At 37.9% G+C, this 144,179-nt stretch overlaps 1 protein-coding gene across 1 annotated transcript; it reads right to left on the bottom strand.

Annotated features, from left to right (window-relative positions):
• Positions 1-6,173: 6,173 nt before the first annotated feature.
• Positions 6,174-46,509, bottom strand: C4H11orf58 (chromosome 4 C11orf58 homolog). The gene is made up of 5 exons (XM_047776208.1): positions 46,296-46,509; positions 40,034-40,117; positions 9,208-9,268; positions 7,392-7,501; positions 6,174-6,713 (listed from the first exon to the last, which is right to left on the bottom strand). The coding sequence occupies exons 1-5, from the start codon at positions 46,356-46,358 to the stop codon at positions 6,486-6,488; spliced, it is 546 nt and encodes a 181-aa protein (XP_047632164.1). The 5' UTR covers positions 46,359-46,509; the 3' UTR covers positions 6,174-6,485.
• Positions 46,510-144,179: the final 97,670 nt, after the last annotated feature.

Raw genomic sequence — 144,179 nt, forward strand, 5'->3', positions numbered from 1 at the left:
CTTTCTGGGCCCAAGAAAGGTTCGTTCCATTTATAGGGGAGGAAAATTCCCTTGACCCTTTCATTGAAGTTCCTGAAGGGAGGTGGTTAGGGAGGGTTTTCACATCTTGCTGAAATCACATGGGGCAGGTGGGTTGTCTTGGAGCTGAGTTGATGACTGCTCCGAAAGGGTTTCCTGGCCCTGACCCCCGGCCCGAGGTCTCCCCGGCCAGCGCTGCTCCCCCTCACACCGGCTGCCTCCTGCTGGGAACATGGGAGACATTGGGTCTTCTCAGCCCCCTCCAGGCCAAACCCTGCTGCAAATGGCAGAGCTTCCAGGAGGCACAGCCCTGTGGCCTTCCTTTCTTTCCAGGGCCTGGCATAGTTGAGAGAGGAGGCAGATAGGATTTCCCACCCGAAGGAGCCCTGAACGTGGATACTGGCTGTCATGCACTGAGCACTTACCTCTGACCAGGCCCTCTGTGCATGACCAATGATAGGGTGTGTGTGTTTAGTTTTGTGAAAATGCAAAATGTAACATACATATAGAAGGTACACAGAGTAATAATACACAGCTTAGTAAAGGATAAGAAAACACCTGTGCCATCACCCCCTTAGTCAAGAAAGCCAAGTCTGCCCCTTCCCACTCCACAGGCCTTCCCTCTCCCACAAAGAGCAAACAGCCTTCTGACTCTTGTAGTTTACTTGTTTTTTCTTGATGGTTTTACTATCTAAGCAGTCATAATCAGATACTATAATTCCATTTTCTGAATTGTGTAGGAAATGGAATAATAGGATGGAATAATAATGTATTCCTTTGTGTCTAGCTTTTTTCCCCACTGTTGTTAAACATTGTTTATGATATTCATCCATATAACTATGTTTCATTCGTCTTGCTGTGACGCAATATTCTCTGTAGGAATTTCCACAGGTATTTGCCCATTCTACTGACATTCCCAGTTTGGAGCTGTTACAAATAATGCTGGTATGAACATCTGTATCCACATCTTGATAGATGTGCATTCTTATCTCTTTTGGTGTAAACCTAGGTTATAAGCTGCTGTGTGAGCTGCTCCACATCCTTGCTGTGGTGGCAGCAGCCTCTGAGCAGCCCCTGGTGATCCCTGCTTTCTAGTACTTGTACCTTCTGTGAGCCCCTCCTGCTAAGTGTGGGTTGGAGCTAGCAATTCCCTTCCAATGAAGAGATGACAGACCATAACAGGATGTCACCTGCAAGTTGAGGCTCCATGACTACCGCTTCCGTCTTGGGCATCTTTCGTTGCTTTCTCAGTTATTGTGAGGGAAGCCACATTGTGAGCTCACTGATGGGGAGGCCCATAGGGCCGGGAATTCATGTCTCTGAACAACAGCCAGTGAGGACCTGAGAACTCACGTGAGTAAGCTTGGAAATGGGTCCTCCTTCCCTCCCTCTGATCGACCCTTGAGATGACTGCAGCTGACACCTTGATTACAACCTTGTGAGTGGCCCCAACCAGAGGGAACCCAGGAGAGGCCAGATTCCTGACTCATGGAAACTATAAGATACATGTTTATTGTTTCAGGTTGTTAAACTTTGGGGACGTTTGTTACACAGCAATAATATAAACAAAACTTTTTTAATGTAGCCATTTTTTGTGTGTATGAATTAAGTTTAAAAAAATTTTTTGCCCATACCTGTGGCATGTGGAAGATCCCAGACCAGGGATGGAACCAGCATCACAGCAGCAACCCAAGCCACTGCTGCACCACAAGGGAACTCCTAAATTGGATTTATTAACATCTTTCTTATTACTGATATTGAGCATTGTTTCAATGTTTATTGACCTTTTGGATTTCCTTTATTGTGAGATAACTGTCAGGACTCTTATCCCATTGGGTATGTATCTTTTCTTATTTGTTCTAGATAAAAGCCTACCTAAGATAGCCTGGGTTGCCCCTAAAAGTGAGCTCTTGCAGGCAGTTAATTTGGGAAACACTCCAGAGAAGAGAAGTGTAAAGGAGGGAAAACCAATAGACACATGCCTTCTTAAGCTGACCACAGTTGTGGGAAACTTGAGCTCAATCTGGGACCTTCTGAAACGCCATGTAAAATGATCCTCAAAATTATCCACCTATGGTATAAAAGAGAAGAACATTTATCTTCTAGCTCAAGCCTCCCTTTGACCTATCCCCCCCCCGCCCCAACATGGGGGTAATTACGTCCCTCACATCTCCAGATCCCTCATGTATGAGTGGCTCCCATATGAACCCTCTCACTGGGGCAGCTAAGAAGCCCTGGGGCATCACATGAGGGGTGTAGCTAAAACGAGACTACTGCAGTAATATCGAATAAAGCTGGGGCTGAGAATGTGCAGTGAAGCACAAGGAGTATCTGACACAGCCTCTTATGGATGATACGTATTGCAAATGTTTTCTTCAGCCTGTCTTTTCACAGTGACTTTTTTTTGGCAGGGTGGCGTGCCTGCAGCATATGCAAATTCCAAGCCAGGGATCAAAACTGCACCATGCAGTGGCCTGAGCCTGAGCAGTGACAATGCTGGATTCTTAATCCCCTGTGCCACTAGAGAACTCCCACAGTGACTTTTAATGAATACATTACTAATTTTAAGGTAAATGAGTTTGTAAATATTTCCTTTGTAGTTTGTGATTTTTTTTTTTTTTTGCATCTTGAGAAGCCTTCCTGTACTTGGGTCATAAAAAATGTTTTCTAGTTTTGTTGTGCCTTTCCCAGATCTACAAGCTACCTGCAATTGGTTTTTTAGTAAGGTGTGAAGAGGGCCTCAGGTTTCATTTTTTCCATATAGATGTCCAACTTATTGAAGACTCTATCATTTCCTTCCCAGTGCTGTACAGTGACAGGTCATAATCAAGCATCTGTATAAATGTGAATCTAATTCTGGGTTCCTTTTTTCCTATTCCATTGCCTACTTGTCTCTCATTGTGCCACTATCACAGTTCTAATTAGTAGAACTTTATGGTTAAGTGTTCATACAGAGAAAAGCAAGGTGTTCATCTTGTTTTTCATGGCTATTTTTGATCTTTGCATTTCCTTATAAATTTTAGAACAAAACTTGCCAAATTTCACCCCTCTCCTACACCTGATTGGATTTTTCTTTTTAGAGCCACACCTGCATATGGAAGTTCCTGGACTAGGGGTTAAATCAGAGCTGCAGACACTGGCCTATGCCACAGCCACAGGATCAGAGCTCTGTCTGCGACCTATACCACAGCTAAAGGCAACCAATGCCAGATACTTATCCCACTGAGTAAGGCCAGGGATTGAACCTGCATCCTCATGGATACTAGTCAGATTTGTTACCCCTGAGCCACAATGGGAACTCTGGTTTTTTTTCTACTGAGGCTACTATACTGCATATAGATAATGCTGGAACGAATTGCATCTCTACCATACTGCATATCCGAATCTACAAAGATTCATTTATTTAAACCTTTAAATATTTCTCTCCAAAATATTTTATAGAAAATCTGCTTCTAACAATAGTAGAGACAAAGGTGCTTTGAGTCAACTGTCCTGAGAATAACTGGAAAAAAGAGGCTAAAGTATTTTCAAAAATACGTATTTGAAGGCAAGAGCGAGCTATCAAAGCTTTGAAAATTTATGGAGGCCCAGATTCAGAGGAAAGATAGGAAACAATCAACATTTGATGTTTCCCCCTGAGGTGGACTGCCTATTCCAAAAGCTGTGGCCGAGAGAGCTTAAGCAGCTGTTTCTTGAGGCTCTCCTAGTCTTACCGTGTTCGTGTGCAGCTTTAGGAGTTACCCAAGGACCCAGGGGAGCAGCTTTCTATAGATGTGGGGACTCTACACTTCCCGTCTCTGGCATGCTTTCCTCCAAACTGCAGTCTCCTGACAGCCCTGAATTCTCATCTGTTTCTCCCACCCAGCTAGTCTGCTACCTGTTCATGCCTGTTTCCTTTATTATGGTTGAAAACGACCTCAGGGAGAACCCTGGGGAAAATGTGAAACCCAATGTGTGTGCCTCACTGACAGCAGTGATATAGAATTGATAGATCACTTAAAAATCTAGACAGGGCTGGCCAAACAGGTGAAAACAAACTGGTAATGACCTGATTTGAACATGTGTAAAGGAATAGAGCTGTTATGGTCAGAAGTGAGGTTTCTACATTCATGATTTCAGAGGTAAAGTTGTTTTTGGATATTCAAAGTTTCCAGGATGTGACTGTTGTCGAGATAAAGCAACAGAACTAAAGCCCTGCAAGTGGCTTTAAGTGGTCACTGATGCTAACCAGGTGGTTGAAATTTACTCAAGATTTACTAAAAGATTATGACCTTTCTGCTCTCAAACTATTGTTTAATTAGAAGTCATTTCAGACTTTCTTCTGTAACTTCAGTTCTTCCAGGTTTGAAAAGCTACAGATTTGAGAAGAGGATTTACCCATTAATACACAAAAAAATTGGAATCTGTGCTCCTGAAAACCTTCAAAATAAAAAGATCATTAGATTATTTGTATAGCTGAACACTTAGAAGAAGTGTATTTCAGGTAAGAAATGATCAATAACAGGAAAAAAGTAAGTCATTCAACTTTCCACTCAATAGTGTTTCACTGCACAAAAATAAACTGATTTTCCCTCCTGGTACTTTAGTAAGGATATCAGAATAGCATGGCATCTGTCTTCCTTTAATCCCCCCCTACATTTTGATAAGGAAAAACAAAAAACCACCCAATGTTCATGCTTAAAAGACACCCATGAGGTTTAATGTGACGGGACACTAGGCCACATGGACCAACATACCTAAATTTATTCCAACCCTGAATTTTGTTAATGTCCAATAATATATGAATTTAAAAAAATGACTTTGGAATGAGACTTTCTCTATTCGAAGAGGTAGAAAAAAAGGTCTTCTAGTGTAGGTATTTTAGAAGGAGGCTCTTCTATTTACATATAAGAATCAAGACTTACAAACTCAGCATATTTAAACAATTGAGGAAAATACTTTTTTAAACATTATACTGGTCTCTCCCTCTTCCATTCTTAAACATAAATCAGTCCCCACTTTCTACTTAAATTAGTTGTAGTAAGCAATTGTACAGACTAGGGTATTTGAAAATCAGTGACTAAAATGAAATTTGAATAAAAGCCAAACTCAACCAAATGCTATGTTAAATGCTACACATTTTGTCTGCTACCCACTGACTCAGTATTCTAGTATATAGGGTAGCGCCTATTAAAAACAATGTGAGAAATTAAGAAAAAACAAAATGCTGGGAGTCTGAAATATGAAAATATTTCAGAATGGATTGATAAGCCAGCAGTCACCTGTTCTAGTTGCTACACTCCTCTAACACATTCTAAATTTCAAAATGACACAGGAATAATTTTCTAAAAATCCAACATATCAAACATATACTTAAATATCTAGATGTATAACAGTTCAAATAGGTTTAACTCAAGCCTTTGAACATGTCTCTCAGAATCATTAAGATTTTGAACCCAGTTACTCAAAGGTCATTGACTAGCACGAGTGCAGTTTGTGTTAATCTGCTGTACAAATCAACCACCTAACAGTAGTTAAATGATTCGCAGCAATAAAATCAGAAAGCAGTATCTAATTAGATAACAACATTGGGATAAAATAATGAGAACTTGTTTCAGTCTCTTATTCAACAAGCCTATTCCTCATTTTTAGATAATGAGGGTAAAGGTATCACAGCCAAATATGGGGAGCTTCTTTATTTAGGCCTTAGGAAGAAAACTGGGCACATATTACTGTTAAAAAAAAAAAAATCCAGTTTTACATATTCCTAAATAGATAGGACCAAATGAGCAGAGAATTTCTTCTGTAAAAATTGGCCAAATTTTATCAAAAATCTAACATACAATGTCATTCTAATTAGGTAAAGACTGCTTGGGATCATAACATTCCAAATAAAGGACAGTTACAACTCCATCCTAACAACTGAAAAGTATTTGCTCTCATGTTGCTTTGGTCCAAAAGAGTAGAGCTGAATCAAGAGGAGTAAACTACCTACTCAATCGTTTGCCAATATTAATTTAGATTGTTACTGGCAGCAGAATTATCCACGATGAATAGTTCTTTTATAAGAAAGTATAAAAGAATGTTTTTCATGAACACATCACAGTACCAGATAAACTTTTCTAAGAGAAAAACATGAAGGAACAAAAAAAAGAGAAACAGCTAACACACACAAGTGTCTCCACCATAACTATATTTGAAGGGGTAAAAAGGTGATGATGTTAGAGGTTTGATGATGCTAATATGAAAGGAAACTGAGTACTGTATTTATTTCTTATTTTATACAACTCTTACTCTTTACAAAAAATGGTTATAGTCATGCCCATAAAAGTGTAACCCATGGCATCTGAAAGCAAACACTCTTTGTAATTATTTAAAAGGGCCTTTTTAAAAATTATAATACAAAGGTCTGTGCTCTATAAGCAGTCCTCCACTGTGCATTATAACAATAAGGCTTACTTTTAATACAAAGACTAAGTGTTTGGGAGTTATGAGCCACTGGATTTAACAAACATCATTTTATAGTTGCTTTTTGCATCCTTTTTGTTTTTGGGATCCTCCACTTCATCAGGGTGCTCAGTAGTTTGGAGTTCTTCAGCAGATTCTTCTTTCTCTGATTCAGAATCACTTTCAGAGTCATCTGGACTTTCAGGATCAGGGGAATCATCATCATCATCATCTCCAGCCACGTCACCTTCTCCATCGTGATCTTCTACCTAAAAACATCATTCAACAGGTTATTAACAAATTATTTAGTACAAAAACTGGGTAATTTTTGTCTCGGTCTTAAAACAGCCCACTCCCTCAGCATGAAATTCAGTTGAAGCCTGGCTTAGGATCAGAGTGTGCCAAGGGAAGGACTAAGGACTCAGGCATCTCTGTGTGTTTCATGCCCTGGGACTTCAGTGAGATTTTGTTTCAAGGGCTCTGAAGACCTGTCTGACCCCCCCCCCCCCCCAAGTTGGAAAACAACATATCTTCCTAAAGGAAACAATGCTTTTTTTACGTAAATAAGGCAAGTTAACTACCGATCCATATATGTGGCAAACAGTTATCAATGTTGCACAATTAAATCACTTTGGAGTTATTAACTAGTAGTTATAATATGAAAAGAGAAAAACTTAGGAAACAACTGAGAAAACTCTCCTAAACCAGTATTTACATGAAATAATTCATCTAACTTGTATGCTGTTCAAGCCTATTTAAGATGTACTCTAATGATTATCTAAGCAGAATTTACATTAAGCTAGTAACAGAAAACATAATGAAAAAGTTTAGGTAACTACATAGAGAAAGCTTTCTACATAGGATTCTTGATTGATAGAGTAACGTAACAGAAATAAATGATTAAATTAGAAATTATCTTCCCATTTAATGAAAATGTTAATTACTACCTCACTGAAGCCAAGTCCACAATGCCGTCGATATCTTCCTGATAATTTACTGTCCATACTTTGCTGATATTGAGATTCCAGTTCTTCATTAATTTTCTTGTCTTCTTCCCCTGCATGTCCAGTGTACTTTGGTTATGTTTCAGTCACAATTAATAAAAATATTTGATTACACAAAAAACCGATGATATAGATGCTATTATATTCAGGGCTGATTTCTGTGTGACTAATTTTACAGTGAATTTTGTGGATGGGTTCATATACCATAGGTAGTTACCTAACAAATGAAATAATTGGAGGATGTATTTATGATTCCTTCTTCAGTAACCAACCCCCTAAAATACAAAAGTTGTTTATCAAAGATGAAAAACATATTTCTCCATGTAATAACTCAAACTACATATAAGAATCTCAGAACTACCAGAAGTTTAGATATTATAAATATTAATTACTAAAAAATTTGGGCATCTTCTGTTTCAGCTTATTTGTAGTCTAACAATTCTCCTCAAAGTTTCCTTGTAGTCACAAACAAAAAAACCTCCAACAAATAAAAGATTCTGTCTTTGAACAGAAATAATGAAAAGGCATTGCAATTCTGTTCAGAGAATGGCTAAATAAAATGACCTTGTAATGACTCTTCTTCATGCCTTTCTCTGCATCATCAGTTTACTGAACCAACATAAACTTATCTGTTATTTGATCATGCAACACTCGATATATTCACATATTTTTAACACATATTAAATCACAAAGCAGAATACTAAACAACCATCTATAAACTTACCACCCAAGAACTAGAACTTTATCGATACCACTGAAGCTTTCTGTACATGACATTTTCACTTGTAGATACAAGAATTTCATATTTTAAAAGGATAAATGCAGCAGTTAAACATATTTCCATTCTGTTAAAGCTCAGGGACTCTTGTCTTTTGTAGCAATGTAAATCAATTTGAAATAATGTTCAACACCAGAAAAATAAGACCCATTAATTTCTACAATGTGCTACATATTCTAGGTGAATATAAGTTATGACCTGTTATTAATATCCAAGATTAAGGTCAATTTTACATAAGAGAAAACTGTACTTTCCAGCAGACAATTCAAATCCAAATTCTAATTCACTTCCAGTTTTTAAGTTTTTCCCCGAAAATTAAAAGAAAAATTAAGCTTTGCAATGAGTTTACACTCTTCAAAGATTTCAGAGCAAAACTTAGTGAACAAACTAAAAACCAATATAATATGCCAACTATAACACTGCATATTAAATAACTTCTAAAATATATACAAACTTTCTGGTTATTACAGTTGGAACAATGAGGCATAAAACCTCACAATTAAAATACTAAATGTTGTGAACCAGTAAAAATGAAGACAGAAATAGGTCAGTTTTTTGGTTAGAGTATCATGTTGGTGTATATACCTTCAAATATCTTATGAATGTATACACCACATGTTACATGACACATGTTAACATGTTTACATATGCTATGTATCTAATATTTCAATCATTGGAATTAATCAACAAGTATACAGAGAAGTTAGAATATCCCAAAACATGTGCAAATAGTTCTTTTTTTTCTTTTTTGGCTGCCCCTCAGCATATGGAGTTCTCAGGCCAGGGATCAGATCTGAGCCACAGTCTCGATCTATGCTGCAGTTACAGCAAGGCCAGATCTTTTAGCTCACTGTGTCAGGCTGGGATCAAACCTGCATCTTAGCACCACAGACCCTGCTGTGACACAGCAGGAACTCCTATACAAATATTTCATATTCCAAATTAAACACTCCCAAATTTGATTATATTTTACTTTCTTACCTGTTCGGAAGTGAGATGTTGATTTGTGATCTCCTATGACAAGACGACCAGTATGTTCTTTCTATAAGAAGGCAGAAAATGTATTGGAATTTGATATCACTAATTAAACATAATTATTAATGGGCAATTACACTATGTGCCCAACAACATTCCAGGCTTTTGGGATAGAGTGAAGAAAAAGAACCAAGACAGTTCCTGTTGTGGCACAGCGGAAACAAATCCGACTGGGAACCATGAAGTTGCAGGTTCAATCCCTGCCCTCGCTCAGTGGGTTGAGGATCCGGCGTTGTCATGAGCTGTGGTGTAAGTCGCAGGTGTGGCTCAGATCTGGCATTGTTGTGACTCTGGCATAGGTTGGCATCTGTAGCTCCGATCTGACCCTTACCCTGGGAACCTCCATGTGCCGCAAAAGTGGCCCCCCAAAAAAAGACAAAAGAAAAAAAGAACCCAATTAAGATCCCTATTTTTTTTTTTTCTTTCCAGCCACACCCACGGCATGCAGAGGTTCCCAGACCAGGGATCAGACCTGAGCCACAGCAGTGACAACACCAAATCCTTAACCACTAGGCCACCAGGGAACTCTCCACATTCTCTTTCTGATGCCTCGGCATATATCATGGAGAGAAGAAAGCAAATGAAATTATTTAGCTGTATAAGAATGAAATAATCAACTTAAAATGAAAAAATTGACAAATTTAAAATATAAAAATGAAGATAATACTATTTAACATATCACAATCAAATAGGTCATTACTTTTTGACAACAAGCACCCACATTCAAACAACTGAAAAGCACAGAATTTAAAATATAGGTTTATAAAACAAAAATAAATCTGATTCAAAGTTATCAACCAATCAAGTTACATAATTCCTTTAAATTTATCAGTTTCAATACAGTCTTTGTGATTCATATTTAGTTTCATAAGGTAAAAAATAGTTTGAAGAGAATGGTCAATATGGCAGAAACACCCTAAACTTACCTCCTCCTCACAGGCAAACCAAAATCACAACTACGGATGAAAAAGACTGGAACCTACCAGAATAGGCTTTCTATAACTAAAGACTAAGAGGAATCACGATTCAAATATAATAATCAAATCCCACACTCCCCAGGAGCAAGACTCCTGAGCCCTATGTCAGGCTCCCCAGCCTGGGGGTCCAGCACCAGGAAGATGAACTCCTAGGGTACTTGACTTTGAAGGCCAGTGTGGTTAAATGCAGGAGCCCAACAGGACTAGGGAGAGAGAGAGAGACTACACAAAATCTCACATGCACCAGGACCCAGAGCAAAAGCAGTAATTTGATAGGCGCCTGAGTCGGACCTATTTATTGCCTCCTGGAGAGGTGGTGTTGGGGGTATGGAGGCACTGGGGACAAAGATACTGGTGGCAGAGGTATTGGAACATTCAGCTAAGTGAACCCTGTTGCTACTGGTATCTGACATCTTGGCTCATTAGTGCCAAAACCTGTCCCACCCAACAGGCTGTAGGCCAAACAGCTAACTGGGTGTGGATACATCCCCATGCACCAGCAGACAGGCTGCCTAAAGACTTTCTAAGTAAACAGCCACCTCTAGACATGGCCTTGCCTACCAGAGGGTAGGACCCAGCTCCACCCACTAGTGAGCAGGTACTGCCCCCTGCCACCAGGAACACTGCACCAAGTCTCTAGACCAGCCTCACCCACCAAGGGGCAGACACCTGATGCAAGAAGACTACGATATGTTGACCATAAACCAAGTCCACCCACAGCAGGCCAGACTCCACCCTGGGACCAGCTGGGCCCTGCTCCTTCCCTGGACAGGCCAATACAATCTTTGGGACACCATAGATCCCATACCCAACTGTGTCAATAAGTGCCCTGCCTCCACCTCTAAACAATCTTATGAGAGCACTGAGATCCCAGGGCCCTGCAGCCACATTCCAGAATCGGGTCTGCCCGCCAAAACTCTGGCATTAACCACAGATGGCTTCATCTGCCAGTGTGTGGGCAACAGCACAAGTTGTTTCTGGGACCCTGACTCTGCCCACCAGTGAGCTAGCACTAGCCCCATGGCCCACTAGGGCACTGTAAATAGCCACCTTATTGGACCAGGCCCTGCTAAACAGCAGCATCTGTGTAAAGCAGGCCCTGGCAACCAACCAGACTAAGGGCCAACCAAGCCTACTACACCACCCATGCAGTCAACGTGCCATAACAGAAGGACCCACACAGACCTCTTAGAGGGAAATCCTAAAGCATATAGCTTGGGTGGCAAGAAGGCAGTGCATTGCTGGGATGCACTGAACGACTCCTAAAGAGGGCCGCTTCTCCAAGGTTGAGAAATAATACTAAACTACCACACACATAAAAATACAAAGTTGGGAGCAGAGGAATATGTTCCAAACAAAGGAACAAGATAAAAGCCCCAGAAGAAGGACTACCTTAAGTTGGAGATAGGCAATCTACCTGAGAAAGTACAGGGTAATGACTGTAATGATGATCAAAGTACTTGAGAAGTATGGATGCACAGGGCAAGAAGTTAGTTTTCAACAAAGAGTCAGAAAATATAAAGAACACCCAGAGATCAAGAATACAATAACTGAAAAGAAAAATACATTGGTGGGAATCAAGAGTAGACTAAATGATTCAGAAGACTGGACCAGTGTAATGGAAAGCACCAATACTGAACAGAAAAAAAAAAATGAAAAGAAATGAGGACAGTTTAAGAAATCTCTAGGAAACATCAACCACCACACTAATATTTGCATTAGAAAAAGGAGAGAGAGAAAGGGCCTGAGAAAATATTTGAAGAGATATAGCTAAAGACTTCCTTAACCTAGAAAAGGAAACAGTCATCCAAGTCCACAAAGTGAAGAGAGTCTCATAAAGGATTAAACCTAAGAGAAACACACGGTAACTAAAATGACAAAAATTAAAAGAAGCAATGTAAGAGCAATAAATAACACACAAGGGGACCCTCATAAGGCTATCACCTGATTATCCAGCAAAAAACTTGCAAGCCAGAAGGGAGTGGCATGATATACTTAAAGTCAGGGGAAGGAAAAATCCATACCCAAAAATATTCTACTCACAGCAAGACTCCCGTTCAGATTTGATAGAGAAATCAAAAGCCTTACAGACAAGCAAAAGCTAAAAGAATTCACCACCACCAAACTAGATTTACAACAAATGCTAACGAAACTTCTTTATGTATAAAAGAAAAGGCCATAACTAGAAACAAGAAAGTTATGAAATGATACAGCTTACTGGTAAACAAACAGTAATGGTAGTAATTCACTCACGCACAAAGCTAGTAAGGAGGTTAAAAGACAAAAGTAGTAAAATCATCTCTATCCACCTTAAGCAGTTAAGGGATATGCAAAAAAATGAGATGTAAAATATGATATCACAAACAATAATTGTGAGGAAAGAAGAGTACAAATGCAGGATTTTAAAAATGCATTTGAAATTAAGAAATTAGCAACCTAAAAACAATCACATATATATAGAGACCGCTATACAAAAGCTTCATAATAACCATTAGCCAAAAAAAATCTATGATACACAATTAAGAAAAAGGAATCCAAATACAACACTAAAAATGTTTGTCAAATCATAGAAGGAAACAAAGGAAAAAAAGACAAAAACAAATCCAAAACAACAAAATGGCAATAAGAATATACAAATAAAGAAGAGGGATTAAGATAGCAGAGTAGTAAGACGTGCTGCTCACCTTCTTCCACAAACACATCAAAAAGCCCCATCAACATGCAGAACGATTCACACAGAACATCCACTTATTGCTGACAGAACACCTGCGACAGAAGCCTCACTATCAAAGTACACACAAAAGGAGGGGCACAGCTCTGCCTCTATGAGCTCTGGGAGCAAGCAAGCCCTGGTGGCTGCCAACATAGAGGTGGGCCTAAAATCTGACCAGTGTTTAGTTAGAAGCCTTGTGATTTTGGCACTTGTGTAAGCTCAGTACCTGTGGGACAGCTGAGCCAGATCACTGGTGCTTTCATAGCTGGGAAATGGGTCCAGAGTTAGCAGCTGTGGGCTTTGCAGAGGAAGAACCAGTGTTTGCAATGATTCCATAGGTAGGAGTAGGTCCAGGTGCATGAATACAGACATTCCTGGTGCCTGACTTTGGCAGATCTGCACTCACTGCTTTGCGAACACAGTGCCTGAGGGACATCTAAGGCTGACTGCCTGGATTCCCATGGCTGCGTGGGGGTGTGGAGCTAGTATGCCAACAACAGAATACTTTGTGAACACTCACAACAGGTGACAGCTAATACCAGAGTGTACTTCCCAGTGGACAGCTCCAGTGGAGGGAATACTCAATGGCTCCTCTTCTAGCAGAAGCAGTCCAGTCCTATCTCACACCGCAGCTCAGAAATGGATCTGCAGGCTTCTACTCAACAATTAGGGAGGAGACCCTGCCCCTGATAGGAATGTGATAGCCACAGGGCAAAGAGGAGGCCTGTTCAACATCTTGGGCAGGCTAAGGTCACCACAATGCCAATCACACCCCCTATCAAGGGGCTAAGCAGCCAGCACACACTGAGGAAAGACATGGTAGGCATCCGTACTAAAAACAACCACTGCACAAAAAAATATCAGACTCATGCAGATTACACGGGACACTTCCACATAAAAACGGTTCTTCAAGACCACTGTAAATAACTGTTTCTCCTAAATTCATGCTATCAGAGAGATATACGTAAAATGATATACCACTCACAAACAAAACAAGAGAAATTTCCCTAAAAGAACCAACAATGAAGCAGAGATCCCAAGTTCAAGAAGGAGGTAATAAGAATACTGAAGGAATTAACAAAATTATCAATGGAAATGCAGATCACTGTAACAAAAAACTAAAAACTATGAAGAGCCAATTAAATTAGAAAACTCATTTGCCACAATAAAGGCCAGGGTAAAGGCAATAAATATGAAACTAAATAATGCAGAAGAACAAATAAGTGATATGGAAGACAGAATAATGGAAATCACCCAATCAGAACAGCAGACAGAAAAAATGAATGAAAGCAATAAATAAGACCTATGGGATAACATTAAAACAAATCAATCTACATATAATAGGGATCACAGAACAAGAAGAAAGCAAAAAGGGGATTGAAAAAGTATTTGAAGAAAATATGGCTGAAAATTTCCCAAACTACAAGAACAGATAATCCAAGTAGAAGCACAGGGAGTCCTAAACAACATGAACCCAAACAGACTTATATTGTGACATGTTATAATTAAAATGGCAAAAGTTAAAGATTAAGAAAGGGTTCTAAAGGCAGTCAGAAAAAAAAAGAGTTACTTAGAAGGGACTATCAGATGGGCTGATAAGGCTATCAGATGATTTATCTACAGAAATGTAGCAGGCCAGAGGGAGTGGCAAGATATTCAAAGTCCTGAAAGGAAAAAACTTGCAATCTAGGATACTCTACTTGGCAAGATTGTCATTTATACTAGAAGAGAGAAAAAATTTCTCAGACAAGGAAAAACTAGTGGAATCCAGCAATACTATACCTATCTTAGAAGAAATATTGAAAGGCTTTCTCTAAATAGAAAAGCAACAAGCATCTATAGGAAAAGAGAAAATCAAAAATGGAAAATAAACCACTTATATAAAATCAACTGGAAACAAGGTTTAAAATGCCACTACATACTTATCTACCAACAATCACCTTAAATGTCAGTGGAAATAAATACTCCAGTCAAAAGAAACGCAAAAGTGGCAGACTGGAAAAGAGACAAGAGACTGAGTTCCCGTTGTGGCTCAGTGGTTAATGAATCTTACTAGTACCCCTGAGGACACGGGTTTGATCCCTGGCCTTGCTCAGTGGGTTGAGGATCCGATGTTGCCGTGAGCTGTGGTGTAAGTCACAGACACAGCTCGGATCTGGTGTTGCAGTGGCTGTGGTGTAGGCCAGTAGCTACAGCTCCGATTTGACCCCTAGCCTGGGAACTTACATATGCTGTGGGTGTGGCCCTAAAAAGAGAAAAAGGGGGGGAAAAAAAAAGGACAAAAAAGATAAGAGACTACAATATGATGCCTACAACAGACCAACTTTAGAATAAAGGACACGTACATTGAAAGTGAGGGGACAGAAAGAGATTATTTCATGCAAACAGAAATGATAAGAAAGCAGGGGTAGCAATACTCATATTGGACAAAATAAGCTTTAAGACAAAGGCTATAAAGGGAGATGGAATTAAGACGGCAGAATAGAAGGACTGGAGCTCACTTTCTCTCATAAAAACAACATAATTACAACCAGATGCTAAACAACCTTCAACCAAATGGACCTGAAACTATTCCAAAAGACAAAGAGGAGGCCACATTAAGAATGTAGGAGGGGAAATTATGTGATATAAGCAACCCCATAGCCACCAGGTAAGCAGCCCACAGACTGGAAGGTAACTGTATCACAGAGACTCACCTACAGCAAAGAGAGTTCTGAGCCCTACTTCAGGTCCCCATGCCTAGGGATCTGGCATTGGAAGAAAGAGCCCCTGAAACATCTGGCATTGAAGGCCAGTAGGGCTTGTGCACAGGAGCTCCATGGGAATGGAAGAAACAGAGACTCTATTCTTGAAAGGTGCACACAGGCTTTCATGTGCACTGGGTCCCAGGGCAAAGTAAAGACTCCATAGGAATCTGGGTTGGACCTGCCTCCAGTTCTTGGAGGATCTCCTAGGAAAACGGGTTGACTGTGGCTCGTTGTGGGGGAAGGACATTGGAGGCAAAGGTCTTGGGAATATTCATCAGCGTGTTTTCCACTAGATGTGGTCTTTTTGGGAAAACATGGCCCTACCCACCAGCACTGAGAAGCCACAGGCCAAACAATAATCCAGGTGGGATCACAGCCCCACCCATCAGTAAAGAGGCTGCCTAAAGACTCCCCAGGCACACAGTTGCCTCTAATCTCACCCAGAGACAAAGCCCCACCCAACAGAGGGCAGGCACCAGTACCTCCTCCATCAGGAAGCCTACAGCAAGCCCCGATACCAACTTCATCCATGAGTAAGAGTGGCTACAACTCTACTGTCTGCAAAAGGACACCACACCAAAAACCTATAAAAATGATAAGGGAGCAAGAAAATCCCCCAGAAAAACAGCCAAGTGATCTGCGATTACCAGCCTCTAGGAAAAAGACTATAGACTGATGATATGAAGATGATGCAAGACACTGGAAATAAACTAGAGGCAAAGACTGATAATTTACAGCAAACATTGAGAAAATAAATACAAAACTTAAGCAAGCAGAGACGCAAAATACAATAGCTGAAATGAAAAATTCATTAGAAGCAACCAACAGCAGAATACAGGAGGCAAAAGAATGAATAAGCGAGGTGGAGGGCAGACTAGTGGCCATCACTAATGCAGAAGAGAAAAGAGAAAAAAAAACTGAAGAGCAACGAAGACAGCCTAAGACAACTCTGGGACAACGTTAAACACACCAACATCCATATTACAGTGGTGCCAGAAGGAGAAGAGAGACAGAAAGGCACAGAAAAAATATTCAAAGAGATAATACCCAAGAAATTTCCTAACATGGTAAAGGAATCACTCACTCAAATCCAGGAAGCACAACAAGTACCATATAAAATAAACCCTAGGGAGGAATACGAGACACATGTTAATCAAACTGAAGAAAAGTAAAGACAAAGAGAAAATACTGAAAGCAGCTAGGGAAAAGAAACAAATAATATACAAGGGAACCCCAATAAGGTTATTGGCAGATTTTTCAGCAGAAACTCTGAAGGCCAGAAGGGAGTGGCACAATACACTTAAAGTGATGAAAGGAAAAAAACCCCAACCAAGATTACTTTATCCAATGAGGCTGTCATTCAGATTTGAAGGAGAAATCAAAAGCTTTACAGATAGGCAGAAGCTAAGAGAATTCAGCAACACTAAACCAGCTTTACAACAAATAATAAAAGAACTTCTCTAGGTTGGAAAGGAAAAGGTGCAACTAGAAACAAAAGTACTACAAATGACAAGGATCACCAGTAAAGGTATATATATAGTAAAGATAGGAAATCATCCATGTACAAATATGCTACCAAAATCAGAAATTGTGAGAAGAGAAGGGCACAGATGTAGGACACTGAAAATGCATTTGAAATTAAGAGACCAACAACTTATAACAATCTTGTGTGTGCGTGTATACACACATACACTCCTATAAAAAAACTTCAGGGAAACTGCGAGTTAAAAATCTACAATAGATTCACACACGAAAAAGAAAAATCAACTTAAATATAACAATAACCATCAAACCCCAAGAAGAGAGAAAAAGGGAAGAAAAAAAGAGCAACAAAACGCAATCTAAAAGTGAATAAAATGGCAGTAAGAACATACATACCCATAATTACCTTAAATGTAAATGGACTAAATGCTCCAATCAAAAGACAAAGATTTGCTGAATGGATACAAAAACAAGACCCATATATAATGCTGTCTTCAAGAGACCCACTTCAACTTCTAGGGACACACAAACTGAAAGTAAGTGGATGGACGAAAATATTCCATGCAAAAGGGAATCAAAAGAAAGCTGGAGTTGTAATACTCATAACAGACAAAACAGACCCTAAAATAAATAATATTATGTGAGAGACAAAATGGACATTACATAATGATCAAAGGATCAATCCAAGAAGAGGATATAACAATTGTAAATATATATGCACCCAACATAGGATCACCTCAATATATAACGCAGCTGCTAATGACCTTAAAAGGAGAAATTAGCAATAACACAATAGCAGGGGACCTTAACACCCCACCTATAGCAATGGATGGATCATCCAAAGAAAAATCAACAAGGAAACACAGGCCCTAAATGAAGCATTAGACCAGATGGACTTGATATTTATAAGACATTCCGTCCAAAAGCAGCAGAATACACATTCTTCTCAAGTGCACATGGAACATTCTCTAAGACCAATCACATCCTGGGCGACAAATCCAACCTTGTTAACTTTAAGAAAATTGAAATCACACCAAGCATCTTTTCTGACCACAATGTTATACGACTGGAAATCAACAAGAAAAAAAATGCACAAAACACGAACACATGGAGACTAAACAACATGCTACTAAACAACCAATGGATCACTGAAGAAATCAAAGAGGAAATTTAAAAATACCTAGAAGCAAATGACAACAAACATACAACATTCCAAAACCTATGGGATACAGCAAAAGTAGCTCCAAGAGGGAAGATTACAGCAATATATGCCTACCTCAGGAAACAAGAAAAAGCTCAAATAAACAATCTAACTTTACATCTAAAACAGCTAGAGAGAAAAGAACAGTCAAGACCTAGAGTTAGCAGAAGGAAAGAAACCATAAAGATCGGAGCAGAAATCAATGAAATAGAAACAAAGAAAAGCATAGAAAAGATCTATGAAACTAAAGGCCTGTTCTTTGAAAAGATCGACAAAATTGATAAACCCTTAGACAGACTAGCAAGAAAAAAAAGAGAGGACTCAATAATATTAGAAATGAAAAGGAAGTTATAATGGACATCACAGAAATACAAAGGATCATAAGGGACTACTACATGCAACCTTATGCCAATAAAACAGAAAACCTAGAAGAAATGGACAAATTCTTAGAAAAGTACAATCTTCCAAGACTAAATCAAGATGAAATAGAAAAGATGAATGGACCAATCACAAGTACTGAAATTGAAACTGGGATTAAAAAACTTCCAACAAACAAAAGAACAGGACCAGATGGCTTCACAGGTGAATTCTATCAAACATTTAGAGATGAGCTAACACCTCTCCTTCCTATCCTTGTGAAACTATTCCAAAAAAAAAAAAAAAATCACAGAGAAAGGGATACTCCCAAATTCATTCTATGAGGCCACCATCACCCTGATTACAAAATCAGACAAAGATACCACAAAAAAAGAAAACTACAGGCCAATTTCACTGATGAACATCGATGCAAAAATCCTCAACAAAATACTAGCAAACTGCATCCAACAATACATTAAAAAGATTGTACATCATGGTCTAGTGGGATTTATCCCAGGGATGCAAGGATTCTTCAATATCTGCAAATCAATCAGTGTGATACACCACATTAACAAGCTGAAGAATAGAAACGATATGATCCTCTCAATAGATGTGGAAAAAGCCTTTGACAAAATCCAACACCCGTTTCTGATAAAAACCCTTCAGAAAGTGGGCATAGCGGGAACCTACCTCAACATAATAAAGGCCATATATGACAAACCCAAGGCGAACATCATTCTCAATGGTGAAAAGCTGAAAGAATTCCCGCTGAGATCAGGAACAAGACAAGGATGTCTGTCTTGTCACTACTATTCAACATAGTTTTGGAAGTCCTAGCCATGGCAATCAGAGAAGAAAATGAAATAAAAGGGATCAAAATTGGAAAGGAAGAAGTAAAGCTATCACTATTTGTAGATGACATGATACAATACCTAGAAAATCCTAAAGACTCTACCAGAAAACTATTAGAGCTCATCAATGAATTTGGCAAAGTCACAGGATACAAAATTAATACACAGAAATCGACAGCATTTCTATACACTAACAATGAAAGACCAGAAAGAGAAATTAGGGAAGCAATCCCATTTACCATCACATCTAAAAGAATCAAATACCTAGGAGTAAACCTACCTAAAGAGACAAAAGACCTATACTCTGAAAACTATAAGATGCTGATGAAAGAAATCAAAGATGACACAATGAGATGGAAAAACATACCATGCTCTTGGATTGGAAGAATCAATATTATCAAAATGACTGTACTACCTAAGGCAATACACAGATTCAATGAAATCCCTATCAAATTGCCAAGGACGTTTTCCACAGAACTTGAATGAAATATGTAGGGTTTGTTTGGAAGCACAAAAGACCCAGAAGAGCCAAAGACATACTGAAAAAGAAAAATGGAGTTGGAGGAATCAGGCTCCCGGACTTCAGACTATACTACAAAGCAACAATCATCAAAACCATATGGTACTGGCACAAAGAGAAACACAAATCAGTGGGAAAGGACAGAAAGCCCAGAATTAAACCCACACACCTACTGCCAACTAATCTATGACAAGGGAGGCAAGAATATACAATGGAGAGATGACAGCTTGTTCAGTAAGTGGTGCTGGGAAAACTGGACAGCCACATGGAAAAGAATAAAATTAGAACGCTCCCTAACACCATACACAAAAATAAACTCAAAATGGATTAAAGACCTAGATATAAGACCAGACACTATAAAACTCTTAGAGGAAAACATAGGACAAACACTCTCTGACATAAACAACAGCAACATCTTCTCAGATCCACCTTAGAGTATTGACAGTAAAAACAAAAATAAACAATGGGACTTAGTCAAACTTAAAAGTTTCTGCACAGCAAAGGAAACCCTAAACAAAATGAAAAGACAATCCACAGAATGGGAGAAAATCTTTGCAAATGAATCAACTGACAAGGGATTAATCTCCAAAATTTATAAACACCTTCTGCAGCTCCATACCAAAAAAACAACCCCATCAAAAAATGGGCAGAAGATCTAAACAGACAGTTCTCCAAAGACGACATACAGATGGCCAAAAAAACACATGAAAAGATGTTCAACATCACTGATTACTAGAGAAATTCAAATCAAAACCACTATGAGGTACCACCTTATACCAGCCAGAATGGCCATCATCAAAAAGTCTACAAACGGTAAGTGCTCGAGAGGGTGTGGAGAAAAAGGAACCCTATGACACTGTTGGTGGGATTGTAAACTGGTGCAACACTCTGGAAAACATTATGGAGATTCCTCAGAAAACTAAAAACAGAACTACCATTTGATCCAGCAATCCCACTCCTGGGCATCTATCCAGAGAAAACCATGACTTGCAAAGACACATGTATTCCAATGTTCATTGCAACACTATTTTCAATAGCCAAGACATGGAAACAACCTAAATGTCCATCGACAGAGGAGTGGATCAAGAAGAGGTAGTATTGGAGTTCCCGTCGTGGCGCAGTGGTTAACGAATCCGACTAGGAACCATGAGGTTGCAGGTTCGGTCCCTGGCCTTGCTCAGTGGGTTAACAATCCGGCGTTGCCGTGAGCTGTGGTGTAGGTTGCAGACATGGCTCGGATCCTGCGTTGCTGTGGCTCTGGCGTAGGCCGGCAGCTACAGCTCCGATTAGACCCCTAGCCTGGGAACCTCCATATGCTGCGGGAGCGGCCCAAGAAATAGCAAAAAAAAAAGACAAAAAAAAAAGAGGTAGTATATATACACAATGGAGTATTACTCAGCCATTAAATGGAACGAAATACCGGCATTTTTAGCAACATGGATGGACCTAGAAATTATCATGCTAAGTGAAGTCAGCCATACAATGAGACACCAACATCAAATGCTTTCACTGACATGTGGAATCTGAAAAAAGGACAGACTGGGAATTTCCGCCGTGGCTTGGTGGTTAACGAATCCAGCTAGGAACAATGAGGTTGCGGGTTTGATCCCTGGCCTTAGTGGGTTAAGAATCCAGTGGTGCCGTGAGCTGTGGTGTAGGTTGCAGATGCGGCTCGGATCCCATGTTGCTGTGGCTCTGGCGTAGGCTGGCGGCTACAGCTTCAATTCGATCCCTAGCCTGGGAACCTCCATATGCCACGGGAGTGGCCCAAGAAATGGCAAAAAAAAAAAAAAAAAAGTACAGACTGTACTTCTTTACAGAATAAATGCTGACTCACAGACATTGAAAAACACGGTCTCCAGAGGAGACCGTTTGTGGGGTGGGGGGATGTGCTTGGGTTGTGGGATGGAAATCCTGTGAATATGGATTGTGATGATCATTATACAACTACAGATGTGATAAATACATTGAGTAATAAACAACAACAACAACAACAAAAAAAAAACCCAAAAAACCGAGAACACTCTCATTCTATGAAGCCACTATTATTCTAATACCAACATCAAAGACATTAATGAAAATGACAATTACATGCCAATATCTTTGCTGACTACAGATGCAAAAATCTTCAAATAAAAAAATACTAGCAAACTTAGTACAAAAACATAAAAAAAAATACATCATTATCAAGTTGGATTCATCCCCAAGGTCACAAAGATAGTTTAATATATGCATATCAATCAGTATAATACACTATATCAAGAAAAGACAAAAACCACATGATCTTCTCAACATATGCAGAAAAAGCATCTGATAAAATTTAACACCTATTCATGATTAAAACTCTTATCACAGTGGGTACAGAGGAAACATATCTCAACATAATAAAAGCTATTTATTACAAAACCACAGCTAAGATAATAATCAACAATGAAAAGCTGAAAAGCCTTCCTGCTAAAAATGTGGCACAAGACAAGGATGCCCACTCCATCACTTCTATTCAACAGAGTATTGTAAGTCCTAGCCATAGCAATCAGACAAGAAATAAAAGATACACAAATGGAACGGAAGATATAAAATTGTCATTGTAAGTAGATGACTTGATATATAACAGAAAACCCTAAATAATCCACACGGCTACTCCCTAATTACTCCAACTGATAAATGAATTCAGCAAGGTAGTAGGATACAAGATTAACATAGAGAAACTTTTTGTTTGATTTTTGGGGCCACACCTGCAGCATATGAAAGTTTCCAGGCTACGGGTCGAATTGGAGCTGCAGCTGCCAACCTACGCTGGAAAACGCTGGATCCAAGCCATGTCTGCGACCTACATCACAGCTCAGGGTAACATGGGATGCCCAACCCACTGAGTGAGGCCCAGGATTGAACTTATGTCCTCATAGATACCAGTCAGGTTTGTTACTTCTGAGCCAGGACAGGAACTCAATATACAGAAGTTAGTTGCATTTCTAACAATGAAATATCATAAAGAGAAAGTTAAAAAAAAGCAATCAATTTATCTAAAGTTCAAATCAAAAAAATTAAACACTTAGAAATAAATCTGACAATGGAGGTGAAATACTCATATGCTAAGAACTATTAAACACTAATAAAGGGGACTGAAGATGATTTAAAAGAAATGGAATGATAGCCTATGCTCTTGGATTGGAAGAATTATAGTATAAAAACGACCACATTACCCAAAGCAACCTACAGATTTAATGTGCTCCCCTATCAAATTGCGACATTTTCCACAAAACTAAAACAAATAATCCTAAAATTTATAGGGAACCATAAAAGACACAGAATTGCCAAAGTGATCCTGAAGAAAATGAACAAAGCTGGAGGCATAACCCTCCTAGATTTCAGACAATATTACAAAGCTACAGTAATAAAAATACAATGGTACTAGCATAAAAACAGAAATATGGCAAAATGGAATTGAATAGAGAGGCCAGAAATAAATTTATACACCTCAGTAAATTAATCTTCAATAAAGGAGGCGAGAACTTAACAATGAAGAAAAGACAGTCCCTTCAGCATGCTGTGCTAAGATGGCCAGCTCTATGTAAATCAATGAAGTTGGAACACTCCCTCACACCATACACAGAAATAAATTCAAAATCGCTCAAAGGGAGTTCCTGTTGTGGTGCAGTGGAAATGAATCTAGCTAGTATCTATGAGGATGTGGGTTCGACCCCTGGCCTTGCTCTGTTGCCATGAGCTATGGTGTAGGCCAGCAGCTACAGCTCTGATTGGACTCCTAGCCTTGGAAACCTTCATATGCCATGGGTGTGGTCCTAGAAAGCCAAAAAAAAAAAAAAAAAGGACAAACAATCCAATTGAAAAATGGGCAGAAGACCTCCAGACATTTCTCCAAAGACATATAAACGGCCAACAGACAAATGAAAAGATGTGCTCCATTGCTAGTTATTAAAGAAATGCAAAATCAGAAGTATAAAGAGGTATTATCTCACACTGGTCAGAATGGCCATCATCAAAAAGCCTACAAATAATAATTGCTAGAGAGGGTGTGGAGAAAAGAGAACCCTATTAACACTACTGATGGGAATGTAAATTATTGCAGCAACTATACAGAACAGCATGGAGGTTCCTTAAAAAACAAAAAACTAAAAATTGAGCCACCATATGATCCAGCAATCCCATGCCTGGGCATATATCTGGAGAAAACTCTTAACTTGAAAAGACACATGCACTCCAATATTCACAGCAGCATTACTTACAATAGCCAAGACATGGAAGCAACCTAAAAGTCCATGCAGAGATGAATGGATAAAGAAAATGTGGTGTATATATATAAGAGAAAGCTACTCAGCCGTAGAAAATAATGAAATAATGTGATTTGCGGCAACATGGATACCTAGAGATTATTCATACTAAGGGAAGCCAGAGAAGATAAATATCATATGATATCACTATATGAGGAACCTAAAAAAAATGATAAAAATGAACTTATTTACAAAACAGGAATAGACTCATAGACCAAGAAAACATAGGAGCTGGATCAAGATGGTGGAGGACTAAGATGTGGCACTCACCTTCTCCCACAAACAAATCAACAAAAACCATCTACATGTAGAATGATTTTCACAGAACATCTACTGAACGCTGGCAGAAGACCTTAAACCTCCAGAAAGGACTTAAGGCAAGAAACTCTCCAAACAACTGTGTAAAAAAGAAAAAAGAGAAAAGGAATCCATAACTTGGGAAGCCACCTAACTGATGTGGAGATCAGCCAAGACAGAGGGACCTCAAAGCCTTGGAGAAAAGCATAGTGGCTGGACTGAGGAGGGCAAAGCAGAGAGAGCACTGCACAGACCACCAGTACCAACCTCCCAGCATGCCACAGCCTGAGATGCTAGAAAGGGAGCTGGGCACTGAGATTCAGGTACCGGAGGCCAATTCTGGGGAGAGGACTTGGTTGGCTGTGTGGAGACAGCTTGAGGGGCTACAGAACTATGAGCCAAGGGCTGGGGAGCAGAGCATCACAGCAAAGGGAATCCAAGAGGAGGTCTGGGTCCACAGGAGAAGCAAGGCACACTTGTTGCGGAGGGCAAGAGGAAGAGGAACAGACCACCATAGGAATATCTTTCTCTGCATACTCATGGACTCTCAGAGGGAGGGGCTGTGGGCAGCTAGGCACCTCTTGTGCAGGCTAAAGGTGGTGGTGCCTCCTGCACAGGTTAAGTGATGGGGTGCTTTTACGTAGTCTTCAGGTGGCAGGGGCAAAACAGCCAGAGATGAGCATGGTCCACCAACCACTAGGGGTCTATGAACAAGTACCACCTGTGGCCCCAGTCACCTCAGAGACTGAGCACTGAAGAGGGCACTGCAACTGAGCACCAACCCATTGTTGCTCTCACTCCCATGGGAATGCACATGGCCTGCCATTGCCAAATGCTCCAGGTACCTGTTAAACCTGCCTGAGAGCCAATGCCACTTCCCAGGGCCCTGCAACTAGGAGCAGCCTGGGCCACCTTCCTGCAGATCCTTGCCACTGTCAAGGGCCTAGAAACCAGGCACTAGCTACTAGCCCTGCCCAATGCCTCCATCTCTCTGGAAGTATGCACAGCACCCTATCAAGGGTATAACAGCCTGCACACACTGAGGAAGGAGACAGCAAGCATTTGAACCCTCACACCAGAAATAAATGGTAAGCCCTCACAAAATACCCAGGGCGCTCTTGCATATCAATAGCCCTCCAAGACTACAGTAGTTGGTTACACTAAATTCACAGAATAAGAAAAATATAATCAAGATGAAGACGTTCAGGAACCAGTCCCAGTTAAAAGAAAGAATTCCCCTGAAGGAGCAAGCAATGAGACAGACCTCTGTAGTCTCAGAGACACTGAGTTCAAAGAGGAGATAGTGAAAACACTGAATTAAGAGCAAATATGGGAGTTCCCGCCGTGGTGCAGTGGTTAACGAATCCGACTAGGAACCATGAGGTTGCGGGTTCGGTCTCTGCCCTTGCTCAGTGGGTTAACGATCCGGCATTGCCGTGAGCTGTGGTGTAGGTTGCAGACGCAGCTCGGATCCCATGTTGCTGTGGCTCTGGCGTAGGCCGGTGGCTGCAGCTCCGATTAGACCCCTAGCCTGGGAACCTCCATATGCCGCGGGAGCGGCCCAAGAAATAGCAACAACAACAACAACAACAACAAAAAAGAGCAAATATGAAGGAATTAAGAGCGGATCTGAACCATAATGCAGATTACTTTAGAAAGGAACGAGAAAATACAAAGAGGAGCCCAGAAAAATTAGAAAATTCATTTGCAGAGATGCAAGCTGAGTTAAAAGGCACTGAAGAGCAGAATGAATAATGCAGAGGAATGAATTAGTAACTTGGAAGATAGAATAATGGAAATCACCCAATCAGGACAGCAGACAGAAAACCAAATGAAAAATCATGAAAGCAATATAAGAAAGCTACAGGATAACATAAAGTCAGCCAATCTACACATAATAGAGTCCAGAAGGAGAAGGAAAAGAAAATGTGATTGAAGATGTATTTGAAGAAATTATGGCTGAAAACTTTCCAAATGTAAATGAAACAGGTATCAAGATACAGGAAGCACTGAGGGCTCAAACAACTTGAACCTAAACAGGCCCACACTATAATAAAAATGGCATAAATTAGAGAGGATTCTAAAGGCAGCAGGAGAAAAAAAAAAAAAAAAAGAGTTAATTATAAGGAGACCACCATAAGGCTACCAAATGATTTCTCTACAGAAACACTACAAGCCAGAGAGAGTGACAAGATATATTCAAAGTTCTAAAAGGGAAAAATTTTGCAGCCTAGAATACTCTATCCAGCAAGAATATCATTTAAAATAAGAAGGATAAATAAAGAATTTATCCAAAAACCAAAAACCAAAAGAACACGGCAATACTACACCTAAACACATTCTAAAAGAAATACTGAACTGGCTCCTCTAAATAAAAAAGAAACAAGAAGACGTAGCATGGAGGAAACCAAAACTGGAAAATAATCACTTAAATAAGCCAGTATGCAGATCTAAAAGGGAAAAAACAAAAACAAAAACAAAACCTATTATAAAAGTGACCATAAACACAAACATGAAGATGTTAAAGGCCATCAAAATCATAAAATGTGGGGAAGGAAAGTAAGAAAATCTAAACTCTTTTTTTTCAAAAGAATGTGTTTGAGCCTATTATTACCATCAGGCTAAAGCAAGCAGATATAGGAAGGGGTTAACAGGAGATAACCACAAAGCAAACCCAATAACATAAAAACTAAAAAGAAGAGAACACAAACATAAAATGAAAGGAAAGCATCCAACCAAAAAAAGAAACAAAGGAGAATCAGAATCAACTGGAAAACAAAGTTTAAAATGGCAATAAATACACCTTTATCAATAATTACCTTAAATGTCAGTGGACTGAATGCTTCACGCAAAAGACAGTGGCAGATTGAATAAAAAAGCAACAGCCTACAATATTCTCCTTACAAGAGACTCACCCTTAGGGCAAAGGACACATATAAATTGAGAGTGAGGGGATGGAATAAGGTATTTCATGCGAATGGAAAAGACAGGAAAGCAATATTCATATCAGACAAAATACTTTAAAACAAAGGCCATAAAGAAAAGGCAAAGTAGGACACAATTTAATGATAAAAGGATCAATTCAAGAAGAGGGTTATTACATTCATCAATATATATGACCTTAATATAGAAACACCCAAATACAACAAATACTAACAGACATAAAAGAAGACACTGATGGGAATACAACAACAGTAGGAGACTTTAAGATCCCACTCACATCAATGGACAGATCCTCTAGACAGAAAATCAGTAAGGTAAAAGAGATCCTAAACGACACAATAGAAAAGTCAGACTTAATTGACATTTTCAAAACATTACATCAAAAAAAATCAGAATACACATTCTTTTCAAGGGTACATGGAACATTCTCAAGGACTGACCACATACTGGGACACAAAACTAACATCAACAAACTTAAAGGTACAGAAATTATTTCAAATTATCTTCTCTGACCACAATGGCATGAAAGTAGAAATCAACCACAGGAAAAGAAATGAGAAAAACCCGACTACATGAAGACTAAACAACATGTTATTAAAAAACCAATGGGTCAATAAGGAAATCAAAGGGAAATTAAAAAATACCTCTGATAATGAAAACACAACCATTCAAAATCTGTGGGATGCTGCAAAAGCTGTTCTTAGAGGGACAGTCATAGCAATATAGGCCTTCCTCAGGAAAGAAGAAAAATCTCAAATTGACAATTTAAGCCACCACCTAAAAGAATTAGAAAAAGAACAAACAAAACCTAAATTCAGCAAAAGGAAAGAAATCATAAAGATGAGAGAGGAAATCAATAAAATACAGATTCAAGAAAACAGTAGAAAAAAAAAATCAATAAAATCAATAAAACCAACGGCTGGTTATTTGAATGGGTAAACAAAATGGACAAACCTCTGGCCAGACTCCCCAAAAGAGGAGACAAAGAACTCAAAACAAGAAATGAAAATGAGAAATCTCAACAGATACTGCAGAAATACAAAAAACCATTAGAGAACACTATGAACAATTACCTGCCAACAAATTTGACAACCTAGAAGAAATGGACAACTTTCTAGAGACATGCAGCCTGCCAAAACTAAATCAAGAAATAGGCCAATTGAAGAGATGGATCACTAGAAATGAAACTGAATATGTAATAAAAAACATTCCCTACAAATAAAAGTCCAGGACCAGATGGCTTCACGGGTGTATTCTACCAAACACACAAAGAACTTATACCCATCCTTCTTAAATTTTTCCAAAAGCTTGAAGAAGGAATAATCCCAATGACACTCTATGAAGCCACCATCACGCTAACATCAAAGCCAAACAAAGATACCACAAAAAAAAAAAAAGAAAAAATGTCTTTGATGAACATAGGTGCAAATATTCTTAGCAAAATTTTAGCCAACCGAATCCAAAGACACATAAAAAAGATCATATACCACTACCAAGTGGGATTCATCAAGTTCACAAGGATGGCTCAGTATATGCGAATCAATCAAATTCATACGCATTAACAAAAGGAGTCAAAACCCACATGAAGAGGAGTTCCCACCGTGGCTCAGTGGTTAACGAATCCAACTAGGAACAATGAGGTTGTGGGTTTGATCCCTGGCCTTGCTCAGTGGTTAAGGATCTGGCATTGCCGTGAGCTGTGGTGTAGGCTGCAGATGCTCTTGGATCCCGCACTGCTGTGGCTCTGATGTAGGCTGGAAGCTACAGCTCTGATTAGACCCCTAGCCTGGGAACCTCCATCTGCCATGCATACGGTCCTAGAAAAGGCAAAAAAAAGACAAAAAAAGACCAACAAACAACAAACAAAAAAAAAACCACGTGATTATCTCAATAAATACAGAAAAAGCATTCGACAAAATCCAACATCCATTCATGACAAAAACACTTACCACAGTGGGTATAAAGAAAACATGCCTTACCATCAAAAGCCATTTATGATAAACCCACAGTATATTATATATACTCAAAGGAGAAAAGCTGAAGGCTTTCCCACTAAAATCTGGAATAAGACAAGGATGCCCACTCTCACCACTTTTATTCAACATAGTATTGGAAGTTCTAGCCACAGGAACCAGAAAAGTAAAAGAAATAAAAGGTATCCAAATTGGAAGAGAAGAGGTAAAATTGTCACTCTATGCAGAGGACATGATACTATATATAGAAAACCCAAAGGACTCCACACAAAACTTATCTGAACTGATCAATGAATTCAGCAAAGTAGCAGGATACAAGATTAACATTCAGAAATAGGTTGCATTTCTGCATGCTAACAATGAAATTTTAAAAAAGAATATAAAAATAACTTTTAAAAGTTCACCCCCCAAAATTAAGTACCTAGGAATAAAACTGACCAACGAGGGCAAAGATTTACATATTGAGAACATCAATTAAGGAAATTAAAGAGGATTCAAACAAACGGAAAGATGTCTCATGCTTCTGGACTGGAAGAATTAATATAGTTAAAATGGCCATACTACCCAAAGCAATCTACCCAAAGCAATCTATAGACTTAATGTGAACCATGTCAAATAACTCATGACACTTTTCACAAAACTAGAACAAACAATCCAAAAATTTATATGGAACCATAAAACACCCACAATTGCCACAGCAATCCTGAGGAACAAAAGACAAGCAGGAGGCATAACTCTCCCAGACATCGGGCAATATTACAAAGCTACAGTAATCAAGACAGTGTGGTACTGGTACAAAAACAGACATACAGACCAATGGGACAGAATAGAGAATCCAGAAATAAATCCAGAACCTATGGTCAATTCGTCTTTGATAAAGGAGGCAAGAATATAAAATGGGAAAAAGTCGCTTCAGGAAGTCATGCTGGGAAACCCGGACAGCTGCATGTACATCAATGAAACCAGAACACAACCTCATACCATGCACAAAAATAAACTCAAAATGGCTAAAGACTTAAACATAAGAGAAGACACCATAAAACTCCTAAAAGAGAACATAGGCAAAACATTCTCTGACATCAACCACACAAATGTTCTCTTAGGTCAACAAGAAATACAAATTGGTACAACCACTATGGAAAACATTATGGAGGTACTTCAGAAAACTTAATGTAAAACTACCATATGATCCAGGAATCCCACTCTTGGACATTTATCTAGACAAAACTTTCATTGAAAAAGATACATGCACCTCTATGTTCACTGCAGCACTATTCACAATAGCCAAGACATGGAAAAACAACCTAAAAGTCCACCAACAGATAAATGGATTAAGATGTGGCACTATAAGGGAATACCACACAGCCATAGAGAAGAACAAAATAGGAGTTCCCATCTTGGTGTAGCAGAAATGAATCCGACTAGGAACTAGGTTGTGGGTTCAATTCCTGGCCTCACTCAGTGAGTTAAGAATCTGGTGTGGTGTAGGTCACAGACATGGCTCGGATCCTGTGTTGCTGTGGCATAGGCCGGCAGCTATAGCTCCACTTAGACCCCTAGCCTGGGAACCTCCATATGCTGCAGGTGTGGCCCTAAAAAGAAAAAAAAAGAAGAACAAAATAATGCCATTTGCAGCAACATGGATGGAACTAGAGATTCTCATACTAAGTGAAGTACATCAGAAAGAAAAATACCATATTATATCATTTATATCTGAAATCTAATATATGGCACAAATGAACCTATCTACAGAAAATAAACAAACTCATGGACATGGAGAACAGACTGGTGGTTGCCAAGGGAGAAGGGGAGGGAATAGGATGGACCGGAATCTGGGGCTGGTAGATGCAAACTACTGCATCTGGAGTGGATAGGTAATGAGATCCTGCTATGCAGCACAGGGAACTGTATCCAGTCACACTTGTGATGGAAAATGATGAAGGATAATGTAAGAAAAAGAATGTACATATATGTATGACAGGGTCACTTTGCTGTACAGCAGAAATTGACAGAACACTATAGTAAAAACTAAAAAAAACCAAAAAACAAACAAAAAAACATCATGACCAAGTGGGATTCGTCCCTAATTCCACAAGGATGGCTCAACATACACAAATCAATGTCATACACCACATTAACAAAAGGAGTCAAAACCCACATGATTATCTCAATAAATACAGAAAAAGCATTTGACAAAATCCAACATCCATTCATGATAAGAACTCTTCCCACAGTGCATATAGAGGAAACATGTCTTACCATCAAAAGTCATTTATGACAAACCCACAGCCAATAATATAAAACTCTAAGGAGAAAAGCCGAAAGCCTTTTCTGGAACAAGACAAGGATGCCCACTCTCACCACTTTTATTCAACAAAGTATTGGAAGTCCTAGCCACAGCAACCAGACAAGTAAAAGAAATGAAAGGTATCCAAATTGGAAGAGAAGAGGTAAAACTCACTCTATATAGAAGACATAATACTATACACAGAAAGCTCTAAGGACTTCACACAAAACCTACTCAAATTGATCAACTAATTCAGCAAAGTAGCAGAATATAAGATTAACATTCAGAAATCAGCTGCATTTCTGTATACTAACAATGAAATATTAGAAAAAGAATATAAAAAAAAAATCACACCCAAACAAACAAACATAACATGCCTAGGAATAAACCTGACCAAGGAGGTAAAAGACATATACTGAGAACTAAAAAACATTAATCAAGGAAATTAAAGAGGATTCAAACAAATAAAAGATGTCCCATGCTCCTGGATTGGAAGAATTAATATTGTTAAAATGGACATACTGAGAGAGGATTAAGATGGTGGAATAGAAGGACTAGAGCTCAACTTCTCTCCTAAAAACAACAAAATTCACAACTAAAAGCTGAGCAATCCCCACCCAAATGGACCAGAAACCTTAAAAAAGATACCCTACTCCAGAAGAGGAGGCCACATCAAGAGGTAGGAGGGGCGATTTTGCAGTATAAACAACTCCATACCTCCCGGGTGGGAAGCTCCACAGACCGAAAACTAATTGGTTCACAGAGAGAGACTCACCTACAGGAGTGAGAGTTCTGAGCCCCACATCAAACCCTCATGTGCAGGGATCCAGCACTGGGAGAAAGAGCCCCTGGAGCATCTGGCATTGAAGGCCAGTGGGGCTTGTGTGCAGGAGCTCCACGCAACTGGGGGAAACGGAGACCCCATTCTTAAAAGACACACATGGACTTTCACGTGCACTGGATCCAAGGGCAGAGCGAGGTCTCCATAGGAACCTGGGTCAAACCTGACTGCAGTTCTTGGAGGACATCCTGGGAAAACAGGGGCGAATGTGGGGCTTGTTGTGAGGGAGGGACATTGAAGGCAAAGCTCTAAGGAATATTCGGCAGCTGCCTTTCTCTGGAGGTGGCCATTTTGGGAAAATCTGCCAGTCAGCACTGTGAAGCTCCAGGGTAAACAACAATCCAGGGGGGAATCACAGCCCCACCCCTCAGTAAACAGGCTACCTAAAGACCCCTCAGGCACACAGCTGCCTCTAATCCCATCCAGAGACTAAGCCCCACCCAACAGAAGGATTACAATCAGCTCCACCTACCAGTGGGCAGGCATCACCCCCTCCCATCAGGAAGCCTACAGCAAGCCCCCATACTGACTTTGGCCACAAGGGGGACAGACATCAGAAGTAAGAGAGGCTACAACCCTATTATCTGTAAAAAGGTCACCACACCAAAGACCTATAAAAATGAAAAGACAGAGAACTGTAACTCAGATGAGGGAGAAAGGGAAAAAACCCCAGAAAATCAGCTAAGTGATGAGGAGATTCTCAGCCTCCAGGAAAAAGACTTTAGATTATCGATGTTGAAGATGATGCAAGACATTGGAAATAAACTGGAGGCAAAGATGGATACCTTACAGGAAACACTGACCAGAGATACAAGACATAAAACTTAAACAAGAAGAGATGCAAAATACAATAACTGAAATGAAAAATTCACTAGAAGCAGCTAACAGCAGAATGCAGGAGGCAGAAGAACAAATAAGCGAGGTGGAGGACAGATTAGTAGAAACTACGAATGTGGAACAGAAAAGAGAAAAAAGATTGAAAACAAATGAAGAGAGTCTCAGAGAACTCTGGTACAACGTGAAATGCAACAACATCATATTATAGGGGTGCCAGAAGGAGAAGAGAGAGAGAAGGGGACAGAAAAAATATTCCAAGAGATAATAGCTGAAAACTTCCCTAACATGGGAAAGGAACCACTCACTCAAATCCACCAAGCACAACAAGTACCATATAAAATAAACCCAAGGAGGAATACACCGAGACACATATTAATCAAATTGACCAAAATTAAAGACAAAATCTTGAAAGCAGCGAGGGAAAAAAAAAAGTAACATACAAGGGAACCCCAATAAGGTTATCAGCAGATTTTTCAGCAGAAACCCTGCAGGCCATAAGGGAGTGGGCATGAAGTACTCAACTGTGTGATGAAAAGAAAAAACCTCCAACCAAGATTACTCTACCTAGCAAGGCTCTCATTCAGACTTGAAGGAGAAATCAAAACCTTCACAGATAAGCAAAAGCTAAGAGAATTCAGCAACACTAAACCAGCCTTACAACGAATACCAGAGGAACTTCTCCAGGCAGAAAAGAAAAGACAGCAACAGGAAACAAAAATTCCACAAATGACAAGGCTCACCAGTAAAGGTATATATACACTAAAGATAAGAAATCATCCATGCACAATTATACCACCAAAATCAGAAATAATGAGAAGAGGTGGGTACAAATGCAGGACACTGGAGATGAACTTGCAATTAAGAGAACAACAACTTAAAACAATCTCATATACATATAGACTCTTTCATCAAAACTTCAGAATAACTGCAAACCAAAAATCTACAGTTGATATACAAACAAGGAATCTCTGGAGAAGAAATATATCTCATAGTAAATAAGTGCATAATCCACCATGAAGGGGGTCATTTGACATCATTCTTGGAATGCTGAAGTCTTCTTAGAACTGATTCTGATTTCCTCTCCATCAAAGAATTTATAATAATTATAATTAAATAATGCAAGTGTATAATTAAAAAATATAGTTCTACAATTGTATTATTAATAACCATTTCTCTCCATGGTACAATGTAAAGTCTATAATGTCTTGTTTATTACATCACCTAGAATGGTGTAATGCCTTTATTGAAGAATCAATAAGATGTAACAAATTATGAGTACTTATTTATATAGTTACACCGTTTTTTAACCAATTTATGCATTTTATATTTTACTTATTTTCAGAGGTTGTATTATTTTTGTTATTCTTACCAGCTGAGTTATTCTTTATATTATACTACATAAAATATTTAATGGTAAAAAAAATAAAAATAAAATTTCAAAAGAAAAAAAAAAAATGGCCATACTACTGAAAGCAACCTATAGACTTACTGTGAACCATGTCAAATAACCCATGGCATTTTTCACAAAACTAGAACAAATAATCCAAAAATTCACATGGAAAAAAGACCTAGAATTGTCAAAGCAATTTTCAGGAATAAAAACCAAGTAGGAGGCATAACTTTCGCTGACATCAGACAGTATTATAAAGCCACAGTAATTAAGACAGTGTGGTGCTGTTACAAAAACAGACATATGCCTGAATGGAAGAGAATAGAGAACTCAGAAATAAATCCAGACACCTACGGTCAATTAATCTTCAACAAAGGAAGCAAGAATATAAAAAGGGAAAAAGTCTCTTCAGCAAGTGGTGCTGGGGAAACTGGAGAGCTGCATGTAAATCAGTGAAACCAGAACACACCCTCACACCATGCACAAAAATAAACTCAAATGGCTTAAAGACTTAAACATATGACATGACACAATAAAACTCCTAGAACACAGGCAAAAAATGTCATTCATATAAACCATACAAATGTTTTCTTAGATTTGTCTCCCAAGGCAACAGAAATAACAAAAATAAAGCAACGGGACCTAATCAGACCTACAAGCTTTTCCACAGCAAAGGAAACCATTAAAACAAAACAACCTAAAAAGACAACCCTGAAGGAATGGGAGAAACTAGTTGTAAATGATGCAACCAACAAGGGCTTCATCTCCAAAATACAACAAACAGGAGTTCCCTTTGTGGCTCAGTAGTCACGAACTGAACTAGTACCCATAAGGATGTGGGTTTGATTCCTGGCCTCGCTCAGTGGGTTAAGGATCTAGCATTGCCATGAACTGTGGTACAGGTCACAGATGCTGCTTGGAGCTGGGTGGTGTAGGCCAGCAACTGTAGCTCTGATTTGACCCCTAGCCTGGGAACTTCCATATGTCACAGGTGTGGCCCTAAAAGCAAAAAAACAGAAACCAAAAAAAGAGAAAACACCCCCAAAATACACAAACAACCCACACTATTCAACAATAAAAAAACAACAACCCAATCAAAAAATGTGCAGAAGACTTAAATAGACATTTCTAGACATACAGATGGCCAGTAAGTACATGAAAAAATGCTTGATATTGCTAATTATTAGAGAAACGTAAATCAAAACTACATTCACCTCACTCCGGTCAGAGTGGCCATCATTAGTAAGTCTACAAAGAACAAATGCTGGAAAAGGGAACCCTCCTATGTTGTTGGTGGGAATGTAAATAGGTACAACCACTATGGAGAAGAGTATGGCGGTTCCTCAGAAAACTGAATACAGAACTACTACACGATCCAGCAATTCCACCCCGGGCATGGATCTAGACAAAACTACACATCAAAAAGATACATGCACCCATATGTTCGTAGCAACACTATTCACGATAGCTAAGACATGAAAACAACCAAAATGTCCATGGACAATTGAATAGATTAGGATGCAGTTCATATATACAATGGAATACTACTCAGGCATAAAAAAGAATGAAATAATACCATGTGCAGCAACATGAATACAACAAGAGATTCTCATTCTAAGTGAAGTAAATCAGAAAGAGGAAGACAAATAAAGACCATGATATCACATATATATAATCTAAAATACGGCACAAATGAACTTATCTACAGAACAGAAACAGACTTACAAACATGGAGAACAGACTTGTGACTGCCAAGGGAGAACAGGAAGGGAGTGGGAGTTTGAGGTTAGCAGATGGAAACTATTACATTTAGAATGGATAAGCAATGAGGTCCTAGTATATGGCACAGGGAACTAGATCCAGTCTCAGGATAAAACATGATGGGGGATATGAGAAAAGGAGTGTGTGTGTGTATGTGTGTATACATGTGTGACGTGTATATATATACATATGTGTGTGTATTCATACATATGAATAACTACGTCACTTTGCTGTGCAACAGAAATTGGCACAACACTGTAATCAACTCTATTTCAATTTTTTTTAAAAAAGAAAGAAATGAGAAAATTCTCTAACACCATATACAAATATAAACTTAAAATAGCTTTAAAGACTTAAATATATAAGACCAGATACCATTAAATTCCTAGAGGAAAACATAGGCATGATGCTCTCAGACATAAATCACAGAAATATTTTACTGGTACCATCTCCTAGATAATGGAAATAGAAGCAAAATAAACAAAAGGGACCCAATTCAACTTCAAAGCTTTAGCACAGCAAAGGAAACCATAAACAAAATGAAAGAGACAACCTATGGAACTGGAGAGAATATTTACAAATGATACAATGACAAGACATTAATTTACAAAATATACAAATAGCTCATATAGCTCAACATCAAAAAACAAACAACCCAATCAAAACATGAGCAGAAGACCTACACAGATATTTCTCCAAAGACATACAGATGGCCAATAGGCACATGAAAAGATGCTTAGCAATGCTAATTATTAGATGAGATTGGGTGCTTTTGGGGTGGTATGGCCATAGACAGCATCGCTAATTATTAGAGAAATGCAAATCAAAAACTACAAGGAAGTATCACCTCACAAAGGTAAGAATGGCCATGAAAAAAAGAAGTCTAAAATAACAAATGCTGAAGAGGGTGTGCAGAAAAGGGAATCCTCCTACACTCTGTTAGTGGGAATGTAAATTGGTGCAGTCATTATGGAGAATATCTACGCTTAAAAAATGAAAAGAGGATAGGATATAGCAATCTCACTCCTACATATATATCTGGAGAAAACTCTTAAGATACATGCACCCCAATGTTCATAGCAGCACTATTTTACAACAGCCAAGGCACAGAAGCAACCTAAAAGTCCATCAACAGATGAATGGATAAAGAAGTCATATATATATACACACACACATATTCACACAATGAAATATTACTCAGCCATTAAAAACAATGAAATAATGCCACCTGCAACAACATGGATGGAACTAAAGGTTATCATACTAAGTCAAATAAGTCAGACAAAGACAAATACATGACATCACTTATATGCGGAATCAAGAAAATGGTAGAAATGAACTTATTTACAAAACAGAAATAGACTCAGAGACATAGCAAACAAAGGTATGGTTACCCTAGGAGAAGGGTAGAGAGATAAATTAGGAGAGTTTGGGGTTAGTAGATACATACTACTATACATAAAATAGGTAAACAAGGAACTACTGCATAGAACACGGAACTATATTCAAGATCTTGTAATAAACTATAAAAGAGCCTGAAAAAGAGTAATTATACATATAATGAATCACTCTGCTGTGTACCTGAAACTAACAAAATATTTTTGTTTGTTTGCTTTTTAGGGCTGCACCTGCAGCATATGGAGGTTCCCAGGCTAGGGGTCTAATCAGAGCCACAGCTGCCGGCCGATGGCACAGCCACAGCAATGCAGGATCCGAGCCACATCTGTGACCCACACCACAGCTCACAGCAACGCCAGATCCTTAACCTACTGAGCAAGGCCAGGGATCAAACCCACAACCTCATGGCTCCTAGTTGGATTTCATTTCTACTGCGCCACAGGACGGGAACTCCTAACACAACATTTTTTTTTTTTTTATTTTCCCACTGTACAGCAAGGGGGTCAGGTTATCCTTACATGTATACATTACAATTACATTTCCCCCCCCCTTTCTTCTGTTGCAACATGAGTATCTAGACAAAGTTCTCAATGCTATTCAGCAGGATCTCCTTGTAAATCTATTCTAAGTTGTGTCTGATAAGCCCAAGCTCCCGATCCCTCCCACTCCCTCCCCCTCCCATCAAGCAGCCACAAGTCTCTTCTCCCAAGTCCATGATTTTCTTTCTAAGGAGATGTTCATTTGTGCTGGATATTAGATTCCAGTTATAAGTGATATCATATGGTATTTGTCTTTGTCTTTCTGGCTCATTTCACTCAGGATGAGATTCTCTAGCTCCATCCATGTTGCTGCAAATGGCATTATGTCCTTTTTTATGGCTGAGTAGTATTCCATTGTGTATATATACCACATCTTCCGAATCCAATCATCTGTCGATGGACATTTGGGTTGTTTCCATGTCTTGGCTATTGTGAATAGTGCTGCAATGAACATGCGGGTGCACGTGTCTCTTTTAAGTAGAGTTTTGTCCGGATAGATGCCCAAGAGCTAACACAACATTTTAAACCAACTATACTTCAATAGAATGAAAAAAAAATTGTTCACTAAAACAGAGTGAAAGCTAGATTAAATTTGATTTTGTAATCTTAACCAATCATTTGTGAAGACATGGTATATAACAAATTTTCCTATTGTGAAACATTCTCCATACCCAAAGATGATAACTCTTGAAAAGCTTTAAGCATTAATGCTTATTGCTTTACATGTTATTAACACAAAAGCAACTCAGTAAATAATTTAGTATGTTGCTCTTTAGTTTGCAGAAGACACCTCATAACAATACATAATGGTGTTGAGTTATTCTAAGATGATATTATTGCACTGTTATACCTTCTCAGTTGGTTCTTCCTATGACCAATAAAATACTCAGCATAGCTGGCTAGGATTAGGAATGTACTTTGGGGCCATAAAACAGGATAAATCTAAACAGTCTACATAAATGACCAAAGCTATGATAGAGGTCCTTGCTGGCAAAGAATTTAACATATGCTATCCTAAATAGCCCATTTATTGGTAGACAATTTTTTTCTTTTTTAAAACTGTCAGTCTGTTCCTCCCCCTCTCCTTAGTTTTACTGAGATATAACTAACTACTGTTAGCTAAATTTCATACATTTTATGTTGTCTTTCTTTAGGTACTTTTCTCTATACAGTCTCTAAACGTTACTGCCCATTGGCACTGAGAATCCTAGAAGTGGCTCAGATCAGCTACATTTCCAAAAGCCTAAAGTAATCATCAGAAGAGTAAAATGGGATCCAGTGTATTCATTCCTTTTCATTTAAGAAACACAAAAAAGGGCATTATTTTCACAGAAAAGATAAAAAATGTATTCTGTCTGATGCTTACCTTTCCTGCACCCATAAGTCTCAAGAACTTTTGCTTTCTTTCTTCGTTACCTAAGTCTGCTGCCTCCCAATTGCTAGATCCAAGCTGGAAAAGAAATTGGCTAATTATTTTTTTGCATAATAATAAATATTTAAAAATTTAAAGTTGACCAATAAGTGCAAAGTTGTTTTTTTTTTTCCCAGCCAGTTTTTTTTGCTGGCTTATGCATCGCATTCAAATTAAAATATACTCCTTTTCTGTTACCTTAAGACAAAATCCTTTAGGTTTTTACAGCCAGAGACCTGGTTCTCAAGTTTACACCTATAAGAATCACCTGGAGAACTGGTTAAAACACAGACTGCTAGGTTACACCCCAAGATTAGGTAGGTCTAGGGTGGGGCTCAAAGATTTCACTTCTAACAAATGCCTAAGAGATGCTGATGCTGTTGATGTGGGGGACCACACTTTGAGACCTACTGCTGTAGAGCCTTGCAGGGCCCTATAGTACCTAATACTTTGAACTCTAGCCAGCAGCTGTTAGTTGAAGTTACTCTGGCTCTAGTGATATTCTGTAAGACAGTATAGCATCAGAGTCAACCGGACCCAATTTTAGCTTTTTAGTTTCTTTTTTTAGGAGTCACTGTTATTTGTAAGGACTGATGCATTATGACTTTCATTCTTTTTCAAAGATCTTCTCAAAACCAAGAGAAAATTTACTGATATATTTTTTAAAAGAATAGAATAAAACTTTTTTTTTTGGTCTTTTTGCCTTTTCCAGGGCCGCATGCATGGCATATGGAGGTTCCCAGGCTAGGGGTCCAATCGGAGCTGTAGCCACCAGCCTACATCAGAGCCATAGCAATGCGGGATCCGAGCCGCATCTGCAACTTACACCACAGCTCATGGCAATGCTGGATCCTTAACCCACTGAGAAAGGCCAGGGATCGAACCCGCAACCTCATGGTTCCTAGTTGGATTCATTAACCACTGAGCCATGACAGGAACTCCAAAAGAATAGAATAAAACTCTTGTAATTATCAAATGGGTCTACTGAACCTTTGTATAAATCTATGAAATATTATGGAATCCTAGTGATATTTTTCCCTACATCTTGAAACAAATATAAGAATTACTTCATTATAATTCCCTAGATCTTTGGAGTTTTAATGTGGCTCAGTGGATTAAGGATCTGGCCTTGTCACTGCTGTAGCTCAGGTACAGCCCCCCCCCAAATCCATGATCCTCAAACAAGGATTATTTCATTATGATAATCATTATAACATTATGACTTATTTCATTATCATTCACTAATCATTCTTAATTATGCTAAAAATGACTAAAATGATAAGATAGAAAAACTGGTAGAAAAGTTTTCTCATCATGCTGTTCAAAGTACTGAATCATCTTTCAAGAAGATATCACCCTTCTGTTGCATGCTTCTAGCATTCTTTGGACACTGCTGAAAATTTTATAATTCCACCCATAATGGCAATAGAGTAAAAAACTGAAACATTGGAAGCCATTTCAAAGTTATTATTAGAATAAGAAGGTGAATGCAAAAGATAGGCAGTGTACTCTAATGATAATGGCAAACTTAACTACAAAAATCTTAAGATTATGAGTCTTTGGATGATAAAATACTAGATATCTTCTCTCCAACCCAGGAAATCAATGAGAGACAAAGAAAAAAGACAGAAAGAATGAATAGTACTCTCATCTAGAGAGCTATTCAATGGGAACAACTTCATTTTGCAATACTGTAACAATAGCCTGGACTATCTTGTTTTTCTAAAAAGATATGAGATTATTTCATTTTTTATATTTGCACGCCCAAATTTACTTGATATGGTAAGTGGACAAATGCTGTGGGCAGGTGACTAGAAGGAATATAGAAATGAAAATATTCACTGGATTGAGAATTTATAATCTAAAATGAAAATGTTTTGCCATTATAGAATAAAAATGACAACCCACTTTTCAACACAAAACTATGAGCAATCAAAACATTTCTTATGCCACAGGAGCGGCCCTAGAAAAGGCAAAAAGGCAAAAAACAAACAAACAAACAAAAAAAACCATTTCAGAAGTTACAGTTGTTTCCTCCAGTATATTTTGATGATGCAAATGCAAGAACTAAAATAAAGCTAAAATGTATTAGAAATAGATTTGAAATCTGAAATTATGTTTCAATTTCATGCATGACAACTGATAAGCAGTTAATATTCAGAGAATGCTAATCATTTGGGATATATACTGTGAAAAAAAATCAACAAAATTTGGTTTGCTCTAAGTTCATATCAACTTTTCTAATAAAGTTTTTTTTTTTTTACCATCCTTTTATTCTTATTTCTGAAAATTATAAGACTAATAGAATACATATATAACAATGATGATCATCCCTATCGGGCATATTAAAGTTGCAGTATTTGAACTACACTGCATTGATGGGTTCTCCTAATTCCTTTTGGTAGCAGATTTATATGCTCTCATGATTCTGGCTACCTAAGAATTATCTACTTCTTTCCATCTAACAGCTCATATTTTTTTCACAGATTAGTTAGTTCTTAACTCTTTCTGGATCAATAATATTTATTTAGTCTTTTTTTTTTTTTTTAGGGCCCAAGGGAATGTGGAAGTTCCCAGGCTAGGGGTCTAATCAGAGCTACAGCTACAGCTGCCGGCCACAGCCACAGCCATGCCGTGTCTGCCACACCTCATGGCAAAGCCAAATCCTTAACCCACTGAACCAGGCCACGGATCAAACCTACATCCTCATGGATGCTAGTCAGATTCATTTCTACTGAGCCATGACGGGAACTCCAATATAATTTAAAAAGAAAAAAAAAAAAGTACTAGTGAAACTTCTGATTTTCACTAAATCACCTGTTCCATGGACTTAGCATTTAACATCTTAGTTTTAATTCTTCACCTACAGTCTTCTTTGAAAGACTGAGACTCTAACACCTAAGAATTGCATAGTTTTTACAACTTACAAATCACTTTTCATTTAATTCTTTCAAGAGTCCGTCTAATAAATAATGACATGAGGCAAATAGGCTAAGTGGCTTGCTTCCATCCTTTGGCCTTAAGTCCTCTACTAGTTCCACATCATGATCAAATGAGACAGGATATATATACAGTTATAAAAATATATAGAATTGACTTAAAACAATTGCCTAAAAACAAAAACTTCTCTGCTCTGAAACTTTCTATTAAAAGAGCAAATATCTCCAATGCCTTTACACAAATAATCCTATCTACAATTTTTAACCCTATTAAAAAAAAAAATTAAGTCCTGCTGGTTCTTTTCAGACCTTAGCATACAACAGCAAGTACCTTACCCAAGTGCTGCATTCTGAAAAGAACATAGGTGCCTGATACATTCTTAGAGATTCTTCATCAGTTACTAAAATTAACCTCACCCTCTCTCCTACTTCCTGAGAAGATGGCTTTCATTTCTCCACTCCAATCAGACCAATGAAACCACTTGAAAATTGGCCTCATTCTTAATACCCTTATTGTAGAACTGCAATCAATTTGTCTCCTTGTCAGGACACACTGTAGTTAACTCTTAGAATTCATTCCTACCATTGTCAGCATCTAGGATTGGATTCCATTGGTTTGTTACACCATTTTATTTTATTTTATTTATTTATTTATTTTTTTGTCTTTTGTCTTTTTTTGTTGTTGTTGTTGCTATTTCTTGGGCCGCTCCCGCGGCACATGGAGGTTCCCAGGCTAGGGGTCAAATCGGAGCTGTAGCCACTGGCCTACGCCAGAGCCACAGCAAGGCGGGATCCGAGCCGCGTCTGCAACCTACACCACAGCTCACGGCAACGCTGGATCGTCAACCCACTGAGCAAGGGCAGGGACCGAACCCGCAACCTCATGGTTCCTAGTCGGATTCGTTAACCACTGCGCCACGACGGGAACTCCTGTTACACCATTTTAACATGTGATGTCAGTGGGCAAGGAAAACTTTTGATTGTAATTTACATGCAGATGTTCATTAGAAACTGTTGACCAACTACATATCTACTTAGTTGATTTTCTATTTTTATTTTGAAAATTATTTTTCTTTTTAGGGCTGCACCTGTGCCATATGGAAGTGCCTAGGCTAGGTACTGAATAGGAACTGCAGCTGCTGGCCTACACTACAGCCACAGAATGCTGGATCTGAGCAGCACCTGTGACCTACTCTGCAGCTTGCAGCAACGTTGGATCCTTAACCCACTGAACAAGGCCAGAGATCGAATCAACATCTTCATGGATACTAGTCGGGTTCTTAACCCACTGAGCCACAAAGGGAACTCCTGATTTCCTAAATTTAGATGTATATTTTAAAATTTTGACTATATTCTTCTTAAAATATTTTAAAAACCATAAGCACTTAAAGATAACTCCCAATTACGAACAAAAATAAGAAAGAAACTGACAAAAAAAAAAATCACTAGGGAGTTCCTGTTCTGGCTCAGTGGTTAACAAACCCAACTGGTATCCATGAGGACATGGGCTGTGGTGTGGGCCGGCAGCTACAGCTCCAATTAGACCCCTAGCCTGGGAACCTCCATGTGCCACGGGTGCAGCTCTAAAAAGACAAAAAATAAAAAGAAAAAATGAAAAAAAAATTACTAGAAAGGGGCAAATTACTGTATTGTATTAAATATAATATTAGAAACAAAATCATTTTAAGATAATGTGTGACAGTCCTAAGACTTAATCTTGAACCATCTCCTTCAAAGAGAATACTTATAGGACTGGAAAAGGTCTTGGGTCATCCAGTTTAAACTGATCACATCAGAAGCTGTAGAAATTTAATTACTTAATCACTTTAATTTTGTTAAATTACTTAATATCACCAAGAGTTTTCTGTCAAACTAAAAGATTATTTCTGATTCTAGAAAAACAGGTGCCTGACATTCTAGCAATCAAGTTACAGTTAAATACCAGTAAGAAAACAACGTAATGGCTGTTAAAATGGCATCAGGTTACTCAAGAGCCTAGGTAAATTCCTGGTGAAATACGGGATTACCATATTAACAAGAAATTATCTCAAAGCCAGTTTTCGGGAGGAACAGAGGGCATGAATAAATCTCACTAGACAACTATTCATCCCCAAATCTTTACTCATTACTAACCTTTCTGCAGAGCTAAAATCAATTTCCTTGAAGAGGCTTATGGTAATTTAGGACCTAACCCCACCACTTACCCAAAGAGCATCTCTTTTGCTACAAACAATGCACTAACAGTATTCAGTGAGTCTTTTATGGTCTGTAAAGTAAGATACTATCAAAGTGAACAGCACTATAAAAAATAAAGAACTCTACACATTCAGAAATTGAAAGCACTTTAAATAACAGAAAGAAAACCAGATGTATTCTCCTCATCCTTAACGATGAACTCTCCATGCCCCTCCTCCCCCGAATTTCCTCATCAACGTTTCCATGGCATTTATCTATTGTACGGAGTATGTAGTTTTACGTTTACTGGTTAGTGTCCATGACGCCTCTCTAGTTGCTAGTACAAATACACAGATGGCCTAGGATAAGCACCATAGTTATTCATCTTTGAATTCTGAACACCTGGCATAGCAGTAAATATTTAATGGTTTACTTTCAGGAATGAATGGTTTGCTATTTAAACCGATAAGCTGTGGGGAGAAGGAAGAGAACTCGTACTTGACATCAAAACCGGGCTTCTATGTTTCAACGTCTCTAGTTCTCAGCACCGTGCACCAATACCGAATTATTTCCCTAGTACAATTTTTTCCGCTCAATACAGTTCTTGTTTTCTCTTAACAGTAAAGTTTAACCCTTAACAATACATTGCAAAAATAATCCCGGTCAGAAAATCTGTCCACGTTTGCACAAAGATCTTGACTTTATCACAGGAGCATCTGAAGCGTAAAACAGGAAGGGTCTTGCCGTTTCTATTCTGAGTAGAAAGGCCCCATAAAGAAGCTCCATCAGCTCCCAACTAGGCTAATATGGTCCCTTGACTAGGCTCTTTCACTTCTCCACCAAGGTCTTTTCACTTCTCCACCACTGAGGATTTCCTTCCTTGATTCCCCTTCGTACGCAGGCCTCTAGCGCTTAGCCTGCGGACCTCTTCAAAAATTCCGACCCTAATTAATAAAACCGGACATTTCTCATTCTTCTGGACCCAACCCCTCGGCCCTCCCGCTTCAGACCACTACAGGCGCTTCCTCCTTCATCCACCCTTCCCGGCCTACCCCAACCTTCAGCAGGCCTCAACCCTCCACCATTTCGCCATTGTTATTTACATCGTCGTCTGGAGAGGCTGAACGCTTCACCCCGTGCGGATGGGACTCCCTGGCAGCACTCATAGTTGCGGAGACACCGACAAGGAATGCCGAATCCACTCGCTGTTTTCCTCAGACGCGGCGCCAGCAGCCTACAATCTGCCACCAGCCCAAGCAGCGCCACTCCAGAAGGCAAAGCCCCTCCGGGCCTTCTCCGCCAGTCGTCACCGCCGCGGCCGCTCGCCGCCCTGGAGCACTCTGGGAGTTGTAGTTTTGTTTCACTTCATACGCACCTGTACAAGAGAGATGGGTGGCGGGACTAAAACTACAACTTCCAGAAAGCCCAGCGGCCTAGCTCGCGCTGTTTGGCGGGAGTGCCCCCCGAGGCTCCGCCTTCCTCAGCTGGTGGAGGGACCTTTCCCGCGGAAGGGAATGGCGGTGAGCGTTAGCCCTTGATTTCGTCTCCGCAGAAAGAGACTCAGCCTGGGTTTTCCCCATTTCACTGTGCGACGCTGCCCCATTGACAAACGCATTCGTTACAGTTAAGCACCTAGGTTTGTAATGTCTGAGGTTTTTTGAGTCCTCGCGAGTACCCGCACTCCAAAACAAAAACGTTTCAGAAAAAAATATGGCTTCTACTTTTACCCTGTGAGCTCCATTGCTCGCAGGGGATTACTAAATCGTCAATTTAGAAAATTCTCGATGAACATCTTCCTACTCATTCTCACCGAAATGAGTTCAGCTTTGGTGTTAAGTGCCAGTTAATTGGCTATTATTGAAACTAGGATCCACCTGAGGGAATTCTGTAAGCTTACCAAACGGCTTTGTGTGAAGTGGCAGAGAACCTCTTCAACCTCGCTGTTGGTATGTAGGCTTTGCACTTTGGGGGCCTTCACTAAGTGAAGTCCATCTCTGCCATAAAGCCCTGTATCTTTTTCTTTCCATATTAAGAAATACTTTAGAAAATTGAGGTGAAATTCACATTACATTTAAAATAAACTATTTTAAAGCCTACAATTAAGTGGCACTTAGTTCATAAACAATGCAGTGCAACCATCACCTCTAATTCCAGGACATTTTCATCACCTGGAAGGGAACATCAATTACCATTAAGCAGCCCTTACCCCTTCTCCCTTCTCCCCACCAATCACCAGCCTGCTGGAGTTTTAATTCATGGAGTATTAATGTGTCTGAATTTTTAGCTGGACCTGAGCCTGACTTCCTTCAATCCTAACATTATGCCGGAATCCTTTTTTTCTTACTTATTCTGATGTTCAGAGTTTCGATTTATTATTTATTTTTTTTCCATGTTAGGGCTGCACTTGCGGCATTTGGAAGTTCCCAGGCTACAAGCCAAATTGGAGCTGCAGCCAGCTGCCTACACCACAGCAACGCGGGATCTGAGCCGCCTCTGCAGCCCACGCCAAAGCTCGTGGCAACACAAGGTCCTTAACCCATTAAGGGAGGCCCGGGATCAAACCCACATCCTCCCGGATACGAGTTGGGCTCTTAACCCACTGAGCCACAATGGGGAACTCCTTGATATTTTTTAGGAGCAAGAATCAGTGAGTACAGACAATACAAATCTAAAGTGTTTTGGTATTGAGAGCAGCCTGTGAAACTGCTTAACTATTAGCTTCTGAACTCAGCAATTACACTAGTTTGACTGCCTGTGTAGAAATAATATTACTTCCCTAGATTTCAGATGATCACTGAGCCTTTTATAGAATTGTGACTAGTGGAAGACAGTTTAATTTATGCAGTCATGCATTCAAATTTTGCTCCTTTATTTTGGAAGCAAGGAAATAACAATTCTCATTAGGATAATATGAAGGAGAAAAACCTCAGGTAGGGTCATACCAGGGAGGGGTAACTTTATCAATTAATTCTGTGGTAAGAATAAACCATAAATCAAGGAGAAGAATAAATCTATGAGGAGAAGGTATTTTTGGAGGTGGTTGCTATTTAATATTAATTAAATTGTTTAAAATATTTGGCCTAATTAACTCTATGATTCTACCAAGTTTTTGTAACTACGATGAAATAGTTAAGTCAGAGAATTGTCTAGGATAAACTATAGTTGACATCCAAAGTTGGTGAAAGTTCAGAAAAATTTAATGAGCTCGTGACGTGTCTTTTATTTCTTTACCAGAATTATTGGTACCTGGATGGCTACATCTTCGAGTTATCATAAAACAAGATTAAAAGCCAAAAACTAACAAGGAGATAATAAAAACTGGATCATTTTTATCAGATTTTGCTCAGTTTCATATAAAGAAGGCTATAGGTAAGGATGAAGTTATGGTGTAATTGAAATGCATATGTGGCACAGACCTCAGTACTATTCTTTCTTGTTTTGTAAAAATAAGGAGAAAATACTCTTAAATACCTTCTTCGGGGTTGGGACTTTTCCATATTTTTTGTTTGTTTGTTTCTGTATCTTCTAGCACAATGCCTGACACAAAGTAAAGTTTTTTGAATTAATAAAGGAAGATTGATGTTATGTAATGAAATAGAGTGGTATTTAATAAGGCTCAGAAATTCAGCGGTATCCTTTCTTTGGTAATAAAGACAAGGAGAAGAGGCTCTGTAGGATCCCTGGTGGGAATTTAAAAAAACTTGCTGAATGTAGGGAACATGCCTTTCACATTTTTATATATCAATGCTTAGCATGTAGTAGGTATTTATAAATATTTGTTGAATGTATGTATTAATATCCTTCAACCAAAGGGAGTCATAAGTAAGCATAATTAACAAACCTAAAGAAAAAATAAAGGCTCTGTTGCATATGCTCTGTACAAAAAAATCTGCTGTTTTATCTGAGGCTAAAAAAAATTCCTAGAGCCCTAATTATAATTTATTTATTGAATAGTTGCTATATGCTATACACTTTGCTAGGTTTTTTTTAAATAATTGATTTCAAAGCTTCAGAGCAATTTGCGAGAATTTTTATTTTATAGATAATGAAGCTTAAGAAAAGTTAAATACTTGTCCATAATCATATAGCTAATGAGTAAGTGGCTAAGCTGGGTTTCAGTCCTTAAGTTTGTCTAACTCCAAAAACCCATGCACTTTCCACTGTGTCAGTATAACTCAGCATTTATATAGGGTGCTTAGTATGTGTCAGGCTGTGCGCTAAATTTGAGGAAAACCAGAATAAATAATGGGTAATCCTTTACCTCAAGGAGTTTACAGCTTGTTAGAGGAAGAATTATTAAGTGGCACTAGTAAGTTACAGATAAAATGCTCTGAGAGCAGTTCATTTTAGCTGAGGAAAATTCTTCCCCAAAAGTATTTTGAGCTAGGCATTGAAAAACAGTGGAGACAGGGTGGGGCATATATTTAGGAATAGTTAGTATCTTGTGTGACTGAAACTTGATAAGCACAAAAGTATCATATTCTGAGACAGAACTCTATATAACTTGATCAAAGCCTTGAGTTTGAATCTCCCACTCTGTATGTTCAGGTTCGAATCATCTATTTCCATAGATTTGTAGTAACCTCCCATCCTCTGACAGTTCCCCAGTTACATCCATTTACACAACCTGGCCAGATGCATCACCTGAAAATGGAATGTAAATCCTCTCCTGCTCAAAAACTTCTTGCTTGGAGTTTCCTAAATATACAGATTTAAGTTGATATAACTGAGTCTATAATTGAAGGTCTACATTCTGATTTCAGTCATCCATTCAAATATTATTTTCTACTACTGCCTTTTATTTACCTTGGTTAGTCACTATTTACAACAAAAATATGTGCTATAATAGAGGTATGAACAAAGATGCATGTCTTACTGGCTGTTCTAGACTATGAGATTCTTTTGTGTAGGAACCAAGCTTAGCACCATGACTTATTTTATTTATTTATTTATTTTTGCTTTTTAGGGCCACACCCATGGCATATGGAGGTTCCCAGGCTAGGGATACAGTTGGAGCTACAGCTGCCAGCTTAGGCCACAGCCACAGCAATGCAGGATCCAAGCCAAGTCTGCAACCTACACCACAGCTCACGGCAATGCCAGATCCTTAACCCGTTGAGTGAGACCAGGGATTGAACCCACAACCTCATGGTTCCTAGTCGGATTCAGTTCTGCTGCACCATGATGGGAACTCCATGACCTAGATATAAACCATGACTAATAAATTTTGTTGTGTTAGCATATTAATTCATATGTTAATGGATGTGATCAGAGAGGAGCAAGTTTATGTGGTAAGATAAGTTTTTTTTATTTTAGACATGTTAAAGTATTAGTGGGATACCAAGTGAAGTTGTCTGGTAGACGGTTAGAAATATGGGCTTCAAAGTTAGGAGAGAGCCATAAATTTGGAAATCACCCATCACCCAGAGATAATGGGCAAACTGAAAGAGTGATTTTTTTTTTCACCCAGTGAACATGTAGAAGAAAGGCACTTGGAAAAAGAAAAAACAAAGAATATATAAGGGTTGAATGAGGAAGAAGAGCCTGAAATGGAAATATAGAAGTTCCCTGGTGGCCTAGTGGTTAAAGGATCTGGTGTTGTCACTGCTGTGGTGCAGGTTCAATTACTGGCCCAGGAACTTCCACACACCATGGGCACTGTGAAAAATTCTCTTAAAAAAGATGTAAAAGTATAACAATGAGAGTTAAGTGTCACTGAAGCCAAGGGACAAATACTTGAAGAATGTGTTCAACTGTGGGAGACAGGAGATGAAACTTATCTTGAAGCTGATTTTAAAGGCGTAATATAAAGGGAACTGTAGCCTACCATGGAATTCAAGACAAGGTATAAAAAAAATATTTGTGGGTTGATGATGAGTTAATTCCTATTCTGTCCATAGGACATACAAATTTGCCACAGTGCTACTGTAATTTAAAATCGGGTGACAAGTATTGGCTTGTTTTTTATATATTCAGAAACTTAATACAGAATGAAAAGAAAGATGAAAATGCATTTTCTTGTAAAATTGCTTCAGTATGGAGTTCCTGTTGTGGCACAGTAGGTTAAGAATCTGACTGCAGTGGCTTAGGTCACTGTGGAGGCAAGTGTTCCATCCCCATCCTGGGAACTTCCATATGCCGCCATTAAAAAAAAAATTTGCTTCAATAAAATTGTTGTAGATACATATCTTCTAATCTAGTCATAAGATCTCTATACATAAAGCAAAAAATTCCAATAGTTATTGTCAATGAGAGCTTATGAGTTTAAATCAATAGGTGATAGGTGATATCTTTCTTTTTTTGGGGGGGGGAAGTGAATGAGAACATTCTAGTGTTTTTTTTTTCCAAAATCACTTTGCTGTTCTTAGCAATTATAAAAGTAGTATGTCAATATGAGGCTAAATTATGGTAATCCATACAGTGTGGCCAACCATACACCATGTAGCCATTAAAAAGAAAGAGGAAGCTCTGCAAGTACTGATATGGGACAATCTTTAAATATATTGTTGAATAAAAAAAAGCAAAGTAGGAGTTCCCATTGTAGCTCAGCAGTAACGAACCCGACTAGTACCAATGAGGACTCAGGTTTGATCCCTGACCCCGCTCAGTGGGTTAAGGATCTGGCATTGCTGTGAGCTGAGGTATAGACCGACAACTGTAGCTCAGATTTGACTTCTAGTCTGGGAACTTCCATATGCTGCGGGTATGGCCCTAAAAAAAAAAAAAAGCAAAGTGGAGAAGAGTGTATATATTACACTATATTTTTATTAAAAATATTAAAAAGAATTAATATATGCATCAAATATTTCCACAAAGATACTTAAGAAATAACATAATGTTTGTAGACTCCACGCTTACGGTGATGGCTGGGGGCTGAGGTGCCCTGATAGCAGGGAGACTTTCCACCATACTTTTTATCTTATATTAAAAATTAACCATAAACTAATACGTAAGTAAATAAAATTGGATTTTAAAAAACAATCACAAAGGTAAGCAAACTTAACACCAAGGTAAAACAACCCTTTGCAGAAAATGTGGAAAGTAAAGAGGGAATAAAAATCACCCTCTCTCAGTGCCATAGTTGTGAGGTAGCTAGTTAACATCTAAATGTAATCCCTTCTCGTTTGTTTTTTCTTAGGGGATATACATTTTGTTTTCGGTATTATTAAAGGTTATATTTTAATTTTTTCTCTAATCAAGATTAAAACTGTGTATTAGTATCTCCTGACTTTCCTGTCAGATGTGGAAAGAATTTAATACCTTTCCTTTTGCCCTATTCTTCCTTCCTTCCCTCCCTTCCAGATAATATAATTTAGGATTTAGGTACAGATTTTTGTAATTGCATCAATTTTTGTATTACAAATATTTTCCATCAATAATATTTTGGCATATGCCTTTAGGCTTCTTTGTTTTTTTTGTTTGTTTGTTTGTTTGTCTTTTTGCCATTTTTTGGGCTGCTCTCGCGGCATATGGAGGTTCCCAGGCTAGGGGTTGAATCGGAGCCATAGCCGCCAGCCTTCGCCAGAGCCACAGCAACTCGGGATCCGAGCTACATCTTCAACCCACACCACAGCTCACAGCAACGCCAGATCTCTAACCCACTGAGCAAGGCCAGGAATCAAACCCAGGACCTCATGGTTCCTAGTCGGATTCGTTAACCACTGAGCCACGACGGGAACTCCAGCCTTTAGGCTTTTTAAATAATAGATTTATTGAGATATAGTACACATACCTCATAATTCACCTATTTAAAGTACACAATTAAAATTTTTAAATATAGTCACAGAGTTGTGCAGTTATCACCACAATCAATTTTATCATCCTCAAAAGAAGCCCTATATCTATCAGCAGTCTCTCTGTTTTCTTTCCACTTCCCCCGGCCATAGGCAACCACTAACCTATTGATTTGCCTGTTCTAGCCATTTCATATAAATGGAATCATACAATATGTGTTCTCTTGGGATTGGTTTAATTTAGCATAATGTTTTCAAGGCTTATCCATATTGTGGCATGTATCAGTACTTTATTCCTTTTTATAGCTGAGTAAAATGCCATCATGTGGATATACCACATTTTGTTTATTCATTCATCACTTCATGTGCATTTGGGTTGTTTCCACTGTTTGACTATTATGAATAATGCTGTTATGAACATTTATGTACAAGTTTTTGTGTGAACAAGTTTTTAGTTCTGTTGGGTTTATGTCTGGGAGTAGAATTGCTGGGACGTGAGATTACTCAGTGGTTATCTTTTGGAGAAACTGTCAGACTGTTTTCCAGGGTGACTCCATCATTCTACATTCTCACCAGCAATGTATTAAGGGTCCAAGTTCTCCATATCCTGGCCAATACTTGTTATTATCTGTCTTTTTGATTATAACTATCCTAATGGATGTGAAGTTACCTTCAGTTTTGAAACCAAATCTTTGAGTTGTTTTGTGATAAAAGATGAAATGTGCAGGGAGTTCCTGTTGTGGCTCAGCGGGTTAAGAACCCAATATAGTGTCTGTGAGGATGTGGGTTTGACCCCTGGCCTTTCTCAGTGGGTTAAGGGTCTGGTGTTCCTGCAAACTGCTGCGTAGGTCGCAGATGCAGCTCAGATCCAGCATGGCTGTGGCTATGCTGTAGGCCAGCAACTACAGCTCCAATTCAGCCCTTAGCTTGGGAGCTTCCATATGCCGCAGGTGGGGCCTTAAAACACCAAGTATATCAATGGCTATGAATACTAATTTAATGTCTTTATATTAAAGTCTTGAGAGAGATAAAAATTTGTACCAATGGCTCTCAATCTTTAGTGTACATTAGAATCACCTGGAAGATTTTTTTGTGAAAACTTTTATTGTTAGGCCCTACCCAAGTTTCTGAATCTTGGGTAGGGCCCTTGGTGGGACCAGGACATATCAGAAGATTCTGTAGCAAGTTTCTGGATGCTGCTGCTAGTCTGAGGACCACATTTTTAGAGCCAGTGATTTGACAAACATGTTGATAATGCTTCCTCTGTGCCCAGTTTCTTCATTAAGTGTTTTATATGTTAATTTATATTATCTTATTTTACAGGTGAGGAAATTGAGGCATGTAAAGGTTAATAACATGTTCAAGATCACATATCTAAAAATAGTAGAGCTAATGGCTTGCTCTGGCTCTAATGATTATGTTCTTAATCAGTATGTTATGCTGCTACCTGTAGCGTTAATTCACACATGGTATACATGATGTTTATTGAGTGAAAACTTGCAAATAATATCCTACAGATTTGGGCTTCTTAGTTCTAAGAAGTAATTGTTCTCTTTCAAGACAATAGTCTAAAGGAGTTCCCGTTGTGGCGCAGTGGTTAACGAATCCGACTAGGAACCATGAGGTTGCGGGTTCGATCCCTGGCCTTGCTCAGTGGGTTAACGATCCGGCGTTGCTGTGAGCTGTGATGTAGGTTGCAGACGCAGCTCGGATCCTGCATTGCTGTGCCTCTGGCATAGGCTGGTGGCTACAGCTCCGACTCAACCCCTAGCCTGGGAACCTCCATATGCCACGGGAGCGGCCCAAGAAATGCCAAAAAAAAAAAAAAAAAAGACAATAGTCTAAAAAATCAAGGATTCCCTCACTGTGCTTGTGTCTAGTAGTTAATCAATTCATTCATTACTGTGTCCAGTAATTATTAAAATATGTTTATATTTTTATGTTTATGCTCTATTTTCTATTTTTTTTTTTTAAGGCCCTCACCCTCAGCATATGGAAGTTCCCAGGCTAGGGGTCCAATTGGACCTGTAGCTGATGGCCTACACCACAGCCACAGCTACAGCCACAGCCACGCAGGATCCGAGCCATGTCTGCAACCTACACCACAGCTCACAGCAATGCCAGATATGAAACCTGCATGCTCATGGATGCTGGTCAAATTTGTTTCTGCTGAGCCATAACAGGAGCTCCTATACCTTATGTTTTATATAATGTAGGACTACTGCGAATTATAATTTTTATAATAGGAAGTATTATTGACTATCTAAGTAGTGGTATGACTGTAGAGTGTCACTGAAATTCTTTGGGCTTCAGTTTCTTCATCAAACTATGCCTCTATGATTTGGTTATAGTCACTCCATTGTCATATTCAGAATGATGACAATTGTTTTTCAGCTAAGGAGGGGAATTTAGTTCAGTAAATGGAGTTTTCTTAGTTTTAAGATTTTTCTCAGTTTTCTCATCTTTAGAAAGTTACTGATAGGAAAACAGAGTTGGTCATGCTTTGTTTGACAACTTGTTTCTTTACGGATATTTGTTATCGTGATTGTGATTTTATGTTAAATTACTCAATTTCTTTATACAGTTTTTCCTATTTTGCATATCAGTATTTCATGATGTTTTATAATATATTATTGTTTCATTATTTAAACTAGTCTGAAGTTTCTAAAGTTTGTACTACCTCAAATATTTTGTGATATACCTTAATTATATATACATTAAGTTCACAACACTTTGCCTAACATTTCTAGGGGATGCGTCAGAAAAAGACCCTATGTTTTCTGCCTTCAAGACATTTAAATTGTAATTGTAATAGTTTTAGTTAGTTTACTAATTAGTAAAATATATCGGGAAAATTTGTCAAAGACTTGGAAATAGACAAAAAAAAAAAAGACACTGGTTTCTTTTCAAGGGAATTTTTGAATTTCTAGGGACCCTAAAGATTTATCTGACTTCAAATGAGTGTGTGCTTTTGATCATCTTTGATTGACTAGGCTATTTTACAACTCTATAAGGATACAAGTTGAAATTGTAGAAAACTGAAAACAATGCAGATGATTCCTATTCTTGACAATGCAAAAGGATTTTTTTTCCCCCAGTAGAGAATATAAATCTCTGTAAGTCAAGTTCTATTGGTTTTCTTGCTGATTTTCTTGTTAATTAATAAGTTAAATAAAATCCCTGGCACTTAACATTTTGACTTAATGGTTGCTGTTTTGTTTTGTTTTGTATGAGAGTCATGATTTCCATTTTGCAAGTTAATACTTTAGAATAATTCTAAAGTGCACATATAGTTAAATATAAGCACATACGTGTGTGTGTATATATATATATATATATATATATATATATATACACCTGAATTTTAAGTGCTTATATGTTGTGCTAAAAAGTAATAAATAGCACTTTTTAATTGAGTAACTTTTTCCCTTATTACAAACAATCCATGTACACATAATATATTCATAAGCAAGAAGAAAATTTGAAAAAAAATTTATGATCTCACCACCCAGAAATAATAAGCACTGTTATGATCTTGGAATATGGTGTTTCAGACTTATATTTTGTGTTTATTTAATTTTTTTCTAAAATAGAATAGCACTGTATACCATATTGATTTAAATGATTTAAGCCTTTTTTTTTAAAACTTAAGAGTACATAAATGAGCACCTCTTTGACATTTAGTTTTGAAGATTGTATTTTAGCATTTCTAAGGTGGGGAGCTAACAAAGCTTCTTGTTAGCTATTTTAGTTCTAATACCTTTGTAGGTGACATGTCATTATTTTTAAAATGAAAGGATGTTATTAAATAGGCGTATGAAATTACCAATTACAGAAGAAATGAAAGCATTAAAGTTTTAATACTTTAAATTATAAGAAGTGGTCGTTCTGTATGGGATCTTAAAAGTCTATACATATTGCCGTGATGAACAAAATCTTTTTTTTTTAATTTGTTTTTGTTCACTTTGTTTTAAAAAAGAAGATGGGATGGAGGTTATAGGGAGGCTAAGGGTGGGGGAGAGTCCAAGACTACAAAGACAACGAAGCCTGGAAAATCAGTACAGCAACCAGTCTTATCCCAGCTGTTAACATTTAAAAAGCCCTTTCAAGGACTAAAGAAATAAAGGCTACAAATGTCTGTAGCTGGAAATGGCTTTTATACTTTTGAACCTGTTATGAAAGCTTTTCTTAGAACTGTCTTTCCTCCTCCTCCTCCAAAACAAAATAGTTAAAAAAAAAAAGAGAAAGATTAAACAGGAAAGGACCAGACATAAAGGATGTCACCACAGCTTATTTTAAATTTCTGAGCAAGAAGAACAGCTTTTCTTAAACAAACAAACAAACAAACAAACAAAAACCCAAAGAGGAAGAATTGCCATATTTCAAAGTCTGAAGGAAAGAAAAAGAAAAATGGTTGTATCCTTGAATATTGTGAACTGCTGGTAGCTCAAATGTAGGTCATTTCTAACAGGAATCAACACTTTAAAAAACGTTTTTGTTATGGTTAATTTAGGAATCAACACTTTTTTATTTTGTTGCTACTAAACTAGTTTATGAACAATTTACAAAAAGAGAAGAGAAGCAATGTGTATTGAGACTATTTTTTAAAAATACAATATCTGGTTGAACACAAATGTATGTTTTCATAAAGAGTAAGTTTTAAAAAATGTTCAGAGGACGTGGATTGCTAATTCTTATAAAGTTCCTCACCAGTAGGCCAAGTATGACTTTCCTTCTTTGTTTTGTCAGTTATTCGTTATTTCAAGTGAAACGAAAGAATGAATGAATGGCTAACATTCAGTGACTTGCAATTTTTTTTTTTTTTGTCTTTTAAGCATTATAAACCATCAAGACTGTAGAGGGACTCCAAGTCTCTCTAATGGAGTTTACTTAATAAAAAGTCCTTCAATGTAATATGGAGTTCTGGATTTTAGTCCCATCACTGCTATTAATTTAAACACAGCTATGTCACCTAACCTGTCTTAGAGCCAAACTTGTTGATTGTTTATTCCATCTCCAAAGCTCTGTAATTCTGTGAATTTAAAAAACGTGAGTGTTAAGGATAAAATCCTCTTTAAAAAGCAAATCTCAAGTTAAAAAGATTCCTAAGTTATAAATGGTATCTTAATTTAACTTGTAACATAAAACAAAATTTTAGTGTACCACAGAATTTTATTTTTTGGGTGTTTTTATTGAAATATAAAAAACATACAGAAAAGTGCACAAATTGAAAATGTGTAGTTCAGTTGTCACAAAACGAATGTATCTATGTGACCACTGCCCAGGTCAAGAAATAAATCATTATAAGTGCCCCTTATGTTTTTTCCTTCCCTCCCAATTATTACTTTCTCTCCCTTCCTAGGTAGCTATAAGAACATAAATTAATTTCCCTTTTTTTGAATTTTATTTAAATAGAACATACAGTATATATTATTTTATATCTAGCTTCTTTTATATAATATTTTATTTGTGAGAATCACTACTATCATTATGTAGCATTATTTCTATATGGTGCTATGTGGTTCTATATGGTATGTTTTCATATAAATCCATTATATGAATTTACCTGTTAATGGGTATATGGGTCATTTCTAGTTTTGGGCTGTTGTAAATAATGCTGCTATAACATTTGTATATGTTGTCTGATATAATTGTGCATGCATTACTGTTATGTATATGCTTAGGAATAGAAACTAATGTCAAAAAATTTTACAAAGTACATGTGCCAATTTATACTCCCACTTGCTCAAACCATAACATTTTAAGTTCCTTTATAATTATTGGAATGAAATGATAACTATTATGAAGTATTTGAGCTTTTACAGGAGAAAAATGATATATGGATATGGTGTAAGCTTACTAATGCCTATTTTTGAAAATGTCATAACACTACTCTTTGGCAATCAGGACTCTGGAATTTCTCAGTGCTTATCACTTGATAAAAAGCAATGGATTTTTTTTTTTTTTGCCAATTTTTATTTGCTCAGAGAACTCAGAGTAGTTGGAGAAAAGTAAAACTTCAAAATAATTGAACCACTGTTTTCATTTTCGTTTTTACTCCCTTGGCTAAACAATTAATTTATAATAATAAATTCCTTTAGCTGTTCTTGGATATATAGTACTTTCTGCTTTGAGCAGAGATAATTAGCATTTATTATCTATTCCTATGGTGATATTTCTGTCCTTCCTCCTTTTTTTTCTAATCTTATTGAAAGTACGCATTTTTAGGTATTGCTTCTATAGGCTATCCACCACAACGCATTAATCAAAAGATATATCTTTGGTGGAAAACAAACATGACAACTAAATTAGAGAAATCTGTAATTAGGGCTAAAGGGTTTAGATACTAGTGTTCTGATTTTTTTGTTCTGTTTTTAATTCAATTCTGTAAAATAGATTTTCCTCAATCAAAGCATTAAAAAAATCCAGGGATCCTAGATGATGATGGTTTGAATTGATGTAGAAAGTACTAAATAAAAGTAGAAGATCAAGAGAATGCAATGAAATCAAATATTTGAAAGTATGCAGTAAAATTTAAGGTGTTACCATGATCATGAACATTATCACCATAAGGAGAATTTGGTTTTTTGTAAAGAGAGGAGGAATGAACAGTTTACATACGGTGAACTCTATTAAAGTGGGCCCAGTGCTGTACTATAGAAATATAAAGTGAATTACAAATGTGTTATGTATGCAGTTTTAAAAATGTTAGTCACACTAGAAAAAGTAAAAAAAAAAAGGTGAAATTAATATTAATAGTATGTTTTATGAAAACCGATATATCCAAAGTGATACCATTTTGACATATAATCAATATAAAAAATTGAGAAATTTAACATTATTTATTTATACTGAGTTTTCAAAGATCCAGTGTGTACTTTACACTACAACACATTTCAGTAGGGGCTAGTCACATTTCCAGTAGCCCAATAATCCACAGGTTGCTCTTGGCTACCGTATTGGACAACACAGGTTTGGGGTTTTCCATGATAGAATGGAGAGTGTTCCATGCTGTGCATACTGGACATAATTTGCTCATGCTTTTAGCAATATTCTGCTGTAATGTATACTAATAGTGGGTTTTTTGTACATGTTTGAGATATAGGACTTTGAGTTTCTGAAATAAATAAGAACTCGGAACTCTACTATTGAAATTCATTTTTAAAAAACCTTTTCAACAGGAATATTTTGCCAGAGTTTAAATGACAATTTTTAAATCAGAACCTTGAAACCTCTAGGAGTCTGGTATATTCTGAAGTAATTTTCATACTAATGAGCAGCAGCAAGAGACTCATTTGGCAGAATGAAAAGACCCATGGAAATTAAGAGACACAACATTCAGAACAATTGATAGGTAAATATAAAATATATGATATATATAATGTATATATAATAATTGCGAGATTTTTATAAGGGAAGAACAATGAACTTGACTGATTATATGAAAATAATTTCGCTATAAATTGAATGTTTATGTCCTCCCCGGTTCATATGCTGAAAGCTAATCCCTGATGTGATGTTATTTGGAACTAGACTCTTTGGGAGATGATTAGGTCTTGAGGGCAGAGTCCTCATGGATGATATTAGTGTTCTTTTGAAAGAGATCACAAGAGCTCCCTTGACTCTTCCACCATGTGAGGACACAGCAAAAAGATAGCCATCTGTGAACTAGGAAGTGGGTTCTCACCAGACACCAATCTGGTAGGGCCATGATCTTGGATTTCCCAGCCTCTAGAACTGGGAGAAATACATGTTTGTTGTTTAAGCCAACTAGTCTATGGTATTTTTTTATAGCAGTCCAAATGGACTAAGACAAACTTTGAAAGTTTAGTATAGTAACTTCAGGGAAGGTGGAAATCAAACAAAATTCAGCGGAAGCTTTTTTTTTTTTTGTCTTTTCTAGGGCTGTACCCACAGCATATGGAGGTTCTCAGAATAGGGGTCTAATCGGAAATGTAGCCTCAGCCTACACCGGAGCTACAGTAATGCGGGATCCCAGCTGCCTCTGCGACCTACACCACAGCTCAAGGCAACGCTGGATCCTTAACCCATTGAGCAAGGCCAGGGATCAAACCCTCATGGTTCCCGGTCAGATTCGTTAACCACTGAGCCGTGACAGGAACTCTGAAACAGATTTTTTTTTTTTTTTTCTGAAACCATGCTATAAATGAGGTCTTGTTAACTAGGATCTATTTGAACTATAACTAAAATATTTGTCATTTGAGGTAATAAATACTATTGTAATGCTAAAAGTTAAAAAAAAATTATATTTTTTTAGTTTTTAGTATTTTTGAAAATTTGGTAGCATTCTTTTTTCTAAAGAAGGAGATATAGAGGAAGGAGATATATGATGACATAGTTAAGGACTAAATGGTTAATGATAGAGGTTAATTTTTTGTCATTGAAATTTAAATATATATTCACAAGTAGATGGAATAGTGAGTATTGATACTTTGTGTTTAATAGGGAAGTAAAAGTTGTTGGCAAAGAAAAGTTGGATCAAAATTTCCTTCACCAGTTATCAGGTGAGTAAGATGGTTTGAGTAGCTTCGATTTCAGTTCTGGAGAGTGGAAGGAGATGGAGGTAGTATGTAGTTGTGACAGTGTGGACTGCATTGATTCATGAACTGAGTAAATTGACACATGGCTAAATGCTTTATAGGCAAGAAATTAAGTTCTAGAAGTAGACAGTATAGGATTCCTGGGTTTGATTATTTTATCTTTTATCTGTGGTTATTATTAACTGTAGATATTTTGCTTGTTTCTTCAAAATTATATGAATTTTTATTTTGCATGAATTTTAGAGAGTTATTGGCTGTTGCAAAAACTTATAATAAATTTTTAAGGACAAAGTATGATTCCCTAAGAAAGTTTATTTTAAATGTATTATACATATGAAATAAAGCTTTTTATGTTGTGAAGTAAATTTTTAATGTAATGTATAATAGAGGACCATTTGTCTATGTTTTCCAATTTTTCTTTAAAAACAGCGAGTTCCCATTGTGGCTCAGTAGGTTAAGAACCTGACCAGTATCCATGAGGATGCGGTTCAATCCCTGGCTCTGCTCAATGGGTTAAAGATCTGGCTTTGCCACAAGCTGTGGCGTATGTCGCAGATGCAGCTTGGATCCTGTTTTGCTGTGGCTGTGGTGGAGGCTGGCAGTGCAGCGCCAATTCAGCCCCTGGCCTGGGAACTTCCACATACCACAGGTGTTGCCTTAAAAAAAGAAAAAAATTTTTTCTTTAAAAACTAAAACAATTACATAAAAGACTTTGACATATGCTTTGTGTCCCACTGTTTTGTGTATATTCCTTTCTTATATAAGGTTGTAAGTGGTTGCAAAAGTTTTTAATGGTATTTTTGGCCAGTTGGCGGAAAATTTCTTAGGTATATTTTTAGGTGGGGTTATCAGCATAAAGTAATGTGGTCTAGCATAAAAGCCTGAATCAGAAATCAGATAGCCTGGGTCATTGTGGTCCTGTCATTTATTATGATGGGTCCTTGGGTAAATCATTTGTCTTTTTATCTCAGTTTTTACATGGGTAAAATGAGAGGTCTAGACTAGATAATTTCCAAGATCTTTTAAGGTAGGGACATGATATAGTGGAAAGAATATTGGTTTAGAATCAGACACATCTGTTTTCATTTATTCAGCAAATATTTATTGAGAGCTGTATTGTGCAAGGCACTAAGAAATATTAATTGACAATGTAAATAAATTAACTAGTTGGTTTCTACCTTTATGGAGCTTTTTATTTTTATTTTTTTTTGTCTTTTTGCCATTTCTTGGGCCACTCCCTTGGCATATGGAGGTTCCCAGGCAAGGGGTCCATTCAGAGCTGTAGCCACCAGCCTACACCAGAGCCACAGCAATGCGGGATCCGAGCAGTGTTTGCAACCTACACCACAGCTCACGGCAATGCCAGATCCTCAACCCACTGAGCAAGGTCAGGGATCAAACCTGAAACCTCATGGTTCCTAGTCGGACTCGTTAACCACTGAGCCACCACGGGAACTCCTTTATGGAGCTTTTGATAGACAACAAAAAGACAAATTCATAAAACAATTACAAAATATAATAAGGGCTATAAGGAAACAAAGGATTCTTAACAGTGTGGCTTGGGACTGTTTCTTTGAGGTAGTGACTCAGGATGAGAAGGAGCTAGTTAGATAATAATAGGGAAGTGTTTTAGGTAGAGGGAACGGTATCTGGAAAGGCCTTAAAACCAGAAGGAACTGGAGTTCCTGTTGTGGCTCAGTGGATTAAAAATTTAATGTAGTCTCTGTGAGGATGCGCATTCGATCCCTGGCCTCACTCAGTGGATTAAAGATCCTGCGTTGCTGTGGTGTAGGTCGCAGATGAGGCTCTGGATCCTGCATTGCCATGGTTGTGGTTTAGGCCAGCAGCTGCAGCTCTGATTCAAACCTATCCCTAGTCTAGTAACTTCAATATGCCCTGGAGGGTTGGGGGGGACCTAAAGAGAAAAAGAAAGAAACTAGAAAGAACTTAGTGTGTTCTGGGAGCTGAAAGAAGAGCATTGTGAGTTAAAGTGTAGTGAAAAGGTGGGAAAGTGGCATAAAATGAGGTTGGAAAGATAGGCAAGGTTTTATAGATCGTGATATAGAGTTTGGATTTTATCCTAAGCGCAGTGGTAAGCCATTGTAGGGTTTTTAGCAGAAGAGTGATTGACTTGATGTTTTAAGAAACTCATTCTTATTGCAGTATGAAGGGTGGATTAAAGTAGGTTTAGGAGTAGAAGTGAAGCTTTTTCAGAGTCTAAGTGAGAAATAATGAGGACTTGAATTAAAGTGATATGGTGGAGGTGGAGAAATGTGGAAAAATTTAGGATATATTTTGGAATTAGAAACAGCAGAATTTGCTGATGGATTGCATATTGGGGATGATGGAAAGGAAGGAATAAAAGATGATTCTTAGATTTCTGACTTGAACAACCTGTAGAATTTCTCTTTACTCAGGGGAAGATGAACAGATGGGTGAGTAGGTATCTTGATTTCTTTTTTGGTTTCACCTAGATGTTTTTTAGATCACCTAGATGTTTAGGTGATGATGTCAAGAAAGAGTAGGTGATTAAATATTCAAACGTGAAATTCATATAAGTTAGGGCTAGAGATAAATATCTGGACATCATCAGCATAAGAATAGTATTTAAATCCATGGAAATGGATGGAATATTCCAGAAAAAGAAACAAGTTTCAGGGTACTCTGGCTTGAGAATGAGAAACTCCAGAACTTTCAAGTCAGGTAGAAGAGGTAGATTCAGCAGTAGAGGCTAAGAGATAGTGGCTAGTGAGGATCAAACAAGAGAGAATGGCATTTGTAGGTAAAGAGGTCAGTGTTTCAAGGAGGGATGTGTTGATTGTATTGAATGCTGATAAGAAATGCAATTAAGATGAGCCCAGAGAAATGACCTTTGGATTTGGCCACATTTTTTTTTGTTGTTGTTGGTTTAAAAAATTTTTTTTTTCTTTCTAGGGCCACACCTGCGGCTTCCAGGCTAGTGGTCAAATTGGAGCTGTAGCTGCTGGCCTACACCATGGCCAGAGCAATGCCAGATCCTAGCTGCCTCTGCACCACAGCTCGCAGCAATGCTGGATCCTTAACCCACTGAGAGGCCAGGGATTGAACCCAAGTCCTCATGGGTACTAGTCAGATTTGTTACCACTGAGCCACAATGGGAACTCCTGGATTTGGCCACATTTGATTTGAATTCTGGCTCTACTGTTTTCTATCTGTGTGACCTTCAACACTTGATTTCATTGTTGAGTCTTAATTTTCTCATTTTCAGAAAAGAGAACAATATTCTCACATGGTTATTGTAAAGTAGGTGATGAACTAACATGTGTTTACCTGGACCAGTGCCTGGCAAATTTGGAATGCTCAGTTGGTATTAATTTCTCTCTTCTCTGGGTATATGATGTCTTTTGAAATTTTAAATAAAGTACACCTGTCCCTTGATTAAAGATGTTAATTTGTTTCTGAAAATTCTGTTTAGTGAAAAGCCATAAAATAAAAATATTTGCATTAATTTTGAATATGACAAATATCATTCCAGTCTAAGCTAGCCAAACTCTTTTCAGATGAAGTATATCCTTTGAGGAACAAATGAAAACAAGTTTATATAAATAATAATAAATAACATTTGAAAGCAAATAAGTGTAATTATACATAAATTGTAAAATAATAAAGTCTTATTTTATTGAAGGAGGTAAAAGAGAATGGATTATAAAAGGTGGCTGGTAGAAGAGGAGCGTTAAGAAAAAAAAAAGAAGAGGAGCGTGAGGTATTCATTCTTTGGAAGGTATATTTTTTCTGTACCATTTCCCCATCAGTTTTTTAGCAGTTTAGGGGCTCATGATTATCTTGCTTTCACATGAATTTAATATGAAGTTATGGCACACTTTTAGAGTTGTACATGATACTACCTCTTCATCATTTATTGGTAAGGCAGGACGTTTTGAGTCATGATACACAATGCAAAATTTTCCAGATGATGTTCTCTGACTAGAAATTAGAGAGTATTTTTGCCTGAAAATGTAATATCAAAATATCACATCTTATGGTATATTTATGTAATATGTTTTGGAGTGAAAAAGCTATCACGGAAAAAAGATGTCATCTGAAAAATGAGTTTTTCAAGCTGTTTTAAACTAATAAGTTGCTATCTGGTTTAAGTCCTTATTTCCTGATAGTCTACCCCATGTGTTAGGCTCTGTGAGGATAACTAAAAAGTTGATAATTTGGGAGTTCCTGTCGTGGCGCAGTGGTTAACGAATCCGACTAGGAACCATGAGGTTGCGGGTTCGATCCCTGCCCTTGCTCAGTGGGTTAACGATCTGGCAGTGCCGTGAGCTGTGGTGTAGGTTGCAGACACGGCTCAGATCCTGAATTGCTGTGGCTCTGGCAAAGGCCGGCAGCTACAGCTCCGATTAGACCCCTAGCCGGGGAACCTCCATATGCCGAGGGAGTGGCCCAAGAAATGGCAAAAAGACGAAAAAAAAAAGTTGATAATTTAGTAAGTAGCTTTTGGTATGCAGAATTTTTAGGTATTTCTTAATTTTAGAGGAAAATAGTGAAAAACCAAAGCCAATTTTTTTTTTTTTTTTAGTGGCATCTTTCTCTAATAATGTGAAATGTTCTCTCAACTGAACAAAATTTGAAAGCCTTGTTTATATTAAATGAAAATGACAGTATCTCATTGCAAACAAGTGTAGGTACAATTTTAAACTATGTGTACTTAAAATTTTACTTTTAGTTGACTTCTAAACCCCTAAATTGGCAAAAGATCTTGTGGGGAATCATAAAGGCACTCTGGGTAAAAGTAGCATGTAGCAGAGAACCACTGTCCAGGCAGGTTGACTTCCTACTGCATGCTGAGCTTATACATCTAAGGCACATGTATTTCTTGGCAAAAATCTGAATTTCCTGCTGCCAGTCTTAGCATAGACAAACATAGGATCAGTGAGTTCTAAGATAGGACTCTGTGCCTCAAATATCCATATGTGACTTCTATTGACATGATGCTTTGAAAGGAAATATATTTGGTAAATTACTCATTTTCCCCTAGTAATCTATTGTGCAACTGTTATTACTGGTTTCTGTTATTTAGACAGTGATCCCAGAGCAATAGCGTGTGCAAATTGAAAATCAACCCAAAAGACTTCCTTATGTGAATGTTACAAACTGAGATTTAGTTCTATTTCTCTCTGATAATTTTTTGTATGATATTAGATTCAGTATCTAGGTTAGTAGCCCATCCAATGATGGGGTTTGTAGGCATCCCTAAACCTAAAAAAATGGTTGAAATGAACTCAAGGGCATTTTTTACTTTGATGAAAGTAATTCTGTGTGGCTTATTTCAATTTATTTACTTTTTTTCTCCAGAATTACTATAAAGATTTTCTATTTCACTCATTACAGCACAGTGTTTTTCACATTTGAATAGACTGCATCAACATGAATTCTTTATAAGGACCTTAAAAACAAACTTTGCCAAGTCCTAGAATACAGAAGTGAATTCATATCCCAGTACTCAGCTGCCTCATGAATAAAGGAGAGCCTGTGCCTGACACTTTGAAGCTGTAGCTGTTAAACCATACAGAATATTTACCTCAATAAATCATTATAAGAAACTAAGGTACAATTATACCCACAGAGAAAAAGAATTCAAAACACTGATTTATGTGTTTCAGTGCCTATTCCCTTTTCCCACTATGTTTTGAATTTTATGTGTGTTTGTCATCTTTGGCTGCTCCTATGTATCTTTAAACTAATGGGTTCTGATATTTTTTTTTAACCATTCCTCATTAAGTTTGTTATTTTTCTTAGACACAGACATGATTTGCATAGTGTACAGCATTTTACATTTAAAATTAGCTATGTCTCATTTCTAAGGGCAGAAACAAAAAATGAAACACGTGACTTATTTTGATTAAAACACTGACTTTTCTCAATTTGTGAGCATTTAAGCTGAAATTTCATATTAAGGGTTTCATTTAGCATTTATTTTTGTGTATTGGGAAAGTATAAGGAACCAGGATATAAACAGGAAATAGACCATTGCCTTTCAGAACCATCTTTTATTGATCTGTTTTACTTATTTAAAGTGAAAGTAGTATTAAGGAAGGATACATTTGTTCACCAAGGTGTATTTTGTCTTTCTGAAAGTAAAAATTCCAAAAGCAAAATAAACCAGTAACATGGAGAAAAGAATGACAGTTAAGTTGACAAAGAGTCAATGCACAGATAGAATTTTTGCCTAGAATTATTATGGTCACCTAGGTATAGTAGGAAAAAGAAAGGTTTTCTAATGGTATGTTATAAATTGAAAAAAGAGTTCCTGTTGTGGCTCAGCAGGTTAAGAACCTGACTAGTTTCCACAAGGATGTGGGTTCGATCTCTGGTCTTGCTCATTGGGTTAACAATCTGGCATTGCAGCTGTAGCTGCAATTTGACCCCTAGCCTGGGACTTCCATATAACGCAGGTGTGGCCTTAAGAAAAATAAAAAAGAATAAATCTATTTAAAAAATAAATAACTTGAAAGAATAGAAGAAATATTTTAAAACGGCTAAATAATTTATCAACAAAGATAAAAAGTTTTGTTATTGGATTAATTTAAAACAACTTAATTTTTATAAATTTAGATAATCGAAGTATAGCCTATTTCTGAGCCTAATCTATAGACATCAAGGACTGAATTTATTAAAGTTATGTGATCAATTTGGATCACAGAGTTGTACTTTTAAACAATATAATGTTACTTAAATATTCCCCCCTTTTCAGTCCATGTGAAAATGAAGATATTAATTGGATTAGAGTCAGACCTGTAATGATTTCTTTACTATCCAAGCATTCATGATCATAAAATTTCTATTATTTTACATTTTCGGATGGGAGGAATATGACAAATTTTGGGTTATGCGGCATTCCCTCGGGGGGGGGGATTGTTTCTTCCCCCAATTCTCTAGTATTTTACAATGTATTTCCTTCTAATCACTAATCACAGTCTATAATTATTTTACTTATTGTGTACTATGTTGTATGTCTTCCCAATGAGAGATCCATGCAACAAGGATCTCATTTATCTCTTAATTTTTTTATTATAGTTGATTTATAATGTTTCTTCAATTTCTGTTGTACAGCAGAGTGACCCAATCACATGCAGTTCCCTGTGCTGTACAGTAGGAGCCCATTGCCTATCCATTCCAAACGTTACGGTTTGCATCCACTAACCCCAGATTACCCATCCATCCCATTATTTCCACTGTCCAGATAGATGTTCCTGGTACACAGGATGTGCCTTAATTTATAGAATGAAGGAATGAAAGGAACTGATGTAGTGGGCTCCCTTGTTTCATTTAACACGTATTCACTATGAGTACATGGTGGTTCAGGTAAATGGAGTTAAATCTTAAGGGGAAATGAAGAAGCCAAAGGAAAAAAACAACATAAAACAAGGGAAAATACAGGGAAAGAAAACTCATTTATCAAAGATCAGAGGAAATAGTTATAATTTGTTAACTTTAAATGTGGAAAGAAAATAATTCACACTAAAAAGTCATATAGGAAGAGAAGATCAGCAAGTTTAAAAAGGAAAAAGAATAAAAAAGAAGAAACCCCAGTGGAAAAAAACCCGCCAATCTACTAATTCACTTCCAATATATCTTTATCAAACACCTGCAGTGTCTAAGGGTTAGTCATTGAAGGTGTTCCCAAAACACTTTTGCCTTTAAGGAGTTTGTCTAAGAGAAGGCCACATGTGTACATCAGTAACAAAGAAGAAAAATGAGAAGCCTAAGGAAAGTACAAGCAAAATTTTATAAAAGTTCAAGCTAGTTACAAAAAGTTATATAATTATTTATATAAATGTCTAAAATATATAGAGACAATGTAGATCCGCGGTTGCCTAGGGCATGGGGTGGGGTGGGGGAAAAGGAAAGTGATTGCTCAGGGAGGTGATAAAGCTGTTCTAAAAGTGATTGTGAAGGCGGCTGCACAACTCTCTGAATATATTAGTCACCATTGAAAATAACACTCTAAATTGTATCATTTGTGAATTATCTCTCAATAAAACCATTATTTAAATGCTTCAAAGCATTTTATGAGAATTCTGAAAAGATATGGGTAGAAGGAGTGAGGAAGTGGGGATTGGAGGAGATTTTGAGGATAGGGAAGATGTAAAGAAACCATGAGTTGTCAGGTGGAAGATACATGGGACAATTTGGATTTTCCTTTCTTACTTTTGAATGGGAAATTTCTGGGAATGGAGAAATAAATGGTTAGGAGTGACAATAAGAGGACACCGGCACTTCAGGAAAGAGTGAAGAAAATCTATAGATAAAAATTCACTTTGGAGATAGTCCTCTGTGTGAGTGAATGAAAGAAAATGGGAGCAAGAATTTAAAACTACCAAATACAGGAAAACAAACGGATGTGTCAGAGTACAGGTGGTTGAGGGAAAAAGGAAAATAAGTGTAAGGAAAATAAGTGTAAAGGATGAGAAGGACAGGGGTTGAAGGGGTAGGTGGGGAGGTGAGAAAAAGTGATGTTAATGACCTCTTCCTTTATTTTCAGTTGTTCAAGCACTCACAGTCCCTTTTCTGGCCTTTTTCTTCCTTCAGCAACTCCATCCCATCAGATAAACAGTCTTTTCCTGTTAGTTCCTTTGAGCTCTAATCAACTCATTTACTCTAGGGAGTTAGGGATGTCAGGTTATTCCTCCTTTCAAGATTATTTATTTATTTAATTTTTTTCTTTTTAGGGCTGCACCCATGGCATATGGAAGTTCCCAGGCTAGGGGTCAAATTGGAGTTGCAGCTGGCCTATGCCACAACCACAGCAATGCATCTGTGACCTACACCACAGCTCAGGCAACAGCAGATCCTTAACCGACTGAGTGGGGCCAAGGATCAAACCCAAGTCCTTATGGATACTAATTGGATACATAAAGGGAACTCCAAAATCTTTTATTTTTTTATTTTTAATATTTTTTGTCTTTTTGCCATTTCTAGGGCTGCTCCCGCCACATATGGAGGTTCCCAGGCTAGGGGTTGAATCGCAGCTGTAGTCGCCAGCCTTTGCCAGAGCCACAGCAACTTGGGATCTGAGCCGCATCTGCAACCTACACCACAGCTCACTGGCAGCGCCGGATCTTTAACCCACTGAACAAGGGCAGGGACCGAACCCGCAACCTCATGGTTCCTAGTCGGATTCGTTAACCACTGCGCCACAACAGGAACTCCAAGATCTTTTATTTTTAAAGAGGACTGTAAGAGAAGGCAATGTTCAACACAAAGATATTAATGATGGAATTTAGACATGTGATGAGAAAAGTTGACTCTCTCCTCTAAGAGGTAGAAGGTAATGTTTTTAATCATAACGTATTAGGCAACTATTTCTTTATGAATTTAGCAGAAAGAATGGAAAGCTAGATGATTTCTTGTTTCTTTCAGTTTGCTCCATGTCAAATAGATTTTCTTCTTCTTTCTTCTTCTTTTTTTTTTCCCCCTGCCACATCCATGGCATATGGGAATTCCTGGGGCAGGGATCAGATCCAAGCCACAGCTGTGACCTATGCCACAGTGGCCGGATCTTTATCTCATGGTGCTAGGCCAGGGATCGTACTGGCACCTTCACAGAGATAAGCCGGATCATTAACCCACTAAACCACAGTGGAAACTCCAAGTAGATTTTCTTCTGTTAAAGAATATTTAAAAAGTTTCTAAGAGAGTATTTAAATATTTTTGCTGTAAAATTCTTTAAATTTTCTTTACCTTCCTCCAAATTCCATATAATTTTGTACTCATGTAGAGTTAAATCCTGAACCATGTTTTGTAATGAACATCTTTAAATTTGGGAGAATCCATTCTAGATTTATTGACCCCTGAATTGCAAATTTAGGTATTTTTTAGGAAACTCAAGTTAAATATAATGTTCTATCCTTTTTTAGCTTCTTATCTGTGTAATTACTTTACTAGGCTTTATTCATCTAATAGTTATCTATTGAATATACATAGTGTTCCAAGTCCTATGCTAGGAGTCTCAGTTTCCTCATATGACATGAGCCATAATAATACTTATTTTGTAGCGTTGTTGGTGTGGTATAAGTAAGATGTCTATCAAAGTGTTTTATACAAACATGTTTAATAAATGATTACTTATTTTTTTTAAAAAAGGGTTGCTGTTGCTTGCTTAGTTTGTTGTCTTTCTATTACCCATGTATTATTTATTATGGTATTTTGCAAATAATATGTTTCCATGTACTTCTAGAAAGGAAACACATTATAATTCTTTAAACAAAATAAATTACTTTCAAATAATGAGGTAGAGGAGATCATTTTAGCTGAATTTAGCACCATATTTTAATTTTTGAATTCTTGGCAACCCAGAATAAAAGAAAATCATAATATTGTTATCCAATAAAAGAGAAATATACCTATTTCTCAAGTGATACAAGCTTTTCTCTAGCATTCAATTTTAAGAGGAATTTACTGCATTGATTTTTATGTAATTGATTTTGAGTAAAATTGATGATTCCTTCAATAGCAAATTAGATTTGTTGGTTCGACATGGGAACTGTTTAAAGATGAAAGGTTAAAGTGAAAGTTGTAAAGTTGTTAGGAGAAGTTAAGGCACTTCACTGAGCTTTATTCTTTCATTCAATGAGTTTTTTTTTTTTTTTTTGTCTTTTTGCCTTTTCTAGGGCCGCTTCCGTGGCATATGGAGATTCCCAGGCTTGGGGTCTAATCAGAGCCATAGCCACTGGCCTACGCCAGAGCCACAGCAACGTGGGATCTGAGCCGCGTCTGCAACCTACACCGCAGCCCATGGCAACGCCAGATCCTTAACCCACTGAGCAAGGCCAGGGATCGAACCCACAACCTTATGGTTCCTAGTCGGATTCGTTAACCACTGCACCACGACGGGAACTCCCATTCAGTGAGTTTTTATCAAGTATCTTCTGGTGAGAGAAAAATAGAAAAAATTGAAGGTGTGCAAAAGCTATTTGCAAGGTGTATTATAGAGTGATACTATTGAGAGAAATATAAATTCTTCTCTGTTGTAATTCCCAAGTGATGTTCCATGGGTAAAATTTTAAAACATAAGCATGTTATAAAAAAGATAAAATAAGTCAGCAAAAATAAAATTTTTAAAGTAAATCTGTTTCTGATGGAGGGAGAAATAAAGCCAAAGATATACCAAGTTTGGAAGTTCCCTTTGTGGCTCAGGGGTAATGAACCCAACTGGTATCCATGAGGACATGGGTTTGATCCCTGGCCTCGCTCAGTGGGTTAAGGACCTAGCATTGCCGTGAGGTGTGGTGTATGTAGCTTGCAGAAGTGGTTCGGATCCTGTGTTGCTGTGGCTGTGGCTGTGACTGTGGCTGGCAGCTGCAGCTCCAATTCGACCCCTTGCCTGGGAACTTTAATATGCCACAAGTACACCATTATTAAAAAAAAAAAAAGGAGTTCCCGTCAGTGTCGCAGTGGTTAACGAATCCGACTAGGAACCATGAGGTTGCGGGTTCGATCCCTGCCCTTGCTCAGTGGGTTAACGATCCGGCGTTGCCGTGAGCTGTGGTGTAGGTTGCAGACTCGGCTCGGATCCCCCGTTGCTGTGGCTCTGGCCGGTGGCTACAGCTCCGATTCAACCCCTAGCTTGGGAACCTCCATATGCCGCGGGAGCGGCCCAAGAAATAGCAACAACAACAACAACAATAACAACAACAAAAGACAAAAAAAAAAAAAGCAAAAAACCCTACAAAACCTACAAAGAGAGATATATCGTTTGCTTTGTAGTACTCAAGCTTTCCATTAGCATTCTAATCTACTTTTCAGCTTATGATTCTAGTTTATGTTATTATGAAACAATTTGAGAAACTCAGAAGTGAAAAAATTCTTTGTAATTTAAATGTTTGTAATTAAAAATTCCTCTGAGCTAGAACTTGGCACAGAGGTCTCTTTCTATCTTGAATAGTCTTTTTCATAAAAAATATTCACCAGTCATTTTTTAATCAAAAAAAATGTAAAAGAATGTTTCCGGCATTGTAAAATAATTAAATGTTTCATTACCAGGTGTTGAGAGAATTTTACAATGACCAGTTTATAATTTAATCATGTAGTAGTAACATATGAAATATTTTGTGACATATTCATGGTCATTAATCCCTATTTGTGAACTATATATTTTACATGTATTGTATTATGCTGATCAGTGTGATTTGATCATGTAGTAATACACATTCTATGCACATACTCTGTAACTTATTAAAGCATAAGCATATAAGGTACATTTTTTAATGCTACAGGAAAGTAAATTCAAATTTCATGCCATTTGTGACCTTATAATAATTATTTTATTTATTATTTATTTATTTGCTAAGTGTTCAAGGGAAACCTATTCCTTAAACAGATATATGGAGAATTTTATATATATGTTTATTGCATAGGTAGTTTCTTTGACATGGACTATTTCAGTTGAAATGTAAAATACAATATTTAGGATTTTTCTTTCCTTGTTCATAAAATATTACAGTACAGCACAGGCTTTCTGAAGGTGTCTGGGACATCAAACACCTTCAGAAGGTTAGGGACTCAGGAAAACAAGAAGGCTGGCCAGTGAGCTTGGAATAAGGAATCTTCCAAATTCTCCATGCCTAGAGGGAATGAAGGAATTAGAAAAAAAGTGACTGAACTTGAAAGCTAGCCGGTGTCCTTGGACTAGAAAAAGGTCTATAAGAGGAGGGTTCTGATGTTTGTAGAAGTGCCTTCCAACAGTCTGACTCAGGAAGTCATATAGAGTAAATTTAACAATTTACATAGTAATTGTGTTTTCTGCAAGTAGTATACCCATTACTTGCTAGAACAGGGACATAGGCTTAATTTCATACAAGAGTTAAAGCACTTCACAGAAATTGGCTCTTCTAATAAAAACCAGCATAGCATTTAAAAAAAATACATGGAAGCTTTTCTTTAAAGTCTTAGATAACAAGAATTTGGGAGTTTGTTTTGAATATGTATAGTGGCTAGAAAAATTGCATGAACATTAGTGTACATAATTGATTTTTTGCGGGAACCGTGCCCACAGCATGTGGAAGTTCCTGGGCCAGGGATTGAAACTACACCACAGCAGTGACCTGAGCCACAGCAGTGACAATGCCAAATCCTTAACCTGCTGAGCCACCAGGGAACTCCTTTTATGATAAAAAAATATAATTAGGCATATATAATTATATTATAAAAAATATAATCCATCAATTCTAACTTTTATTAGTTTGTAAATCATTGGTTAATGTTCTTAAATTATTAATAAATATTTCTTCTAAGTTTCATTAACACTTAATTAAATAAAATTCTTTAAATACTTAAATTTAGACTACTCCAGGAACTAGATAATGAAGTATGTTAAAAACTTAAAACAGAAAATTCCCCGGCAGCTCAGTGGGCTAAAGATCTGGTGTTGTCACTGCTGTGGCTCAGGTCACAGTCGTGGTGCAGGTTTTATCCTTGACCTTGGGAACTTGTGCATGCTGTGGGTATGCAACCCCCCCCCCCAAAAAAAAGTCAGTAACAGGAAAAATGTATATCACGTTTGAAAAGTTTAGTCTCTGTTTATAATTTATAATGTACTATGTGATAACACAGTATGATATTGTTTAAAGTGCACTCAAATTTTAGTAGAAGACCTAGGTTTTTGTCTTTTCTTTATATTAGGGAAGTAACTCACTAGGTCCCAGTTTTAGTTGGTTAGTTTTTGAAGAATGCCAAGGGTTTTTGTTTGTTTTTGGCTGAGCCCACAGCATGCAGAAGTTCCTGGGTTAGGGATTGAGCATGAGCCACAGCAGTAACCCAAACCCCAGAGCTGAGTCCTTAACCACTAGGCCACCAGGGAACTCCAGGAATGCTGTATTTTTAAAGTAAACTTCATACAAAAAGTTAGAGCATACTGAGTAATTAATTTAAAGTGAATCATAATATATACAAAGTTAGAAAACTCACAAACAAGTTTGTAAAAAAGTTAAAATTTATTTCAAGGAAACCAAAATATCTGGGTATATGCTGATCAGTTTGGTTGCCACTAACCACATGTGGCTATTTAACTTTATATTTAAGTTAACAAACATTTAATAAAATTTAAAATTTAGATTTTTACTCTTACTTAACTACTTTTCCAATTCTCAAAAGTCACAAGTAGCTAGTGGCCAAACAGATACAGAACATTTCTATCATGGCAGAAACTTCTATTATATAGCACTGATATTGGTGTTAAAATGGTCTTGACTTCTGTAGTGTTTCAGGGGTTTATAGCTATAGTTTATAATTCAGATTTTCTGCTGTATATCATTCTATCGCAGGATTGTAAATTATATCTGCTTTGGTCAAATGGATTATTTTTGGGCTTGGGCTAATGCTGCACATCCAGAAAACTACTAGTATTTACTAGTTTGGGGGAAATCCCTTGCAAGGAAAGGAAAAGACCATGGTTTGGTTGGGACTGAGAAATTCAAATCAAACTAGAATTCCTTTTGAAAGTATATGTATATGTTTATGTATGTATTTTATTTTATTTTTAAGTTTATGTATACTTTTAGTTTGTTCCAACGATAATTTAGGGCAACTTTTTAGAATATTTTTCTTTTTCTTCAAAGTGATTCACTTAGGTCTATTCAACCTAACTTATATTTGTTAAGTGCTAATGCTCAGCTAGATTTAAAAACTCTGGGGAATGTTCAGATCTTTGAGAAATTATTCCTGCCATTAAGGAGTTTGTGATATGAATAGAAGAAAGATATTTTATATGAAAAGCTTAAAAATGCAAGACAATTTTAATTTGGTCCCATTTGTTTATTTTTGTTTTTATTTCCTTTTAGGAGATAGATCCATAAAAATATTGCTATGATTTATGTCAGAGTGTTCTTTTATGTTTTCTTCTAGGAGTTTTATGGATTCCAATCTTACATTTAGGTCTTTAATACATTTTGAGTTTATTTTTGCATATGGCATAGAGAATGATCTAATTTCCATTCTTTTACATGTAGCTGCCCAGTTTTCCCAGCACCACTTATTAAAGAGTCTATCTTTTCTCTATTGTATTTTCTTATCTCCTTATCATAGATTAATTGACCATAAGGGCATGGATTTATTTTTGTGCTCTCCGTTTTATTTCATTGCTCTGTGTATCTGTTTTTGTGCCAGTACCATACTTGTGTTGATTACCCTGGCTCTGTAGTATAGCCTGAATTTGGGGAACTCATTTCCTCCAGGTCTGTTCTTCTTTCTCAAGATTGTTTGAACTATTTGGGGTCTTTTGTGTTTCCATACAAAATTTAAGATTATTTGTTCTAGTTCTGTGAAAAATACCATTGGAATTTTGGTAGGGCTTACATTGAACCTGTAGATTGCCTTGGGTACTGTGGCCATTTTAACAAAATTAATTCTGATACAGGAACACAATGTATCTTTTTATCTGTGTTCTGTCTTCAGTTTCTTTCATCAGCTTCTTATAGTTTTATGAGTATAGTTCTTTTACCTCCTTAGATAGGTTTATTCCTAGATATCTTTTCCATTTTTCATTCTTTTTAGGGCTGTACCTCTGGCATATGGAAGTTCCCAGGTTAGGGGTCAAATCAGAGCTGCAACTGCTGGCCACAGCCAGAGCCACAGCAATGTGGGATCTGAGCCACATCTGCAACGTACGCCATAGCTCACAGCAACACTGGATCCTTAACTCACTGAGTGAGGCCAGGGATCAAATACTATTCCTCATGGATACTAGTTGGGTTTGGAACTCACTGAGCCACAATGAGAACTCCTAGATGTCTTTTTTTTTCTTTCTTTTCTTTTTTTTGCTTTTTAGGGCCACACCCACAGCATATGGAAGTTCTCAGGCTAGGGGTTGAATTGGAGCTGTAGCTGTCAGCCTACACCATAGCCACAGCAACACAGAATCCGAGTTGTGTCTGTGACCTACGCTACAGCTCACAGCAATGCCCTATCCCTGACCCACTGAGTGAGGCCAGGGATCGAACCTGCGTCCTCATGGATACAAGTCAGATTTGTTTCTGTTGCAACACAACAGGAACTCTGATATCTTTTTTTTTTTTTTTTGGTCTTTCTGCCTTTTCTAGGGCCGCTCCCGCGGCATATGAAGATTCCCAGGCTAATCAGAGTTCTAGCCGCAGGCCTACACCAGAGCCACAGCAATGCAGGATCTGAGCCATGTCTGCGACCTACACCACAGCTCATGGCAACACCAGATCCTTAACCCACTGAGCAAGGGCAGGGATCGAACCTGCAACGTCATGGTTCCTAGTTGGATTCATTAACCACTGAGCCATGACAGGAACTCCCCTCTTTTTTTTTTTTTTTTTTTTTACTGTAATGGTAAATGGGATTGTTTGCTTAATTTTGCTTTCTGATGGTTCATTGTTGATGTATAGAAATACAGTAGATTTCTGTGTATTAATTTTTATCCTGAAATTTAAAAAAATTCATTGATGAGCTCTAGTAGTTTTCTGGTAGTGCCTTTACTATTTTCTTTTTATAGTATCATGTCATCTGCAAACAGTGGCAATTTTACTTCTCCCTTTCCAATTTGGTTTCTTCTTATTTCTTTTTCTTGTCTGATTGCTGTGGCCAGGATTTCCAATACTATGTTGAGTAAAAGTGGCAAGAATGGGTATTGTTGTCTTGTTCCTGATCTTAGAGGAAATTCTTTCAGCTTTTTTGCTATTGAGTATGATGTTAGCTATGACTTTGTCATATATGGCTTTTATTAAAATGGAAAGACAACCTGCTAAATGGGAGAAAATATTTCAACTGATAAGAGGTTAATATCCAAAATATATAAATAGCTCGTACAACTCAACATCAAAAAACAACCCAATCAAAAAATGAGCAGAAGATCTGAATAAACATTTTTTGCAAATAAGAGATGCAGATGGCCAACAAGCACATGAAGGTTTTCAACATCACGAATCATAAGGGAAATGCAAATCAAAACCACAATGACATATCACCTCACACCTGTCAGAATGGCTGTCATCAAAAAGAAGACAAATAGCAAATGTTGGTAAGGATGTAGAGAAACAGGAATCCTTGTACACTGTTGGTGGGAATATACATTGATGCAGCCACAGTGGAAAAGTGTATGGAGGTTTCTCAAAAAAGTAAAGATAGAACTATGACACAGCAATTCCACTCCTGGGTATATATCCAAAAAAAAACTGATTTGAAAAGATACATGCATCCCAGTGTTTATTGCGGCATTATTTATAATTGCTAAGATATGGAAGCAACCTAAGTGACCATCAATAGGTGACTGGATAAAAAAGATGTGGTACACACACACTGGAATATAGCCATAAAAAATGACATTTTGACATTTGTAACCACACAGACAAACTTGGAGCATATTATTCTAAGTGAAATAAGTCAGAGAAAGACAAATACTGTGATATCATTTTTATGTGGAATCTAAAAAATACAACAAACTAGTGAATATAACAAAAAAGAAGCAGATTCATGGCTACAGAGAACAAATAGTGGTTACCAGTGGGGAGAGGGAAAGGGTAAGGTGAAATAAAGTGTGGGGGATTAAGGGGGGTACAAACTATTATGTATAAAAATAAAGTATAAGGATATATTGTACAACACAGGAAATATAGCTAATATTTTAAAATATCTATAAATGGAGTATTACCTTTAAAAATTGTGAATCACTATACTGTAACCTGTAACTTACATAATACTGTACATCAATGATTGCTCAATGAAAAACATTTTTTAAAAATTACATCCTTACAATTCAAAAAAGGCAAGATAATAGGGGTTAAAATATGTAATAAATGGTATAGCGCAATTGTAGAAGTTTAATAGAAGGTGAGATCTGTGAGCTTGAGTGGTTGAAGAAGTTAAGGAGGAGAGGGACTTGGGATTGCCTATGTTAGAGAGAACTTTCTATCTGGGGGATTCCATGAGTCATATGTAGGAGCCAACAAAGTATGTTTGGATACTCTATTAATAAGGGTAGGCTAGGCTGTGTTACAAATAGCATACACACTCACACATTCCTCCAAAGTCTAGAACAAAAGAAGAGTTCCTCCCCTTTGTTATCTTTTCTCTCTACCATCTTTGATTCCTTCTTCTCCTTAGCTAATTAATCCTTATATAGGTTCTTCCTTTCCAGGGAGTTCTGAATAATTGCCTTTATTTACAAAAATGCCTGATATCTTAAGCATAACAGAACTTTATTTTTCATATGGCAGACTAAGTCCTAAATCTGGTTGGTCCTGGTTGGTAAGTGGCTTTCTTTTACGTAGCAATTCAGGAATCTACGCTCTTCTATGGCTCAACTATTCCTAATATCAGGCAGAAGGGGAAGTGTGGAATAAAATAGTATACCTGGTAATTAAAGTTTTGTTCTAGAAATCAGATTTATCACTTCTGCCTGCCTTCCATTGGCTAGGATCAGTTACATGGTCAGTTAGATACTCTGAACAGCAAAGGAGGGTGAGAAAGGTGGTTTAACTGTGCTCAGGGAGGATGTTTTGTGATCATCTAGTAGCCTTTCCCACCCATAGGAAACCAATAAATTTAGCTTGACTCATGTGGAAGTTTAGTGTGAGAGCAATGAGAAATAAGCCTGGAAATTTAGCTCGGGGTCACATTGTGGGAGACTTTGACAGCCCAAGCATTGTGAACTTTATTTAGTAATCATTTGGGTGCTATTTTTAAATTTAAAATTTATTTTTATTTAATTAATTTATTTACTTTTCTTTTTACAGCTGCATCTGTGACATATGGAAGTTCCTGGGCTAGGGGTTGAATTGGCGCTGCAGTTGCTGGCCTACGCCACAGCCACAGCAACACCAGATCTGAGACACATCTTTGACCTATGCCACAGCTTCTTGGAATGCCAGATCCTTAACCCACTGAGCAAGGTGAGGGATCCAACCTGCATCCTCACAGACAACATCAGGTCCTCAACCCACTAAGCCACAAAAGGAACTCCCATTTGGTGCTATCGAAAGCTTTTGTACAAAGGAAAGATATGGTAGCAATGGGATTTTATAAACATTAATCCAGTGTACAGAATAATTTGGAAGAGGAAATGGCTATTAGAAGGGAAAAGGTAATCCAAGTTATAGATGACAAGGACTTGGCCTATGGTAATAGGCATTGAAAACATAGATTTATAACCCACTATAATAAAACATGATTAATGATTAGTTTGTGTCCTTTGGAAGAGGGAAGAATTAAAACAGTGGGGAAGAGTTCCCCTTGTGGCTCAGCAGTAGCAAACCTGACTAGGATCTATGAGGACACGGGTTCAATTCCTGGCCTCGCTCAGTGTGGGTTAAGCATCCTGCATTGCCATGAGCTGTGGCGTAGGTCACAGATGCAGGTTAGATATAGCATTGCTGTGGCTGTGGCACAGGCTGGCAGCCGCAGCTCCTATTTGACCCCTGGTCTGGGAACTTCCATATGCCACATATGTGGCCCTAAAAAGCAAAAAAATATATAAATAAAATGGTGGGGACAACGGAGAAAATTTTTCTTTCTGTTTTAAATATTCAAAGGAGTATATGTGTATGTGGTATTTGCTACACCCCTGCTGTTTCTTATTTACCTTAAAGAATTCACTTTCATTCTTTTAGAATGCTTAGGGATCTAAGGAATATGTTTGTTTTTGTTCTGTTGTGTTTTGCTTTTGTTTTTGTTTTGTTTTTGCTTTTTAGGGCCACACCAGCAGCATATGGAAGTTCCCAGGCTAGGGGCTGAATTAGAACTACAGCTGCCGGCCTAAACCACAGTCACTGCAGCAAGGGATCTGAGCTGTGTCTACAACCTACACCACAGCTCACAGTAGTGCCGATCCCTGACCCACTGAGAGGCCAGGGATCAAACCTGCATCCTCATGGATGTGTCTTTTTTATAAGTATGCTGAATGATTATGATTCAGAGGTGGTCTGCAGACTACACTTAGAAAAACATTGCCTTAAATATATGTATTGACTTAAATATGTGTAACTTGATGCTTTACTTTTTGGAAATTACTTCTATAGGCTGATGATAAAAGAGTATCCGATACTATCAGTCTTTAGATTCTGAGTAGAATGATCAGAACCATCCTTGACAGTGTGTTTTGCCTGTTGTCCCAGTACTCTTAGAACAGTCTGCTTTATTTCCTCTTCTTTCAGTTCCTGAAGTGTTAGTATTAAGACTCAGAAGTGTTTACCATCCTGTCCTAAATTAGTCTAAGTGGTTTTCCAGCCAGAGAAATAGTAATAACAATCTGCTCTATTTTCAAAGTTGTACTTTTTTTGTGAACTGCATTGATATTAGGGTGGTATCTGAATTTTATGGGATTGTTGTGATGCACACATTTCTCTGAATATCTCAATCAGAAAGAAGGTGTGCCGGAGTTCCCGTCGTGGTGCAGTGGTTAACGAATCTGACTAGGAACCATGAGGTTTTGGGTTTGATCCTTGGCCTTGCTTAGTGGGTTAAGGATCTGGCATTGCTGTGAACTGTGGTGTAGGTCGCAGATGCGGCTCAGATCCCACATTGCTGTGGCTCTGGCGTAGGCTGGTATGCCATGGGAGAGGCCCTAGAAAAGGCAAAAAGACAAAAAAACAAAAAGGGAGGTGTGCTGATTCTTCCCCTTCCCTATATGTGTGATTTTGTCTTCTTCATTCTCCAAATGTAGTGTATATGTGTAGAAAATGTCTCTAAAGATATATATATACCCAGCTTTAAACAGCGGCACTCTGAGAGATTGAATTGGCAAATGAGGGGAAAGAAAGGGGACCTTTATTTTTAATTTTATATTCTTCTGTACTGTTTTTTATTTTTTATTTTTTTTTTTTGTCTTTTTGCTATTTCTTTGGGCTGCTCCGGTGGCATATGGAGGTTCCCAGGCTAGGGGTCGAATCGGAGCTGTAGCCACCGGCCTACACCAGAGCCACAGCAACGCGGGATCCGAGCCATGTCTGCAACCTACACCACGGCTCAGGGCAACGCCGGATCCTTAACCCACTGAGCGAGGCCAGGGACCCAACCCGCAACCTCATGGTTCCTAGTCAGATTTGTTAACCATTGCGCCACAACGGGAACTCCTTCTTTTTTTATTTTTATTTATTTATTTATTTTTGAGTACTGTTTTTTAAAAACCTGAATATAGATGACATTAACATCCTTAGGCCTTAAGGTCCAAAAAGAAGAAGCAATGTTATTGGAGCCCAAAGCCCTAGAGGAAGGTGTGCTGTGCAGAAACCATTGTTCAGACATGCAACCACTAAAATTGAGCCCCATAGCAGGAAGAGAATGGAGAAGAAATACTTGGACTTTCTTTTCTTTCTTCCTGCCAATCTCCCGGAGGTGCTTCTTTTTGACCAAATATGAAGCCAACTTACAAGGAGCCCAGGTGATATAGTCTGTGGTTTCAGCCAAACAGAGTTCCTAGTGGGAAATGGGTCTAGGGTGGGGCAGAGCAAATGGAGAATAAACAGTACATCCTTTCATTGCTTTGCTGTTGTTTCCAGAATAAAGACAAAATTCTTTATGTGGCCTAAATTCCCTATACTGTTTGATCCACGATGCCCAGTTCAGTATCTTTTCAGTCTCTCCACTCTAGTTTTACTTGCTGCCTATCAGTCCTTTGTTCTTGCCATGTACCCATCTGCCATGAATGCCTTTTCACATGCCTTATCCTTTTCCTGGATACTTCTTTCTCTTTCCTCCCCTTTCACCTGATTAGGGCTTGTGTATCTTTCAGATCTTTTCAATTCCAAAGTTGCTTCCCTGACCTCTCTGACCAGACCAAAGCTTTCGCTTTTTAATAAATTCTTTTAGCTAAGTGTACTTTTTCTTTATATATTGCATTATTGTTATAATTTACACTTACTATATTTGTCTGATTATTTGTGTTTATATTTGTCTGATTAGTTGATTAATGGATTTCCCCATGCTAGACCAAAAACTCCATAAAGGAACTGAATCTGATATTTGCTTACTGGTGTAGTCCTAGTCTCCACATAATGTTTGGCACTCAGTTGGCACTTAATAAATATTTGTCAGAAGAACAAATGAAAATAAAAGATGAAAGAAACTTCTGAAGAATTCACATTGTTTGACAAAGATAACACATGCATAAATAAAATAATATAAAGCAAATACAGAACAGCAGTTTTATCAGTTAAGGCAAGATCTCAAAGATTCAACAAAGGTTCTGTGGTATAGGCATTTGTATGGATCTCATTGCTAAGTTCCTTGTTTGCAGTTAGACATAAATATCACATATTGCAATGTATGTCTAACAAAGCACCTAGTATATAATGGACATTCCTTAAATATTTAATTAATGAATGTAGAAAAATTATGAATGATAGAGTAGGCTTTAGAATTAGTGTGTATAAGAATCATTTGAGCAGAATCGCTTCTTAAAAATACAGGCCTTACTCCAAAGATACTGGTCTCAGTAGAACTTGAATAGATCCTGAAAATCTGCATTCTAAATGAGTAATTACCCCAGGTATTTCTGGTGCAGGTGGTTTGAGGTCTACATTTTTGAGAAATATTGGATTATAAGTTTTTGGTGGCAGTGTGAAGTTGTGGTTAACCTTAGGTTTGGGCGTCACAGACAGATTGCTGGGTTTGAATCTTGGGTCTTACAATAACTAGCTGTTATTTAAACCCTCTAAGAGTTCCCATTGTGGCTCAGTGGGTTAAAAACCCGACATAGCGTCCCGACATAAGGATGCAGATTTGATCCCTGGCTTCACTCAGTGGGTTAAGCAAGCTGTGGTGGAGGTGAGAGATGCAGCTCGGATCAGGCATTGCTGTGGCTGTGATGTAGGTGGGCAGCTGCAGCTCTGATTTGACCCCTAGCTTGGGAAGCAGGTGTGGCTCTAAAAAGAAACAACAAAAACAAAACCCCTCTAGGGAGTTCCTGTCATGGCTCAGGAAACAATCTGACTAGTATCCATGAGGATGCAGGTTTGATCCCTGGCCTTGCTCAGTGGATTAAGGACCCAGCGGTTGCCCTGAGTTGTGGTGTAGGTCGCAGATGTGGATTGGATCCCGTGGTTGCTGTGGCATAGGCTGGCGGCTACAGCTCCAGTTCGAACCCTAGCTTGGGAACCTCCATATGCTGTGGGTGCAGCCCTAAAAAGACAAAAAAAACAAAAAACAAAAACCCCTCTAGACCTCATTTTTTCTGATAAAGTAGATTATAGTAATATCTACTTCCTAAAGCTATTGTGGAGATTAAAATATGTGAGAAAATATATATAGAACATTTAGTACAGTGCCTGTCATATGAATCTTTGAAGTGTTAGAATTGTTTTCTGATAGTCAAGATTTAACCCAGTGCCTAGAACATAATCGATGTTCAGTGAATGTTTGATAAGTAAATAGAATATAATTATAGGATTATCATATTTATAGCTAGAAGATCATTTGGAATCATCTAGACCAATATCCTCATTTTACTTATTAGGAAATTCAAGCTCACAGAGGTTAGATGACTCATCCAAGGTTACATATCTAATGATCTAATTAGTGGCAGAACTGAGACCAGAACTAAAGGGTGAAAAAAAAAGATCTGGTCATTACCATTTATCTAACCACCATTTGTAGTTAGTGTTACATTTATATTTTAAACAGGTAGGCTGACATGTTTTTCTGCCTATAATCAATGATGCTTTTGGAAACGTTCCTTTCTTTCTTTTGTTTCAGCTGTACCCCAGCATGTGGAAATTCCTGAGCCAGGGATTGAATCTGAGCCACAGCTGCGCCTATGCCACAGCTGCGGTAATGCCAGATCCTTAACCCACAATGCAGGACTGAGGATCAGACTTGTACTGCTGCAGAGACAATGCTGGATCCTTAACTTGCTGTGCCACAGCAGGAACTCCCAAAACATTCCTTTTTTAAACACTGAAACAACAAACAGTAAACTAGTAAGTAAAACTAAATGACCATAAAAATGATTACATTGTTTCTAAATATTACCTCTGAGGCCACAGTGTTTCCCAGATAGAATTCATACATCACAGGTGTTCTTAGAAGAGTAGACCAGAAGCTACATGAAGGGTCTATCTCTTGCCTTTGGGCAATAATGGTCTGATACTTCCAGTCTCTGAAGCTCCTACTTATCCAGTAAGTAAATTAAAATGCATAGTGATTTATTTGGGGATTGAAAATAATTGTTTCAGATTTTCATGTCCTTCTTTCAGTTGTATTTCTCTACATTTTATTCTACTATATCAAATTATCTCCTAGATTTGCTTAGCTTCTCTTTTTAGAAGGCTTATTAGATTACTAAGTCTTAAGAATTAAAGAAAATTTTGCTTAATTTTGTGTTGCATAGAATTTAACTTCACTTCTAGATTTAATAAGTATAAAATGCCAAATTTACCTTTGTTCCACCTATCTTAATATAGCAGTGCATGGGATCAGTGGAAATAATATCTTTTGGTGAAAGTTTTCTTTCTATCGCTGATGCAATCCTTAGGGAATAAAATTTTGAAGATCATATCCCTTTGGTGGATTACATATAGAGAACTGTCTTTTTTGGGGAAAGTTAAATTACTTTAGAGTGGTAGACAAACTTCAGTAGATGTTATATTTGCTAGGTTTATTGATGCCATTCTTTCTTACTATTTGTAAATTATTACTATTTTTTGCTTTTTTTAGGGCTGCACCTGCGGCATATAGAGATTCCAGGCTAGGGGTTCAATCGGAGGTACAGCTGCTGCCCTGTACCACAACCACAGCAATGCAGGATCCGAACCACGTCTGTGACCTCCACCACAGCTCACGGCAATGCCAGATCCTTAACCCACTGAGTGAGGCCAGGAGCGAACCCGCAACCTCATGGTTCCTAGTTGGATTCATTTCCACTGCATCACAATGGGAACTCCCTATTTGCCAATTATAAAAGTTGGCATAAAGAAGTTTGTACTGTGGCGCAATGGTATTGACAATGTCTCTGTAGTGGCAGAGATGCAGGTTCAATCCCTGGCCTGGGAACTTCTGCGTGCCATGGGCACAGCCAAAAAAATAGATAATATCATTATGTAAAGATTTAAAATTTTGTTGTAAATAGTATCTCTTTGCTGAGATTAGGAAGTATCTTACTTTTAGAGGATTGGCATGCATTTTATTTTTCCTACAATACAGAAGTCATGGCCTTAAACACTAAATCCTAATTTCTTAAGTTTGGCAAAACTGAGTGGAAAGAGACCTTTGTGGATGGATTGATAGTTTTCATAGCTGCGGTGTGAAGTAGAGGTTGTATGTATATTCATTCATGTTGAAAAGAAGTTCAGTACTTGGTTTGGGAAGAAATAAAAAGCAATGCTCAACTAAGATAATTACTTTTTTAGTATAGAAACTTGCGTGAACTTATTTTTCAGGACCAGAAGAATATCCCAAAACAAATCCTGAAATTGATGCCATGGTCATGAACTGAATAATATTTGAGTTGGAGGTACCTATGACTGAATTGTTAGTGTTTTTCTCCTTCTTATATAAAAATACTTTTCCTTTACTTTCAGAACATGAACTCAGACTTTTTTCTTTTTTTAAAGTCTAGCTGATTTACAGTGTTGTGCCAACTTCTGCTGTACAGCAAAGTGACCCAGATATATAAATATACATATATATGTGTGTGTGTTTTTATATATATATAAATCATTCCCATTCCTCTATTATTTTCCATTATGGTCTATCCCAAGATAATGGATGTAGTTCCCTGTGCTATACAGCAGGACCTCATTGCTTATCCATTCCAAATGTAATAATTTGTATCTACTAATGCCAAAGCCCTCATCCATTCCATTATCCCCCCCACATTAGAATTTTTTTGATTCTTTATTGATGAAGAAATTTATAGATACACTCATTTTTGTTAAGATTTTTATTTTTTTGTTATAGTTGATTTACAATGTTCTGTCAATTTCTGCTGTACAGCAAAGTGACCCAGTCATACATATATGAATATGTACATTCTTTTTCTCACATTATCCTCCATCATGTTCCATCACAAGTGACTAGATATAGTTCTCTGAGCTATACAGCATGATCTCATTGCATATCCACTTCAAATGCAATAGATTGCATCTGCTAACCCCAAACTCCCAGTCCATCCCACTCCCTCCCCCTCCCTCTTGGCAACCACAAGTCTTTTCTCTAAGTCCATGAGTTTGTTTCTTTTCTGTAGATAGATTCATTTGTGCCATGTATTAGATTCCAGATATAAGTGATATCATATGGTATTTGTCTTTCTTTTTCTGACTTCCTTCACTTAGTATGAGAGTCTATTTCCATCCATGCTGCTACATGTTCTTTTTTATGGCTATGTAGTATTCCATTGCAAATACACTCATATTTGTTCATCTGCTTTAATGTTGTAAACCATGACATTTACATTTGGGGGTACAATTTTAGAATAAAGATAATTTTATTATGTTTAAGTAAGTGTGATAAAGGAATGGCTAGTTGACTCTGGCCCCAAGTGATTACTTAAGTATAAAAAGATATTAAAAAAAAAGATAGATGAGATTGTGTAGATTACATTAAAAGTTTAAACTTCTGTACATAAAAAAAAAAAATTCCTGGAGTTTCTGTTGTGATGCAGCAGAAACTAATCTGACTAGGAACCATGAAGTTGTGGGTTCAATCCCTGACCTTGCTCAGGGGGTTTGAGGAACTGGCGTTGCCGTGAGCTGTGGTATAGGACCCAGAGGTGGCTCAGATCTGGCGTTGCTGTGGCTCTGGCGTAGGCCAGCAGCTACAGCTCCAATTGGACCCCTAACCTGGGAACTTCCATATTCCGTGGGTACGGCCCTATAAAGCAAAAAAAAAAAAAAAAAATTCCTAAAGTTAAAAGGTAAATGTCAAGAGAGGGGCCAAAATGACAGAGTAAAAAGATACTGAGCTCACTACCTCTCATGAGCACACAGAAATCACAACAATCAGAGCCAGACCAAACCTCTAGACAACTTATTTAAAAAGACTGGAACCCACCAGAAAAGATCATCTACAGCTAAAGACATAAAGAAGGAACCACAATGAGACTGGTAGGAGAGATGGACTTGCAGTATAATCAAATCCAATACCCCCTGGTTGGGCAACCTACCCACCTGGAGAATAACTGGAGAATAATTTTATTTTCTGCAATTATAATTGTAATTATAATTATATTGCAGAACTTCTCCAATAGGAACAGAAGTTCTGAGCCCCCACATCAGGCTTCCCAGCCTGGGAATGTCCAACACCAGGAAGATGAGCCCCCAGAGCATTTGGCTTTGAAGACAAGTGGGGCTTAATTGCAGAAGTCACATGGAACTAGGGAAGACAGAAACTTCACTCTCAAAGGGCACACACAAAATCTCATGTACACCCAGACACAGAGCAAAGAAGTAATTTTATAGGAGCCTGAGTCAGACCTAATGCTGGTCTTAGAGAGTCTCCTAGAGAGGCAGGGTGTGGCTGTGGCTCACCCTGTGGACATAGACACTGATTTCAGGTATGTTAGGGCACATTGTCATGGCTGACATCTTGGCTCATTAGCTGCAAGACCTGGCCCCACCCAACAGCATGCAGGTGACAGTGCTGGGATACCTCAGGCCAAATAATTAACTGGGCAGGGATACACTATCACACATCAGCAGACAGGCTTCCTAAAGACTAAAGAGCTCACAGCTGCCTCTAGACTTGTTCCTAGACATGGCTTAGCCCACCAGAGGGCCAAGACACAGCTCTACCCACCTGTGGACAGACTCTGACCCCTCCTACCAGGAAGCCAGACCAAACCTCTAGACCAGTCTCATCCACCAGAAGGAAGATACTAGAGGCAAGAAAGCTATGATCCTACAACACAGACCAGACCCTACTATGGACCAGCTGGGCACTGGTCCTGCCCACTGGCAGGCCAACAAAACCTTGGAGGCATCTCGAACCCCACACTCGACTGTGTCAGAAACTGAAACATTACACCTCCCCCTCCCCAGCACACACCTACACCCACCAAAGATCTGAAATGAGTTCTGGGATGCCTGGGACCTGCAGCCAGGCTCCAGAAAACAACTTTGCCTGTCAGTAGACTAGCACTAACCCCAGAATCTAGTTTCACCTGCCAGTGGGTGGGCAAGCCCTAAACCCACTAGCCTTGGGCCATCTAGGATTCTGCAACCAGCCACTTCATGATCAGGCCATGCTAAATAGCAGCCAGAGCATCTGCACAAAGCAGGGCCTGGCAATAACCAGACTAAGGGCCTACTAGACTGCCCGAATAATCTACGACAAAGTAGGCAAGAATATACAATGGAGAAAAGACAGTCTCTTCAATAAGTCATGCTGGCAAAACTGGACAGCTGTTTGAAAAAGAATGAAATTAGAACACTTTCTAACACAATATACAAAAATAAACTCAAAATGGATTAACAAATATAAGACTGGATATTATAAAATTCCTAGAGGAAAACATAGGCAGGACACACTTTATATAAATCACAGCAATATTTTTTTGGATCCATTTTCTAGAGTAATGGAAGCAAAACAAAAATTAAAAATGGGACCTCATCAAACTTACAAGCTTTTGCATAGCAAAAGAAATCATAAACAAAATGAAAAGACAACCTGCAGACTGGAAGAAAATACTGGCAAGTGATGGCAAATGTGACCAATAAAGACTTAATTTTTGAAATATACAAACAGTGCATACATCTCAATATTAAAAAAACCCCAAATAACCCAACCAAAAAAAATGGCAGGGAATTCCTGTTGTGGCACAGCAGAAACAAATCTGACTAGTATCCATGAGGGGTTCAATACCAGGCCTCGCTCAGTGGGTTAAGGATCTGGCATTGCTGTGAACTGTGGTGTGGGTTGCAGATGCAGCTCAGATCCTGTGTTGCTGTGGCTGTGGCATAGGCCTGCAGGTGCAGTTCAGATTCAACCCCAGCCAGGGAACTCCCATATGCTGCAGGTGTGGCCCTAAAAAAAAGGGGGGGGATGTGTGAAAAACCTAAATAGACATATTTCCAAAGAAGACATATTTCCAAAGAAGACATACAGATGGCCAACAGGTACATTAAAAGATGCTCAACATTGCTAATTAGACAAATGAAAATCAAAACTACAAGGAAGTAACAACTCACACTGGTCAGAAGGGGCATCATAGAAATAGTTTACAAATAATAAATGTTGAAGAGGGTGTGGAGAATATGGAATCTTCCTACGCTATTGGTGAGAATGTAAATTTGTGCAGCCATTATGGAGAACAACATGAAGATTCCTTAAAAAATGAAAAATAGTTACCATAGGGTCCAGCAATTCCACTCCTGGGTATATATATCCAGAGAAAACTCTAACTTGAGAAGATACATGCACTCCAATGTTTATAGCAGCACTGTTTTACGATAGCCAAGGCACGGAATCAACTTGAATATCCATCGACATATGACTAGATAAAGAAGTTGCAATGCTATATATATATATACAGACACACACACATATATATCTATATTCATAAAGCCATAAAGAAGAATGAAATAATGCAGCAACATGGATGGACTTAGAGATTATCGTACTAAGTCAGTAAGTCAGACAGAGAAAGACAAATATCATATATCACTTATATGTGGACTCTTAAAAAATCATACAAATGAACTTATTTACAACACAGAAATGGACTCACAGACCTAGAAAACAAAGGGGAAAAGGGTAGGGGATGGATACATTTGGAATTTGGGATTAACAGACAGACTACTGTATATTAAATAGATAAGCTACTGTATAGCACAGGGAAATATATTCAATATTCGGTAATAACCTATAGTGGAAAAGAATCTGAAAAAGTACATATATATGCATATATGTACACATATACACACATATGTATATATGGATATATATATCTGAGTTACTTTCCTGTTTACCTGAATCATTGTAAATCAATTATACTTTAATTAAAATAAATAAATAAATAAATAAAATAAGTGCCATTGGAAAGTTTTTAAAAAATATAAATGTCAAATTGCAATAAAATATTCTCAGCAGACATGATAAAGTATCTTTATTTTGAAAATCACTAATGGAAAAACTGGACAAAGGACATCATTAGAAGAATTACACACACAACCAAGTGTATATATAGTGAATGAAAATAAAAAAACAGCTATTCTCATCAACAATCAAATCATTTTGCAAAGATAATAATGCAAAGATTAAAATAAATACTATTTGTTGAATCTTAGTTTTTTTTAGAAACGATAATGCCGTCTGGGGTATGGTAAGATGGAGACACTCCTGAACTAGTAATAAGAATGAGAATTAATACAACCTTTATGGAAAGCAGTTATTTTAAAATTATTTATACTAGTTGACCTAGTTTAATCTCATTTCCAGAAGTAGGGCTTAAGATATTAGCTATCTTTGATAATATCAAAGATTTGAATGCAAGGATATTCATCATAGCATTAATTTATAGGAAAAGTGAAAAGCATTATAAATGCCCAACAGTAAGGAAATAGTTATTAGCTGGAACCATATGAAAATGCTGATATTTGACTGTTACTGATATTCAAAAATACAAATTTCATATGATTCAACCTAATACATGACATTATGGTTTACTATATGATAGAATTTTATGTAGCTATAAAATATTATTTATAAAGAATCTATAATAAAATGAGAAATGCTCACTGTATCAAGTTGACTATGAAAGTAGGATACAAAACTTGGAAATAGGATAATACTAATTTTATAAAAGAAAAAGGAATGCATGTCTATATGGAGTATTTGAGTATATAATGATACAGAAAAAATAACATTTACCACAAACTTTTACCTTTTGAGTAGAGTCCAGTACTTATTTGGAGAAAATACCTTAATACACTACTTGGAGTGAAGTTTAAGACTCCAAGCTGGATGTTCAAATTCAAAAGTTGGGAAACTTGTTGATTCCCATGATAGTCTTGTGTGTATAAATCTGAATACAGGAGCTAGAGAATTGCCGTGCAGGGAGGGAAGAGTGAAAGCAGAGCCAGGAAAGGGAAATTACCTAGAAAGTTGGGGCAGGCTGTATTGAAGAAGAGTTGGGGAAAATAAAAATGTCTAAATTCATTAGCTAAGAGAGAAAGCCCCCCCACTCCCCAAATATGCAGTGAAGTCCACTTATTTAATCTTTTTTTTCCTCTCTTCCCTTTCCCTCCTCTCTCCTCTTCTCATCCCCTCCCCTCTTCTCCCCTCTCCTTCTCTCTTCTCCCATTCTACCCTACTTCCTCTCTCTGTAATTGAGAGAACTTGAAGGAAGAAGGAAAGGGGAAAGGCATGGGGAAAGGAAATATTCTCTAGGACTCAGGAGCCAGCTAACAAGAGAGCAGATGTATCTGGGTTAGAAGTGCACAGAAAAATCAGAGACAAACATGGCGGAGGACCCCGAGTTTCTCCCTTGTCTTTTCACTTTGCCTCTTTCCCTTCATTATGCTATCTACTTCCCCTCCCCTATCTACTTCTACTTTAACTAGCTATTAAATTATATATCTTGCAAAAACAACTCTCAGACCATACTGTTCTGATGATTATTAGGATTGCACCAGCTAATCCCAAGCAAGAGCATAAAAACAGGTGTGACCAGAGTTCCCATTGTGGCACAGCGGAAATGAATCTGACTAGGAACCATGAGGTTTTGAGTTCGATCCCTGGCCTCGCTCAGTGGGTTAGAGATTTGATATTGTCCTGAGCTGTGGTGGGTCACAGATGGTGCTTGGATCCTGTGTTGCTATGGCTGTGGAGTAGGCTGGCAGCTGTAGCTCCAATGTGACCCTAGCCTGGGAACCTCCGTACGCCATGAGTGTGGTACTAAAAAGTAAAAAAAAAAAAAAAAAAAAAAAGGTGTGACCCCTCCATCTCAAGTTTCAGTTAAAGTAAAATGGTAAACATAAAACCCTAATTCCTAAACCCAAATTACAAGGACCTCCCATATCCTGTAAAAACGCTGACCCAATTCAATTGAGGAGTCACCTGATTTTCAGGTGTTTCCTGATACTCATCAGCTAAATAAAGCCTTTTGCCTATATTTGAGTCACTTAAAGAATTTTTTTTTCTTTTTAGGGCCACACCAAGGCATATGGAAATTTGCAGGCTAGTGGCTGAATTGGAGCTACAGCTGCCGGCCTAAGCCACAGCTGCAGCTGTGTCTGTGACCTATACTACGGCTCATGGCAATGTCAATCCCCTGACCCACTGAAGCCATGGATTGAACCTGCATCCTCACAGGTTCTAGTCAGATTCATTTCTGCTGCACCATGAAGGGAACTTCGAAGAATTTTTTTTTTTTTTTTGCTGTTGTAAAAATATTTCCTCACTAAAGCCTAGCACTTATTGAGGTGCTATTATGTATTATGCATGATAGCAGGTACTTTATATATAATACCTAATCTAATCCTCACCTGCCACATTTTATTATTCCTATTTTACAAATGAGGTAAAGAAGAGCTTAAATAACTTGTCTCAGGAAATCCAACTTGGAAGTGGCCAGCAGTGATAATTCTTTTAAACTACAAAGAGAGTGTTTCCTCGTATTGCACAAGAAGCCAAGAAAGTAAGCCATGTAATGAGATTAAAACGAAGTAGGAGGGAGAGAATAATTACCAAAACATGTATAATGGGATGGTATTTTGAAATATAGAAAATTTTCCTTCGTGGCAATTCTATTTTACCTTGCAGTCCTTATTCTATTAAAACTAGACTCAGAAGCTGAGATTTTTTTTTTCCCTCAGTGAAAGGAAGACAGAACAAAGAATCTAGCAGAAATAAAGAGCCAAATTCTTGGCTTTGAATTCCAAAACAAGCCTTATAAAGCTGATAAAAGAGGTAATAACCTGGAGAAAGAACATGATTTTGAGTGTCATAAGGCTAAGAGCCCTGGAGATTTAGAGCCTTGAGTTTATACCATAAGCCACAGAGTGAGGAATGGTGTGTTTTCCTAGCATACACAGAGAAGATAAAAACACTTTAAGAAGGAAAACAAGGAGTTCCCGTCGTGGCTCAGTGGAAGCGAATCTGACTAGGAACCATGAGGTTGCAGGTTCAATCCCTGGCTTCGCTCAGCAGGTTAAGGATCTGGCATTGCGGTGAGCTGTGGTGTAGGTTGCAGACACGGCTCGGATCCTGCATTGCTGTGGCTCTGGCGTAGGCTGGCGGCTACAGCTCCGATTAGACCCCTGGCCTGGGAATGTCCATATGCCCCAGGTGTGACCCTGGAAAGACAAAAAAAAGAGAAAACAAATCATGAGACATTTACAAAAATTGATCATGACCTTAGCAACAAAGAAAATCTTAATACATTTCAAAGAGGTACAATCTCTGATAAAACTCATTAAGCTTGGAGGGTAGAGCATCAGAGAGGATAAACTGATTTAAAGTACTTTAAATTTCTCTCTAGAGAAATCTGTGGAGATTTGCAGAGGGTACCCCTTGAATCTTCAGTTGGGTAGTGATTAATGCTTGTGTGTGAGGGAACTAATATGGACCAAAGAGAGAATCACTCTAAAGGGTTAGAAGGAACAATATTCAGTGATTGAATAGAAATGGGAATAGTTCTAATTTTTACCAGCCAGAATGAAAAACCTCATAATTTATAGGCTCTCAGAAAACTCAGAACAGGTTTGCTTTAGTAGGCAGGTCAGAAATAGCCTTTGACTATATACCGCTTTGGTTCTACCTAGTGAAGCTTAAAAGCCAGACCCAAAGGGATTAAAGTGTTTTCATGTCACTTAACCATTTCTTGGAACAAAACTTGATGGTGTTCTTAGGGAATACAGAAATATCCAGTACTCACCAAGGTAAATTGACAATATCACCTAATACAATTTTAATTCAATGATTTTTTTATAGTTGTACAACCATCATCATAATCTAATTTTCCATTCCGAACCCCCAGCCCAGGCCTCTCTCCTCCCCCAACCTGTCTCCTTTGGTAACCCTAAGTTTTTCAAAGTCTGTGAGTCCGTTTCTGTTCTGCCAAGAAATTCATTGTATCCTTTTTTTAGATTCCACATATAAGTGAAAACTTATGATGTTTGTGTCTCACTGTCTAACTTCATTTAGCATGATCATTTCTAGGTCCCTCCATGTTGCTGCAAATGCCATTATTTCATTCCTTTTAATGGCTGAGTAATATTCCATTGTGTATGTGTACCATATCTCCTTTATCCACTTCTGTGTCGATGGACATTTAGGTTGCTTCCATGTCTTGGCTATTGTATATAGTGCTGCAGTGAACATTGGGGTACATGTATCTTTTTAAGTCATGGATAGATGCCCAGGAGTGGAATTGCTCCATCAAATGGTAATTCTATTTTTAGTTTTTTGAGAAACCTCCATACTGTTTTCCACAGTGGTTGCACCAATTTACATTCCCACCAACAGTGTAATAGGGATCTCTTTTCTCCACACTATCTCCAGAATTTATTGTTTGAAGACTTTTTGATAATAGCCCTTCTGGCTAGTGTAAGGTGGTACCTCATAGCAGTTTTGATTTGCATTTCTCTGATAATTAGTGATGTTGAACATCTTTTCATGTGTTTTTTGGCCATCTGTATATCTTCTTTGGAGAATTGTTCTTTAGATCTTCTGCCCATTTTTTGATGGGGTTTTTTGTTTGGTATTGAGCTGCAGAAGCTGTTTATATATTTTGCAGATTAATCCCTTGTTAGTCACTTCATTTGCAAATATTTTCTCCCAATCAGTGGGTTGTCTTTTTGTTTTGTTTAGGATTTCCTTTGCTGTGCAAAAACTTTTAAGTTTAATTAGGGCCCATTTTTTTTTAATTTTTATTGTCATTACTCTAGGAGGTGGATCTGAGAATTGCTGTGGTTTATGTTTGGAGAGTGTTTGGCCTATGTTTTCTTCAAAGAGTTTTATAGTATCTGGTCTTATATTTAGGTCTTTAATCTTTCTTGAGTTTATTTTTGTATATGGTCTTAGGAAGTGTTCTAACTTAATTCTTTTACATGTGGCTGTCCGGTTGTCCTAGAACCACTTATCAAAGGGACTGTTTCTTGGCTTTCTATCTTGTTCCACTGATCTAGTCTATATTTCTGTTTTTGCACTAGTACCATACCATTTTGATGACTGTAGCTTTGTAGTATACTCTGAAGCCAGGGAACCTGATTCCTCCAGTTCCATTTTTCTTTTTCAAGATTGCTTTGGCTATTCTGGGTCTTTTGTTCTTCCAAACAAAATTTAAAATATTTTGTTCTAGTTCTGTGAAAAATGCCATTGGTAATTTGATAGGGATTGCATTGAATCAGTAGGTTGCCTTGAGTAGCATAGTCATTTTGACAATATTGATTCTTCCAAGACCATGGTATATCTTTCCATCTGTTTGTGTCATCTTTGATTTCTTTCATCAGTATCTTATAGTTTTCAAAGTGCAGGTCTTTTGTCTCTTTAGGTAGGTTTATTCCTAAAAAACCCCAATGTTTTTAGCCCTAGACTAGCTCTAATGTCACTCTTCGTTCTGAAGTTTTCATGTGCTATGCTGTCCAAGGTTGACACTGGTTTATTTCTAGGTATTTTATTCTTTCTGATGCAATGGTAAATGGGATTGTTTCCCTAATTTCTCTTTCTGATCTTTCATTGTTAGTATATAGAAATGAAGTGGATTTTTGTGTATTAGCTTTGTATCCTGCAACTTTACCAAATTCATTGATGAGCTCTAAACATTTTTATGTTTAGAAAAAGCATCTAAAGGGTTTTCTAGGCATAGTATCATGTCATCAGCAAACAGTGATAGTTTTATGTCTTCCTTTCCAATTTTGATCCCTTTTATTTCTTTTTCTTCTCTGACTGCCATGGCTAGTACTTCCAAAACTCTGTTGGATAGTAGTGGCAAAAACAGACATCCTTGTCTTATTCCTGATCTTAGTGGGAGTTCTTTCAGCTTTTCACCATTGCAAATGATGTTGGCTGTTGGTTTGTCATATATGGCCTTTATTATATTGAGGTAGGTTCCCTCTGTGCCCCTTTCTGAAGGGTTTTTATCAGAAATGGGTGTTGGATTTTGCTAAAAGCTTTTTCTGCATATATTGAGAGGATCATATGGTTTTTATTCTTCAGTTTGTTAATGTGGTGTATCACACTGATTGATTTGCAGACATTGAAAAATCCTTGCATCCCTGGGATAAATTCCACTTGATCATGGTGTGTGATCCTTTTAATGTATTGCTGGATTTGGTTTGCTAGTATTTTGTTGAGGATTTTTGCATCTATGTTCATCAGTGATATTGGCCTGCAATTTTCTTTTTTGTGGTATCTTTGATTTTGGTATGAGAGTGGTGGTGGCCTCACTGAATTAGGTTGGGGGTATTCATCTGCAATGTTTTTTGGAATAGTTTCAGAAGGATAGGTATTAACTCTTCTCTAAATTATTGATGGAATTCACCTGTGAAGCCATCTGGTCCTGGAGTTTTGTTTGTTGGAAGTTTTTAAACCACAGCTTCAATTTCAGTACTTGTGATTGGGCCATTCATCTTTTCTATTTCTTCTTGGTTTAGTCTTAGAAGATCATATTTTTATAAGAATTTGTCCACTTATTCTAGGTTTTCTTGTTTATTGGCACCTAGTTGCTTGTAGTAGTTGCTTATGATCCTTTGTATTTCTGTAATGTCCATTGTAACTTTTCCTTTTTACTAATTTGAGTCCTCTCTCTTTTTTCTTTTTTTAGGGCCACACCCATGGCATATGGAAGTTACCAGGCTAGGGGTCAAATAGGAGCTACAGCTGCTGGCCTATGTCACAGCCACGGCAACATAGGATCCAAGCTGTGTCTGAAACCTACACTATAGCTCACAGCAATGCTGGGTCCTTAACCCACTAAATGAGGTCAGGGATCAAACTCGCATCATCATGGATACTAGTCTAGTTTGTTTCCACTGAGCCAAGACAGGAACTCTTCTCTTTTGTTCTTCATGAACCTGGCTAAGGCTTATCAGTTTTGTTTATCTTTTTAAGGAACTAGCTTTTAGTTCCTTTGATCTTTTCTATGGTTTTGTTCATTTCTATTTCATTTATTTTTGCTCTGACCTTTATGATTTCTTTCCTTCTGCTAACTTTGGGTTTTGTTTGTTGTTTCTCTAGTTGCTTTAGGTGTAGAGTTAGGTTGTTTATTTGAGCTTTTTCTTGTTTCCTGAGGTAGGCTTATATTGCCTCTTAGAACTGTTTTTACTGCATCCTGTAGGTTTTGGATTGATGTGTTTTTGTCATCCTTTGCTTCTAGGTAGTTTAAAATTTCCTCTTTGATTTTTTCAGTCATCCATTGTTTGTTTAGTAGCATTTGTTTAGTCTCCATGTGTTTGTGCTTTGTGCAGTTTTTTTCTTGTTGTTGATTTCTAGTCTTACATTGTTGAGGTTGAAAAAGATGCTTGGTACGATTTCAATTTTCTTAAATTTACTGAGGCTTGATTTGTGGCCCAGAATGTGATCTATCTTAGAGAATGTTCCATGTGCACTTGAGAAGACTATATTCTGCTGCTTTTGGATGGAATATTTTATAAATATCTATTAAGTCCTTCTGGTCTAATGCATCACTTAAGGCCTGTGTCCTTTGCTGTAAGTGGGGTGTTAAAGTCCCCCACTGTTAACTGTGTTATTGTCAGTTTCTCCTTTTAAGGTTTTGAGGTGATCCTGTGTTGGGTGCATATATATTTACAATTGTTTATATTTTCTTTGATTGACCCTTTGATCATTATTTAATGTCCTTATTTGTCATTTATAACATTCTTTATTTTAAGGTCTGTTTTGTCTGATAGGAGTATTGCTACTCCAGCTTTCTTTTGATTCCCTTTGCATGGAATATTTTCATCCATCCTCTCATTTTCAGTTTGTATGTGTTCTTAGGACTGAAGTGGGTCTCTTGAAGACAGCATGTTTATGGGTCTTGTTTTTACCATTCAGGCAGTCTGTGTCTTTTGGTTGGGGCATTTAGTCCATTTGCATTTCAGGTAATTATTGATAAGTATGTTCTTATTGCCATTTTATTAACTGTTTTGGATTTGTTTTTATTGCTCTTTTTTCTTCCCTTCTTCTCTTGTTCTTGTCTCTTGTGGTTTGATGCGTATGTTTAGTATTGTGTTTGGATTGCTTTTTGTTATTTGTATGTGTGTATCTATTATAGATTTTTGGTTTGCAGTTACCATGAAGTTTTGATATAGGAGTGTATATATATATATATATATATATATATATATATATATATATAAGATTGTTTTAGGTTGTTGGTCTCTCTCTCTCTCTCTCTTTTTTTTTTTTGCTTTTTAGGGCTGTACCTGTGGCATGTGGAAGTTCCTAGGCTAGGGGTCTAATTGGAGCTGTAGATGCCAGCCTACCCCACAGGCACAACAATGTGGCCTCCAAGCCACGTCTGTGACCTCCACCACAGCTCACTGCAATGTCAGATTCTTAACCCACTGAGTGAGACCAGGGATCAAACCGCATCCTCATGGATACTATTTAGTTTCATTGCCACTGAGCCACAATGGGAATTCCCAGTTGTTGGTCTCTTAATTGCAAATGTATCTCCAGTATCCTGCATTTGTACCCTCCTCCACTCATGATTTATGATTTTGGTAGCATATTTGTGTGTGGATAATTTCCTACCTTTACTATATACCTTTACTGGTGAGTCTTGTCATTTGTAATATTTTTGTTTCTAGTTGTGGCCTTTTCTTTTCCACCTAGAGAAGTTCCTTTAGTATTTGTTGTAAAGCTTGTTTAGTGGTGCTGAATTCTCATTCTCTTAGCTTTTGCTTGTCTGTAAAGGTTTTTATTTCTCCTTCAAATCTGAATGAAAGCCTTGCTGGATAGAGTAATCTTGGTTGAAGGGTTTTTTCCTTTCATCACTTTAAGTATATCATGCTACTCTCTTCTGGCCTGCAGAGTTTCTCTGAAAAATAAGCCAATAACCTTATCAGGGTTCCTTTGTATGTTATTTGTTTCTTTTTCCTAGCTGCTTTCAGTATTTTCTCTTTGTCTTTAATTTTGGTCAGTTTGATTTAATATGTGTCTTTAGTTTTGGTCAGTTTGATTAATATGCGTTTCTTTGAGTTTATTTTATTATTATTATTATTATTTTAGCAAGCAAAAGTCTTTATTACAGGTAAGCCAATAGTTGCCAGCACAGACACTGGGATGGGGAGGAAGAGTCCCCCCTTTCTATTATTCTGTGGAGGTTTTTATTTCTTAAATATAGGAGTATCAATGTGGTGTCCTGCTATCAGTTATTTTTCCCATTGGCCTTGCCCAGTTTACCTATATCAGTCCTTGTCCAATGGGGTCTTAGAGGTGGATATGCCCAGTAAGTTTTATGGTTTCTTTATTTTTCTTTTCCTTAGACTGTTAGTCACCATTCCTCTCACTCCTTTTCCATCAGTTGAGGAGTGGGTTAGTGTATTAATGTCCATCTGGACATAAAACAGATACACTCCCTATATAATAAATAAGGTGTGTAGGGACGTTACTCCTTGGAACCCTTAAGCCACAGATGTTAATCAATGGCCATATCAAGGAATGTATTGAAGCCCATGCTCCTACACTAATTACCTTAGTTATTATCTTGCCTCAATCCCCCCTCTAGAGTTGGAGACTCTTAACTGTGGGGAAGAGGGGCGACAACTGCTCTGACCGCTTCCTGCTGACAAGGAGCATCATTAGGGGAAAGCAATTAGGTCTCCACTCAAGGGACGGTCAAGTGGGGTTTGATACATTACTTTGGGTACCCCTTCTATCACCATTTGAAGGTTGATAGCTTCTAATCAGGGTAAAATGAAGAGAGAAATAAAATTAATTATACAGGGTCCAAATAAAAGGATAAAGATTACAAGAATGATTATAGTAAGCAAATATTTCCATGAGGAGGAGTTCGTCAGCCAATTCCAGAGGGCAGCTCCAAAAGCTGGAGTTGGGTTTGACATCTTATGGATCTGCTGATGGAGATCTTGTAGGGAATCAGACACATTCTTGTGAGTGCTGGTGTATTGGATCAGATCTTGGACAAGCCCCCAAAAGATGTTACTGGAAAGATGTTACCAGAATCTGGGTTCTTGTTCACGGAGCTAAAGAATGAACTTCGAGAACACATAGGCAGCAAGCAAGCAAGTCTTTATTACAGGAAAGCCAGTAGCTCCAAGCACAGATACTGGGAGGGGGAGGAAGAATCCCCCTCCTTGGGTTTATTTTATATGGTACTCTTGTCCAGCTTGGATTTGAGTAAGTGATTCCTTTCCCATGTTAGGGAAGTTTTTAGCTATTAGCTCTTCAGATATTTTTTTTGGCCCTTTCTCTCTCTCTTCTCCTTCTGGCACTTCTATAATATGAATGTTGGTGCATTTAAAGTTGTCTCAGAATACTCTTAGATTATCTTCATTTCTTTTCAATGTTTTTTCTCTTTTCTGTTCTACATAAATGATTTCTGCCAGTCTGTCTTCCACCTCACTTATTCATTCTTCTGCCTCCTATATTCTGCTATTTGTTCCTTCTAGTGAGATTTTTTATTTCAGTTATTGTATTTTTATCTCTGCTTGCTTAATCCTTACATCTTCTATTTCTTTGCTCAATGGTTCTTATAATTTATCAATATTTTCCTCCAAGAAAATATTTCCAAGATTTTGAATCATCTTTACTATCATTGGTCTAAAGTCTTTTTCATGGATGTTGGTAATCTCCAGATCACTTAGCTGTTTTTCTGTTTTTTTTCTTATTTCTTTATCTGAGTCATAATTCTCTGCCTTTTTATTTTTTTATACACTTTTATTGTGGTCTCCTTTGTGCAGGGTTACAGCCTTTTTTGCTTCCTGATGAGAGGGACTAGTGCCTGCCCACTGGTAGGTGGAGCTGAATCTTATTCCTCTGGTGGGTGGTGCTTTGTCTCTGGGTATGACCAGAGACTGCTGTGTGCCTGGGGTTTCTTTAGACAGCCTTTTTGGTGATGGGTAGGGCTGTGTTCCAGGTTTGTTGTTTGGCCTGGAGCTTCTCAGCCCTGATGGATGGGGTCAGATTTTTCCAAAATGGCCACCTCTGGAGGAGTTTATTCTGATGATTGCTCCTGAGGATTTTTCCTCCAACGTCCTTCCCCTACAATGAGCCACAGTCACCCCCTGTTTTCCCAGGAGATCCTCCAAGAACTGGAGACAGGTCTGACTCAGATTCCTTTGGTGTCTCTGCTTTGGCCTGGGAGCCAGTGCACATGACAGCCTGTGTACACCTTTCAAGAGTGGAGTCTCCATTTTCCTGTGGAATTCTGTGGAGTGCCTGCACACAAGCCCTACTGGCCCTCAACGCCACATGCTCTGGGAGCTCCTCCTTCCAATGCTAAATCCCCAGGTGTGGGAACCTGTTGTGGTGCTTGGAACTCTAACTGCTATGAGGGAACCTCTGCAATATGCTTTCTAGTCTGTGGGCTTCCCACCTGGTGGGTAGGGGGTTGCTTATGTTGTGTAATACCCCTCCTACTGTCTCAGTGTGGCCTCCTCTTTGTCTTTTGGAGTAGGATATCTTTTTTGGTTGTTTCTAGTCTGTTTTGTTCAAGGTTGTTCAGCAGCTGGTTTTAATTTTGTTGTTTTCATGAGAGAAGATGAGCTCCAGTCCTTCTACTCCACCATCTTAATCTTGTCTCAGTGAAAGCCAAAACAGAACCATCTTATAGCAGTTTTCTGAACATATGGGACAAGAATTAGAACTGAGGTTATTTGGCAGGAAGACCTGATTGGGGTTGGGGGTTTGAAGTGAGGCATGAAGTCTGCCCCTAATAAAAATGTAACAGAAATACAGCATAAATTAACACAACACTGTAAATCACCTATACTTTAATAAATTTTTTTTTAAAAGAGGTGCAAAACAGCATAAAAGTACAATCCAAGAAGAGGAGAAAAATCAATCAGTGGTAACTGACTAAAAAATAGTGAATTAGTAGAAAAGAACGTTAAACTATTATGATAATATTCCATGTGTTCAAGAAGCTTGAGGTAAGATTTAGCAGAGATATGGAAGATATTTTAAAAAGACACAAATTCAACCAGTAGAGATGAAACTGCAGTGCCTGAGATTTAAAAAAATTCACTGGGTAGCCTAGTATATTCAACATAGCTAAAGAAAAGATAAATGAACTTAATGACAGTAATAGAAACTTCATAGTGAAACATGTAGAGAAAAAAGACAGGGAAGAAAATGGAGAGCCAGTTAGCTGTGGGTCAACTTCAGGGAGTCTAATATATGTGTAATTGGAGTCCCTGAAAGGGAAGAGAAGTAGGGAAAGAAAAATATTTGAGTAAATAATGGGCAATATTTTTTTCAAGTTTGTTGAAAATTGTAAGTCTCAAGAACAAAAACATATTAATCAAAATTTAATCAGAATTTATTAAATTCAATAATAATGAGAAAAATCTTTAAAAAAAGAAAAGAAAAGCCAGAGAAACAAAGATAAAAATGACTGCATATTGGACACAATGCAAATGGGAAGACAATGGAACAACAGCTTTAAGGTACTATAAGAATAAACTTGTCAACATATAATTATATTTCCACAAAAATATCCTTAAAAAATAAAGATGTAATAAAGGTTTTTTCATATACATAAAAGCAGAAAATGTATTACCAGCAGGCATTCACTATAATAAATGTTAGAAGACCCTTTAGTCAGCAGGAAAATGATACAAGTTAGAGATTAAATATAAACAAAGAAATGAATAAGAATAATTGTGAAAGTAAATATAAAATGCTTTATTTTATTATTGAAATCTACTTACAAGTTAGTTGATTTTATATGCAAAAATATGAACAATGTATTGGGTTATAATGTAGAAATACAATGCATTACAATGACAACAATATAAGGTGGGAAGAAATAAACTGTTGTACAGTGAAATGGTATAGTATTACTTGGAAGCAGTCTCTGATAAGTTAAAAATGTATACTAGGAACTCTAAAATAACCAGTAAAATAGAGCAACAAAGAATTTCAGCTAATAAGTCAATAGGAGATAAAGTGGATTCACTAAAAGAAATTCAATTCAAAAGAAGTTAGGAAATAGAAAAAAGAATAGATGAGATAAGGATTTTAAAAAATTAGAGAATAGATTCACACTTGACTACATCAGTAATCTCATTGAATATAAATGGCCTAGGAGTTCCTGCATGGCACAGTGGGTTAAGAACCCAGTTGCAGTGGTTTGGGTTGCTGCGCAAGTGAAGGTTCGACTCCCCAGCGTGGCGCAGTGGGTTAAAGGATCTGGCATAGGTTGTAGCTGCAGCTTGGATTCAACTCCTGGCCCAGGAACTTCCATATGCTATAGGTGTGGCAATAAAATAAAATAAAATAAAATAAATATCTAATTACTGCAATTAAAAGGCAGAGTACCTCAGATTGGATAAAAGCAAGACACAATATATATTGCCTATAAGAAATGCACTTTAACAAGTTAAAAGTAAAACATTTGGAAAAATAAGCCATGCCAATGGGAATCAAAATAAATCTGTAATTATTAATTTAATATGAGACAAAGTAGGTTTCAGAGCAAAGTATTACTTGGAATAAAGAATGTCAATTCATGAAGAAGACATAACAATCTTAACTGTTTATATACCTGATAACAGCTTAAATTACACTAAGAAAAAAGAGACAAAACTGAAAGTAGACAGCAGTTCAAAATTCAAGCTGGAGATTTCAACAATATTCTCTCAATAATTGATATACAAGTAGGTAGGGGATCAGGAAGGATACAAAAGTCTTGGAACAATGTTATCAACCAAATTAACCTAATTAACATTTATAGAAAACTATACCTCATAACAGCAGAATGCACATTGTTTCCAAGTGCACAGAGGGTGTTTACCAAGATAGAACTTCTGGACCCAGAAAAGAATTCTCAATGAATTTAAAATGATTCAAATCACGCAAATATAGTCCATGATCACAACAGAAGTAAATTAGAAATTAACAACAGAAAGATATCTGGAAAATATCAAACATCTGAAAGCTAAGTAACATAATTATAAACACATAGGTCAAAAAGAAACCAAAAGGGAAATTTAAATGCATTTTGAATAGAATGAAAATTAAAATGAATCATATCAAAATTTGTAGGATGCCATGCAGTTACTACTTAGGTGGAAATTTATAAGACCAAAATCCTATTAAAAACAAGAAATGTCTCAAATCAATGACCATAGTTTCAACCTTAAGAAATAGAAAAAAAAAAGAGTAAAATGAACCCAAATAAGCAGAAGAAAGGGAATAATTACAATCAGAGCAAGAATCAATGAAATAGAAAATAGAAAAACAGTAAGGAAAATCAGTGAAACTAAAGTTGGTACTTTGAGAAAATTAGTAAAACTGATAAAGATCTAGTCAAAGTAATAAGGAAAAAAGACACAAATGCACCAACAAATATTCTAAAGATATTAAAAGGACAGCCAAGGAGTATTATAAGCAGCTTCATGTCTATAGATTGACAGCTTAGAAAAGATATGAAAAGTTTCCATAAAAGATACAAACTATTAAAGCTCTCTTAAGAAGATGTGAATAACCTTACCTATCAAAGCAATTGATTTGGAAGTTCAAAACTTTTTAAGAAGGTAAACTCCAAGACTTGATGGCTTTTATTAGTGAATCTATCAAATATATAGGTTAGAAAGAATACAAATTCTACAAAAACTCATTCAGAAAATTGAAGAGGGAGAGGAGTTCCCAGTTGTGGCTCAGTGGAAATGAATCTGACTAGCATCCATGAGGATGCAGGCTAGCTCAGTGGGTTAAGGATCCAGCATTGCCATAAGCTGTGGTGTAGGTCACCAATGTGGCTCAGATCTGGCTTTCCTGTGGATGTGGTGTAGGCTGGCAGCTGTAGCTCCAATTTGACCCCTAGCCTGGGAACCTCCATATGCTGCAGGTGAGGCCCTAAAAAGACCAAAAATAAAAAATAATTTTAAAAATTAAAAAAGAAAATTGAAGAGGAGAAATATTTCTCAACTCATTCTATGAGACCAATCTTACTCTGGCACCAGAACCACATACTAGAATCATGAGAAAGAAAATCACAGATCAACACTCTTCATAAACGTAGATTCACAGATTTTTATTTTTAGTTATTTTATTTTTAAAAAAATTTGGCTGAGTGCACAGCCTGCAGAAATTCCCAGGCCAGGGATTGAACCTACACCACAGAGCACTGACCCAAGCCACAGCAATGACAATGCCAAATCCTTTACCCACTAAGCCACCAGGGACTCCATGATTCACAAATTTTTGTGTGTAAATGCAACAACATGTAAAAAAAATAATTCATCATGAAAGTGGATTTCCCTTTCAGGAATGCAAGACTGGTTTAACATCAAATACCAATTAATGCTGAGTAACGTAAGCAAAAATGGCAGCATTGGGGACTCCAAAAGCTCATCCCTCCAGAAAAGCAGTCATAAGCCCACCAAAAATGTCAAGCACAAGTTTCTCAAAACTCTCGAAACTAATGAAAAACTTATAGCAGCAAAGGGAACACTCAATCAATTAAAAAATAAGCTGACTTTCAGCAAGAGAGTTTTGTTCCACTTTACTTACCCTGGTTATTTCTACACCATACTCCATCTTGGTGGATGCTTTGAAGATAATAGTTCTATTAATAAAAGAATTATGGTTTTTTACCTGTCTGGTGACTCCCTGGAGGATGAACTCAAAGGACCTGTGTTTATTTTGCCTAAGGGAACCCTCCCAGGGCTCAGATGGAAATCCAAGGAAGTGTTGAAAACATTTAAAGGTAAAAGTATTTGTCATTGCCACCCAGAACAAAGTATAGCAGTTGGGGCGAGCAATAAAATAACCAAAAAGTTCAGAGGAAAGGCTGGGGAAAGAGATGCTTTGGGGAATTAGCACTTTGAAAAGTTCTCACATATTCCTGGGAACCTAGAAGGTACAAGTATATGTGCAGGGCTAAAATACTTGGTAGGGTCCTAAGATCTCACTTCTGGCTGACATTTGTGCAAATAGTAAGTGAGGGCTAAGGCAGAGTTGCAAACTGACTGGCTAAATGTTGAAGGCATGCCCCAACACATACAAAGACCATTTGCATATCCATCATTATAGTATTATAGAGAATAATTTACTGCTTTAAAAGTCTCTTTGCTCTGCCTATTCATCTTTCTCACTTCTGCCAATCCAACCCCTGCAACAACTGATTTTCTTACTGTCTCCAGAATTTTGCCTTTTCCAGAATATCATATATAGTTGGAACCATACTGTATGAACATTTGACTCTTCAACAATGCAAGGGTTGATCTGAATATAACTTGTAGTCAGCCCTTTATCTGTGGTTCCTCTCCATAGGCAGATTTAACCAACCACAGATCATGTAGTACTGTAGTATTTACTATTAAAAATTGTCACATGTAAGTGGAACCACATAGTTCAAACCTGCATTATTCAAGAGTCAACTATAGTCTTTCTACATTGGCTTCTTTCACTTAGTAATATACATTTAATACATTATTCTCTGTGTATTTTCATGGCTTGATAACTCATTTATTTTCAGTGCTGAATAATATTCCACTCTTTGGAGGTACCATGTCCTTCACCTATTGAAAGACATCTTGGTTGATCCCAAATTTTGGTAATTATGAATAAAGCTACTATAAACATCCATATTCAGGTTTTTCTATTTTTTTTTTTGAACATAGGTTTTCAGTTCCTTTGGGTAAATATCAGGGAATGTGATACCAGGATTTTATGATAAGAACATGTTTAATTTTGCAAGAAACTGCCAAACTGTCTTCCAGAGTGGCTATACTGTTTTGCATTCCTAGCATCAATAAATGAGAGTTCCTATTGTCCTCAAGTGCATTTGATATTTTCAGATTTTTGGATTTTGTCCAATCTAATAGGCATGTAGTTATATCTCAATGTCCTTTTTACTTGCATTTCTCTGATGACAGAAGATGTTGAGCATATGTTCATATGCTTTTTACTATCTGCAAATCTTCTTTGATGACATGTCTGTTAAGGTCTTTGGCCCATTTTTAAGCAAATTATTTGTTTTCTTATTGGCGAATTTTAAGAGTTCTTCATATATTTTCAATAATAATATTTTATCATGTATGTCTTTTACAAACATTTTCTCCCTTTTTTGGTTTGTATTTTCATTTCTTGACATTATCACAGAGTAGAAGTTTTAAATTTTAATAATATCCAGCTTATCAACTATTTCTTTCATGGAAGGTACCCTTGCTATTGTATCTAAAATGTTATCTCTATGCCCAAGGTCATCTAGGTTTTTCTCTCAATTATCTTCTAAAAGATTTATAGTCTTACATTTTACATTTAGGCATATATTCATTTAGAGTTAATTGTTGTGAAGTGAGTATGGTCTATGTCTAGATTATTTTTTGCCCATGAATTACCAGTTATTCTAGTATCATTTGTTGCAAAGACTATTTTGCTGTATTTTATTGCCTCTCTTCTTTGTTAAGGTCAATTAACTATATTTATGTGGTCTATATTTGGGCTTTACATTGGGTTTCATTAATCTGTTTGTCTGTTCTTTCACCATTACCACACTGTCTTGATTTCTGTAGCTTTATAGTAAATCTTGAAGTTGGGAAGGGTTAACTCTCCAATTTTGTTCTTTCCCTTTAATACTGTGTTGGCTATTCTGAGTTTTTGCCTTTCCATATACATTTTAGAATCAATTTGTTGATATCCACAAAATAACTTGCTGGGATTTTGATTGGGATTGCATCAAATCTATAAATCAATTTGGGGAGAACTTATATCCTGACTATTTAGGTTCTCTTTTCCGTGAACATGGAATATCTCTCCATTTATTTATTTTTAATAATAAGTAATGTGTGTATTACTATTTATCAGAATTTTGCAATTTTTCTCATATAGATCTTGCACATATATTGTTACATTTATAGTACTTCATTTTGCAGGGTGCTAATGTAAATGGCATTATGTTTTTTATATTCAAATTCTACTAGTTCATTGCTGGAAAATAAGAAAGCAATTGCTTTTTGTGTATTAATACTGTATTCTGCAAGCTTGCTATAACTGCTTATTCAAGAGATTTTTTGTTGATTATTTCAGAATTTCTGTATAGATGATAATGGCATCGGCAAAGACGGTTTTATTTCTTCCTTCCAAGTCTGCATATCTTTTATTCCCTCTTCTTGTTTTATTGCATTATCCAGGACTTCTAGTATAATGTTGAAAAGGAATAATTAGAAGTAACATTTTTGTCTTGTTCGTGATCTTAACTGGAAAGCTTCTAGTTTCTCAAATAGATATTTTTTTAGATGTTTTATACATTCTTTATCAAATTGCAGAAGCTCCTCTACTGAGGATTTTATCATGAATAGGTATTGGATTTTGTCAAATGCTTTTCTGCATCTACTGATATGATAAGGTGATGTTTCTTTTTTTTCTGTTGATGTGATGGTTTACATTAATTGATTTTCAAAAGTTGAAACATCTTCACATACCTAGAATAATTCTCACTTAGTTGTAGTGTATAATACTTTTAATAAATTGTTGGATTCAATATGCTGATATTTTGTTGACATTGTTTGCATCTTTGTTCTTGAGAGACATTGGCTGCAGTTTTCTTGTAATGTCTTTATCTGGTTTTGATATTAGGGTAACATATTAGGATGCATTCATAATTATTACCTTTGCTTCTATCCTCTGAAAGACATTGTAGAGAATTGGTATAATTTCTTCATTAAATATTTGGTGGAATTCACCAGTGAACCCGTCTTTGCCTGGTGCTTTCTGCTTTGGAAGGTAATTATTATTTTTTTTTTTGTCTTTTTGCCATTTCTTGGGCTGCTCCCGCGGCATATGGAGTTCCCAGGCTAGGGGTCCAATCGGAGCTGTAGCCACCAGCCTACACCACAGCCACAGCAACGCGGGATCCAAGCTGCGTCTGCAACCTACACCACAGCTCACGGCAACACCGGATCATTAACCCACTGAGCAAGGGCAGGGACCGAACCCGCAACCTCATGGTTCCTAGTCGGATTCGTTAACCACTGCGCCACGACGGGAACTCCTAGAAGGTAATTCTTGATTCAATTTCCTCAATAAATGTAGGCATGTTCAGGTGATCTTTTTCTTCTTGTGTGGATTTTGGCAGGTTGTGTCTTTCAAGCGATTGGTCTGTTTCATTTAGGTTGTCAAACTTATGGGCATAGAGTTTTTCATAGTATTCCTTTGTATCCTTTTGATGTCCATGGAATCTGTAGTGATGTCTCTTTAATTTCTGATGTTAGTAATGTGTCTTGTTTTTATTTCTTAGTTAGCCTGGCTACAGCTTATCAATTTTATTGAGTTTTAAAAAGAAAGAGCTTTGGTTTGTTTTTTCTTTTTGAATTGAAGAATAGTTGATTTGCAATGTTGAGTTAATTTCAGGTGTACAACAAAGTGATTCAGATATGTATCTTTCAGATTCTTTTCCATTATGAGTTTTTATAAGATATTGAATATAGTTCCATGTACTATAGAGTAGGTCCTTGTTGTTTATCTATTATATATATAGTAGTCTATAACTTTTAATACCAAACTCCTAATTTATCTCTCTTCACTTTTCTGCTATGGTAACCAGAAGTTTGTTTTCTATATCTGTGAATCTGTTTCTGTTTTGTAGGTAAATTTAGTTCATTTTTTCCATTTTTTTGATTCCACATATAAGTGATATCATGGCAAGTACCATGTGATATTTGTCTTTCTCTGACTGACTTACTTCACTTACTTCACCATAATAATCTCTAGGTCCATCCCTGTTGCTACAAATGGCATTATTTCATTCTTTCTGATGACTGAGTAATATTTCACTATATATATATACATATATACATATAGACACATACATACATACATATATATACATATATATATGTATATATATATACCCCCACATCTTCTTTATCAGTTCATCTGTCAGTGGACATTAAGGTTGCTTCCATATCTTGGCTATTGTGAATAGTGCCACTGTAAACAAAGAAGTGCCTTTATATTTTGAATTAGAGTTGTCTTCAGATATATGCCCAGGAGTGGGATTGCTGGATTCTATGGTAACTCTATTTCTCATTTTGTAAGGAACCCCCCGTGGTGTTCTCCACATGGAAACAGCTTTTGGTTTTATTGATTTTTCTCTACTTATTTCCTGTTTTCTTTTCTATTTTAAATTTTAAAACTTAAACTATAGTTGATTTACAATAGTCTGTCAATTTCTGCTGTACAGCAAGGTGATATACATACATATATGTTTATACATATATATGTGTACACACACACATTCTTTTTCTCATATTATCTTCCATCATGTTCTATCACAAGTGATTGGATATCAGTTCCCTATGCTCTACAGTAGGACCTTGTTGTATATCCATTGTAAATGTAATAGTTTGGATCTATCTATCTAACCCCAAACTTCCAGTCCATCCCATTCCCTCCCCCTCCCTCTTGGCAACCACAAGTCTGTTCTCCATGTCTGTGAGTCTGTTTCTGTTCTATAGATGTGTTCATTTGTGCCATATTTAGATTACACATATAAGTGATATCATATGGTGTCTGTCTCTCTTTGACTTACTTCATATGAGAATCCCTAGTTGCATCCATGTTGCTGTAAATGGCATTAATTCATTCTTTTTTATGGCTGAGTAGTTTTCCATTGTATAAATGTACCACATGTTTTTAAAATATTTGTATTTATATATCTGTTTATTTCTATAGTTATTATTTAAATAATAGTTTAATATGAAACCATATATTTCCTTGAATATTAAACCATACCTTTATCACCAGAGAACTCAGAAATGATTAGAAATAGAGAAAATGATCACTGACTAAGGGGTTTAAGAATTCTAAGGATTTCTCCATCATTCCGCGCCTTTTGTCTTTTTATGGCTGCACCCCCAGCATATGGAAGTTCCCAGGATAGGGGGTCAAATCAAAGCTGTAGTTGCTGACCCACACCACAGCCATAGCAATGTAGGATCTGAGCTGTGTCTGTGACCTACACCACAACTCATGGCAATGCCAGATTCTTTAATCTGCTGAGCAATGCCAGGGATCGAACTTGAATCTTCATGGATACTAATCAGGTCCATTATTGCTGAGCCACAATGGGAACTCCTTTTTTTTTTTTTTATACAACATCTTAATCCATCTATCTGTTGATGGACATTTGTTTCCATGTCTTGACTACTGTGAATAGTGCTGCTATGAACATATGGATGCATGTGTTTTTTTGAAATGTAGTTTTGTCCAGATGTATGCCCAAGAGTGAAATTTCTGGATCCGAGGGAAGCTCTATATTTAGTTTTCTGAGGAACTTCCATACTGTTTTTTCCATAGTAGTTGTACCAGTTCACACTGCTACTAGCAGTGTAGTTGTAGTTGTAGTTATCATTGTAGTTTTGCTTTGCATTTCTCTAATAATTAATGATGTTGAGCATTTTTTTCATGTGCTTATTGGCCATCCATATGTCTTCTTTGGGGAAATGTCTATGTAGGTCTTCTGCTCATTTTTGATTAGGTTGTTTGTTTTTTTATTGTTGAGTTATGTGAGTTGTTTGTACATTTTGGAGATTAAGCCCTTGTTGGTTGCAGCATTTGCAACTAGTTTCTCCTATTCCATAGGTTGTCTTTTTGTTTTTGTTTGTTTGTTTGTTCTATAGTTTCCTTTGCTGTGCAAAAACTTGTAAGTTCGATTAGGTTCTATTGGTTTATTTTTGTTTTTATTTCTATTGCCTTGGGGGAGACTGATCTAAGAAAACATTTGTATGGTTAATGTCAGAGAATGTTTTGCCGATGTTCTCTTCTAGGGGTTTTATGATGTCATGTCATATGTTTAAGTCTTTAAACCATTTTGAGTTTATTTTTGTGCATGGTGTGAGGGTGTGTTCTAGTTTCATTGATTTAGATACAGCTGTCCAGTTTTCTCATCACCACTTGCTGAAGAAACTGTCTTTTTCCTAACACACACACACACACACACACACACACACACACATGCATAAATTTGCTTTTTAGGGCCACACTGTGGCATATGGAAGTTCCCTGGCTAGGGGTCGAACTGGAGCTACAGCTGCTGGCCTATACCACAGCCACAGCAAAGCGGGATCTGAGCTACATCCATGACCTATGCCATAGCTTGTGGCAATGCTGGATCCTTAATCCACTGAGAGAGGCTAGGGATTAGGGATTGAACCTGCATCCTCACAGACACTATGTTGGGTTCTTAATCAACTAAGCCACAACTAGAACTCCCAGTCCTTCTTTTTATGTATATTTTGATTTGATTTGCTAATGTTTTATTAAGGGTTTTTGTTTCTATCTGTACGCATGAAGTATATAACCAAAAAAAAAAAAAAAGACAGAGAAAATCTTGAATGAAATGGATAAAAAAACTACCTTAACTATAGAGGTACAAGAAAAAGAGTAATATTGGGCGTCTCTTGATAAACCACACAAGTAAAAAGAGAGTAGAATGAATATCTAAACTGTTGAAAGAAAACCCTTCACCAATCTGGAATTCTATTTTTTAAAATTAAAATTGAAAAAAATTATTTCTTTATTTTTTCTTTTTAGGGCCATGCTTGTGGCATGTGGAGGTTCCCAGGCTAGGGGTTTAATCGGAGCTACAGCTGCTGGCCTACACCACAGCCGCAGCAGTGCCAGATCTGAGCTACATCTGTGAAGTACACCATAGGTCACAGCAATGCTGGATCCTTAACCTACTGAGCGAGGCCAAGGATCGAACCTGCAACCTCGTGGTTACTAGTCTATTCATTTCCTCTGTGCCACAATGAGAATTCCCAATCCAGAATTCTAAATCAAGCAAACTCCTTCTTCTGAAGTGAAGAAGAAATAAAGACTTTCTCGAATAAACAAAAATTGAGGGAATTAGTGGCCAGTAGACCTGCCTTGTAAGGTATATTAAAAGTTCTTCTTGGGGAAGGAAAATAGTCAGAAAATGGTCAGAAACTCAAATCTCATAAAGAAAGAAAAACTATTAGAGAAGAACTAAATTAAGGTTAAATGGAACTTTTACTTTTCTTATCCTTTTTTTTTTTTTTGACCATACCTGCAGGATGTGGAAATTCTCAGATGAGGGATTGAACCTGACCCTCAGCAGTAACCTGCGCCACAGCAGTGACAATGCTGAGTCCTTAACTGCTAGGCCACCAGGGATCTCCCTACTTGTTCATTTTTTTTTTTGGCCATGCCCATGACATGAAGGGATTGAACTTGTGCCACATGGCAGAGATTGAACCTGCGCAACAGCAGCAACCTTAGCTGTTGCAGTGACAATGCCAGATTCTTAACCCACTGTGCCACAAGGAACTCTCTACTTTTCTTGTTTTTAATTGATCTCACAGATAACTATTTATTTAAAATAACAATAGCAACAATATATTGGGTGATTTTCTGGATAAGTGAAATGAGTGCCATATTGATATAAAGGACAGCATGGAGAAATTGGAAATACTATAAGTTACTGCACTGTGAAGTGTTATAGTGTTATTTGTCATCAAAGAGGGCTTTCTTGACTACCCTAAATAAAATATTATCCACCCCCATTCTTATCACTGGTCTGTTCTCTTACCTTGCTTTAAAAAAAATACATGGAGTTCCCATTGTGGCGCAGCAGAAACCATCCAACTAGGAACCTTGAGGTTGCGGGTTCAATCCCTGGCCTTGCTCAGTAGGTTAAGGATCTGATGTTGCCACCAGCTGTGGTATAGGTCACAGACATGGCTTGGATGTGGCGTTGCTGTGGCTGTGGCGTAAGCCAGCAGCCATAGCTCCGATTAGACCCCTAGTCTGGGAACCTCCATATGCCACAGGTGCAACCCTGAAAAGCAATAAATAAATAAATAAATAAATACATAAAGCTCTTACCATCTTCTGACATATTATATATTTACTTATTGGCCTGTGTATCTTTCCACTGTAGAATATAAATTCTACAAAAGCAGTGATGGACTTTGCTCATTGTGGCTTACAGTAGGTGCTCAATAAATTTTTTTTTTTGTCTTTTTTGAGGGCTGCACCCATAGCATATGGAGGTTCCCAGGCTAGGGGTCTAATCGGAGCTATTACTGCCAGCCTGTGCCAGAGCCACAGCAATGCCAGATCCGAGCCACATCTGCAAACTACACCACAGCTCACGGCGACACCGGATCCTAAACCCACTGCGTAAGGCCAGGGATTGAACCCACAACTTCATGGTTCCTAGTCAGATTCGTTTCCACTGTGCCATGACAGTTACTCCTATTGCAGTATTTTTATGGTATTAAGTAGTTGCAAATAATATGTATCCCATTAACATGGTTATGGTTATAAATAATTGTAATACACCCAGCTACAGTATATGCAACTATTAATAGAATACATTTGATCTAAATCTGAAAAAATGTACAATGTTGTGAATGTAAATTGCAAAGTAATGTAAGTAGCATTATCTAATTTTTCTAATAAATATCATAGAATATATATATTCAATATATGTATATATTTTTATATGCTTGAATAAACATGAAGAAAGATATTATATGTGGAGGATATTAACTTGCTTATCTCGGGGAGATGGGAATGAGAAGTTTGGTTTTATTAACTTTTTCTTAATATCTCAATATTATCCTACTAATTATAATGAATATTATCATGCTTATTGTTTTTAAACATTAATAAAATACATTTGAAAAGAAAATTATCCAGAGATCAGAATATAGCAAGCTAAGCATGACCATCGTAGTAATTTTGTTATTAAATAGACATGTATGATTCAGTATAAATAAGAATATTTTGTGAAAAAGAATCAGTGATCACATCATCCTATTTTGATATTTTGTGAAAGCATAGATCAATCTTTTTTTTCTAGAACTAGTGCCCGGTTTTAGGCCATACAATTTTAGAGAGATGTAATATAAAATTTTTGATTATTGGACATATAAAATGAGACTAGTAGTAGTCTATAATATCTATAATAAGGCCAATATTATCTACAGCTAATTGAATACTTACTGTAGGTCCATAATAATAAAGGACATTTTTGGCTTCAGGGTCGTAAGCAAAGAAAACAGTTACTTATTTCACGTAATAATAAGTCTGGAGCTTAAACTTTTAGGGCTCTAATGTAGTGCAGTGATGTTATTAAAGTCAGACTCTATCCTTTTACTTTACTATTCTCATTATTTATTTGAACATTTATTTATTTTACAAATATTTATGAAGTATTTGCTAGGTACCAGGAACAGTTCTAGTTGTTTTTGAATGTTTGAATTGCTTTTTCATCTTTGTATGGGTTGTCTTATGATTGTAAGATGGTTCTGGACACTTTAGGCATCACAGCCACATTTAAAGCTAGAAAGCTGGGAGGTGGAATGACAAAAGATCTTTTCTTTAAGAAGCTCTATCCTTTTATTGGGGGAAGAAAGCTTTCTCAGAAATACTCAGAAAGTAAAATGAAAAGTAAGGAAAAAGTAAACATTTTTTTAATGACCACAGCTGTGGCATATGGAAGTTCTTGGGCCAGAGATTGAATCTGAGCCGCAGCTGTGACCTGTGTTGCACCTGCAACAATGCTGGATCTTGCACTGAACCAGGGGTTGAACCTGTGCCTCTTTAGTGACCTGAGCCACTGCATTTGGATTCTTAACCCACCATGCCACAGCGGGAACTCCAAAAGTAAGCATTTTTTTTTTCCTGTCTTTTTGCCTTTTCTAGGGCTGCTCCCAAGACATATGGAGGTTCCCAGGCTAGGGGTATAATAGGAGCCATAGCCGCTGGCCTTCGCCAGAGCCACAGCAACACAGGCTCTGAGCCGTGTCTGCAACCTACACCACAGCTCATGGCAACGCCAGGTCCTTAACCTACTGAGCAAGGCCAGGGACCAAATCCGCAACCTCATCGTTCCTAGTTGGATTTGTTAACCACTGCGCCACAACGGGAACTCCAAAAGTAAGCATTTTGGATCATTATTTTAGAAGTTCCAACATCTGACTAATAGCCATTCCAAAAAGAGAGAATACAAAATGGAGTGTAGTGTAGAAAACTAATACAAGAAAAGTGTGCAGAACTGAAGGTCATGAATTTTCAGACTGAAAGAGCATCCAGGTGCTCAGGACAATGAATGAAATTGTATATTCATACCAAGATACATTATTGTGAAATTTTAAATCTATAGGGATAGAGATAAATTTACAAAAGCTTCTGGAGAATATGAAAAAAAAATAGGTTGTGCAGGGTCAAAAAACAGACATTTCAAAATCAGCCCTGATGTCTAGAGTATAATGGAGCAATGCTCACAAAATTCTGAGGGAAAATTATATAAATGCAGAATTCTATAGCTAATCAGGCTATTATTTGAGTGCCATGAGAGACAGATAAATTTTCAGATATGCAACAACTGAAATTTACTTCTCATGAATCCTTTTTTTTAAAGAAGTTACTGGAGGATGTGCTTCCTAAAATAAGTGAAGCAAACCAAGAAAAAGAAAGACATGGAACCCAACACAAGAAAGCATAAAGGCAAATACCAGGAGGACTTATGTAAAGGCGCAGAAAGCGATCAGTTTGAATTTGTGCTGAAAGACAAGATTTCTGTATTAGCCAGTGTTCTCCAGAGAAACAGAACCGATAGGATATATTACAGAAAAAGATCTATTTTAAAGAATTAAGTCACACATTACAGAGGCTGACAGGTTGAAAATGTGCAGGGTGGAGTGTCAGGTTGGAGACCCTTGAGAGCTGATGCCTCAGTTCCATTCCAAAGGCCATTAAATTGGAGACCTAGAGGGAGTTCCCACTGTGGCTCAGTGGTAAGGAACCCAACTAGTATCCAAGAGGATGCAGGTTTGATCTCTGGCCTTGCTCACTGGGATCTGGCATTGTCGTGAGCTGTGGTGTAGGTTGCTGATGCAGTTTGGATCCCATGTTGCTTTGGCTGTGGTGCAGGCCAACAGCTATAGCTTTGATTCAACCCCTAGCCTGGGAACTTATATATGCTGTAGTTGCAGCCCTAAAAAGAAAAAAGAAAAAAAAAAAAAATTGAAGACCCAGAAAGGCTGATGTTCTACTTTCAGGTCTGAGGCCCATCTGCTGGAGAATCCTCTCTCACTCAGTGGAGGGTCAGTCCTTTTGTTCTATTCAGGTCTTCAACTAGTTCCATGAGACTCACCCATTATGGAGGGCAATTTGCTTTATTCAAAGTTAATCTTATCCCAAAAAACACCTTCATGGAAACACTCAAAAAAATGATCGACCAATTATCTGGACACTGTAGTCCAGGCAAGTCAACACATAAAATTAACTATTACAGTTTCTAAGAAAAATTTTAACCTGATATATTTGACAATTTGGAAAATAATACTGATAGACAAAGACATGTAGAAAAAGTGATGGCAGTTCCATGAAAAGTAAATTAATTATTGTAGAAAGGCTTTTAATAAGAAAGAACAAAAATATGTAAAAGAAGTGACATTTATTTATAGTATACTACTTGGCTAAGCCATAAACAATCTTTACTTTGTGCGATAATGTAAGCATTGACTTTATTTAGAGTCAATGGGTTGTTATGTAATTATTTATATTGGGAGGATGGAAAAGATGATATATGAGAATTAAATACTCATCTGTCAAAACAATGTCAATAAATAATGACTAAAAATTTAAAATTAAAAAGTTTACATAAAAAGCATAAATATACCTATAAGCACATTAGTTAGAAATGTACTGTTAAATACTGAAAGACTTGCATATGAAAAGAATTAAGGTGATTTTCTTTGGGTCATGTGAATGGGGTGAGGAAGGGTGTGGCAGAGATCCATTGTTTTAGAATGTAAACTTTTTAGTAAAACTCTGTTTTTTACCTTTTTCAAGCATTACTTTAACAAAATAAAAATTAATTAAAAATAAAAAGCAAAGTATATACACTATGACTTAGCAATGCTCCTTTCAGTGATTGCTAGAAATAAGTAAAAACATATATATTCCTAGGTCCTAAGAGAAATAAGGTCTTGGACAAAAAAGAAGTCATATCAGATCATTTCATGCTAGGTTTAAAAGAAATATGAAGATTTGGCTTCTTTTTATGATTGAATTTTATAGGAATCTCTGTATAGAAGCATTCTTATTTTGTTTGCTATAGGAGATGCTTTTATTTTCTGTAAATGTTGAAGTAGTACTTAGGCTGTAGAAATGGCTTAGAGTGCAAGATTATTAATAGATTGTTAAAGGGCACTACAGACTTGGTAATCTGAAAAAAATTCTGCAGTTGAATGATTTGTATAAGTTATTTTAGTAATGATTTAATAAATTATATGTTGGTCTCTTGTTTAGGATAGTGTCTATATTGTACATAGGACAAAACTGTAATATTAAGACAATCTGATACTCTAGATCTTTTTTTTTTTTTTGTCTTTTTTGCTATTTCTTGGGCCGCTCCCGTGGCATATGGAGGTTCCCAGGCTAGGGGTCCAATCGGAGCTGTGGCCACTGGCCTGCGCCAGAGCCACAGCAACGCAGGATCCGAGCCGCGTCTGCAACCTACACTACAGCTCACGGCAACGCCTGATCGTTAACCCACTGAGCAAGTGCAGGGATCGAACCCGCAACCTCATGGTTCCTAGTCGGATTCGTTAACCACTGCGCCACGACGAGAACTCCTAGATCATTTTTATGTACAGTTTTATACTTCCTGGAAAGTTGAGATATTACTCTACTGGGCCATATTTACCTTTTGTGATGTTCCAGTGACTATGCATTTCAATGTATCTGATGTATCTTTCAGTACATGTGATGGAATGACTTGTAATGATTGTCAACTGTGAGCTCATGGAATCCAGACAGCGTGATTCTTTTTCTTATTCTTCTTTAGTCTTAGTGCCTAGGCCTTAGCACCTAGGCCTTGGATGTAGCTAGCATAAATTGTTCTTAGTTCTCTTATTTTAGGATTTTTGGTGTACTTAAGGACACTTCAAAATAATTATAAGCAGTTCTTGAGCACGCCATATATAACTATAGAGCTATAGAGTATTGACTGTTTTATGTATAACTTTGTATGTGTAATACTAATTGCAGGCAGACCAAAAACAAGTTTACTAATTACAGGACATATCTTATTAAAGTTTCCAAGACGAAGTACTGTACATGTTAGTAGAAAAAAAATTTAGATTGCATGCTCTTCCAAACATAGACAAACAGATGTGGAATGAGAAAGTTCACATTTCAGGTACTCAGATTTCTCAAATAATAAAAGAGTAATAGTATTTTTAATAACTATGCAGAGGTAATTTGTGAAACAATGAGATATATATTAAAAGTAAGAACAAGTACACAAAATTGTAATAGTGGTGACTGAAATGGCCCAAATAAAACTACAGCAAAAAAAGTTAATGAAATTGGAAAAAACCACAAAAAACAAAAGCAAGCCCTGTAACATATTCTTCAGATCAGACCAATATGTCCTTATTTCAGGTAAGGTAGGTTGGTACTTCATTTTCCTATTCTTATATTTTGGAAAAAAAAAATCACAAAATTGCTGACATTCTGGGCCAAAAAATTAAAAAGTAAAAGTAAAAATTATATTTGATCACCTACCCCCCACACATAATTTTATTGATATTAAATGTAATTACTTGATTTTGGTGAAAATTCTTGCACATAAAGAGTTTTCCATTGCTAGCAATTACAGTATATTCTACTTCCTGCCACCCAGGGAGTTGTTGCAATTTTCTTCCTTATCACATCTAGTTAGGTAATGTATGCACATAAGAAAATATTGGTGACAGAATTGTTTCTTATTGATTTGCAAAATTATTTCTTAAACATTAATGGATAAAATTTTATTCTAAAAATATTTTAAAAAGAGAATGGGAGCAAAAACATTGGAATTTCACTCATAAAACTTAGAATATGTAAGGGATTTTGCATTAGTATTAATTTTGAACACTGAACACATTTAATAGATTTCTCCCTATTGTATAGCACATTAAATCTGAGTTTTAAGGGTGGGGTTATAGAAGTCTGTTGATGACCTTAACGGTCTTTAAACTAACATAATAATTTCAAGGACCAAAATGTTGCTAGTTCAAGGTAGTTTCTTTGTTCCTGTGTTTAAGTATCTATGCCTAATATAAATTGTAATGTTCATGTAAATAATCAACTTAAAAACTTTTTAATTGAATGAGGTCAAATACATGAATATATTTTATACTTTATTATAGTCTGGAATATAATTCAAGCTTCATAGTAAAATATACTTAATTTTAATAATAATATTCACATAAATAAATACCTATGGGTTGCTGAATATTAAATAAAATTTTAAGGGCAAGTAATTATCTTCTGTTGCATTTTTCATATTAAGCAAAATTTTAATTAAAAATATAAACATTTTAGCATATTCATGATTTTTCCTCATTATTTTTACTCAGTTTGTGTCATCCACTACATATGGTACCTGTTGTAATATTGTACCTGTCTTCTCTCTTTGTTTCAAAAATACACTTTCCATTTTGACTAATTAGAAAATATCAGGTATAAATTTAGAAAATAACCCATCTGAGCAGTAGAAACACTATATTTCTGTTATTTATTGAACTATATTTATTCTCTGGTGAATAAGAACAAGAAACAACATGGACAGTAAGTAAAATAATTTATCTAGTATCTGTAGTGGATACTAAATATACAGTTACTGTGGTGAAGTCAGGAGGTAAATGTTCATGAAGATTTTTTATTAAGATTTATTTTCACTAAATAAAAATGCCCAAACTAATATTTAAAACATTAAACATTCTAAAAGTCATTCTAAAACCTAGCATGGTGCTTGGTTCAAGAAATAATATTATCAAAAACAATTAAACATTAAGTATCAGTTATATTTTGTGGGGGGTTTTTGGTAATATAAGCCCATGATTATGACACAGAACTTTTAAACTATTCATTTGACAGTTTTCAATATATTACTAGATAATGCTGTTATTGCCTTGCAGAGTCACATGATTTTCAGTTTTATCATTGTATTTTCTCACAATGGTGATATAGTAGTTAATGTGACTGATCCTCCCTTGTGTTGATAGCTAACACCTGGCTTACTCAGACTAACACTTTCACACCAATATGTAAAACTTGGTAGGATAGATTGTCTAATGCACAGATCTTATGCTGTAGTTGTAGTGTTAAGAAGTCCTTGTTATTATGAATGTGCATTATGAGTATATTGTACACAGTCCTGGTATGCAAATGTGTAGCATTCAGAGAAGTGAAATAATTCTGTGTTATTATTATCTTTGTAAATTACATCTTAAGAGTTTTTGAGGACTTTATGAAGGCAGCTTTCTATAGTCACAGTCATACAGTATGTGCAGCACAAAGTGTTTTCTTTCACTATTAACAATAACTGAGCCAATGAAAATGCTTTTTAAATATACACCCGGCAAGCAGTTATCTGGCTCTTCGTTCTCAGTATCCACAAACCATCTTTTATCGCCTTTTAAGACAGCATATGAAACAGCTTTGTAAACATCTGTTTTTCATTGTTAATTGTCAAGAGAACTGAGGATTTAAATGCTTCTTTGGAATCCTCTTAATCCTATCAAGAAGAATAAGTTGTATATGTTTAGCTTCTTTAGATTGTTTCTTTAACATTTGAAAAAAATACACACATAATGTCTTCGTTTATTTTCTAAAAATCACTTTTAGGATTATAATGTTATTATAGCTATTTTGAGGACATTGCTTTGTAGAAATTGAAATTATTAGCAACACAGGCTATAGCTTTTACTATAGCTAAAAAAGATGCATAGTAAATATAGATTTAAAAAAATGTGCCATTTCAAGTCATTTTCAGAGTTTTCTTGGGCAATGATAAAAAATATAAGGAAAAGGTATTTGTTAGCCAAAGAACAAATTAGTATAGAGCTCCAAATCTCTTTATATATTTATTCCTTATGAAATATATTCTTTATTTTCATAGGCTTTTCCTGTTCTAATAATCAAGCTATTAATATCAATGGAATATTTCTGGTAGTGATAGACTAAGAAGGCTTTTGCAATAATACATTGTGTCTTCCTTCTAAATAAAATGGATCTGTCGCAATAATTACTTTAAAAATATTAAAATTCTGCTCTAGTTGTTTGAATTTATAATGTAAAAGCAAATGCACCTATCTCTTGAGAACAGAGAAAGCATCCATAATTTAATAATTAAGTAATATATAATAACCAATAATTTTTATTACCTATAAATCTAAGTAACAACAGTATGGAATACTAAGAGAAGTAGCTGATTGTTAATGAAAACTTTTTCTTTTCATAATGTACCGATTTTAAAACATTTTATGACCTTTATTAAATTGCTATCCTTTCATGCAATTAGAATGCATTGTGCATTTTTCTTTTTTAAAAGGCTTATATTTTATTAGTTTCTAAACTGGTTATAAATTGGAAACTCACTTCGCTATTTATACTGCTTTTCAGTCTTTGCTTTTCAAACTTGTATTGAAGTGATGTAGAACTAGGCCTTATCACTGCATATAAAATTAATTGAAATGACATATTGTTGCAGTTTCTATGGCAACCATATCATGATGCTGATGCTCTTAAAAATTTATAAACTATAATCTGAAATATGCTAATTCTAGTGAACATAGTTAACACTTATTTGCTTAATATTCAGTTTAGTACTAAACTTCATCAACTTTGAAAGTAGGTTGATAACATATTGTATACAATTAAAAGAGGTTTTGTATTGAGCTCTTGATTTTAAATATTTTCTCCAGAATCCAACTATTCTAGAACTCAGAGTATAAATGAAGCTTTTCACTTATTATTGTCTTTTTTAAAATTTATTTTTATTACTCAAATTAATTTATCACATCTGTAGTTGTATAATGATCATAACAATCCAATTTCAATACTTATTATTGCCTTAAAAACATGAAATAACATGAAGCTGACCATTGATTGCAGATTCTCAATATTGTTGTCTTCTTCTGTCTCCTCACTTAAAAGATAAAATATACAAACCTAAAACAAAATGTCTTGATACAAACTTAAAAATTCAATAAAATTGAATGAGTTATTTAAATAATAGAAAATATGCAGATACTTGGAACACTGACTTATATTTTAGCTTTCATCTGTTTGGCTTTAAGTACATAATATCTTTATCTTATATATACAATTATGATTCATGCTGGACATAAAAGTAAGTTATAGAATAATTTTGCATAGCAATTATATAAAAAACTGATTTGAAGTTATGAAGTTTCTTCTAGACTTCAAAGTAAAATGTATAAAATACGTTATTTGGAATTGGTTTATAACTATAGATTATGTTTTTAAATAAAGCTTTTTAAAGATATATCTTTTGATAAATTAGAAAAGCTTTTAAAAATTTGATAGTTTGTTGGTTAATAAAATTATCTGAGGTAACAAGTAGTATATGCCAAATAAAATGAATTAACATCATATGTAATTATCTTATATTTATATTACTTATGTTTAACAGAATACTTATATTTAACAGAATGTACTTATATTTAACAGAATACTTCTGCTGACATATTTGGTAAAAAATTAATTTTCAGTATATGTACAAAAGGCTTTTATTTAAATGTATTAAATCACAAAAGTTTAAAAGATAGATCTTTAGTTAACACACTTAATTATTTGCTTTGCACAAATTAGGCACTCAATAAATATTTAAATGTGAATTAAAAATATAGAAAATAGCAAAAGTCTTCAATGTAAGTGTAAATTTAAAAAACACAAATGCAAACATACAAAGAAATTATCTATTTAGAAATTTTAAGAATGGCAGTCTGGGATTTGGAAGAAAGATTTCTAAGTAAAAACTTTGAAAATTATATAATTTAGTCAAATTCAGTTTTTTGAAACAATGCTAGCATAATGCATAAAGCATAAAATTTCTGAGGTAAATTGTTAAACTTTTAAAGACTAGTAATATTAGTAAATTATTGTTTTATTCTTTGATATTAATCAGTGAGCAGTTTTACAGCATTACTTTTGTGTCCCTTGCTTGTCTTTTATTACACATTGGAATGGATCTATGTGATTTATCAATGTTTCTAGTGTGGCTAAATGTATAATGAATGGAGTGATAGTCATATTAGTGAGTTACAAACCTCAGATTTGGAAAGAGGTAAATGTCTCTTTAAACAGAGAATGGCACATATGAAGAAATGCAAATGCTTTAACAATATTGTTTAATGATAAAAAGATGACAATATCTCAGCAGAATGCTAGCAGGATACTTTGAATTTTAGTGAATAAAGTTTATTTCTGTGGTTAAATTACCCTAATACTCTATCAGATTTTTCCTTTCTGTGGTTTTTGTAATATTCGTGCCTACCTATATAATTATCTAGTTCACTTTTAGTTAGAAAAATAATTCTATGTATCATTGTAAGGCAAACATTTGGATAACTAATAAAAATTTCACTTTTCATATGGATCTTTTTATGGCATTAATTTTGGCAGCCTTAGGTTATAAAATAGTCATTGCTTTAATAATTTTTTCATATAGCATTTCAAAATATTAGGTCTGATGTGTATTTTGGGGGGGTGTTGGTAGAAGTTTATAATTTTCTGGTTTCTACCACATTCCTTCTTATGGTGGTTTTATTTCACTTTATTTTGCCATCGATACTCTATTTACAGTAAAATGAAGCCTGTATACTGAATAGTGACAACTTCTCCCTTGTTGTTAGGATTTGATTTAAAGATCTCAGAATTGATGCCTGGCTGACTGCACATGTGTCATGTATTCCAGTTTTGTAGTAATTGGCCTCTGATTTGATTTTTCTTTGTGAGGTTTCTACCCAGGCTTAGTTTCTGCCAGTTAAAGTAGACTTCATTTATATATCCCTTCCATTTAAGAGAAGAACTGCCAGGATTATGTTTGGTCAAACCAAGGTAAAACCCTCTGATATAAGGCTCTGGGGGCAATTCCTTCATGAGGTTGGCTCACCCTACTGCGACCAAGAAATGAGATGATTTGAGGGCTATTACATACTTTAGGTTTTCATAGTGGATTAGAATAGCATTACTTAGCACAGGTGTTTCTATAATTGGGGTTCCCTGGGAAAATTCAGTACTGTATTCAGTAACCCTGAGCCTTCCACATGAGTGGAGGAGTGATCCAATGTTAATTTGTTAGGCCATAGCATGAAATGGGGTCTGGCATGGGGGCCTGTTGCTTCTCTTTGAAAAGACATTTCCTCTTGTCCATCAGTAGTATTAGGTTGCTGTGGTTCTCTTTTAAAATATATTTCTATTATTATTATTTTTTTCTGACCAGTATACTGAAGGGCCCCAGTTGGAGTCAGCAAGGGATGATTTATAGCCTCATATAGCACAAGATAGTTCCTGAGTGTAGTTTTTCTGGAAATAAATAAAATTATTTTTCCTCTCCTTTTGTAAAGCATTACATTTGAAAATGCCTATGCACCCAAGTAACAGAGGAATGAGGAGGGCATCCTTTGGACACATCCTTCACAGGGGAGGATGGACTCGGAGTGGCCTTGAAGATGTCCCCAAGGCTTGGAGGCAGTATCCAGGCATAACAAAGAACAACCACAAGTTAATTCAGAATTTAGCTAGAGTATGCTGAAGCCTGGCATCCTTATAATGCAAGGCATGAATACAGAATAAGGACAGTATACAAAAAATGTTGCAATAGAGTGGGAAAGTTGAAAATCGCTGGTATAATTATCAATCATTATTTTTTTAAACCGAATCCATTGTTTGTTAAACAATAAGAAGGACTGATTTCCCGAGAAATGGGCGACTGTAGAGCTAAGTGCCCAACCCTCACGGCAGGCAGCTAGTTTGCTTGAACACATCCCTCAGGCGGTTCTCTTCCCAAAAGCTCGCTACTAGTGACCTCGGGTCTAGTTGCGTCCCTGAGTCCCTTTGTCTTCGGTCCCAAAAGTGGAGAGCAAGCAGAAGAAGAGCCCCAGGGAGTACAGAGTCCGAACTAAGCCGAGGTCGTTGCAAAAGGGAGCTTGGTCCTCGGTCGGGACCGGAGAGGCTGCTATGGCTATTTGAAGCTGCCTCCACTCTTGGCTACTGCCCTGGGAGTTATTGCTTCAAGTTTAAGGCCGAAGCGCCTGCCTTGGAGCTGCAGACTTTGTCCTGGAGCTTTGCACTTTGCTTGGAGAATGCTCCTTTGCTCGATTTCCCGGCTATTGGTTTCACCTAACTTGCAGTTTTAGCCCTTACTCTTCTCAGCCTAAAGGGCAGGCCATGCCCTGCTCAGACCGTCCGCTCACGGGGTGCCCTCCCTTTGCTTTCCTTTGAAGTGGTCCCTTTCCTTTCCTTTAAAGCAGTTGCCACCGCTGCGGGGCCGGTGTCAGCCGAGTGGGTCTCCAGAAGCCTGGAGCTGGGCGCAGTCTTCCACTCGACCTCAAGGTGGCGACTTAGGCACGTAAACAAAGCTCGGCCAAGCCGGACAGTTGGCACCCTCCCGGTTCATCCACGTATCATCCTAGTTTTCCCGCTGCTCTCAAGCGGGCTGAATTGACTGTTAAAGAGACTTGAGTTTAGATGAGTTCGGCCAGAATAGCCGAATGTGTATGTGTCTATGTGTTTGTGTGAGCGACCAAACGCGCGGAGGCGGCGGGAGGTGGTGATAGGGTGGAAACTCTCAGCGGAACCCGTTTAGGACGCCACGATTCTCCCTTGCATCACCTGAACCCTCAGGCCAGGCAACTCAGCGGGCTGGGTCTTCCCGACCGCCCTGCAGTCCGACATGCCGCGACCAGTGTGCAACCGGCAGAGGGACGGAGGGTCTGGTGGCTGCCGCCAGCGGTAAAAGATTTGCTAATCTCGTTTCAGTGACACCCACAATTTATGAGTGGAGAGACCTGGAAAATAAAGCCCTATGTCGTGCCGTATCCTTCTCCGGGGTGCATGCCAGCTGATCTGAGTGGGAAGAGTCTCTGCGGGTTGGGAAGAGAGACACACAGACAGCAAAAGAATAAACGTGCGATAGCCACATTCTCTTACCTCCAGGACGAAAGGACACGGTTCCTAGAACTGAGATTTCCATAGTCAGTGTGCATCCCAGCTGTTTCTCCCGTAGGCTCTTTCCTGCCTAACACAGCCTTCTGACTAACTTGGACAAGGCTTGAGTTGCCCCCCTCCTTTTTTCCTCCCTTTTTTCTTTCCAGACATTCCCTAAACTCAACCCAGGGCAAATCCAGAAGTCGGTATAGTACAGAGCTTCCATTCAATCATGGGGAAAAAAAAATCCCGTTTACAGTTTCTCTCAGGCAGATGGAAGAAGTAGATGGTACGGGACTTGGAGGGGTGCATGGGGATGGCATGGGGTGTTGGTGACAGGGAAGCGCGATTTCTCTTAGGTCCCGGTGTTGCAGGTAAGGTTCTCAGATTCCAGCTGCCCTTAAGTCGAGCTTCAGTGGTGGGTGAAAGTAGAGGGCGATCCTCCTCTGATTAGAGAAGACTGGAGGAGGGTGGAGTGGTGGAGAAACTGACCCTGGACAGGCTCCACGGACACATTGTCTTCGTTCGTGTTTGTGCCCGCTCTATGCTGCTGCCTTTGGGAGCCTTTTCAGCAGGATAGTACACCCGAGGCTTCTCCCCTGTGTCCCCCCTTCTAAAATATGTTTAGAGATAAGTGAATATCCGTCTAAAATAAGTTAAAAGTCTTTCTCTGACTTTCCATTTGAGATGTCAAAAGGATTAAATAAATGAAACTTTATTTGACCGGGGAGTTTACCTAGAGACTTAACGACATCTCGGGTCTTTGGCCTTATTCTAATTCCACGGTGGTAATTACCCTTCGTTTCTTTAAGTGCAATAGATTTATTGCCTTAGAGACTATGCACAGTTTGATTGAATTATTCATTTTTTTTCTTTGGTGTAGACTGCATCTGGGGACTCTGATGTGACGTGTAGATTTTTTTTTTTTTCAGGAACAAAGGGAATGTGGAAATGAAAGAGAGAGGGAGAGAGAGGCTGGCAGATGTAATGAGACGCGGTGAAGGTGTACGCAGACTGGCACTCCCACTCCTCCCTTCTGCTCTCACTGCAGCCCTGGGTAACTCGCAGGCTAACACAAACAGCTTTTCTCCCGCAGCCTGCCCTCTGTCACTGTAAGTACATCAGCCTTCTCTTATCAGCATGCAGATTCCAGCCACGCACTCCCCTAGATTTGGCTTTGCACCTTAGACAGCAGAAGAACATTTAAAAATTAACTTTCCTAAGCCAGGAAAGACATGTCTGTAAAACTTATTTTTGATTTATCTTTATTTTTCTTTGAAAAAAGTTCATGCATTTTTACCACTTTTCCCTACCTCCTTTGTGGCGGTGCTGCTGCTTGCTACAGTCGCTACCGCTGTGGTCTTCCCAACAGGATGATGCGCAGATTCAAATGAAATTTAATGTTATCCTCTATCCATTTAAAGTCGAGGGACAATGCCTGATCCTTTTGCAAAATGACATCTTAAAGAATGCAGGGCATTATTCAGTTTGTTTTTTGCTTTTGTTGTTGAAACATGAGTTCCGACCTCTTTGAGACAGAGTCCCAAGGGCACTGTTATTTGGGAGTTCGGGTTATTTGGCTACATCAAACTTAAATTTAGTGCGCTGGGCTACTGGAGTGTTGGTATGTTTGTTATCCCTGTTTAAGGAAATCAATTGCTAAAAGTTTTCTCCGGGCTGTAATTAAAGTTTTCAACTTCTTACTCTTGGCTTTTTATACTCTTTTACTTATTCTTCGTTTCAGTAAAAGTTCTCATTCCCCGTGTTTTGGAAGTAAAGACATTAATATTTGTCCTATTTATACAATACCTATAAAGCCCTTCCTGAAGGAAGTTAGCGACCTTAAGATGAAGTCCTGTAGTTCTGAATTGTCCTGACGGCTGGTCTAAGAAGACTTTCAAGGCGAGAATACAAGGTTTTAACCGTCGTTATGATTTTTGCGTAGGTGCTTTAAATATTAACTTCTCGAGCAGGATTCATTGCGTTGCCCTTCCCAAGTTCAGGGGGACCTCTCTCCAGGAACTGAGCGCGCCTTTCCTTTGCCGGTTCGCGCCTCTTCTCTGGAGGTGCGAGGCCAAACTTAGCAAAGCCGAGTTGCCTTTGCCGGTTGTCGTGCGCAGGGACACCCAGACAGCACCGAGGCAGCGGCAGCTGTGGGCAGGTAAGTCAGTTCTCACTCGCTCGCCCCTCCTTCCCTCCCTGGTTCCCCTTGCTCTGCACCCGGCGTTCTTGCGCCGCGCCGGGCTCCAACCCCCTGGGAAAGTGAACCCTAGTGCGCCCGGGATCTGGCCACGGTCCTGGGTGTCCTCCAGTCATTTCGGGAGTTCCTGGAACCCGCAGGCCATTGCAGACCAGGTGGAGAGTCCCGCACTTCAACTCGCTGCAGCGCTCTTTGCCTTGCCCCTTGCACTGTGCTGTTGCGCTGGAAGATTGAAAGGAAACCCTAGGGCTCACCCCCGCCCCCAAGAGCCACGTGTCAACCCTTCCACAGCCTGAAGTGCAGCTCCAAGACCCCAAACTTTAGTTTCTTTCCTTTAGGGATTAATGTTGTGACTGGGTTGGGGTTCCTCCTTATCACTTTCCTTTGGTATCAGTTTATTAGATAAAATCTAAAGAGGATTTCTGCCGCTCGTTTTCCGAAGGTCCACCGCGGCCCAGTAGCAGGGCCTTGGACACCGGAGATTTTGGTTGTCACCTTTTTTTTTTTTTGGCCTTCGCCGGTGGCCTGCATCTGGCCCGCAGGGTCAGTCTTACTCCGAGATTTCCGAGTGCTGGGTTATTTAAAGAGACCGATGCGCTGGTACTTGCAAAGCCAAACTTGTCGCAGCAACTTTGAGGAACCCAAGTCCTACCCTAGCGTTTCCGTCATGGATATTTCACTCCCTTGATGGCTCTACCCTGAGGATTCAGGCTATGGGACTTAATCACCCCCTCTTCTCTCCACCATAACTCTGCAGTCATTTAGGATAGGTCATTAATTTTGACCTTTTTAGACTTTGGAGGGATTTTTTGACTCCTTTGGTTGAGTTTCAGGACAGACAGCCAGAGGATCTGGAAGGGTAATGCTAGACCAGGTCATACTCATTCACAAGAACAAAATAAAACAAAAACAAAATAAAAACCTAGAAGAGATCTGAGCCCTGTTTAGGAGAGCAACAACTGTCTGGGTTTGTCCCTTGGGCCTCTGAGATCAAGCGGGTACTCCAGGGAGTTCTGGGAGCTAGGGCTGAAGGAGCCTGCATGAAAGGTGCCAAGCATTCTTTTCACCTGTTTTAGGCTCTGGCATCTCGAGGCAGATTTTCCAAGTCCTGAAAATGTCTATGGACAGGGACCCAAGATTTCTGGTTGAGGACTTGCTATCCTCTCGGTCAATAGTCATCAAGTTACTTTAGCTTGCAGTCTCAAGCTTCCAGTCCTCAAGCATCATCTTTCCTACTGGGGTAGAAGCACAGGCTTTTCCTCCTGCCCCTCTTATCTGAGGTGCTCATCCCCATCACTATTCCTGTCTTTTTCCTTCTCTTGTCCGGAGTTCATATGAAACCAAACATGGAGTATATTTAAGAAGCCAAAATATAACTAACAGACATCTTAGCTTCTTCCATCTTCTGTGCTTGCTTACTCTATTTCTTCATAGTTAATGGAACAAAGATGAGGCCTTCTCCCCTGTACCTTTTATCACTTAATCTGTGAGAGGTCTTCCTCAAACTGGCAACTTTAGATTGCGTTTATTTTTCTGATTGTTCTAGCGGTAATTCCTGATCTCTCTCTCCTGGTCCATATCTTCTTTCACAAATTCCTTGTTTATGAAATGCCTCAAAGCGGCTCTCATATCAGTTTCTATACAGGAGGACCTTACCTCCATAGATCTCTGCAGGTTTATGCTGATCGTGTCAAAACCTCTCTCCTAGCTCTTAATCTTGATGTAATGTGGATTCTCCACTGACCCCAGTTTCTCAAATCTATTTCTTTGGGCCTGTTATAAGGTAGACAAACCTCTCCTCATGCGCACAGGCTCCTAATTAGTTCTGTGTCTGCTGCTGTCAAAGCTGGTGTTTCTCATCCATCTCTTTTACTCTGCATCTCTACTACTTGACATCACCATTATTCTCTCCCACCCTATCTCTCAGTTTTTTTGCACTGAGATAATATTCCAGGTTCTCCGTTCCTTTAAGCCATTCTATACCCTTCCAATTTGTTATCTACCCTATACATGCATCAAAGAAAATCTTTAATTTGCGGGGGTTTTTTTGGGGGGGGGAGATTTTTAATACATAATATTCTACATCCTACTTACACATTTTTGTAAAATGCTGTGCTGGTTAACTGAAACTCTTTTCATCTTCTACAACTTCCCAGCCATCCATCTTGAAACTGTTCTCCAAGTCATTTCCTCTACGAAGTTGAGGTAATACACATATCACCCACCCAATTCCTCGTAACACAAATTTATCCATATAATAAATGTGGAACTAATTGTTGTAAAAGTATAATCATTTTTTCTTCAGTAGTTTGTTCATATCTTGTTACTCATAATAATTTTTAACCCATCCACTCCATAATCCACATGGCCTCCAGAACATTGACATCTACATATGTTGAGAATCTCCTATGTCAATTGCTTTTTCTTTTTTTTCTTTCAATTGCTCCGCTTCCATTTTAAAAATAAGTTCCTCTTCTTATTTACTGAGATCCTATTAACTTGTGTGTTTTCATTATCTCTGCTTGCTGCATCTCTTTCTTAAACTCTTTTGATCACTTCTCTCTTTGAGTTTTCTTTATCCTTCTTATTATTCATCTTAATAGTCACCCTTTTCCCCTTCTTCTTGGTCTGCTTCAGCCCCTGTCCTTCCCCTTCTCTGAATCTGCCATGACTCACTTCTGTGGTCCAGCTCTTCTTAACATTTAGTGCCTCTTAACATTCTGGTACTTCCTAACATTTGGCCCATTCATCGTCTGTCCTGTAACTTTTTCAAAGCACAAAGCACAAACAACCATCCCTACATTTTCCTTTCCCACTTACAAAAGGAGGAAACTCTTTTTCTTCAGTTTTCGCCTTTCTTTCCCCTTAGTTGTCTACCTTTTCCCCACTTCAGTTTGCCTTCATCTAGACTCCTCCTTCTAGCAGCCTCAACCTTAATAGCTCTTCTTGGGCCCTTTACTCCTCAAGCTATTTCTCTCCACCTAATACTTGTCGCCCCAACTCTCTCTCCTCTTTGTCACCTTCCAGTTCTCCCCTACTAGTCATTTCAGTTCTCTCTTCCCAGTCGCTTTCTCGAGTTCCAACCACTGCTCTCGCCCGCTTCTGCCCTCTCTCTACAGCTCTCTCTCCTTTGCCTCCCGCTCTCCCCTCCTTCTTCTTCCCCCGGCTCTCCCCCCTCCCTCTCAGCTTCCCTGCCTGGCTTGCTGCCTCCCTCGCCTCTTGTCTCATCTTGCCTGTGTTGTCTGGGAGGGGAGCCCTGCCTCCTCTCCCTCGCTCAGATCAATGCCCTGGCCACTCACTTTCTGATGTTGCACGACGGGAAATGCTTTGAATACTTACGACATGGCCGCTCACACTGATTGCCAAGATTGACAGCACTAACCATCGCCTTCACTTGTTTCAAGGGGGAAGCCCCTAGTCACCCCGCTCTGCGCGCACCTCCCGGCGTCCCGGCAGCAAACTTCTGCGGGTCAACGTTCCCCCCGCCCGGGGCGGGACACCCCCGCAGACTTGAGTTAACGGGCTGCGCCGGCCGCGGAGCTGGGGGGCTCTGCTCCCTTGCTCCACGGGCTGGGCTAATTGACCTAGCAACGACTCCCCTTGCTTAAAATTTTTTTTTATTTGTATCTTTCCCTTTTTCTTTAATGCCATTTACTCCCGCGGCGCAGCGCATAAGGAACACTCCCGTGCGGTACCGTCCTGGAGCCCGCCCAGGTAACCGGGACGGAGCGAGCGATCTAGAGAGCAAGGGAGACAGAGAGAGAGCGCGCGGCCCATTTGTGAGCTACCTGTTGGGGGGCAGGGGCAGGAATCCTGGGCCCGACCGCCGGCCCCCAGCGCCTTCCGCTACTGCCCTTCCGGGCAGCTTCAGGGTTAGTTTCCCTGAGCTGGGACCGAGGGTTTGGGGTAGGACAAGAACTGAGCGCGTGGAGCCCTGAGAGGGCGCGAGTTGCCGGGAGCTGCGGCTCCCCAACCCGGGCGGGTTTCCGTACTTGGCTGGGGAGGGGAGAAGGGGGAGGAGGAGCGGGAGGAGGGCGTTCAGCGGGGCCGACGCAGAAGTGGGGGGGGGGAGTAGAGGCTGAGAAAGGGGCCCGTGCGTCTGCCGCTCGCTGGTGGACGCGCTCATCCCCAGGATGCGTCCCCCTCTTGGAGAGTTGTGCCTTGTTCCGGAGGCGGTGACAGATCTGCGTGGCGGGCTTCTGGTTTTCTTGCCACCCCCCCATCCCCAAAATCCACTCGGAGAAAACACATGTAGCTGTAGATAACTGTGCGTGGGACACTAAGGCAAAAGGGCAGGGGAGAGAGACAACGCAACCTTTGACAACAGAAAGCTGTTATCGCCATCCTAAGTATTCGTCCGGAAATCTGTCCGCCCTCTCGGCCCACTTTATTCCTCCTCCTCTGCCTCCCCATATAGATATTCTAATCTATATAACTGGGAATGGTATGAAAAAGAAGTCAGGTGGCTTAGAGAATGAATTTTTAAGTCTCCGTGAAGTTTGAGGTAGGTATTTCATTGAAGTTTGCGCAAGTGTGTGATGGAGGTAGCTCGTGTATCTATGTGTGTAGTGTTCTCTCTCTGCGTGTGTGTGCGTGCGTGCGTGTATGTGTGCGCGTGTGTATGTAAGCATAGAGTGTGTACTCTGTGAAGGTTCAGATGGGACCGCTGGGTGGAAAGGCCCTTTGTGCCCACAAGAGGGCAGCATCCTGAGGGCTTTGTGAGCGCCGTATGTCTCACTATCGCTGCAGGCTTGGGTTTAAAGAAAGTTATACCGAAACTTTCCAACTGATATCACATCTTATTTCGTGATATTAAAAAAGAAAGACATAAGGAAAGAAGGGGAAAAGGGAGAAGTGAAGAAATAAGAGAGAGAAAAAAGAGAAAAGCCGGCAGTCAGCCTACCCTGGCAGAGTCCTAGTCACACCGACTAGGGGGAGGGCTGTTTTAATTGTGGGTTTGGCCGACTGACGACTGGAGTGCCCTCCTCGGCTGTCTTAGTTGTAGCCGGAGGTCATGTAAATCGACCTTAAAAGAATGCATAAGCCATAAATTAAAATAAACCCTCACCCAAGGGCTGATCCATAAGTAGACAATATCCAACCTGGACAAAACGAGCTTCCCTTACGAGCCGACCTAAACCGCATCCCCCCAAAGAATAGAGACTAAATGCAAAGTAAGTTTCCCAGCGGATATTTTGTTTTCTTGAAAAGTGTTGGGTTGATTAGCCGTGTGTGACTGCGATGCCGCAGTTTACCGGAGCGCTTCAGTGTTAGCCAAGCTTGGGGTGCGGGAGGCCGGGAGGACCTGCTGGGTTTCTGGGCTTCCTAACGCTACCCCCACCCCACCCCCATTTTGGTTTGGAAACTTTGGCTATTTGTGGGGTTGACGCTGGCCGAGGGCGGGCAAGAGTCGAAGATCTCCGTCCGCCGCGCTCCACGCCCGGGTGAAGTTTACCCGGAGGAGCTCCTAAAGAAAACCCGGGTCGCTAGAAAACCCGGACGCTCCCTCCCATCCTCACCCAACCGCCGCTCCGCCGCAACTTTCCGGGGACCCTGCGCGAGTTGCCTCCAGTTCCCTCCTCTCTCCCTTCCTCCCCTCCAGCCATTTTTTGGACGTGACTTTTTACGATGTTTTTAGGAATAAGCAAATCGAACGCTAAAACAATCTGAAACCCAAACGCTAATCCGTGGACCTCTTTCCCTGGACGCTTGGGCAGTGGTGCGGCGCTGGCGGGGGCGTGTGTGAGGGGTCGCCCAGCCCTTCCTCGCGGGTGCTCGGCCTTAGAGTCCCCGCTGCAGGCGCATGGTTGCCTGCACGTTTCTTCACTAAGCCCTCCGTCCTTCTCGGCGCCCTGCCCGGGCCCGGCCGCCCGCTGCCCTCTCCGCAGACCGGCAGAGATCCGCCGCTCTGGGGTTCGGCCCAGGCCCGGGGGCGGTGCTGCCACCCGCCCGGGGCCCAGCCCGAGCCTGGCCGCTCCCAGAGGGAGCTGCTTTCTTTTTCCTTAAAGGGCCGGTCAGAAAAGGGAAGGGGCTTGTGTAAAGATTGCTGGGGTTGCTCCGGCGCTAAGTGAAGCGGCCTGGGGCTGCGGACGACAGATTAGCTCCGTTTCCTAGGCTGTTTCCCGGGCGTTTTGCGGAGCTTTAAGATAAAGAGAGAATTGGTGTGTTTAGAGCAGATAAAAGGTGGTTGTTGCTGGCGTCCTTTGAGTTTTTTTTTTTTTTTTTTTAAAGCTCTTTTAGGCCGACCAAGTTTGAAACGTTTGTATGAATTGCCACATAGTGAATGCTGCTCCTATTTGGGGACTAAAAATAAGTCTTCGTCTGTGCTGGTGGGGCTGGGCTGTTAGCGAGATGGGCCGTCCCGGCTGCTTCAGTGTGTGTGTGCGTGTGTGTGTGTGTGTGTGACCTCCTCCGAGGGCCGTGCTTGAAGTTTCAATCTCGAGATGACCCAAAGCCGTCGCAGAGGCAGACTGGGGTGGGGGTGGGGTGGGGTGGGGTGGGGGGCTCTGGACCTCCCATCCCATTGTCAATGAGGCGCTGGATGAGGTCCTTGTCCCGGGCGCTTGACCCCGGCGCGAACTCCTGCGGCCGGGCTTTTGGCTGTGGCCCGGCGGCCCAGCCAACAACCCAGTGGAGTAGGGACGGGAGAGTGCCCCCTCTCCCTACCTCCCTAGGGTCTCCTCCCTTCTGCCCTTTATAGTTACATGCCCAGGTTTCTCCCCGAGTCCCAAAGAGAACAGACACAGCCCCGCCCAGTCTATTTCTAGGAGGTGGGTTTGGTGAATAAAAAGGTCAAGTGGTCGGGTCCGCGAGCTGGTCCATGGAGGAGGGGGGGACAGGACCGACACCTGGCAAGAATCGCCCCGCCTGTTCCCCCCCGCCGCCCCCGCCCCCGCCCCCGCTGGTCCGCCAGCTCACGACTGGTCTCCCCAGGCCACATTCTTGCGCTAAGTGCGAGAGGCTGTGGGAAAAGCAATCCCGAACCGGCCAAGAGCCGGCGAAGCTGATCCCGCGATGGCATTTTGTTTTGAACAGTTGCTGGGGTTGACGTTTCCTCATAAGGTAAGGTGTCACTGGACAGTCGGCTGCCCAAATGCCACATGTATAATTAGCCTGCGCACTCAGCACCTCGTCCCGGAGGCCCATAGGCACGGGCTTGGCGGACCGGGTCCACTCAGCTCTGTTCAGGGCTACAGGATTCCTGAGGGAGGGCCGAACGACTAGGAGAGCCCCGGGAGGCCCTGGCACCAGAGAAGTCTGTGACAGTGTAGCCTTGTCTTTGATTTTTCTTCCTCTCTTTCCCCTTCTCTTCCTGTTTCTCCTCTATTTTTCGGCTGAGGGCGGACCACTGGTTAGATGGGCAAACGGGATACCAGCGGCAGGGTACTGACTGAATGAGGAAAGGGGATGCAGAGTAAATCTGGCAATATATCTACTCTCCACACCCCGCCCATGGGGGAGGGCTGCTACTAGCCCTAAGTCTGCACTAACCCAGTAGGACTAGCCTAGATTTGGCATTGTATCCTGGCTTGGGTGGGGGCTTCTTCACCTTCTAGTTGGACTGTTCACCTGTCTCTTTGCTCCCTCCCACACCTGCCCCAGAAGTCTCAGCAAATTACTGTCTCTGCCCTGATTGCAGCCTCTGTTTTCCCCTCCAGGCCTAGCCACTTGGGGCTGCTCGTGTTCACTGTGGGGTGAACCTGGGAATATCTATGTCTTCCTGTCTCACTCTTGTTCAGCCTGGGGTTCTTGGAAGCAGTGCCTTGTCCTCTCTGTACACCACATTGGTGCTTGAACTTCCTACCTAGCTTCCCAGACCCCAGCCTCAGGTCAGCTTTAGCTTGCACTCTCTCACAGAGACCAGATTTCTGCAGTCATGAACATGACCTTCCCCTGTAACTGTGCAGTCACAGTGGAATTCAACACTCTGCATTAGGCACTTTCATCAGTCTCCCACATCCCCTTGTTTCTAGGCCACTTGGATATTCCCGATATCTATTGGAAGATTCTCTTTAATTTAAAACAAACAAACAAATCCTAAACCTTCCACAAACTTAGTGGGATAGGGTTAGATAGGGTTAGTTTTTCTGCAGCATCAAGAGTGTACCTTTCTAATGGGAGGTGGGGACATAGTTTATTTAGCTGCATTTGCTTTTTATCGAATCAGTGAAATATTTCATTTTATTATAGTATGGGAAAAGTTATGACTGACTTTTTTCTATACTAGATCATAAATGTGTTACCTCTATATATTTGAGTGTATCTTCCTCAGTACACATATGTGAGTGCATGGGCTGTAGGCCAAATGACATATAAATTTTTTTTTCTTCCTACATTTTTGAAAACCTCATAAATTAAGAGAGATTGTCCCTTTCTAAAACAAGAACCACCACCAACGCCAACCAAAAAAATTTTTTTTCAGATTCTGAAAGCAAGCAAGTGTGCACTACACTTATTAGATCTAGTTTATGACCAAAGGCAGTAAGTAACCAGGATCCAGACAAGTGCTAGGTCATTGATTCCTTAGGCAACTGATAATCCTTTCTTGCTTTTCTCATGTACCACCACCACGTCCTTTTACATCTGCTCTCTCACCATACTCCTTTATTTATAGTGGCAAAACTAGATAGTTTTTTTGTTTATTGTTTATCCTGTTTATTGTTGTTTGTAGGTTTTATTTTGGAAGTAATGAGAAGGAACTTTCTCTTGGTGTATATGTATTTTTTAAAATGCAAAAAAAATTTAAGTTTATTCTTATGGACCATGATACGAACTCCTATAATAGTATATTTTATAACTACAACACTCAATGTTATACTATAAAGATAAACATAAAAATTAATTAATAAAGCACTATCAATATCTATACCTTGAGTTGATTGTATAATGGATTCAGTTACTGAAGAAATGACATTCAATAGGCATATTGTCAGCTGAACATTTTTTTCATTAGTAATAGAAAGCAACTAGATTTTTCCTAGTAAGGGCAAAGCACATATTTAAAATGTTAACTTATCTAGTAAATCTTTCTTTTATAAGGTTTTAAAGTATGTTACTTTAAATACCTAAATGATAAATTTTGGTGGCATTATTGAGATTTTATGTCTGTTTCTATTTGACTTTTAGGGATTAGTGGGTTATTAGTCATTATTGAAGTTTTTACACATATCCATCTTATACTGAAGAAACTAGTGACATTTTAAACAACCCTCTTTCAGTTAGTATACTAGGTAATGGAGTAAATGAATTTTCTTTTAACAAAGTTTAATGTACATTGATTTTAACTGTTACTTTTAGTATTTTCTATACCTTTCAATATTATTAGGTTATATCTCTCTAAGTTTGAAAGAATTTTCTTGTTAGAGAATTCATATATACCGTTCATTATTTACAAACATGATTATATAAAGTATAGTACGATACTAAAATTTTGGTTGTTCTAAGAGCTGTTTGTTTAAATATAGTTTAGGGGTGTATATATATCAATTGATGTTTTTGAAGTCAAGTGAAACATTCCATCAAGCTAATGTGTCTGAGAGTACCATATCAGGCACAGACAGGTACTAGAAATGATAAAACACAGATAACATTCAGCAAGATGATTTGCAGATGGGACGTATTATCTGCTGTCATGAGGTTAGATGGGTCATATTACCATTTTTAAAAAAAAGTTAATCTAGGTTATTTCAGAATTATTAAGTTATGTGGGTATATGAGGTTTAATGAGAACAGATTTTATTATAAAAGCTTGCTAAAAATTAACAAGTACTCACTGCTTTTTAGAGCAGAAAATGGACTATCTTTGTATTTGGATTGCTTCTTGTTTAAAAAATATCATTCTCCCCTATATTTTTTTCCTAATAAGGAAAATAATATATTGAACATTTTATGTCTTTATCCTAACTCACATTTTCTCCTGATTATACTCTCGAATATCAACATACTCAAGTAAAACAAAAACAAAACCAAACTGGCATTCTGGTAGTTTATGAAAAGCAATTTTTGTTAAATGCAAGAATGTTCTAAATGTATAGCATATCCTTTTTGCTTGTGGTTCTTCAACTGTGATCTGAAAACTAATTGTTTTGGTAAGAGTTATAGCAGAAACTTTCATCATTCTCTCATTATATATTCATTATTCACTTATAGGAAGAATATTTTTATTTTCCTTGTTCTGTGGAAGAGGGTAAAAGCTTTTCAGCTGTTTTATTCAGACATTTAGTCTAACTGGAAATAATTTTAAATTTTGGTGTTATGGCTTTTGATAGCAATTTTAAAATTTAAATATCCATTGTCATAATTTGGATAAAAATATCAAATGAGAGTGTGGCTAGAGGTTGTAAGTGGAATATCATTTAAATCTACCATAGACTCTCTCACCTCCAAAAAAGAGTGCTTGGTTGGTCTGTTTTTCCTCAAATCGGTGTTAGTCTCAAAAAAAGGGACCACAAAACCCTCAAACATCAGAGAAGCAGTATCAATTCAGTTTTTAACTGCAAGTCCTTCATATGGTTGCTCAAAATATCCAACTTTACACTAATATTAGTCATTCTTTTTATAGTGACACCATGCTTAGTAAAAAACTTCTAAGCACTGAGGTCAGGTGTTGAGATTGGATTCTAGTTTATTTTTTATGAATCAGATAAAGATTTCTGTGCATGAGACCATATGTGAAGATGAGAGAACAAGAACATTTCCATATCAAAGGCAATATATCTGAGGCTGCATGGTAATTAAAATGCAGTGGTTTGGACTCTGTGCACTAGCACTTAAGCAGAGCGTTGCCGGGACCTTGTGCAACATGCAGGCGGTTGCCTCTTGCATACTTCTTGAAATACACTTATAATTTTGTACAAACATTTATGCCAGTCCACACTTTTCTGTGGATAATTTGTATTTCATCCAAACCATTCAAAGTAGAAGTTATTTTTTGAGCTACCCCCTCATTATGGCTTTTGTGCATCAACTATTTTTATTCTAGTTGTTTGTATTTCTTTTTACCAGAATGATGGCTTGTTTATATTCAGAATCTCTTCTTGGTCCTCTAAGACCCCTTATATATCACTCATATTTTACTATTCACTCAAAAAAACTTTATCTTTAGTAAAGATGTGGATTATTTTCTGAGGTTAATTGTAAATGCTACAATCTATTATAAACTACATTTAAAAAATCAACTGCCCAGTTGTTTGTTTTATAATGCTAATGCATTTAGTAATCCTTACTAATTTGCACAGTATGTAATATTAGCAAAAATTACTTTTCAAAATGTTTCAAGAATTTTGAATTGTTCTCCTTCACCTTTTAATGTCAAGAAAAAGCATACTGGCATTCTCTTTCATACTCCTTCAAGTGAAAAACAGTTATTTGAAACTATGGAAATCTTCATGTTTATCTAAAGAGTTAGGTCTTTGCATTTATAGGGAGATGTTTGATTGTATTTATAAAGAACTGTGTTAGCATCATAATCTGTAATTGTCTAGGGATAGATAGTGAAAAAAAATCTAACAATTGGTAGTCCAATGTTGTATATATTTTAGAAGATTTTGCATCTTTGGTAACTAACTTGAATTTGCTGCTCTATAATTTTCTAGATTTTCTATTTCCGTATGGCTCTCTCTCTACACATGTGGTGAAGAATTCACTAACATAGTTTATTTACTAAGCTTCCCTGGTCTATAAAGCTTTTAGGTTTCTCCGGATTAAAGCACCATGTATTGAAGAAGCCTAATGTGACATAAATCCTTTAAGAGTTTTTGTATTTTAAACTATTTTGGATCAAACTTACTTGAGTATATTGATATTTATGCTTTTCAATGATGACATATATAAGTAATCATAATACATATAAGGTGAATTCAGAGGACTTTATATGATGTGCATATTTGTGTCTATGCAAACATTCCATATTCTCTCATTTCAAGTTCCCCCTTGATCTCTTTCTTCTCTGAAAATCTCACAAGATAAATCTTTAAATGATCTATTATCCCTGCTATCTTCAATAATTTGTTGTTTCTAGTCATGTTAAAGAGATGAATTGAATTGTCTGTCTTTAATATATCCATTCAAATGCAAACAGGGGACTTTAGTGCTGTTTGTGATTCTGACTTCACTGAGCACAATCTCTTTGCTTCTTTGAAAAGTAGTTCTTTAAAATTAGACAAAGAAAATTAAAGATGCTTTAGTTTCCACGACTACACAAGCACAATATGTGGAAGAGTGAAAATGCAACAGATTTTTTTTTAATGACAAGCGTAGATTTCAAGTGGAACTCATTTTGAGGCATGGTTGCAAGTATTTCCTTTTATACTTTACAAAGAGATAACTGTGTAACGTGATTGAGCATTAAGTTCTAGGTATCCTGAAAGGCATTTTTGAAGTCACAAGTTTTTACTTTTTAAGGATTTTCTTTTCTATTGAAGATTTTTAATATTTGGTAGATGGGAAATTTAGGTACATTTGTCATGGTGCTAGTAAGCAGGTCAGTGGTAGAAGTGGAGAAGAATGATCCTATGTTCTTTCTTGGGAAAGAATATCAAAGGGCAGGAATGCTGCTATTTTCTCAAAAATAATATCCAGCTATAATCCATGGTCATTGAACCTTCTATGTAGGAGAATTCACCCACTCCATCTACCCCCAATATATCCATGGTATAATCACTAACTTTTTACTTCTTAATCTCTAAAATGGGAATAATAATAATATCTACGTCATAAGGCTATTGTAAGGATTAAGCGAGATGGATAAATGTAAAAAACTAAGGTATATGGTTGGCATAAATTTAATACCTGTTCTATACTACTGTTGAAGTGGTGGTGTACTTAGATCTGCATCCCATTTCCACTTTACTAGGTACTTGTGTAATCCTTGGCAAGCTACACAATTGATTTCTTTTCCTCTTATATGAAGTATTCTCAGCAATACATGCGCCTTTCTTTCCTAGAAAGATTTCATAAGTAGCCTGCCACACTTAGAGTAGTGACTAAATGTAGAGTATGGAGGTCCAGCTCTCAAATTTGGAATGTCCAGTTCTAAGGACAGATGAAAGGTCATTTCATCTGTCATCCTCCTTTCTTCAAGGGTATATTTCTCCATTCTAATCATTTAAGAAGCTTTTTTTGGGGGAGGAGGGTGAGGGAGCCAGCAAAGAAAGAGATTTTATAATCTTTGGTTATGTGTTTCAATGATTAACACTGAGAAGTTCTTCATGTCAAAAGACAGTTCTTCTTAATCTGCTTTCTTTTGCTTTGATTTTAAGAAAAAATGGAAACATATACTCTTCATTTGAATTATAGATCTTCAAGGGGAAAAAAAAACCCAAGTTAAACTTTCAATTTTTATCTCTTGAATCTTTTATTTGAAGTATTATTTTCTAAACTAGTTGTGTGACCTTAGAAAAGTTATGCAATCTCTCTCTCTTTTTTGCTTTTTAGGGC

This window comes from Phacochoerus africanus, chromosome 4, assembly GCF_016906955.1.
Source record: "Phacochoerus africanus isolate WHEZ1 chromosome 4, ROS_Pafr_v1, whole genome shotgun sequence".
NCBI classification, from domain to species: Eukaryota; Metazoa; Chordata; class Mammalia; order Artiodactyla; family Suidae; genus Phacochoerus; species Phacochoerus africanus.

Excerpts from the sequence above, each read along its gene's own strand:
- C4H11orf58 (XM_047776208.1), bottom strand. The coding sequence starts at position 46,358 with ATGAGTGCTGCCAGGGAGTCCCATCCGCACGGGGTGAAGCGTTCAGCC. Across the intron at positions 7,502-9,207 it reads AACATCTCACTTCCGAACAG|GGGAAGAAGACAAGAAAATT; the intron begins GTAAGAAAGTAA and ends CTGGACATGCAG. Across the intron at positions 6,714-7,391 it reads GTGGACTTGGCTTCAGTGAG|GTAGAAGATCACGATGGAGA; the intron begins GTAGTAATTAAC and ends TGATGTTTTTAG.